This window comes from Molothrus aeneus, chromosome 7 (genome assembly GCF_037042795.1).
Source record: "Molothrus aeneus isolate 106 chromosome 7, BPBGC_Maene_1.0, whole genome shotgun sequence".
Classification (NCBI taxonomy): Eukaryota; Metazoa; Chordata; class Aves; order Passeriformes; family Icteridae; genus Molothrus; species Molothrus aeneus.
The window spans coordinates 36,963,759-37,107,937 of record NC_089652.1 but is presented as its reverse complement, the minus strand read 5'-3'; the positions used below and the strand labels follow the sequence as shown (position 1 = coordinate 37,107,937).

Genomic DNA, 144,179 nt, shown 5'->3' with positions numbered 1-144,179 from the left:
CTTTGGGAAAGGCTGCGGGAAGACTTTGGAAAAGGGCAATGAGAAGTAGGGACACATTTCGAGGTGAATATTTTAAGCGCTGCCAAATATTTCGCTAGAAAAAAATTGAAAATGGCAGATTAAAAGGAGTTCTGCCTAAATGTGGCCCTGGAGTTGAGATAAAGGGAGTTAATGAATTTAGGGAAGGATGCAGAAAGACTTTGGAAAGGGATAGCTGCTCTTTCATGCCATAATTGGCCAAAAATCCCGTGTACAAATATCCATGAATTTAGGAAGAAACTGCTGTTATTGGGTCGCTGTTTTTTTCCTCTTCACTCAAGGGAAGAGGAGAAATTCCTCGGTTTGCTGCAAATGAATCCCCATTAAAATGAGCAACCGAGAGGCCACGGCTCCGAGGGGCCCCCCGCGGGCTCCCGCATCCCTGCCGTGCCCATTCCCCTTGGATGGGGCTGGGAGAGGCACCACTTAGAGAGGATGGAGGTGGCAGCATCTGGCCCGTGAAGAATTTGCTCTTCAGCTCCGGGAGGGTCCCCGCCGTGACCCCACGGCGAGATGGATCCCGCCAGGAAAACATCAGGACATTTTGCTGCCCACAAGGAAAACCGTAAATCCATTAAGGAAGGAGGGGAAATTGCCCTGCACCAGTGCTCCCTGGCCCGTGTGCATCCCAACCACCAGATGTGGTCCCTTTGGGATGAGCACAACGATCATCCCGGAGCTGCTGAAATGAGCAGCGGCCGGGCCACGCGGAGCTCCTGCCGCTTCCCTTTGTTTTTGGCGGCTTTTCCCGGGAGCAGAGCTGCCTCTGGGGCAGCCAGGCGTGGGTGCTGAGTGCTCCGTGCTGAATGGGATGCTCCTCTCCTGGTCCTTTCCCATTTTTTCTGCTCTGTCACTCCTGGAAGGGCTTTGATAGGAGATGGCAGCCGGTGATCATTGACAAAGGCCGGGAAGGAGGATGCTCATTTTGTGTCTTGGAGAAGGGAAAAAGGGAGAGGAGCAGCCTCTTCTTCCTGCTTTCATGAGCAATAAGCGGGAATATCAAAGAAAAGGATGGCAGGTTTCTGAAACAGTGGCTAAGAAAGAGATTTAAGGGCACAATGGAGCCTTGGTTTGGAATTGGAAAGAGTCCCTTTGGTTTCAGTGCCCTCCGGTAATTGGGGTTTATGGGAACAATTAGAATTGTGCCGAGATAAATAAAGACAGGAAAACAGGAAATGCATCCTATTTTCCAGCGTGCAAAGTGAGCTTTTCCCAGGGCAAAAAAAAAAAAAAAGAAAAAGCCAGACTTTAATTTGTGAGGAAGAGACAGCAGAACGTTTTTATCCAAAGCTTTGAGATGCTTTCCTTACTTCTCCAAAATGCAACAATATAACAATATCAGAGTAGAGATTTTTGGGATGACCATGGACGCTCAGCCCCTTTGCACCATTCCATAGGCTACTCCAATGTGTACTTTTTTCCCTATATTTTTCTTTCTTTTGCCCTTTCTTCCTAGTCCAAATCTGCCTTCCCAATAGCAGGATCCAGAGGAATCAAAGATATTTATGCTGGAAAGCAGCTCCCGGCACCCTCAGTGTGAGTGGATGCAGGGAATATTCCATAACTCACAGCTGACACCAGTGGGATGATTAAAGGAATGTTGCCCCTTGATCCTCACCTTCAGCAAATATAAGGAATTGGAAGATGCTTGGAGGTTCTTCCAATCTCAATGGATCTGCAATTCCATGCTCTCCTAGGATCCACCCCCAGGTTCACCTCAACCTCTCCATGAGAAACCCGATCAGCTTTAACCTGTTCCTGGAGATGCCAAAGGTTTGGGGCCAGGCACCCCAAACTCCCCAGGGAACAAAGCATTTCCTGCTGCTGGCCAAAATGTTGGATGGGCTTTGCCTTTTGGAGGGAAAAAGAGCACCCAGGACACCTGGAAGCGACATTTCAGGTGGACACCTGGACTTGCAGGATAAAATCCTCACCATTTCATCCCTCTCCTGCCTATTCCTGCCCAAAAACCAGGACAAAGGGAGGTACCGGCTTTAAAATTCCATTTTGCTTCTGCAAATTCTATTTTTTTGCCGAACAAGCTCGGTTTTATTTCTGAGCTTTGCTTTTGCTGCTGATCACGAGGTACAGAAATCAAGGAGAAGAGCGTGAAATGAACTTGAGTTGTTTAAAAGAGCTTGATTGATATGAAGAAAAAGCATTTCCCCTTGAATTCACTGCATGGAGGGAGCTTTTTGAAATCCACACTCCTCATCAGGAAAACAAGGAATTATGTGTTCATTGAAGCCAGATCCAAAGTCTGGGAAATTACTAAAGTTAGAAAAATGCAAATGTTGGATTAGTCTGGAAGCCTGGAATTCAGTTTCATTAACTCTGACATTTCTGCACATCCATTGTGTATTTTCCCAGTTTATTTCCGTGGCTAACTGGGAGCAAAATCCACCTCAGCCTGTTGGCTCCACAGGAAAAGGAGGGATGACAAAGGAGGACACGGATCATGCCCCACATGCCAGGGACTTCCAGGGGCAGTGCCACTTTCCTGAGCTTCCCAGGGCTTTCCCAGCCCTCCTGAGCCCTCTGTATTCCACATCCAAGGGGGAATGGCAGGTGGGGTGTCCTGCTAGGAATGTGCCAGGCGATGCCACCCTTCCCTTGGCACCACTGCATCCGTGGCAGGCTGTCCCTGCACGGCTGGGCTGGCTCAGGCAGGGTGCTGAGATGAAGCCAGATGGCCCCAGCTTTTCCATTCAGGACTCCTGAGTCACAGCCCATTCCCTGGATCCTTGAGAGAAGATGCTTCTTCCCAGTTTTTTATTTAGCATGGAAGTGCTTCGCTGAGGAATCCACCCCCGGAGCAGCCTCCCACTGTGCTTCCTCCAGGATCTCCTCTCCACGGCTGGGGAAGGAAGAAGTTTTGCTGGCAGCACAATTTCCAGCTCCCCAGGGACGGGGAAGTGCATGGGCTGCACTTAATTCCAGGGTTAATTAGTGAATGATCATTAGGATCCTCTAGCAGGGCATGCACTTGGAATGGGACACCGCAGCCAATTCTCAGCCCTGAGGATCACCAATCCCACTGGATCATCCATGGCCAGCCAGCTCCAGCAAGGCAGGAATTACTTCTAAGCCCTGAAATCCAAATTCCCGGAGGTGACAACCTGGATTGCTCCGTGGAACCCCAGGTTACAGCCCTGCCCTGCTGGAAACAGCCTTGGGATCGCCCATTCCATGTGGAAGCTGCTTGTCATGCTTGATTTACCCAGCTTATCCCATAGGCAGTTAATTAATCCCCTTCCCCAAAAACAATAATGAGTTTACTGCAGTCTGAGTGGCTTCCTGTTTTATCCCAGCTTCCCATGCTGGGATCTGCACTGGAATGATGAGTTTGGGACTGCCCCAGTCTTCCTTGGGTTTGTGATCCAAACTTCCCTCTGGCTGTGGGAAATCTCTTGGATTTGTGGCTCTCCTGAGTGCTGCCAGCTACAGCTGGGACACAAGCAACTCTTCCCTGCCTGGATCACTTATTCCAGGGAATATGAACATTTCCAAGGGAAAATGAGCATTTCCAAGGGAAAATGAGCATTTCCAAGGGAAAACGAGCTTCCCTGCAGAAGCACCGGGATGTAAAAACTGTTACAGACCTTATCCCTAATTTAATGCAATTCCCACCAGTTTAGCTCAGAAACATCTGTGATCCAAAGCTGGGAGCAAGGAAATGTGGTTTTCCTGAACTTTTTGGGAGGAAGGAAAGCAAAGCCAAATGGGGAAATGCATTTCCCTTGGAAAAGCACAGCAGCAGTTGCATTTTCCTCATGGATCTCCCCTCTCTGCCATCCCTTTCCTCCCCTTCTCCCACCAGCCAGGCTCCAAATATCCCAGCCAGGACCCAGTTCCAGAGTTTATTGTCAGCCTTCCTAAGTGTCCATAGTTCTGGCATGGAAATATTCCCCTCAAGGGACCTGTGTGGGATGGAATTAATTTTTTGGGAGAGCTTGGGAATGCTCAGTTAGGAGATGTGGGATTCCAAATGTGCCAATACTTTCGTTACTATTGTTGATGGTTTTGTTGTTGTTGTTGTTGTTATTATTATTATTAACCTGATCCAGTGCAAGAACCACTGCACATTCCCAGGGTGGAAAACAGCTGTGGGTTGAAATTCCATGTGTTACAAACAGCTGTCCCAAAATTGAACTTCATCAGGATTGCCCAGTCTTGGTTCTTGACCAATTTCCTTCTCCATGAGAGAAGAATGATTAAAAACCAGGATTCAGTCAGCTGGAATTGCCCATAAAAGCCAGGATATTACCATTTCTGTGAGGGAATCATCATGCCAGGGATGTAAGAGCCCTCCATGAAGGATGAATCCACAGCCAGAGCTGTTGGAAGCATTAGGAAAATAAAAGGCTTCTTGCTGTTAAGTTTCATTTAAAGGAACTTGAAATTCCCAAGAAGAGCAGCCACGAGCTGCAGAAACCTCGTTAAGTGATTTCCAGGGCTGTTTGTTATTTTACCTCTGTTTACATGACATTTACAGCGGGGTTTAGATGAAACAACAGCTCCCTCAATCCGTTTATAAACCCTCCCTTTCCCAAGGACAGCGGTGGTGCACAAGGAAAGGAGTCAAGGAATGAAAATGTGAGGGAAAAGGGCTTTATCCTGGAACCTGGAGTGGCTACAAATCCAAATAAACCCAGCACCTCCCCCTTGGAAAAGCCAGGATGTCCCAGCGGGGAGGAATTGGTTGTGATTTATCCCAATTCCACAGGGTGACCCTTAAAACGTGCTGCACTTTGCATTTCTTGCCCTTTATTACCCAGCCCATCTCTGCTTTGCTTTTAAGATGATAAAAATCGTGATTAACTGAGGGGAAGCTTGCAGAGAATTTAAATCCTCCACGAGCACCTTTGCACTGCTAAACTGCTGGAAAAAAAAACAAACCCCAAAAAGCCTCTTTTATGTGCTGGATGAAAACACAGAGCAGCAAAGTACAGAGGGAAGAAAAAAAAAAGCAAAAAAAAAAAAAAAAGCTTTCAGATAAAATTTTAATCATATTTGCAGTAAATCAAGAGCAGTTCTGGGTTGCTCTGAACTTTGTCGCCTTGGGTTTGTTTCAGAATGAAGGCATCACATGAGAATCCCTTTAATAATGACGTTATCTCGCTGGGTTTAGAAGAAAAGGATACAAAAATCAGGGAAAAATGGGAATGTGTGGCTCACAAAATTAAATACATGTGGGAAGCATAAAAGAGCAAGGCTGAAGAGTAAATTGTGGGCTGAAGGATTCCCTTAATTGCACAGACCCCAATCATACCCATCCAAGCCCAGCCCGGTTTTGATCCGGGATTCTTTGGGATTTTGTGGATTATTTCAACCATCACAAGCCACATAATTCACAGGGAAAATAGAACCAAATTTCCAGCAAATTGTTCCGTTGTCAGCTCATTTATGAGGTGAAACGCTGAATTTTTCTCCAGTTTCCCAAACCCACCCCCAATATTTACAAAGGGAAGATGAAAGCAGTTCAGCCACTCAGCACAGAAGGCGACATTTTTGGGAAGTGACTTAATTGCAAACATTTTCCTTTTAGGAGCCACTCTGGGAGACACCTTAAAGGGATTTGTTTTCCGAACGTGTCGGGTGTTTAATTTCTAAAATAACATTTCGCGGCCTCAGCACTCGGAGTGATGATTCACTTGTCAAACCTTGGCCCACGCTGCCGAGTGACTCAGGGAAAAAACTGCCTGAGGCTGCTTGGAAAGAAGGCAAGGAAAAGAGCAGAGGAGGTGGCCAAGATTTAAAGGATGAGTGGCCTTTTTGAGGGCAGGGAGGAGCAGACAGGGATTTCGGGGAGGGGAATGTGTCTTCATCCTCTCCTGGGGTCCTTTGTTCACCCACAGCCAGGAATTCCTTCCCAGGATCCCATCTAAACCAGATGAAGCCATTCTCCCTTGTTCTCTCACTCCATCCTGTGTCCCCAGTCCCTCTCCAGCTCTCCTGGAGCCCCTTCAGGCCCTGCCAGGGGCTCTGAGCTCTCCCTGGATCCTTCCCTTCTCCAGGGGAACATTCCCAGCTCTCTCTCCCAGCCTGTCTTATTATGCAGAGAACAAAATAAAAAACTCAACCAATTCTTGCAGATCCCCCCAAAATTCCACAACCTGGGTGAAGAAGAAACCCCTCCAAAGGGACATCCCTGCCTTTGGTGCTCCCAGTCCTCCTCCAGTGATCCCAAAATCCCTCCTGGGCTGGGGAAGAGCGGAAACCTGGGCGAGGGAGGGTGGCTCCGAGGCAGCAGCATCCATCAACAGCCAATTCATTATCCTAAACCCAGGGAGGATAATGAAACCCGCTGAAATATGGGACCAAAGGCCAAGGTTGGGTTTCCCTGGAAACCAGAGCATTGTGTTGGCTGACTTCTGTTGTCCCCAAACGTTGCCCTCGGTATTCCAGCGCCGCTGCTTTGCCAAGGGAAACGTCGGAGCATTTCCCCCCTTGCCTCCCCTCCCCTCCCTCCCTGCATCAGGCTGACTTTATCACCACTAATTTCTTACTGAAAGGATTCCAAAGGTTGCCTTTTTTCCATCGTTCCCAAAGTTTTCCCCCTTTAATCCTCATCAAGATGCTGTCATTTATTCCCATAAATATCCTGGCCCACTGAGTATCTCCTTGGCCCTTGCCAATCTCCAGGAAAATAAAGGAGTGACCTCGCTGGGGCTGTGGTGATAAGGCTGGGATTTATCAGGAGGAGCTCCTAGGAGCCCTATTTTCATTTTTCCAGCTGGGGTATAAATCAAGGGGGTGTGGGGATCATTCATCCCTGGTGGTGGATCTGTCAGCGCGGGGAAGGACGGGGGAGCAGGGAGATTTGTGAGGATCCCTCCTCTCCCTCTCTGCTGTCACCCCTGATGGAAATGTGAGCTCACACTGGGAATAGCTGGGCAGAAGGGGCTGATGAATTGCTCCACCAGACCATTCATATTGTCTGCTCATAATTCCCAGTGTTTTATCTCCGTGTTTTCAAACGGCGAGGGAATTTCGGGGCTTTTTGCACGCCATTCCTTAAACAAGACAAACTATTTTTAGTGACTGAGCCTTTCCAAGGAGGGGTGAAAACGAGATGGGCTTTCCAGCAGGATTTTTAATGCTCAACAGCACTTTTCCCCCCTCTCATGAGGACCCCAAAAGCAGCTCCAGCCAGCCAGGAGATGCTTCTACAACCTCTGCTTTATCAAACCCGCTGTGTGCAGCAACTCCTCTCCCCTTGGTGGCAAAGAAAGGTGATTTTTCCTATTTTGTGTGGATAAAGAAGTGCCTCAGGCCCTGGGATGTGCTCTAATAACAACCAGCCCCACGCAGCAGGAGCTGCTGAAGAATGGAAAATGGAGATAAAACTGTGTAAACATTAAGCAAGGGATTAAAACATCGCCACGTTTGATGAGAAAGCCCAGAAATATCTTCCAGGAGTTCTCCTGAACCGCTTCGTTTTCCATGTTTTGTCTGTCAGCTCTGCCCCCTGAGCAGAAAGGCAGCTGAAAATCCCACAAACAGCCTGGTCATGGGGGGAATGACATTCCTGCCATTCCCAGGACTGGGAAATGCAGGAAATATTTGACATTCACCGTCCTTCCTCAGGGGAAGGAAATTCCTGTTCTTTCCTTACCCCAGATAATTTCAGTCCCTCCCTCCCCAACCCACAAAGGTTTATCAACATCAGAGCTTGGACTTGACGATGTTAAAGGTCTTTTCCAACCTTAATTCTGTGAATTTAACTTCCTTTGATTTAAATTTAAGGAGGCAAGTGGTCAGTGTGTCTATTTGGGTTTATTTCCAAGGGGAGGAAAGGGATGGCAGAGAGGGGAAATCCATGAGGAAAATGCAAGTGCTGCTGTGCTTTTCCAAGGGAAATGCATTTCCCCATTTGGCTTTGCTTTCCTTCCTCCCAAAAAGTTCAGGAAAACCACATTTCCTTGCTCCCAGCTTTGGATCACAGATGTTTCTGAGCTAAACTGGTGGGAATTTCATTAAATTAGGGATAAAGTCTGTAACAGCTTCCTAGCAAAAATTTTCCCTATCCCAGGGGGAATTCTGAGCTGTGTCCCAGGGGTGTCCTTGGAGCTCATCTCTGCAGGGTGAGGCTGCTCAGGGAGGGATCTGTGTCCCCTGGCTGGAAAATCCTGCTGGGAATGTGAAAACATCCCTGATTTCCTGCCCCAGAAAAAGAGGGAAAAGAGGCAAAAGCTGGGAATGCTGCTGAGGGGAAAATCCTGCCAGGGAGCTGGGAATGGTGCTGATGGAAAATTTCTGACAGGGAGCTGGGAATGGTGCTGATGGAAAATTTCTGACAGGGAGCTGGGAATGCTGCTGGCACAGGGGGACAGGGATCCCTTCCAAGGCCAGTTTTCCACAGGGAGGGATGAAGGAGAGGGCCCTGCCTGACCCAACCTGCCTTTAATTGCCTCATTCCCATTCCCATCCCTCCATTTTCCTTTCATGCCTCCTCTGCTGTCCCTCCCTGGCTCCTCACATCTCCCCAGGCTTGGTTCCCTCTTTTTTCACTGCCATTGCAAATGCCCCAAAGGGTTGGATTTTTATTTCTCTGCCTCTTGCTTCCCCGAATGCTTTCCCTTGGGAACAACACCGGGGCCTCATCTTTCATTCCCTTCTGAGGTGAGATAAAAGGAAAAGGGACATTAAACCCACACAAAGCACCCCAACTTCACTTTGATCTGATAGGACCAGAATCAAAACATCCACAAATTCAGCACAGCCAGAAAGGAAGGTTTCCAGGATTAAATTTTTTTAAAAAATTAAGGTTCAGGGGAAATTCAAATTCTTGCACATGAAGGCATTCCACCCTGCCAAATCATTCCCAGGTTTTGTGGTGAGGAAAAGGGAACTGAGCCTTATTTGCCATCACCAAAATCATGGAAGTGCATCAAACCAAAGCAGTTTGATGCAAGATAAGTTTCCTTTCCCAGGAAACTTATCAAATCAGGGAAAATTATCACCTACTCCTATTAGAATGGACCTAACATTAGTAAGACAGTTAATTAAACACCAAGACCTAACTGAAATTTTGAACAAAATCCGGAAAAAATAGAGAGAAAACTCTAATTTCTGTCCACCATGGTACAAAAGAGATAAACAGAGTTCTGCAGAGAATAAAACAAGGAGCAGACCATCAGTGGTGGGATGTAATCTTTAGATAATCACCAACTGCAACTGGGATTTTTAATACTTTGTGTCGCCTCATTGAAGCTTTACTGATATTAGCTGGGGCAAGTTTAGACTTATCTTTTATAGTAGTTATCTTTTATAATTTCAGTCCATCCCAATCCACAAGGGTTTATTATCAACATCAGAGCTCAGGCTTGATGATGTTAAAGGTCTTTTCCAACCTTAATTCCATGAATTTAAGCTCCTTTAATTTAAGTTTAAGGAGGCAAACGGTCTGTGCGTCTGTTTGGGTTTATTTCCCAGCTTTTGCCTCTTTTCCCTCTTTTTCAGGGGGAGGAAATCAGGGATGTTTTCACATTCCCAGCAGGGTTGTGCCAGCCAGGGGACATGGCTGATGTTACAATAACTTGATGATGGTTTTTGGAATTAAAGAACGCTGCAACCTCCTTGTCAAACGCACACAGCCCACGTTCCTGCATGCCCTGCCCCAGTGGGACTCTGCACATCCTCCAAGTCCCCTTCCTGTCTTAGGGGCTCTTGACTGAGCCCAGCAGAGCATTTTTAGTGCAGAAAATTCAAATATTACAGGGTTTTTTTCCCAGTTTTCTGGGAGGCATCCAGGGATGCAAACTCCAACCTGGCCTCGGACGCTTCCAGGGATGGGGCAGCCACAGAACCTCCCCATCCTCCGCGTAAAAATCCACGACAATTCTCATTTCAGTTCTGCTTCGCCACTGGGCTTTAACGGCCCAGCGAATTCCTGGGAAACGCCACCTTTGTACCCATCTGGATCCCGCCCCTGTTTGATTCCTCAGTAATTACCGGGAATTTCCTCGGGCAATCAAGCCTTTATCAGCGGCGGGTGCTTCTGCACAGACGAGCAGATATTAAAGGGCATCGCCTTACAAAAATCAGCATAATGGCTTTTAGTCCCGGCCTAAATTTGTGCCGGAACATCTGGCTCGAGGTGTGTGTGTTTAACTGTGCACACATCGCCTTAATTAGAGGGGGATCAAGGCTGGGGCACGGAGTCCCCGGCAAGCATTCACTCTCTATTTTCATTTAAAGCACTCTCTATTTTCATTTAAAGCAGATAATGATCGAAGTTCTGCCTCTGCTTGCAATAAAAATTTCATTTTTTGTTTTGGTTTCATTTCAAGGAGCTGAGCCCAGGTGCATCCCCCTCCAAACTTCACATCCCATCTTCTTGCAGCTCCCTGGTTTTGGGGTTTTTGGGGCACCCTGCATGCCCATACAGCCAGAAATCGCTGTCACACAATAATATTTTGGTTTTACATAGAAATGAATCCATCAGCTTTGGGCACACCTCCAGCCTCCAAGCACTACTTTGGGCCCAAATCCACAATAAAGGTTAAAAAGAGAATAAACAATAATGAACAACTGCTGCTGGCTGGGGCGTTCTGCGGTGGGAGCCATGGATAAACACAGGATATTTCACTGCTGATGTGTCCCCTGGGACATTTCTGGGCACCTCGGGAGGGAAGCTGTTGTCTCCATGTCCCTCCTGCCACAGCTCCACACCCCATTTGGGCGTTTTCATCCGTGAAAATTCCATGGATTCGTGCACAATCCAGGGGACAGCGATTAACTCTGCCAATCCTCTCATCCATCAGCAATCTGCACCCCCCAGAGCTGCTGGAGGTGTCTCATCCCATTTTCCCCCTGGCTTGGCTGGCACACAGGCATGGAGGTAAGGACATGTCCCATCTCCTTGTTATTCCAGCTGGGATCAGGGGGTCTCATCCCTGGGGTGTGGGCTAGGGAGCTCAGAATTGTAAAATTGGATTTTGGGAGCCTCATCTCCCTTTATTCCCTGCTGCAGGAGGGAAGGGCTCCAGCAGGGTTGTCCCAAACATCCCCAGAGCGTTGTAGGATCATGGAGGGGATGGTTGGAAGGGGCCTTTAAAGGTTGGATGGGGCTTGGAGCAACCCGGGATAGTGGAAGGTGTCCCTGCCCTTGGCAGGGGTGGGATGGGATGGGCTTTAAGGTGCTTTCCAACCAAACTCTTCTGGGGTTCTGGGATTGTGGGGTTCTGGGGATCCACCTGTGATCAGATCCCCTCTGTGGGAATCTCTCAGAGCCAGAGAAACCCTTGGGAGTCATGGATTGCATGTGGCCCCAGCAGGAGGGGATTTCCAGCTCTCCTTGAGGAGTCACAGAGAAATTTAGGATGCAAATCCTTGAAGTCCATGGAGTCCAACCATTCCCTGCACTGCCCAGGCCACCCCTGCCCCATGTCCCCAGGTGCCACATCCACAGGGCTTTAAATCCCTGCAGGACTGGGGACTCCACCCTGCATGGATTTAAGTTGTTCCAGGACTTGAGCACTTTTGGGGGAAGAAATTTTCCCTCAGATCCAACCTGAACCTCTCCTGGTGCAACTTGGGGCCATTTCCTCTTTTCCTCAAGTCTGGCACGGAGGAAACAGAGCTGGGACCCAAATCCTTCTCTCCAGTGGTGAGGAATTTTCATGGCTAACGCCCAAGTGTTTTTAGCCATGTGGGATTATTCCCTTAAACTCCTGCTCTGCTGGGCTCCACGTTTCATATTTACCCCCCAGCCCAGCACTCTCCCAGTCCTTGTCCAAGCACACCTTGACAAAGGAACAGCCCACACCAGGCTCCAGAGGGAAAATCCAGAATTTCCAGTGCTTTAAGATCCCCACAGATGCATTATTTAGGGGAAGGATGCAGGGATGGGGGGCAGGAATGAGCTCGAGATGAGACCCAGATGGCCCAGCCGAGGAGGGGGAACAGCCTTTGCCTCCCTGGTGATGGATGCACAAATCCCTCCTGCAGCTGGGGGGTGGATGGTGATGGATAGGGAGAGCATTAACCTTGTCATTTGGAATAGGTCACCCAGAGATTTTATCACGTTTTAATCCATGGTTTTTATCATGTTTTTATCATCCCCAGCCCCTTCCGAAGGGAAACACGGAGATGGGGATGGACAGGGGCAGCGTTCAGGGGGTTTGATGATATTTTTTTTTAATGCTTCCCTTTCCTGAGTCCTGTTTTTTTTATTTTGGGTTTTTTTGTTTGTTTGTTTGTTTGGTTTGGTTTTTTTGGCTGTGGAATGAGATGCCCATTTCCCAAGATTTATGTCATGAAATTAGTGATGTACAATTCCCGATGGCCGTGAATTCACAATGTCCTTGAGGGCACAGCAGGTTTAAGGGAACACCCCACAGGCAGGGGGTGTTTTTAGGGCTGTTCCACCCAAAAGGATGAATCTCTCTAAAGCACCAAACACCACGTTTCCCATCAATCCAGGAAAGTTTGTCCTTCTTCCCTGCATCTTCACTGGGAACATTTCCCATTTTCACCTCTATTTTCCATCTCTGTTTTCCATCTCCATGGTGAATTCGGGGAAAGGAAAGGAAAGGAAAGGAAAGGAAAGGAAAGGAAAGGAAAGGAAAGGAAAGGAAAGGAAAGGAAAGGAAAGGAAAGGAAAGGAAAGGAAAGGAAAGGAAAGGAAAGGAAAGGAAAGGAAAGGAAAGGAAAGGAAAGGAAAGGAAAGGAAAGGAAAGGAAAGGAAAGGAAAGGAAAGGAAAGGAAAGGAAAGGAAAAGGAAAGGAAAATTATGATATTCAGTTATCCTATTCTTTTTATCCCTAATTGAGCTGTCTGGAAGGGATAATTGTGGTCTCAGGCTGCTTTTGATCCAGGAAGAAAATAATGGAATGATAGAACCAATAAAGTTGGAAAAAAACTCCAAATAATTGAGTCCAACCACATCCCCAAGTGCCACATCCACACGGATTTTCAATTCCCCCAGGAATAGGGACTCCCCCACTGGACAACCCTTTCCATGAAGAATTTTTTTTTCCTAATGTCCAGTCTTTAGGAAGTTACATCTCAGACGGAACAAGACCTAAAAAGGGCTTCTCCATTCCATGGGGACAATTTGGTGGGTTGGTGACTGTGGCTGTGCATGAGGGTTGTTCTCCCTGACTGGGAGGATTCAGGGGTGCAGCAGGAAGAGATTGGATCCAGGGAATCATCCTGTCCCAATTTAATGCCATCAAGCTCAGGCTAGTGGGATTTTTATCTGGAAAAGACACTCAAGTAAAGTGCTTAGGAAGGGGCTAAACAGATGCCTGAGTTCTGATGGAAGAAGTCGTTAAAAACACGAAGAAATAAAATTTTAAGACAGCAAATAAGAAAAAGAGGGAATATCCCAGCCCTGGAGAGGAGAGGATCTACACGGAGTTTTTTAAGAGGTGTTGATGTCTGCGGGAAATTCAGGCAACGGGGGGCTCAGCTTTGGCTCTTCCCATCTGCATCCCAAAGGGAAAGGAGCTGAATTTCCCCCTGGCGCATCCCCAATTCCCAGGATCATTCCCATCCCAGCCTGTCCCTGGAATGATGAGGACACCAGAGCCCCTTGCCCTGGGTCAGGGCTCACTGATGGCAGAGCACAGAGAGAAATTTTATCACCTTTTTGGCATCAGCCACAAAACCAGGGCAAGATCTGTTCCATCTGCTCCGCGCTCACGCCCTCAAAAGTTGAGATTGAATTAATTTCTCGAGCAGGGCCGGGAGGTTTTTTGGGACAATGATGCACCAGGGTGCATTTATGTCACAGGACTGAATTCTCTGGGATTTAGGGCATCTCCTCCCTGGAGCAGAGCTCTGTGCTCCAAATTCCACCAGTGCAACCTCTCCTCAGGCTGTGCAGAAAAGAGGATTTCACCCTCACAGCAGCTAAATCCACCTTCAGGGGGAAAGGCACCAGCAGCCTCTTGTCCCAGATGGAATTATCTTGGGAACCACATTTAACTCAGGCTTTCACTTTGTTTCAGTTCAAACACAGAAAAACATATGTGGATACAGAGAGGTATTTACACAGCGTTTATTTTTAGATTTAATCTGACGCAGAAAAAAGGAATTAAAAAAAAAATCAAGCTAGGGGAAGGTGAAAATTAATTTCTGAGACATGGCTGGACCTGCGGCACTTCGTAATAAGATTTCAGATCAATATGTTGATGGAATATTCCCTGGAACAAATATTCTGAGGGGAAAGTGGGGCAAGGATGGCTGGGGGCTTTCCAAGCCTTTGGATCAGCACTGCAGAAATAGGAGGAATATCCAGTCTGGGAAAAAATACAGGGTTTAAGCTCTCAGTTAGAGAAAACCCCAATACATTCAGGAATTTCACTCCATGGAGGGATGATACATTTACAATTCGCTCTCTCTCTAGTGAAGGCTTTGCTCTTGTTAAGGGATTATTCTCATTTTTGGGGTGAGCTCAGATCAGGCACCTTTGGCTTGGATCGTCCCTGTCAGGACTGGGGAGGTCAACCACCAAAAAGGGTGGATTTCCCCCAAAAACATTCCAGAGGTTTCCAGTGCCAAACTCTCCTGTCACAGCCACAGCAACTGGAAGAAGAATTCAACCCTGAAAGCAACGCTTGGGTTCTGAGCCATGGCCTGTGTTCTGCACACACTCTTGGAATAGACTTCCCAAAATATTGACTGACAAAGATTTTAAACATTGCTCCAGTGCTTTACAACACAAAAAACCCTGAATTTATTTAAACTTTGTGCGGCTGTTTTGCAGCAGGGATGAGTCAGAGTTTGTGAGCACAAGCTCGGGCTGCAGGGCTGTGTTCTGGGCAGGTTCCTCCTGCTGAAGATGGAGATTTTATTAAATCTGGGCTGAAAATTAAGTTTTTAAAGTGGACTTGGATCCCTGGATGTGCAAATATTCATGGTCAGGTTGGATGGGGCTTGGAGCAACCTGGGAGAGGGGAAAGTGTTCCCACCATGGCAGGGGTGAATTTAAATATTTCAGACCTTTAAATATCTCTTCAAACCCAAACAGATCCATGATTCATTCAAGTAATTTCAGATAAAATGAGGTAATTTACAGAAAATTTGATTAAAAACCTTCTGGTTTTTTGGAGTCTGGTAAAAAACAGGACTGAAGGAGCTGTTGCTGGTGTTAAATATTTATTTATCACTGCTGGGTGGTGGAAAACAGATTTTTAAGCTGGAAAATCAAGGCTGAGCCTCAAAATAAGGAAAGCTCAGCTTTCCCAGAGAGGCTGTGGCTTCTCCTGGATCCCTGGAAGTATCCAAGGCCAGGCTGGATGGGGCTTGGAGCAGCCTGGGATCCTTGGAGCACTCTGGGCTGGTGGAAGGTGTCCCTGCCCATGAGCTGAGAGATTGCTCATGTGCCTTCCACCCAAACCATTCCCTCATTCCATGGTGATTCCATGATGATTCCATAACAGCTCCATGACGATTCCATGATGACTCCATGAAAATTCCATGATGATTCCATGATGATTCCATGATCACTCCATGATGATTCCACGACGATTCCATGATGACTCCACGACAATTCCAAGGCAATTCCATGATGATTCCATAACAGCTCCAAGACAATTCCATGATTCCATAATGACTCCATGAAAATTCCGTGATGATTCCATGACAATTCCATGATGACTCCATGATGATTCCAAGACAATTCCTTGATGACTCCATGATGATTCCATGACAATTCCATAACAGCTCCATGGTGATTCCATGATGACTCAACGATGATTCCATAACAGCTCCATGATGGTTCCATGACTATTCCATAACAGCTCCATAACGATTCCATGATTATTCCATGATGATTCCATGATTATTCCATAATGACTCCATGATGATTCCATGACAGCTCCAGGATGATTCCATGATGATTCCATGACGATTCCATGACGATTCCATGACAGCTCCATGATGATTCCATGACAATTCCATGACAATTCCATCCCCTCACACCATGCAAGGCCGTGACCCACTCCTGACTCAGCCTCCTGGCACGCAATCAATGAAATTTGGGTTTTTCGTGAGTCAGAGCCCTCACCTGTGAGTGATCAGAAGTAAAAACTCAATCCAGACCCTCCTGAGATCAGAATCTCAGCCCATCTGCGCCTTCAGACCCTTCAAACAGCCCGGAACAAAAACTGTTTGGAGGAAAAAATCCCAAATAAAGGATTTCAGAGAGAAGCCTGAGCTGCAGGAGCTGTCACACCTGGTTAGCTCCAACATGGGGCTGCAATGTGGATTCATGGCCCGGCATGGATCACTCCAGAGGCTGGGATGAGGGATTTTGACAGGAAGGATGGATCCCTCAATTTTATTTATTTTTTTGTACCTAAATATAAAGTTCAGCAGAATTTAAAAAAAAAAAAAAAAACCAAAACCAGCTGACAAAGGAACAAAAGGATACGGGGAACATCTAGAGGAGAAATGTAGGGTTTTAAAAGAACATGGCATAAAAAAATCTGCGTTTTGTCCTCAGCCTGATGTCTGGCCAAAAGCTCAATCAACTTTTCCCCAGCTTCACGGAGATTTTGCATTTTTTCCCATTATTTTCCCTTGATTAGCCCATGTCCCACTATTGCTCCTGTCTCCATCTGGGAGCAATCTTCGTTCTCAGCCACAGCAGGAATTTTTTTTAGGGCATTCCTTGAAAATTGGAATTCATTTGGATTCATGAGAGCCCAAGATGTCCCTGTGTGTCTTCCTGCACCATCCAAGTGCCACCAAACCACATCCATGGCTTTTTTCCACGGTTTATATTGAAAAAAACCGTTGCCACAAATGCCCAAACGATGCCAAATTTTTAATTCTTCCATTTTTTTCCCTCACATATGGTAATCGTTTTTCCATTAAAAAAAAAAAAAAAAAAAGCATGTGCATGGCATTTGCTAAGGATAAAAAAATAAAATAAAATAAAATAAATTAATTTTTTGGGGGAAAGCTCTGTCTTTTGGAAGGAAAACAATGCTTTTGAAACTCTTGTTTTAAAGAGTGTCATTGCTCGTGTCAGGCTGAAAATATTTGGCTCAAGTTCAAGTGCAATAAAAACAGCTTTTGAAACATCCAGATTTACAGTAAAACAGACATTCCAGCCTCCACACAGCTCTGGATCCAGAAAATCCTTAGGAGCACTTGGGACAACCCACCCTGGAGACACCGAGCAGCTGTTTTGCCATTCCAGTGGCAAGAAAAAAGGAGGAATTTTGGGACATCTCTTGGTTTCCCAAAGCACTGGGGTTGTTCTCTGTGTGCAAACAATGGATCCATCAAATCCAGCCCTGCTTTTCCCAGGATCTTGGACCCTCAGCACAAAAATGATGGGAAATAAATACAGAGGAAAGTCCATAACCTGAGGAATGGAATGTTGGATGAGTTTTAGGGAAGGGAGATTCCAGTGGGACAATCAAAGGAAGGCAACCTTGCTTCAAGGGTGCTCAGGGATGGATCCCAATAACTTCCAGATTCCCAAACCCACCTAAAACAGGGACAGAAGCCATGCTGCTGCTTCTGGTTCTGGAGATAAATACAGAGGAAATAAATATAGAGGAAAGTCTCTCCTTAACCCAAGGAATGGAATGTTGGATGAATTTCAGGGAAGGGAGATTCCAGTGGGACAATTGAAGGAAGGAGACCTCCTCGCTCCAAGGGCGTTCAGGGATGGATCCTAATAACTTACAGATTCCCAAACCCACCTAAAACACAGACAGAATCCATGCTGCTGCTTCTGATTCTGGAGATAAATACAGAGGAAATAAATATAGAGGAAAGTCTCTCCTCCACTTGAGGAATGGAATGTTGGATGAGTTTTAGGGAAGGGAGATTCCAGTGGGACGATCGAAGGAAGGAGCCCTCGCTCCACGGGCACTCAGGGATGGATCCCAACAACTTCCAGATTCCCAAACCCACCTAAAACAGGGACAGAATCCATGCTGCTGCTTCTCAATCAGGAGATAAATACAGAGGAAAGTCTCCCCTTAACCCATGGAATCGAATGTTGGATGAGTTTCAGGGAAGGGAGATTCCAGTGGGATGATCGAGGGAAGGAGACCTCACTCCAAGGGCGCTCAGGGATGGATCCCACCAAATTTTGTGCTTCCAACTTCCCAAATCCACCTCAAACAGGGACAGCAGCCATGCCGCTGCCTGTGCCACACATCCATAGTGCCACATGCCACGTAATTAACTTAATTAGCCAAAGCCCGACGAGCAACAGGCGCCGGGACTGCTCCCCAAACCATCAACGTGACAGGAGAGCCGGGGCTAATTAACACCTCCTTAATACCTCCACAAATACCAAACCTGCTGCCGGGAGAAAGAGTTTCACACTTCCTTATCAAATTAGGGCGAAAGCGCTCCTAATGAGCGAAAATCAATTAGTGCACACCCAAATGAATGTATTTGTGCTGTCAGCAAGAGTTATTTGCATAACAGTTTGCAAGGGCAGGGGAGATGCTGGAGCTGCTCGGGTTCCTAATGAGGAGCTGCTGCTGGAAAAAAATTGTTTTATCCAAGTCCCGACAGCACCAGGAGCATCACAGGCGATCCTGCAGGGTTGTGTGTCCAAAAAAACCCCAAATTCCAGGTGAGGAATGGGAACGACTTTCCAGCCCGGCATTGCTGATGGAGACCTGGTTCTTCCCTCGTTTATCCAGAGAGGTGAATTCCTCTTCAGAGCATCTCCAGGGGAAAATTAACTGCTGGAAATGGTACCCAGCAAGCCAAAATAGCTCTTGGAAAATCACCCTCAGTTTTGTGCTGTTGTTAGAAGTTCTAATTAAACTGGGGGAGTGGCTCAGGAATGAATGGAGCAGAGATCAACAGCAAAGGATTCTGATCAGATTTAATTTTATTACAGCTCCTTAAAACATTTTCTTGCCTTTCTGGCATCTTCCAATGTCGTCTGGACCTTGGATTCAATACTTTTGGAGGTGTGTTTGTGACTAATCCCAATGTGCCTCAATGGAATAGTCATGGAGTCACAGAATCATGGAATGGTTTGGGTTGGAAAGGATCTTAAAGCCCATTTAATTCCAATCCCTGCCATGGGGCACTTTCCACTATCCCAGGTTGCTCCAAACCCCATCCAGCCTGGCCTTGGATACTTCCAGGGATGGGGCAGCTTCTGTGGGCAGAAATATAAAAATAAAATTTCCAAAGAAATATAAATATAAATATAAATATAAATATAAATATAAATATAAATATAAATATAAATATAAATATAAATATAAATATAAATATAAATATAAATATAAATATAAATATAAATATTACAGACTGTGGACCGAAATAACTTCCCACAAAGCTGAAATCTTGAATCCCTCTCAGGATGCACACACAGCCCCCAATAGCCCTGACAGTATTTTCCAGCCCATTTTCTCCTTTAAAATCCAGTGGTCAATTCTCCAGCTTGGGAAAAATCCATTCAATAGAAGGCAGAACATTTTCCTGGTAAAACAAAATCAGGTTTGAAGATGCGTGGGCAGGGTGATGCTCCGTGATGATCCCAAGCTCTTCACATCCTCAATGTTATTTTCCAAGGACAATAATAACTGTGTTCACACAAACCCATTAAGCACTCAATTCCAACATTTTTAGAATCCCTGTTTTCATTTCAGTCAGGTTATTAAAAGGTGTGGGCACTGGGGAATGTTTTAATCCCCTAAAAAATAACAATAAAGAAGCAAATAGCCCCATTTATTTTGTGTCCGTGGAATTATCTGCAGCAAATGTAAAATTATTTTTAAAATTGGGATTGGTGGGAGATGCCCCCCAAGTAGGGGGGGATGAGGTGACTTTTTATGGCCCCTTCCAACCCAAAATATTCCTCAATTCTAAATCCATGCTGGAGGTCACTCCTGGGGAAATTTCCCCAGGAATTTTCTTCTTGAGCCCCTCGATCTTTTGGGACCCCACTTTTCACTGGATTCTCTGTGGTCTCTTTCACGTGCCCACGGTGGGGTTTGGCTGCTGTGGGATCTGCAGCCCCAGGAGTTCCCAGCGTGCTGGGACGGCAGCCTCTCCAGTTAACATAGCTTCACGCATTCCCCGGGCTCCCTCTGCATCCTTCAGCAATTCCAGCTGCCCTGGGGGCTCCACCATCCCCTGCTCCAGCACATCCATCACCCTGGGGGCTCCAGGGAACACTGCAGGCTTTGCAGCCCTGGATTTCCCCCAGAAAACAGGGGGGAAATACATAATATTTCAAATTTCTGCACTAAAATTTTAACTAATTTTAACTTTCCGCACTTTCTGCTGGGCTCAATCCAGTTCTTATCTCTGGTTTTTGTCTGGCAGCCACGGGGAGAGCATTTCCTAAAGCAAGCAGGGCCTGCAGAGGAGTTTTAAACAGAGTTTCTGGGGAAAGCAGAGGGTTTGTCACAGGCTGGTCGTGCCCATCAGGAGAAATTTGGGATAAAGAGGACGGAATCCGAGGCTGGGAATTCTTGGCCTGAGCCAAATGTGCAGAAATCCCACACTGGGGAAGGTGGGCATCCCAATCCTTGATATAACTTTACATCTTTCTACAAAAAAAAAAAAATAGAAAATCCCTTAAATCATCACAAATTTCCCTAAATCACCACAGAAAAAATTCCCAGAAGGAAAAGGAGACAATCCTGGAAGGGGAGGGATGAGACAAAGGGGGACAAACTTTATGCAGGGCTGCTGTGACAGGACAAGGGGAATGTTTGTAAAATGGAGGATTTTGCTGGATTTGGATTGGATTTAAGGAAGGAGATTTTGCAGTGAGGCTGGGGAGGCCCTGGAATGGAATTCCCAGACAAATTGTGGCTGTCCCATCCCTGGAAATGTCCAAGGACAGAATTTGGAGCAACCTGGGGTAGTGGCAGGTGTCCCTGCCCGTGCAGGGATTGGAATTAGATGGCATTTAAAGGTCTCTTTCAACCCAAACAGTTTTATGATTTATGATTATTTGTCCAGGAAAATGAAAATCAATTGCAGCTTCCTGTCAAATTTTATGCAAAGGAAAGAAAATTCCATGGAAACAGATCTTTCCTCTCCTCTCACATCACTCCACAGTCTGCTGAGGGCTTTATTTTCTCTCTGAAAATAAATGTTCTCGTGCTCTATCTGGGTCTAATGCATAATTTGAACATTCTGAGGGAGATCTTTGATAGAAATCAGGTTGTAATCTCCTGGAAAGGGTGGGAGGCTGCAAGGTCAGTGCCTGAACAAGATGAGAGCAGATCAGCACCTAATAAAGAAAGCAAATATCAGTGAGGAAGGAGGGAAAATAAATTCCTGAAGGGCTGAAACCAGGATTCCCAGCCTCGTGGGAGAAGCAGGGAGAAGAGTGGGAATGGGGGGGATCACAGGAGCTTGGAAAACCCCATCAGCCTCTTACAGACACCTCCAAAATGATTCTCATTTACACACGAGGAAATTGGCACGGGGCAGCTCCTTGGCTGGTGCAAATCAGCTCCGGGGCAGGACAAACAGCCGGAATAAATATCTGGGAAAAAGCTGGGAAAGGCTGAGCTGCCGGAGCCATTAACGCTCGTTACCTGGCGCAGTAATTAACGCTGTGCTCCTGGAGGTGCACTCTGATGCCTCAGGTTTGGCTTTTCTGTGTTTCAGGCTCTGTGCTGCTTTAGTTGCAGCTCTGAGCTTCACATTCAGCGGTGCTGAGCTCTGTGCACAGAGCAGGGAGACAAAACAATTCCTGCTCCAGCTGGGCACCAAGGACAAATGAGCCAAATCTCAGGTTGGTGCTCCCAAGAGCACAAACAGCTGTGGAAGAGGTTTTACAGCAGCTTCTGTGAGCCACAGAGAACTTTGACAAGAGGATCCATTTTTAACCCTGAAAGAGTTTTCTACCAAGGTCTTTGACATAGAAACCAAGAAGGAAAGAAGGATAAATAAGAGAAACCTGCAGCTGCCTGTTCCAATGAGCACTTTGTTTGTTTCTTATGACCAATGAGTAAAGGGTAAACTTCTGAGCTTTGTAAGAATGTATAAAAGGCATGCATAAAAACATATATAATAAAATACAAACAATAAAATATATATAATAAAAACAGTTTGAAGCCTTCTGAAAATGGAGTGTGTTGCTTTGGACTGTCTCTGTCTCAACTACAACAAACCCCGTGGGCTGGAGAGAGAAAAACAAGCAGGGTGGGACTGCAGGGGCTAAAGCTGGAATGGGACAATGAACTGCAAGATGCAAATGGAGCAGAACTGATCCCAGGGACAGAGCCCGGGAGCGCTGGTGCATTTTGGGGCCATTTTGGTTCATCTTGGGTGCAGCCCTGGCTGGGCTCTGGTGCTGCCCAAGGTGCATCCATGGAGGAGATGCTTGGAATGAATCCCTGCTTTATTCTTTGGCTCTGCCCGGCCTCTGGGTCAGCCTTGACAAAGCATCACTTCCCTAAACGAGTCCTTTCTAAGGACACATCCCTAGATCTGGGCTGGAATTCCTCTCCCAGCCTTGCCTGAGGGGAGCACAGGCCCTGCTCGGCAGGAGGTGATACACACACACCATGTGCTGGAGAGTAACAGGGCTTTTTTTAGCTTTACAGGCTTTAAATAGGCTCAAAGGCTGTGAAAACACCCTGGAAAGCAAAATCCCCCTGCCTGGCATCCTCAGGGTGCGTGGGGATACAGGAATCCTGCTGGGAGATGTTTGGTGTTTGTAAAACCTCACAGGTGTTTTGGGATGGGTTCACCCTGGATCTCTGTTCACCCTTCTCTTCCTCTTTGCAGCCTTTCCTCAAGGGATGATCCAGGAATAATCCTGGACCTCTCTCATCAGGTTCAGAGCCCCTGGCAGGGCCTGAAGGGCTCCAGGAGAGCTGGAGAGGGACTGGGGACAAGGGATGGAGGGACAGGAGCCAGGGAATGGCTCCCAGTGCCAGAGGGCAGGGATGGATGGGACATTGGAATTGGGAATTCCTGGCTGGGCTGGGATTGCCAGAGCAGCTGGGGCTGCCCCTGGATCCCTGGCAGTGCCCAAGGCCAGGCTGGAGCAGCCTGGGGCAGTGGAAGGTATCCCTGCCATGGCAGGGTTGGAAAGGATGAGCTTTAAGGTCATTTCCATCCCAAACCATCCCATGATGCCATTCTCTACATTTAATTCCACATCTGTTGCCTCACCATTGAGTCATTCTTGTAATGGTTGTTCAAAACACCTGAATTCCTGGCATGTGACCCACAAGAGCCCAACGTCACCCCCAGATCTGGGTCAGTGTCTTGCTGTCACTCTCTGATGTCCAACAGCAGCAGGAGGGGACATTGGACTCACCAAGAGATGAATATTCCATGACCATTGTGGGACCTTGAGGGCAGAGGGAGGAGCCCAAACCTCACACCCCAAACCTCTCACCCCAAACCTCACACCCCAACCAGTTACAGGGCAAAGCTGCTTTCTGTTCAGAACCCAGGACATCCCTCTGGCTGCCCTGGAGGACTCCAGACCCTGGCAGGGGATCAGAGACCTTGGCACGGAGTCACAGACCCCTGTGCCTTGGATTTTAGCCCATGGAAACAGTCCCAAATTTGTGTGAGGAGTTAGAAGCCACAAGAGTTTGAGTAGAATGATAGTTAATTTGTCACAGGGTGAAAAAGTGACAAATGAACTATCACTCTACTCAAAAGACTTCCAAGAATTTTGGGGATGTAGAATGGGGGTTCAAGAGGCAAGATGGAGGAATCTGGGCGTGTCCTGTCCTTCTTCTTCTTCTTCTTCTTCTTCTTCTTCTTCTTCTTCTTCTTCTTCTTCTTCTTCTTCTTCTTCTTCTTCTTCTTCTTCTTCTTCTTCTTGTCCTTCATCTTCTTCTGGGATGGTGGCACTTTTGGATTGGTTTAGAGCAGAGACAGACTGTCTAACATAGGTGATAGGTATTGGATTACAAAATTGTTGTAAATAAAGTACAGGTAGTTCTTAGTATAAAAAGCCAACACCACCCCATGGGCAGGGACTGTGCCACAGCCCAACCTGCCTGACAGATCTCAGCAGGTCAGAGAAAGAATGTAACAGATAAGGAAAAATAAACAATAATAAATAAAAGCAGAACAGACGAATCTTGACTTCTTCTTTTGTTGTGGGGCTGGGAGAAAAAAGCCTTTTTAATACCTCGGGGGTCATTTCAACCACAGAAACCCGAGACTTTCCTCGCCTCCTCTGAGGGAAAAATGAGGCACAGCACCCTCGGCTGAAGCAGGAGGCCGTGGAGAGCCTGAACCAGGCCCAAATCACAGCAAGGAGTGTTTATGTTTGATATCACCCCGCAAAATCTCCCCAGGACAATCTCAAGGAGCTGCTGCATTTTCAAACTCCGGCAGGAGACCATTGGGACGGAGCAAAACATTTCATTCGTGCTTTTCCAACACCTCGGGAAGCGCCGCTGCAAAGCTCCTTCGAGGCGGCGCGCTGAAATGTCAGGGACCTCCCCAAGACAAATATATCTTTTGTGCGATTTAAATGGCAATCAGGGAGCTGTTTTTTCTGATTAATATGGGCAAAGTTGGCGGCCACAGCAGGGGACTGATGAGGCTAATCCGTCAATGTCCTTGAGAATGGGACGGCTGATTGCTCCAAAGCCACTGGAAATGCATAATGAGGAGGGATCAGGGCCGGGATGCTCCATCCCTTCCGCTCCAGGTTTTGAGGAGGGATCAGGGCTGGGATGCTCCATCCCTCCTGCTCCAGGTTTTGAGGAGGGATCAGGGCCGGGATGCTCCATCCCTTCTGCTCCAGGTTTTGAGGAGGGATCAGGGCTGGGATGCTCCATCCCTCCTGCTCCAGGTTTTGAGGAGGGATCAGGGCTGGGATGCCCCATCCCTCCTGCTCCAGGTTTTGAGGAGGGATCAGGGCTGGGATGCCCCATCCCTCCTGCTCCAGGTTTTTTTGGGTGTTTGCACCTCAGCTGCCTCCACAGGAAGGATTTGGATGGTCCAGAGGGCACCGTTAATGAAATGAGGAGTAGGAGAAGTTGTACCAGGGCAGGGGAGATCAGGAGCAGCACAAAGGTGGAATTTAGGATATTTGGGTGGTTCTGGCTCTCTACATGAGCAGAGCTGGGCCTAAAGACCCTGGAGATTCTGACAGATTCCTGGATATCCCACAGATTAACCTGTGCTTCCACTGCTGCTGCAGCAGGCACCTGCCAAGGGCAAAGTAACCACGGCTAAATCCATAAACAATTGTCCTAAATCCATTAAACAATCATCCAGTGCTCTTTTTCCAGGGAATTTGTACAATTATTGGGACCAGGACAGAGATCACTGCCCAGCCTTCCTTCCTGCATGTGGGACCAGATATTTGTGATGCAGGAAGGCCCTGGAGCAGCCCAGAACCCCCTGAGTACCAAATCCACATTTTCCTCTCCATCCTGTGAACCCAGGCTCGTCTCTCCCTGGTTTCTCCCTGCTCAGAGCAGGAGCCATGGGTGTTTTCCAGGCAACCACTGCATCCCTGCTGAGAAATGAGGAATTTCACGGCTTATTGAGCACAGCAAATCGTCGCAGCAGATAAGACATGGCCCCAAATTATTTAATTCATTTTGTCTTGCTGTTGTTACACAGTTGAGGAAATTCCCATCATGCCACAGCCTGCAAAGCCAGGCTGGCTATCCTCCTCCCAGTGCTGGGAGCTGGCTGGGATACACCCATGGAGAGGATGGAATCCCTGCCCTCTGCCTCCTGGAGCTCTCCTCACTTCCTAAAATCCAGGGACTCTTTGTCCTGGCAGCATTCCCACAGCCCCAGGAGCAGTTGGTGGCATCTTCCAAGGAGCACAGCTTTCCAGAAGGACTCCCCATTTTGCATTTCATTTGGAGATCTGTGCCTGCCTCCTTGGGATTTCTCCAGGTGGGATTCAAGGATTAGGACCAAGTTTTCCAGAAGGGGGAAATTGGGGTTGCTGCAGCAGCAGTGGATGCATCCGTGTTGTTTCCCAGAGAGTGGAGAGGAGGAGCCATTACTCAAACAGAATTATTCCTCATTTTTGCTCCTTATGGGGTGAAATGTTCCTTAGGAGCAGCTTTGGCCCTGCCCAACTTCCCACTCCAAAGGCTGAGCCGGGCATGTCCAGGCAATGTTCCCTTTCACGGGCTGCATAAACCAGGAGGAGCAGCTGAAGATCTTCTCCATGTCCTGGTGTGACTCTGCTCTCCTCCAAAACCAGGTCACCTCCCGTGTCCATCCATCAAAAGCTCCACAGAAGTGCCAAGGATAATCTCCCACTGGATTAATTTTTATCCTAAATGTTACAAGCACAGAAATGCAGAAAATTAATGGAAATTGCTCTGGTTACGTTGGGTAGAATTTACAATTATTTGAAATTAAAATTCCAGTGATAACAACAGCACAACTAAAGCGATTCCACCTCATTTTTCCCTCGAGGACACAAAGTGTTCCCAGATTCAGGCATCCCTCAGGCTCTGGCAACACCAGGAAGGTTGGGAAGGGATTGGAAGTGCCCTGACAGGTACCAATGACCCCCACTCAGCTCAGATGCCATTTCCATCCCTTCTGACTCCACTTCCAGGCCCCAGGTCACAGGGATGCTGTGGGGATTCACATCCTTCCCTCCAGCCTTTAATGCTATGGATTTTGCAGCCGGGATTGCTGGGGCCGGGGAGGAGGTGGCACATCCATGTCCCACAGGAGCTGGGAATGCCCTGGGGTGGCACCTGGCCCGGGCAGGGCACAATTCCAGCCCCGTTTTCCCCGGCAGGGTGGGACACCGGCTGCCAGGATCCCTCGCCATCTGCTCATCCGCTGCCGCAGAGCGATTCAAAGCGAGTCACAAATTTGTAATGACCTGAATATTCCAGCGCCGGCACATTGGTAATTAGTACTCGCTAATTTGCTCTCAGATCTTTCTCTCTCCCGTACAGCTCAGGCTGCTTTGCAAGACAAATGATCGTTTCCCTGGAACACCTTTCCTCCCCTCGGATCGCAAAGCAGCCCCGCGCAGACGGCAACTCCGCCACCTTAGGATGGCTCTGGAAAACTGCAGGAAAAATCCAGCCTGAAATCCCGCGGGCACTTCTCCACCTTCCATACTCCTCCCTCCATCCTCCCCTCTTCACCCTTCATCTTCAACCCTCCGGTTTCCAACCCTGACCCTTTGTTTGCCATCCTCCATCCTTCACCCTACATCCTCAGTCCCCCATTTTCCACCTTCCACTTCCCATCCTTCATCCTCTATTTTCCACCTTCCACTCCCCATCCTCCACCCTCAATCCTGCCTTCTCCACCCTCCAATCCTGTGCATTGTCCAACCTCCATCCTCCACTCTCCATCCTCGATCCTTCATCTTCCATCTCCCATCCTCCACCCTCCATCTCCCAATCTCCATCCTCCATCCTTCATCCTCCCCTCTTTTCCCTTCGTCCTCAACCCTCCTGTCTCCAACCCCGACCCTTTGTTTGCCATCCTCCATCCTTTACTCTGCGTCCTCAACCCTCCATTTTCCACCCTCCACTTCCCATCCTGCGTCCTCCATTTTCCACCCTCTATTTCCCATCCTTCATCCTCCATTTTCCACCTTCCACTCCCCATCCTCCACCCTCCATCTCCCAATCTCCATCCTCCATCTTTCATCCTCCCCTCTCCACCCTTCGTCCTCAACCCTCCAGTCTCCAACCCTGACCCTTTGTTTGCCATCCTCCATCCTTTACCCTGCATCCTCAACTCCCCACTTTCCATCCTCTATTTCCCATCCTTCATCCTCCATTTTCCACTTTCCACTTTCTATCCTCCACCTTCCACTCTCCACCCTTTGTCCTCAATCCTCCCTTCTCCACCCTCCAATCCTTTGTCTTCCACTGTCCATCGTTCAACCTCCATCCTCCCGCTCTCCATCCTCAATACTTCATCTTCCATCTCCCATCCTCCACCTTCTACCTCCCAATCTCCATCCTTCATCCTCCACTCTCCACCCTTTGCCCTCAATCCTCCATTTTCCACCCTCCATCCTTTGTTTTCTACCCTCCATCCTTCATCCTCATCTTCCATCTCCATCCTCCACTCTTCACTCTTCACCCTCCACCTCCCATTCTTCATCCTCCCCCCTTCACCCTCCATCTTTCACCCTCTATCCTCACAGAATTCCCAAAACACAGAGCAGGAGGACAATCCACACCTGGAGAACATTTCCTTCACACCTGTGGTGCTGCACATCCCTGCTGCAGATCCTGCCATGGGGTTGTTACACCTGGATTTCCACTGCTGGAGGCAGATTCTTCCAAAAGATCCAAAATGGGAATTTGGCTCTGTGCTGGAGGAGGTTTTACCTACAACCCAGCCATGTTTAAAGGGTTTCCCCAAGGCCCAGAGCTCCTCGTGGCCAGCACGGTCCTTGCCCCAAGCTCAGTGGGATTTGCCAAAGATCCCAGAGGGATCCCACCCTGAGCACTCAGCCTCACAAACATTGATGTTAAAATTTGAAATTTGGCAGGAAAAGCACATGGCCCTCAAGGCAGGGACACCAAACTCCTCCCCAGCCCCTCCTGCAGAGACCTTGGTGCTGCTTTTTCCCCAAAGTGCAGCTGACGATCCCTGGTCCATGAATATTCCTCCACCAGGAGAAATCACCTGCTGGCAGCACGGGAAGGAAAGGTTTTCCCTGGAAAACTCCCCTGGTATGTCCCCAGGCAGTTGCCTCCACAGCTGGCAGTGTCCTCAGAGCCCGAGCTGTAATATGAGAAACAATTGGAATTGCTCTGTATCCCAGAAATCTGATCCTACACAGCCACAATTAAGCAGATGAGCCATCAGAAAATATTTAATGCTTGCAACAGGTTTTCCTTCTCAGCCCCATCAGATAAAGGGATACTGGTGGGAAAATCCAGGGAGGCCGTGGCTGGAGTTCAGCAAAAGGACTAATGAGAGGGAAAACAATGTTCCTTTTAGGCCCGGGGCTTCAGGAGTCCCAAATTCCCAACATCTGAGCTAACACATCTGAAATGGCTCCCCAGGTCCCAGCCCTGAAGTCTGTTTGTGTTTTGGAGAGCAGCCAAGAGGTGGCTTAAGTGGGTAAGGAATCTGTGTTGAAACAGGATTTCTTCCTGGGGTATCCCTGGGGCTCCATAGGCTAAAGGGGACACAATTCCTTCCTGGGAAATCCATGGAGCTCCAGCCTTTCTCCATGAGCTAAAGGGGACACAGTTCCTTCCTGGGATACCCCTGGGGCTCCATCCCTTCTCCGTGAGCTAAAGGGGACACGATTCCTTCCTGGGATGTCCCTGGGGCTCCATGAGCTAAAGGGGACACAATTCCTTTCCAGGATATCCCTGGAGCTCCAGCCTTTCTCCATGAGCTAAAGGGGACACAAATCCTTCCTGGGATGTCCCTGGGGCTCCATCCCTTCTCCATGAGCTAAAGGGGACACGATTCCTTTCCGGAGAATCCCTGGAGCTCCAGCCCTTCTCCATGAGCTAAAGGGGATGGGTTTGGCTTTTCCAACCCCCAGACCTGGCCAGTTGTTCATCCCCAGTGGAGCTAAATCCATGGAGCAGCAGGAATCATGTGGAAGGATGGGAAGCACAGGGAAGCGACCAAGCACAGGATCATGGAATCATCAAGGTTGGAAAAGGCCTCTTAAAATCATGGAGTCCAACCATGAACAGAGTCCTTCAGGTCAGGAAAATGAGGGTGGGGACTGGGCTCTGATCCCAGGGAACAGGGACAGGATGGGAGGAAACGGCCTCAGGCTGTGCCAGGGGAGGCTCAGGCTGGATATCAGGAAAATCCCTTCATGGAAAGGGTGGCCCAGCCCTGGCCCAGGGTGGAATCCCCATCCCTGGAAGGACTGAAAAGCCAATTTAAAATGTGGAGGTGGCACTTGCTGGCCTCAACAGTGCAGGGGAATTGTTGGACTCAACCTTGGAGGGCTTTTCCAGCCTTGATGACTCCGTGATTTGATGATTCTCCCATAAGGAAGAGACTGGAGCTGCTTCAGGAAGGGAAAATGTGGTTTTAAAATAGAACAGAAAAGAACTTCCCCCATCTCCCAGTTCCAGCTGAAGGAATTCCTTCCAGTCCTTCCAATTACCTTGCATGAGTTAGAGGGAGGAGAACTGAGCGTCACAAATCTCATCAGATCCCTCAGACTCAAATAATGGTCACCAACATTTTTTTTTCCAATAAACTTTGATGCCTCTGCAATCCATATTTCCTTCTCATACATAGAATTTTACGTGTTTCCAACAAGAAATTTATGATTATTTGTGCAGACACTTTGTTAAATGTGATATTCATTTGTTTCATCTTACACATATTCCATCAATGTTTCTCTGAGTATAAATAAGAGAATTAAAAGTTTTATACATTTGTTACTCAAGGTGCTCATCAAAGAAGTTTTGATGTAGTAAAATAACAACAACAATAATAATAATAATAATAATAATAATAATAATAATAATAATAATAGTAGTAGTAGTAGTAGTAGTAGTAGTAGTAGTAGTAGAAAATAGAAGAATGCAGGTGCATTTCCTTCCAGGTGGAAGGAATGCAGTTCCAGGTGGAAACTGGACAGGAAAATGTTCCTGTTGGACACCAAACAACACAGTGGGCCTCAGAAAAACTCAGAGTATGATAGGGTGAGATAGGAAAATCCTGCCTTAGGACATGGAGATGATTCAGGATTCCAAACCATCATATTTTAGGGAATTTGGTCATCTAATTGATCCCTCTGAATTGCTCCTTGTATTTTTGAGAGTGCCCCATTAAATAATACAATTAACTGGGGCTGTGTGTGAGGATATCACAGATCCTGATTTGGGATATCCAGAAAAAAGGAGGATTTCTCCCTTCATATTTATTGATCTGATATCATATTTATTGATCTAATATAATATTTATTGACATAATGCCATTTTTATTGATACAATGTCATTTTTATTGGTACATTTGGGGTGCTGCCAGTCCCACCAGTTCACCCCCAGTAGATGTGGGCACCCTCCAGCTTCCAGCTCAGAACTGGGAATTTCTTCCCCATTTCTGTCCTGGCTCATTTCAGATTTGAGGCTTCCTTGGGGAACTAATCCTGCAAACAAGGGAAAGATTCCCATTGGGATTCTTTCTTCCAGCACCACTTTATGCCTACATCACAATGTCTAAGATGACCTTCAGTCTGTCTGAACTTTTCCCTGGGGAGCAGGATGAAGAGGAATTTGCATGTCCAACCCTTTTTTCCTGACATTTGCTGGCATGTGGATGGAGCTTCATTAGCTCCACGTTATTTATTTGATCTTCCCATTTTTATTCCTGCCTTTGATTACCCAATAACTCTGGAAATTATCTGGAAGCCTACGAGGGGGTTCAGCCTAAATAACAACCCTGCCACCTGACCCTCATTATTCTCCTCTTCCTTTATTTTACATAGGCAGAAGAGGAGGGAAAATAAAAAGGGATTAAAAAAAAAATAAAACTCTACAAGGAACGATGACACGGAGACAGATGAACATTCCTGCTCCAGCTTTTATCTCTGGGAATGCTGGCAGCCCTCAGATGTCTGAGCAATGCTGAGTTGTTACAGCACTGCTGGGATCAATAAGTCCATTAATCTTTCAGAGGCTGCCTCCTTCCATGCCCAATCCACCATTTAGAGGGAAAAAAAATCCACCTTGCACATCTCATCTGCATCCCTGGAATCGTCCAAGGCCAGGGATTGTGGAAGGTGTCCCTGCCAAGGAATCCCTTGGAATTAGATCAGCCTAAGGTCCCTTCCAATCTTTCCAATATTTCATGGAATTCCATGAAATAAATGTAAAAACCAACCCAGGAAAGGAAGATTGGGAAGCTGTAGCTGTGAGCACCCCATTGGAGTGGGAACATCCCTTCCAGCCCTGGAATTCCATGAAATAAATGTAAAAATCAATCCAGGGAAAGAATATTGAGAAGCTGTAGCTGTGAGCACCCCATTGGGGTGGGAACACCCATTCTAACCCTGGAATTCCATGAAATAAACAGAAAACCAATCAGGATAGGAATATTGGGAAACTGTGACTGTGAACACCCCATCGGGGTGGGAACACCCATTCTAACCCTGGAATTCCATGAAATAAATGTAAAAATCAATCCAGGATAGGAATATTGGGAAGCTGTGGCTGTGAGCACCCCTTGAGAGCAGGAACGTCCCTTCCAACCCTGGAATTCCATAAAATAAATACAAAAACCCACTCAGCAGTGGAATGTTGGGAAGCTGTGACTGTGAACACCCCATTGGGGTGGGAACACCCATTCTAACCCTGGAATTTTATGAAAAAATGTAAAAACCAATCCAGGAGTGGAATATTGGGAAGCTGTGGCTGTGAGCGCCCCTCTAGAGCGGGAACTCGCGGCAGATTCCGGAGCTAACGGCTGCACTTCCATTTATGGCTCTCTTTAAGTATTACCCTAAGTGTTATTTAAGAGATGTGCAGTCCTTGGATAGATCCCTTATCCCTGAGGAGAGGAGCTGAGGGAGCAAGGCACGGAGCAGAAATGACTTTGTGTCATAATCTGGAGATTTAACGATGAGCAGAGCGCGCGGAAGGAGGAAGGAAAGGGCAGGGTCGTGACACCAAAGCAAAAAGGATCCCAGTAAACAATCCTGGGAGCCCGTGGGAGAAACAAAGCCAAGGAAATTCGGGATGCTTTGATGGGAGTGTTTCCCAAAAGCTGAGTTCTTCAGTGCAAAGATCTCAGCAGGCGGCTTCCAAATCAAAATTCAATTGGAAAATCCTTCATGAAGATACCCTGAGGTACAGGGATGGAACAGCTGCCAGGAGCAGGGATGCATTTCCAACAAGTAGGAATGAGAGAGAAAGGCAGGAGTGAGAATTAACTGGGAATATTCAGCCTGGGAAGGTTTAAATTATATCCACCATAAAGCAGGGAGGGGGCAACATCCATACAAGGCTGTGAGTGGGATTTATGTTCCCTGACACTGCTGGGATAGAGCTCTGGGAAGGGCTGGCTCATCTTCCTGTCAGTCTGAAAAAACAGGGAGGGGAAAAACCCGTTCAAATCCACCCATTTTCACTGCTAAATGAATTTTTTTCCTGAGAAAATGAAGCAGTTCCAGCACGACTCCTTGATGGCATTTCAGGATCCAACCCAAACATCAGAATCATGGAATTTGGTAATGCTGCAGTGAACTTTATAGGCTGCTTTTCAGCCTCCAAAAAATACCTGTGCAAGTAGAAAAATAACAGTGATGGAGCAGCTTTTACATTTTCTGGGAATATTTGATGAAGGAATTTCATGCAGTTCCACTTGGGAAGGCACAAAGACTGTGGTTGGGAGCCGAGTGAATGCTCTGTGCAAAGATACTTTCTCCATCTGCAAGGCAATAAAATGGGAAAATAAATGCCATGTTCAGGGAAAAACAAGCAGCACAAACACCACAATTCAACCTCTTTTATTTTTTTTTTTGCAGAGGAAAAAAGTTATGGCAGCTTTTACATGGATTGGCTTCCAAATGGAGAGGAGATGTGGAGCAAAGGAGATCCCAGCCTGTTTTTCCCCCACTGATACTGAGTTTTCCAGCCCCACAAGCTGTTCCCATTCCTGAAATTTCTGCAAAGTTACTCGATTTGCATATATGCAAATAACGCTGGGTGTTTTCCCTGCTGGAGACAGAGCTTGGCCTTTCCTGCATTGGGCCATAAATGCTGGCAAACAGCAGAAACTGCAGGAAAATGAACAGCTCCAGAACAAGGAATTAGGAGTCGGAGAAACGTGGATTAATTAATTTGAAATGTCAAAAAGATCTGAGGGCAGTGAGCAGCCCCCAGCCACAAGGGGCTGCTTTGCCCAGGTTATTCCCAGGATGGATAACACCACTCGGAGCCATGGAAGAGCCTTGCTCACAGAGATCCCAAAGGTTTGGAATTTGCATGGAGCTGGGGTTTTTATTGTGAGGCTTTAGGATAAGAGGAACAACATCCAAGGGAACCATTCCCAGCTCAGGGCTGCAGCTGAAGCACTAAAACATGAGCAATTTAGTCTCCTGGTAAAATGGTGATTATTATTTGCCACCGGCTGCATCCAGCAGGAATCTTTTGAACCTCTTTTCCCATTGTTGCCAGGTCTGAGGCTGGGCTGTTCCAGAGGCAGGGATGTATCGATCCCGACCCCCATCCCGCATTTCTGATGGACAAAAGGGCTCATTTCACACCCAGCTGGATTCCCTTTGTGAAGGACGCTCCTAAAAGGGCTCCCCGGGGTCATCTGCACACCAGGCAAATGGTATTTCTGGGAAAATAAAATAATTCCCAATATATTTAGGGATTAAACCTGGGAAAAAGCTATAATCTATGCTTGGCTTTTATTTTAAAAGGGCAGCATTGGAAACCGTTTTGGAAAATCCCACAGGAACATTTCACAGGAGGGTAAATCCCACCCTCAGCCAGCCTGGGCAAACTGGAGGTTGGATGGGTGGAATAGGCTCAGGTTCTTCGTCTGTGGAAGCCACGTTGGAAAGAAACTTTGGGAATGATCCTATAAGAGAAGAGATTTAATTTGCTTTTCCAGCAGAGAAACCAGCCCAGAACTCCCAGCCCAACCCCAGCAGAGCCTGGCAATGCTCAGGTGGAGCAGGAGGACATCCCAGGACAGCATTCCCTGCACATTCCTGCTTCCTGTCTTCAGCCAGGCTGGACACAAAATGCTGGGAATGTACACAAATCCACAGCCACAAGGAAAACATTTGGCACTGGATCCATCTCCAGGCCAACTGGAACCACTTGGGATGGTGGAAGGTGTCCCTGCCCATGAAGGGGGATGGAATGGGATGGGCTTCAGGTCCTTCCAACCCAAACCATTCCATGATGCTCTGATTCCATGATTCACTAGGGCCGGAAATCCTCCTGATCCCAAAAATGCCAGAGGCTGCAGGTATTGCCAAATCCTTGCTCCATCCCATCCCCTCTGCTCCTGAGGAGGTGACTTGGAATCACACAAGGACACCAGCAAACAGCAGCTTTGCAATAAAAAAAAAATATTTCTGATAAAAATTTCCCTGGAAAATTCAAATTTCCCTAGATAACATCCAAAAAAATTTTTTTTTCTTTTTTTTTCTTTCTTTCTTTTTTTTTTTTTTTTGCTTCAGACACAGGCCCAGTGTTAATAAGGCAAAGCTGTGAGTGACCAGGGTGACTTTTGCCACACCCCAGGTGGCCCCTGCTCACTCTGAGGTCACCAGCTACATGGGGTTGGGCAAAATGAAAACTCTCCCTGCAAATGCAAATGGGAAAAATCCACGGGGGACAAGGCTGGCACAAACAAGCGATCAACACATTCCCTGCAACAATCACCTGGAGAGAAAGGCAGAAGTTCCAAGCCAGCTGACAGTTTGTGTTGCTGGAGGAAAACTGGTGCTGGATAAATTCATCCCACAGGTTGTGAATTCTTTGTTTCTTTTTTTTCTGCCAGGGTCAGGATTAAATGTGTGAGATGGGATTTCTTGTTGGGACTCAGGTGTTTGTTGGTTCTTGTCTCTGTCACAGTCTCACAAACCCTGAGTTCTGCAGCACTTCACTCTGACACACTAAAAATGGAGCTGTGTCTCTCTCTACCAGGCCTTTTAAGGATAAACTGTCCAATTAAGAAATGACACCTCAATTATTTTTCCTTTTAACCCAAAAATCAATCACTCATGTCCTGCAATGTGGACTTTTCATCCAATTACACAAAACCACCCAAACCCATGGAGGAGAAGGAGAAGGAGAAGGAGAAGGAGAAGGAGAAGGAGAAGGAGAAGGAGAAGGAGAAGGAGAAGGAGAAGGAGAAGGAGAAGGAGAAGGAGAAGGAGAAGGAGAAGGAGAAGGAGAAGGAGAAGGAGAAGGAGAAGGAGAAGGAGAAGGAGAAGGAGAAGGAGAAGGAGAAGGAGGAGCAGCCTCCACCCCAAAACCTCCACCTTGCTCTCCATCTATTACTCTATTCTAAACCCTTAAACTCTGAGTTTCCCCCGCTGTGATATCACACACTTCTATCCAAACTGCACACCCACAATCCCAGTTCCACCATTCCATTTTGGAAGCTTCTCCATGGCCTCAGGTCGATGCAGTGTTCTCCTGGGGGTCAGTGCCTGCCAGCACAGAGAGTCTGAAATTCCGAGCACAGAAAGTCTGAAATTCCCAGCACCAACAACTCGTGACCTCCAGCCTTTCCGAGCGCTTCCGACAGCACAAGGACACTGATGGATCTGGAGCTTTGACACACAAGAAAACCCAACTGTTCTGATTACAATATCCTGTGAAGCTGTAATTAAGGCCTTTATGACAACAAAGAAAATTGGATTACATTATTCCAGGGCTAAACAGCCCGAAGATTGCAGGGAAGCCAGGAGGATGGAGCGTGACGAGCCGCAGGCGGCTCCGACAGCAGACAAAGACGGGCGATTGTGGGAGAATCTGAAGTGGTTTTGTGCCTTTTGAAATTATAGAGGACAAGCCCAGGAGTGGCAGCTGAGGAAATCACACCTTCATTTTCCCCTGGGCTCTTCAGACTCCAGTTTTCTGTAAGTAATGTGGGTAAATCAGAGGGGCTTAATGCCGTCCAGGCAGATCCTGCTTTCCCTAAGAATCACGTTTTCCATCGTGGTTTTATTTAAATGAGTGCATCACTCATGTCACAGGGAGGTGAGGCATGCTGGAAATTCCCAACACACACCACAACCACCTGAATTCTCTGTTCTTTAAAACACCAAACCAGTTCTGTAAGACCCAGAATCCCCTGAATTAAAATCCCGAGGGAAAAGCAGGCACAGGGCAGCTCCATCAAACTTTACAATGGTTTCCAACCTTTTCCATTGTATTATAGGATCACAGAATTCCAGATGGTTTAGGTTGGGAGGGACCTTAAAGCCCATCCCAATCCACCCCTGCCATGGCAGGGACACCTTCCACTATCCCAGGTTATTCCAGCCTGGCCTTGGACACTGCCAGGGATCCAGGGGCAGCCACAGCTTCTTGGGGCACCTGCGCCAGGGTTTCCCACTCTCCCAGGGAAGAAATCCTTCCTAAATTAATTAAATAATTATCCTTCCTGGATTAATTACATTATTAACAGAGTTTATGGGACACCGAGGAGCATTTGAGATCCTGCCCACAGCTCTTCTTCCCTGCCTTCCTCCATCAAGCACAGCAGGATCTGCTCCCTCCTCTCCATCGTTCCCAAAAGGTGCTTCATGGTCAGCAGCTCCCATTTGGGGTTTGCAGGGGGCCAAAAGAGCAGGGACCTGGCTCTTGACAAAATGTCCTTGTATTTGTGTGTACTTGCTCTCTGTGCAAATCCAGATTTGAGGCAAACCCACTGATTTTCACAGATTTCACAGAATTCCCAGAATGACCAGGTTGCAAGAGACCTTCAAGACCATCGAGTCCAACCCAGCCCCAACACCTCAGCTAAACCCTGGCACCCAGTGCCACATCCAAGCTTTTTCCTTGGTTCTTTGTCAAAGCCTTGCTAAACCTCACCAACCATTTGCCAAAGTTCCTTCCCAGCCCTTGTCAAAACCCTGTCTGATTTCAAACTGTGGAAAACCACATTTTTTACAGCAAACCAGTGGAGCAAGAGTTATGTTCTAAGTGACATGTTCTAAACCCCCCCACATTTTATTTATTGCCATGGTCCCTTGGCCTTTTCCTGGCATCACACTCTGCACCCAGCTGTGCCCACAGGAAAACCTGGATATGGGAGGCTTTGCTACGTGCCCTCACCATGGTTTGGCCATTCAGACACTTAAATAAAACTGTATTCTCAAGCCAGAGAATAAAAATCACCTCACTCCTCAGCTGTAGGGTAAATGAACTTCATAAAACACGAATATCATTTGTTTTAATAAAAGGGAGCCCACAGGGAGTTGGTTCATCTGAGCTCGGAATTCTTTGTTTTCAGGTCGTGTTTGGCGTGTTCCCAGCTGGGGTTCATCCCTCACTGCCCATCAGATCACACACAGAGGTGTCTGTGCTCTGCAATATTGTTTTTCCATGTATTTTCCATCCTCTTTACTCCTTCATAAAAGGTACAAATGTGTCAAAGCCTTGCCAGGCTGATATTGATTTGTGGCACATCGTGAATGCTTCATCTTCGATTCCCTTCACTGAGCAAAAAGAGCTGTGGAAAATCTCATCCCTGCTTTGTTTTTTTTTGTTGCTGTTTTTTTTTTTTTTCCTCTCTTCACAGAACCAGCAAAAATCCAGGTCTGAAACAACACTTGAAACACCTTATTGAAAATACAGGGATTTTTCAGTGGATTATTTCAGATTATTTCAAGGGACAGCCTCAGCACCGTGCAGATTTCAAGACAGGCTTTGTGCTGCTGTGTTTTTATTTTCTTTGTTTTCCTGCATGGGGTTTGGACGAGGAGAGAGGTTGAATCTGTGTGGGAAAGGGGCAGGGAATGTGCAAAACCTCTCCAAGATGTCCCAGGTGTCACCTCTGGTGCTTCCATCAGCATCTTCCAGCTCCTCCTCAGGGCTGCATCTCCAAATTCTCAGCCAAAAATTCAAGTCTGTTCTTACCACTTGTTTCCCTTCTGTGGAGCATAAATTTAGGGATTAATTTAAAATTAGCAGAGCAGTGTTTTGGGAGGGATGAGATGTGAATTCTGAATTTAGCAGAAACAGTATGTTTCCTCCTGATGCCTCGTTCCAAGATGGCAAAATTGATCCACTTGGGAAAAAAAAAAAAGATGCTGAACATTAATAGTATTAACCAACCCCAAAATTCCCCTCCAGAGCTCTTCTAGGATATAAGGAAATTATTTAGGTTAACACTAAAGAAAAAAAAATATTTCATTTGAATCTACTTTCAGTTTGGCCCATTAATTGCTTTAAAAATTCATTATCTGCACAGCATTACTTCATTTCCAGTAGGAGCAAACTTCAGCTCCCCGAAACTCTAATTTCCTTTAAACATCCACACAACATGAATTTTTATGGTCTAACAAAGTTTTGGGGGGTATAAACCCCCCATTATCAATTTTTATGGCCTAGCAATGTTTTGGGGGGTATAAACTTCCCCCAATATAAATTTTATGGCCTAGCTAAGTTTTGAGGGCCATAAGCCCCTCTTTAAAATTTTATTTTATATAAATAAAATACATTCATATACAGTATTTCTAGAAAGACAGATACATAGATATAGATATAGATATAGATATAGATATAGATAATATATATATATAATTGAAAGCTCAACACCATTAAATCAACTCATACTATTATAAATATAACACTGCCATACTTCCTAAAAACCCCCAATTAATTCCATTTTCCAAAGCCTTTGGGCAGGACATCAAGCAGGAGGGTTGTGAATTCCCCCCTATATCCACCCCCAAAGCCAAGCCAGGCTGTCTGCAGGAATCAGGGCTCCCAACAAATTGGAAATCACTCCTGGAATATTGTGCAGTTTGTTCAGATTAGGCAGAGTCAAAAATCATCCCTAATGGAGCAATGTCCATGCAGCAGCAGGCGCACACGAGATAATTTAAGCAGGAGGAAATGGGCTTTGAAGTGGTCCCTGATGAGGTTTTCCTTGTTCCTAAGAGAATCCAGATGGATTCCAGAGCTTTTTTAAAACCACTTTCTAAAACTCCCCCCACCACCCCCTGTCATTAGGGCGCATTATAGTGACACTCTGCAGTTGGGATTTTATGGGGAAAACGATTTCCAAGTGGGCTTTTCCTGGGCACTGTTTCCTCTCAGTACCTGAACCTCCACTTGGACATTTCATTCCCTGTCCTGCTCAATCCCTGGGATTTTTCTGGGCAATGTTCTGAACCCCACTCTGCCACTTCATTCCCTGTCCTGCTCAAACCCTGGGATTTTCCTGGGCAATGTTCTGAACCCCACTCTGCCATTTCATTCCCTGTCCTGCTCAATCCCTGGGATTTTCCTGGGCAATGTTTTCCCTCAGTATCTGAACCCCCGCTCTGCCATTCCATTCCCTGTCCTGTTCAATCCCTGGGATTTGCATTTTGTGGAGGATCCATCCTGGACCAAATCCTGCCTTCTGTCATCCTTGGGAGCTCATCCATCCTGACCTCCTGGGGGTTGTGCTACAGGAATTGAGAGTGGTCTGAACATTCCTGGTTTCACCCCAAAATGTTCATTCCTGGTTTTCACAGCTGCAGAGAGGAGCAAACCCAGAGAACAGCCACATGAATGCTCCACAAGGAAGGGAATTCAGTGTATTATCATTAAAGGGCTTCCTGATTTTGCACTTTGCTGGGAATTTCCCTGCAAAGCCATGGAGCAGCCAGCCAGGAATGTGGGATTTTTGGTTTTATTCCTTGCCTTGCTTTGTCTCCAAAGCCAGGGAAGCGACGTGTTGGATGCTCCAGCTGGCTCGGAGTGTGCAAGCCAAGGAGGCAGCATCTAAACCAGGGACACCCAAACAGCCACTGAGCCCAAACCCAGGCTAGGATTGCCTTCCTGATTGGAATTTTAAGGAAGACACACACACAGCCCCATTGTATCTATAATTAAAACCCACAAACAAACCCTACCATGAGCATTCCGGCCCCTCTCCCCACTCAAGCAGCTGCAGCAGGTCCTTCCCATCAGGATAGGGGTCACCAAACCTTGTTTTCTTTTCTTCTCCTTCATTTTTTTTCCCCCAAGATTTGACCTTCAGAAGGCAATTCCTGGGCAACCCTCACAATGAGTGCCTTCCCCCATCCGTGTTAAGTGCTGGGGAAAGCTATCAGGCAAAGAAAATTGATTCCCTTTCAGAGGCAGAACCAGAGGCGGCGAGGGATTTGATTTCCCTGGAAGGTTATTATATTCAATGCTAACATTATTTAAAGGCTTTTCAATGGAGCTCCACTCCACAACACCTCATTATGGAGCAAAATCAGCCTAATGATTGCGCTCTGCCAAAGCTGGGGGGATCTCGTTCCTGCTGGAGATGCTCTCTGCCTGGGAATGAGGTGCATCCATCACAGCAGCCTGGACAGGACGGGAAGAGGAAGGAGAGCAGCCCTGTGCAATAATTGTTAGAATTCCTGGCTGCAAAGTTGTGACTTTTCCGTTCAAACGCGTGGGATTTTGCGTTTTTCGAGCGCCTCGCAGAATTCCATCCATTAAACACGAGTTCAGGGCTGAGTCTGTTTGGACTGGCTGTTTCCTCTCCATAAGGAATCCGTCAGGAGATTCAAATAATCGGGAATGTGGTCATTTATTTCCACGTTGCTTCACTAAGTGTGTGAACAGCACTTATCACCCCCTCACACACCTGCAGCGCCCGGCACATTTGCATTTGTGGAACTAAACACATTTCTGCAAGGGAATTAAGTAACTTGGACTTTTTTTCTCAGGTTTAGCCAGCAAAGCTCTTCCAATGTTTCCCCCCCCCCCGCCCTCTCTGAAAAGGCTTTCCAATAAATGAAGTGACTTAGGGGTTTATAAAAAGTGTTGGCTGGAAGGGTTTGTGATTTCAGTGAAAACTCCAAATTGTAGAATCATGGAATGGTTTAGGGTGGAAGAAACCTCAAAGCCCATCCAGTTCCACCCCTGCCATGGGCAGGAGCATCTTCCACTATCCCAGGTTGTCTAAGCCCTGTCTAACCCAGCCTTGGACACTTCCAGGGATGAGGCAGCCACAGCAGTGGTAGGCAGGTAGAAAAAACTTGTTGCCCACTCAAAAAGTAACATTAAATACATGTTTATAGTGAACAACTTTAGTTTAATAGATGGATTTTCTCATGAAGGGAAAGATTACCAGGTGATATCTCCCGTCTAACAGGAGAGTGCTTGGCAGCCTGGCAAGAAATGTTTAAAGTTATCAGAGCTGGGACTTGAAATTCAGCCTGGTACAACTTAAATCAGTCAGACTCAGTTCCAACCTTTCATAATCTAAAATTTAATACAAACCAGAGCAAATTCCCCAGTGCAGCACGAATCAGGCACCAGGTCTGGCTCAGCAACCCCAGGCTTGCCCTCTTCCCCCTCCTCCAGCCTTCCTAACTGCAAAGAACCTCTGGTTTTCTGAGCTTTTCCCTGCTAATTGAATCCCATTTACTGCAGGCCTGCCTGCATTTACAATGAGCTGGGGGATCATTTCTGCCCAGACGTGGGGACTCGGCGGAGCTGCAACTCGTAACTCAAACGTGCCCCTTGCTAAGAGGGTTTAGAGCCCTCAGAGGAATAAACCCAGCACTCTGTGACCCTGGAAAGTCACCTCCCTGCAGACACGGAGTGGTGTGGGATCTTTCATCCCCCAGATCCCGAAATCCAGAGCTTTTCCACCCCCCCAGGCATTGTGGGGCAGAGCTGGCTCTGGTTCTGACGTGTTCCTACAGATAAATAGGGATTTTTAAACTCCTTTTCCCCCAGTTTGCCATTAGAGTGATTAATGGAAGGAGAGGAAATATGGATAAATATGGATAAAGAGAGGAAAAATGGATAAGGAGAGGAGAGCAGCATCCTGCAGCCCACCCCTCTGCCTTGGAGATGGATGATGTTGGGAAGAGAAGCCAGCAGGCCACGCTGAAATCCCATCCCAAATCCAGGTTTAATATTTATAGCTGGGACAGTGCACCAGGAGCCTGAATCCCACACAGGGGTTGAATTATTGGGAGCTTTTCCCACTCTCTGCCTTCACCTCCAGCAGCAGCAGCAATTCCATATGGAAGCATCCCAGCACTTGCCCAGCCAGCAAAGCAATTTGCCAGTCAACAGCTGCATTAACCAGGAAATCCTCCCGGGCAGAATTCCTCCCCGAGCCACAGATTCCTTTACGGAGTCCCCCAGCCCTCCAACAACTGGATTTTAATAACTTTAATGACCCCAATCCTGTGAGCTCAAGTTAAAGATTAACTTTGGAGCTTTTATTGGACTTATTTGGGTGCAGGATGGTTTGGAGTTGTTTTTCCTCTCAGAGGTTTGGCCCTGGGCTTGCAGTTGGATGCTCAACTCAATTGCTTCAGTTTAACAATTTTTCCTTCAGTTTTCCAACGGTTCCTAAAGTGCAAAAGGGAAGAAAGAGAAACCTGGGGGGGTTTTATGGATATTTAAAATTCATGAGGAGGGAGGTACCCTCTGAGGAGCTCAATTGTGGCTGTAGGAATGGGACAAATCCATTGGAAAAAATCCAAATTTGGATTTTGGACAAATCCAAATCTCCTTCTGGAATGTTCGCCATCGCCCTGCTCCAGTGGAGGTGATATCTGTGCACCCAGCACTTCCCAAACCTCAGGAGAACTGAGGAGCTGCTGCCAGGAGCCCTCATGCTCATTAATACCTCCTCATTTGCAAGTCTGGCAGGTGGAGGGATTGGACCTTCAGCACACGGGACATGTGGGAATTTGGACCTGTTGCTGATGGAAGATGCCCAGCCCAACGCGATGGAAGACCCAGCCCAGCAGGATGGAAGGCATCCAACCCAACATGGTGGAAGATGCCCAAAGTGATGGAAGATGCCCAATCCAACACAATGGAAGGTGCCCAGCCCAATGCGATGGAAGACACTCAACCCAACGTGATGGAAGACACCCAACCCAACATGGTGGAAGATGCCCAAAGCGATGGAAGATGCCCAACCCAATGTGCTGAAAGACCCCCAATCCAACATGATGGAAGACCCAACCCAGCAGGATGGAAGACCCAACCCAACATAGTGGAAGATGCCCAAAGTGATGGAAAATGTCCAGTACAGCACAATGGAAGGTGCCCAACCCAAAGCAATGGAAGATGCCCAACCCAACATGATGGAAGGCACCCAATCCAACATGGTGAAAGATGCCCAAAGTGATGGAAGATGCCCAACCCAACATGATGGAAGACATCCAACCCAGCGTGATGGAAGACACCCAGTGTAATGGGAGACACTCAATCCAATGTGACAGAAGACACCCAACCCAACATGGAAGACCCACAACCTGATGGAAGACACCCAACCCAACGTGATGGAAGATGCCCAACCCAGCCACACTGGCACAGCCAGCTCAGCTCCGGGATTTTGACCTGGAGAATTTGGGGGGCACGGCCAATCCCACTAAGCAGGGCAATATGGGCAGAGAGGTTCCCACCACTGCAGCTGCACTCATCCAAGAACCTTGCTGCTTTCAGAAGATCTTTTCCTTTCAAGCCTAGGTCCAGTGCCAAAACCTTCTTTAGCCCTACAATGAGAATTTTAGACTGGTTTGGGTGGAAAGAGACCTTAAATCCATCGCATTCCAGCCCCTCCCAAGGGCAGGGACACCTCCCACTGGAGGTTGCTCCACACCTGATCTGGAACATTTCCAGGGATAGGGCAACCACAACTAGATCTACCCCACAAATGTTACTATCTCCAGAAGAATTCTGCCACGCACCCGTGAGGCATCAAAAACAGGGAAAGCAAAAGCAGGCCTGCAAAATCCATCTTTTCTAATGTGAACATGTTGAGTCACAAGTTAATTAATGAGAAGTTACACGTGAAAACTCCAGAATGAGTCTCCAGCTCTCTGAGTCAGACGCCCACAGGTTGGAGGAGGGAAGGAAGAGGGGGAGAAGGGCTTTGCAAAAGGATGCCCTGAGGAGCAGGACCAGGAATGAGGGGCCATCCACCCATCACATAATTCCCAAGAAAGAGTTATATAGAGCATGATGAGAGATGTCAGTGCTTAAAAAAAAAAAAATCCCAAAAAGAAATAAAATGCCAGACGTCTACAAGCAGCAATTTGCCAGAAAAAGCAAAACAGCTGAGGAGGAGTAATCCGAGCCACATTATTTTCTCATTTTCTTCATTAATTTTAAATACCAAAACTTACAGCAAGGCAGGCCCTTAAAAAAAAAAAGAAGAAAAAGTTTAACTCTTTCTTCTCTGTGTGAATAAAGCAGCAGTGATTTTTCTAGTGAAATCTCCCTTAGATCTGAGAGGATGGGAGCAGGGACACAGAGCAGAGCTGGCTGCTCAAGAAGACCATGACAAGGTGCTGAACTTGAAAGTTACACCCGACTTAGATCCCATCAGGAGCTCCAGCCCAGATCTGGATGGGGAGATTTGGAAAAAGCCTCAAAATCCTTGGACAGTTCTGATTTCCCTTCTCAGGGTGACAAGCAGGGCAAGGCCAGCTCTCCCTCCTGTCACAGATATCAGGACAGATCATCTTTCTGAGCTCTGACACCACAGAGAGGAATAATCTCCCAAAAAGGGAATTATTCCCAAGCCAACCTGTGAGAAACGCTCCTGTTTGGTTTGAGATTGAACCTGATCACCATCCTCCTTCCCTTTTCACTCTCTCCCCTCTGGATGCAGCCAGAGGTTCAGCCCAGTTTGACCAGTACAAACCTGAATGATTGGAGTTATTCCTCATTCCTGCCAGGTGCTGGGATAGCTGTGCCTGAAGGATCCACCAAGACAGGTGTGAAACAAAACGTGATCTGTTAGTGGAGACACCTTGGAGTAAAGACAAGGAACACCTGGAGCCCAGTGGAACCTGTGACCCTGCTGTGACACTGAGTGACAACCACCAGGAGCTTTAGAAATACCTCAAAAGCACCAAACCCATTGGATGCACCAGGTCCTGCCACCCCCAGAGGTCCAGGTCCCTCTCCAGCCAAGCACTCATCATCCAGACTTCCAAGTTTAGGGAAAACAATTCCTGAAGTTTTTATTGCCAAGAAGCTGCTTCGCTGATGACTTGTAGAGGGATTTCTCTCCCCAGCTTTCAGCCCCAACTTGCACCTCCTTATCCTGCACTTCTCATGGTGATGGAGACAAGACCCAAATGCCTCAGACAGCAAAAAAGCTGCTGGTTTTCATCTCCCTGACAAACACAAGCCAGGCCCCAAGCCCTTTTCATCCAAATTCACTTTCCCAAAAAGAATATTTTATTCTCATAATATCGCAGTGCTCAAAGTTTGGGTTTTTATTCCTGAAACCCAAGCTAGAGGTGCTCCAGGTCAGGGGGTCAGGAGAAATCTGGAAAACCCTGCAGCTTCCTTCCCTTCCAGCTGGTGGCGATGCTCTGCCTGAAGTCACACGAGTCACTTTTTGAATAAAACTCAGAAATCATCTCCCAGGTAAGAACTGAACCTTTTGGAGTCCATATTTCCACGTGGTTTGATTTGGAAGTGAAAAGGAACGTGAGCAGCAAGGGCCTGGTCCTGCTCCCACAGCAACACCCACTGCTGCCTGCCCTGGCTTTCATCCCAAATTTCACTTTTTCCCACTGACAAAGCAAAGGATGAGACAAAGCAGGGAAGCAGGATTCCCGTTGGGGATGTGTTTCCATAGAAACACCAAAATTAAGAGGGAGAGCAGCCTTCCAGCACCCCCCAGTGCTCCCAGGCCCACAGCTCCAGGGCCTGCTCACACCCCAGCTGACAAAACACAATTCCATGGGAATTCCACAGAATTCCTGCCACCACCAACCATCCCAGACAGAATTCCACTGCTGGGATTTCACCAGGGAGCAAATGCTCCGTGGGAGCAGCTCCCAAGGGCATTCCTTGGCTGTGACGGGCACGAGCCGCCCTCACGCTCCAGCCTGGGAGCTCTCGGATATATTTAACTGACAAGATGCACAAAAAACCCAGCAAGGAGAACACAGGAGTTATTTGGACGGGATTCACAGGTTTGCAGTATCCAGATGGAACACACAACTCCTCCAAGAACGTGAATATCATGTATTTTTTCCCTTTTTTTCTTTCTTTTTTTTTTCTTTGGAGCCAAATTAACGTGGGCCACCAGCCAGGCTGTGTCAAGAGGAATGTTCACATAAGGGAATCAGTCACAGCACGACCCTTTGTCCCAAAAAAACATCACTGCACTTCCCACTCTGCTGGGTTTAGGACAAAGGAGGTCACCAGGCTCCTACCTGGCATCAAAATCCAGGGAATCTGCTGGTCCTGGTGTCCTCCAGTGCTGGCTGGGAGGGAGGAATTTCATCTTCTCCTTTAGATGCCTGGAAACGAAAACATATGTGCCAAAAAAAAAACAACCAACAAAAAAACCAAACCCTGAAGCATTAATGAAAACTGGATGCTGCTTCTTGTTACTTTCTAAATTTGAGATATAACAGGAACACCAAAAAATGTGCAAAGGAATGTTCTTCCCCCTCCCCTCAGCGACAACAAGCTTTTCCCTGGTAGTTTGCAGCACCATCCCTGCTCCATAAAAACACAATAAAATCACTGGGAGAAACACCAGAGGAGATTGACAGAGTAAAACAAGAACAAAGTATAAACCCAGAAGCATCAAGAGTAAGCCCTTAAGTCTCTTCTTCCTAATCTTCCCAATGATCTCCTCCACTGCTCTGTTTTATTACCTCTCAGAAGGGTTTTAGCTTTAATATAGATTGGAATTACTGGGGAAAGGAAACATTTTAAACATTTAGGCATCCTAACTCTTTCAAGAGAGGCTTCTTAACCTTTAATCCTCCTTCCTCCACCCGCGGGCCACGCAATATGTGGGGCAAAAGGTCAGGGACGTGGACAAAGGCAATAATCTGAGTCTAACCCACTTTTCTGGGACCCAGGCAATCAGCAGTCAGTGCACAGACACACAGCCAGAGCTTTTGCTGCTGCTCAGGGCTGCTGGACTCAGCTTAAATGCAGGCCAGGGTTTAAATCACTGCACAGGCATGGAGAAAGGCTGGAAGGGCCAGAAGAGGGGCAAGGGCAGCAGAGGGGGCACAAAGCCATCAGATGGTTTGGTTGGGATCTTAAAGTCCATTTAAGGGCAGGGACACCTTCCACAGGCTGCTCCAACTTGGCTTTGGACACTTCCACGGATCCAGGGGCAGCCACAGCTGCTCTGGGCACCCTGTGCCACAGCTGGCACTCTCCTAAGAGTTCAGTGTAGCCATGGAATTTTATGAAAAATCCCTTTTGCTAGGATTTTTTCTCCTGAGAAGGTGAGAGGCCCCAGAGGAAAAGAAAAACAATAATTATCTGCTGTTGTGGAATGCAACAGGTGCATCTTGGATTGGTCCACATTGGTTGTTTCTAATTAATGGCCAATCACAGTCAGCTGGCTCGGACTCTCTGGTCAGTCACAAGATTTTATTATCATTCCATTCCATTCTTAGCCAGCCTTCTGATGAAATCCTTTCTTCTATTCTTTTAGTATAGTTTTAATATCATATATATCATCAAATAATCAATCATCCTTCTGAAACATGGAGTCAACATTCTCATTTCTCCCCTCATCCTGGGACCCCTGTGAACACCGCCGCAGTTCAGGCTTGGCCAAGCAGCTCTTTGGATGATTTGAGCTGATTCTTTCCCCCTTTTCCTCGCCCCTGGAGTGTTTTTGGGGTGATCAGTGAGTTCTGATCAGCTCTGCCCTGCTGTCCCCAGCCTTGGAGCTCTGTAGGAGCTACAGCTGTCACAGCCTGGCGAGGGACGTGTGGCCTTGGCTGGCGTGGCTGTCACAGCCCCGTCACTGCTGCGCACCCAGGGGTCTCATCTGGCTTTTAGGATGGTTCCTGGCAGCTTGCAAATCAAACAGCAACAGCAAAATCAGCTCCAGATCCCCCCCAGGCTGAGCAGCTCCATGAAATCCTTCCCTGCCACCATAAATATTCAGGAGGCGCCCCAGGGAGCTGTGCCTTCATTTCCTCTGCCCTGTCGCTGGCAGGGTGACAGCTCTGGAGCCAGGACACTGCCCCAACATCCTCGGGAAGTCTGGAGGGACAGCAATGCTCACAGCAGGCAGTGATGTGATACAAAAGAGAAGGCACAGCCCACAGCCACCCTGCCTCAGCGACCTTTCCAAATCCGCTCACTTCAGCAGCTCTACAGAGCCCAGGCTAACCAGAAATGCCAATTTTTCCTCAAGTTCATTCACTCCCAAAAGGCTCCCAAGGGAACAGGGAAATGGCTGCAGCCGCTGGTGTAGCCTGAGCCCAAACTAAGGAGAAATGCCATTTTTTAAGGAACAGGGAATAGCTGCAGCCACTGGTGTAGCCAGAGCCCAAACTGGGTCCCCTGAAGGCAGCTTCTCCCTGGTGAAAAAAGTGAGCACGACAGAAAAATAAAATTATTAAAAGAGATTCATCCCTTCTGCTGCTTTTCCACACCAAACTGATTCACTCAGCTAAACATTCAGCCCCGAGGCTTTCTTCCCTCAAACTGATTCACTCCAAAAGTTGTTTTATTCAGGGCAGAAAGGACAGGCAAAGCCAGGAGGATCCTTTTTCCTTTCTATTCAGGCTTGGCTGGGAGCAGCTGAGCTGGGGCTGCTCCCAGGGGATGCAGAGTTTTGGGGTGATGAAATGATGCTCTCACCATCACCTCAGGGCTGAGAAACCTCTCCTGAGCTCCCAGCTCTTCATCCCCAGAGCTGGGGAGGAGAGACTTTAGGGGGAGATGAATAAAGATGTGGATTTGAATATTCAAGTACACAGAGATGTGTTGATGCTGCCTTTTGTTAGACACAGCAGACACTGATTTGTACCTTCTGTCAAAGCTAAAGATTTGGGAGACAGCACAAAATGTTGGGTCTGCTGCGTGGAGTTGAAAAAAAAAAACCCACGTAAAAATTCAAGAAAATTGTGTGCACATTGCTGCATGTCTGGGTTTTTGTGGTTCATCTACAAGTTGGAAGGAAATATTAATTCAAGTCCAGCTAAATGATCCTGGGGCTGTCAAAGTTGTGCATCAGTCTGGGAGGTAAGTGACATTTAAAATTTAAAAAAAAAAAATTCAGCAGGGAATCAGCAAAATGGACCAGGAATGATCCCATTTGTCCTGATCAGTATTTATTTATCCCAGAGGAAAATACTGATTTATGCCACAGATTAAACCCTTTGATTTAGTCGTTTGGAAGGCCCTTGACAACTAGAAATGCAAACAAGGTGCACTAAACAAGCCTTTGGCAGCTCTTTGCAGGCTGAAATCTGACGTGCAGGATGGGAACCCAGAGCATTTCATGGCTCCATCACACAGACAGGGAACCTCAGCAAACTTCCCTCTGCCTTTGATCATCTCACAGGTCTCATCTGTTCCTATCAGAACTTTTCAAGAGGAATGTCTGATGTTTCCTTCTGAAGTCGATGTGAGAAAGTGAAGAGCCTTTATTTTAAGGTACCTTTAGAAAGGAGGAGGTTGACACATGCAAAATGGAGTTTTCACTCCTTTGTTTGAGTCATTCCAGCACAAAAAATAATAAAAAAAAAAGAACCTGTCAGTGACAAGTCAGGAGGTTGTTTGTTATTCTTGAACTGGTAAAAAAAGAGAATATTAAACCCACCAGGAACGTGTTCTGGAAATTCCACTGTTCCTTATTCTTCCTGAAGGATAAAGAAGTGTGGTGCCATAGAATGAGGTAAATCAGCAAAAAAGCAGATTAGCAACAAGAGTTTGGGGACAGAATTAACAAATTCTGTAAGGTGACAGAATTAGGTAACAGCACCTAACCATGTTTGTCAGCAGACGGGGTTTGTTCTCCGCAGTGAAAATGCTCTCGAATTAAGAGGTTTAATTTTAAGTATCTGGCAGAGCAAAATGAAGCAATTGGAATAATTATTTACCTCCTGACTCCACCCAAGGCCTCTCTACAGCAATAATTTTACCCCCAGGTACCAAATCAATGGTGGAAAGCCCAGACAGGGAGTTCACACCTGTATTTTGCCTCCCTCGGTGGCTCAGAGGGGGAAATATCCGGGGATTCCTAATACAGAACACCTCCCAATGGGAATTTTTATCCCAGTTTTCACTAAAGTCATTGGAAAGTGTTCCATAAACTTTATTGAGCTCTTGATGTGGGTAAGGAGAATCCTGAAGAGGCTTTGCAAGAAGATTTTCTGGACCGTGTCCTGAAATTCTGGGGCTTCTGACCTCCTTTTTCACAGAGCTAAGATTTGCTCCTTAAACATGGGGCAAAAGAGGAGTATTGAGGGATTTTCAGCATCCATGGCATGGCAGCATGCTGTACAATTTGGATCCAAATCTGGGAATGGATGGAATTTAGGTGTCAATAATGTAGTGCTGAGGCTGTCACCAAAGCTGGAGGCCAGAAATAGTCTGGATTAAATTTCATGGGACCTGAATTTGGGGTCAAATCTGGGAATTGATGGAATTTAGGTGTCATAATTTAATGCTGAGGCTGCCACCAAAGCTGGAGGCCAGGAATAGTCTGGATCAAGTTTCATGGGACCTAAATTTGATGTCAAATCTGGGAATGGATGGAATTTAGGTGTCAATAATTTAATGCTGAGGCTTCCACCAAAGCTGGAGGCCAGGAATAGTCTGGGTTAAGTTTCATGGGACCTGAATTTGGGGTCAAATCTGGGAATGGATGGAATTTAGGTGTCATAATTTAGTGCTGTCACCAAAGGTGAAAAAAGGAAAATCAGAGGGGTTAATCTGTGGGATAAATTCCCTGAAATTTCCAGCCAGGAGGTTTGGTTAAACCCCATAAATTTGGCCAGAAAGGGCCTCCAACTGTCCTGCCTCACATGTCAGGAGAGCCATTTTATCACAACATCCATCAGGCAGCCCAGCTCCTCCGAGTGGGAAGCTCTGTGATTTCTGCTTTCACATTCTGCCAGATGCTGGGCTCTTTCATTCCCTGCCAGACAGGAACAGCCTCATCACTCACAGGCAGCCCACCATGCCATAAACCTCTCTGTGAGACACGCTTCCCATCTGGGAGTGTTACAAAATACAAAATACAGCCCCATCTATTTAAAAAAAAAACCAAACAAAACACCAATAAATGAGGAATCTGGTGGAATAAGTAGCCCATTAGGCATGGCACTGGGTTGAAGCTGGAATTCTGCTTCCTCAGATTTTCTAACACTTCCCAGATGGATCAAGATTGACCAAAAATAGAAGCAGCCTATAAAAAGCTGATTTTGAGGGGAACCTTTCTCCTTACCTGGCACCCAGCACAACTGGCACCCAGAGCCTGGAGTGGCACATTCCAGAGCAGATTCCAGGGGGCTCAGGACCGCCAGCACCTGGAGCACTCCAGGCTGCCAAGCCTGGTGTCTGTGCCACCAGCAGATCCCAAGAGAGAGCCCCGCGTCCTCCTGCTCCTCCTGGAGATCTGAATCCAAGAGTTGGGACCTCAGGAAAATGCAGTCCTGATACAAACCAGTCCTTTCCCCAGTTCAGCTTCACTGTGGACCAAATTCAGGCCCACATTAAACTTAATCCAGACCATTTCTGGCCTCCAGCTTTGGTGGCAGCCTCAGCAGAAAATTATTGACACCTACATTCCATAAATTTGGAGTGGGACCAGTGGTAAATAGAAATATCTCCCAAAACACCCACCCTGCAGTCATTCCCTGTTGGATGTGGCTGTGTTGGATGTGGCAGCATCCCTGAGGTGCTGCTGGAAGGGACCTGGGGAAAAAGGAGTTGGGAATCTCCTCACTCACCCCATGTGAGCAACAAGGAGCAGCTCATGCTTCCCAGGAAAAATATTCCTGTTTAATCAAATTATATTTAAAATATTAAATTATATTAAAATATAGTAAATTGTTATGTTACTATATAATATAATGACATATTATATTATATATTAAATTATTATATTAAATTATATAAAAATATTCCCGTTTAAGCTAATTATATTTAAAATATTAAATTATATTAAAATATATTAACATTATTCTATTATTATATAATACAATTATATATATATTATATATTATATTATATTATATTATATTATATTATATTATATTATATTATATTATATTATATTATATTATATTATATTATATTATATTATATTTTTATATTATGTTATGTTATGTTATGTTATGCTATGTTATATATTAAATTATTATATTAAATTACATTAAAAATACTCCTGTTTAAGCAAATTATAAAGCTTTTAAAACCTGATTTCTCTGTTTTAAACCAAACTGAGGTGAATTAGTGTCTGCCTCATCCTCAGATCCATCTGGATAATCCTGCATCAGGGCTCCTGTTGGAAGGATGTCCCTGGAAATGGCACATCCCAGTTTAGGAAGGCTGGTAAAATTCTCTCTTTGGTGAAAACCTGGGAGATTACAGATCCAGGGGAGGCCGTGCTGGTAAAGGATTCCCAGTAAACCCCCAGTAAAGCAGAGTCCAAGCCAAGCAGTTTTGTGGGAAATGGCCTTTTCCTCCCCTGCCCTTTTGGTGGACATTCCAAAGGGCAGGGACACAAAGGAGATAAAGGAGGAAATCCCTTTCAGGTCCACAGCAATCCATCCAAGGGGGGGAATGTCTTGCCAAAAAGAAAACAAATCGTGCAAAGGCTTATCTGGTGTGATTGCACCGCTCCCCTAAAAGCCTCTTTTCCCAGTGGTAACCAGCAAATCTCTGGAAATGCCAGAAGAAAGGGATTGTTCATATAAACACATCCATTTCCAGGGGAAGTTTACTCTTCCTATAGCCAGAGGATGTTTATTTTGTGGAAAAGAGCGCGTTAAAACCTTTCCTCCCTTCTCCTCCACCCCTGGCACTCAGGGATTCCTCATTCCTCATTCCCCAGGTTTAGCAGGTCAAGGGAAGGGGGAGCCCCAGTGGAAAACGTGAGGAAAAATAAATACAGGGAAAGAAATGGATAAACAAAATAGCTGAGCTGGAGTGTGGAGGCTAAAAATTCCCTGGCTGGGGCAGTGACAGAGCGTGGCTGAGAGCTGCCAGCTCTGTGGGGTGATCCTGAATATCCCCCGGACCACAGGGTGGGATCCCATCCCTCTGCTGCCCTTTGGAATGTGGCTGGAATGCCGGGGAATGCTCCGTGCCCCATGTGCTTCCCGCAGCTTTTAGAGATGCAAAATCAATGGCAACGATTTGAACTCGGGTTTAACACAGTCCTAATGAAGTTTAATGGGTGCCGTTAGGAAAATTGGGAGCACCAGCACAATTCATCATTGCAGAGATAAATGGAAAAACGGGAATAAAGAATAGCTGGGGGTTTTTTAGCACTACTTCACCAGCATCTTCTGTATCCAAAGGGAAAACCACCAGGGAAAATTCCTGAAATTTAGGCTATTGTTGCATGTCCCTGCTTGCTGTACTATTGTAACTTTTTCTGCTTTCTTGGCAGCTGCAGCCAGCTCTGAGTTTTCTGCTCTTTCTGTTTCTGCTTTCCCAGCTTTCTGAAAACCTTCTTATCTTTACTATTTCCCACAGTTCCCAGGGTGGAAATGGGAATAAAACCAGCAAATACCCACAACTAAGGATGAAACCCTGGTTTGGGGTTTCCAGTCCAGTTCCAGGACCTCATCCCAGCCTTTTGAAGACTCCAGGGATGGAGTTTGCACAGCTTCTCTGGGCTCCTGGAAGAGCTGAGAGGAAACAGCTGAAAATTCACTTTCTGCTTGTCTTGGGCACCAAAGCAGCTTCTCAGGGGCACCTCTGGCTCCTCTGCTTCCAGAGCAGGGAATCCAGCAGGGAAGCTGGGCATGGAAGGAGAATCCCACATGAGGTCTGGAGTTCACTTTTCAGGCAGGGTGTGCTGGTGAATGGGAAAGGTCCAAAATTCCTGTTCCAAAGAGAGAGAGAAGAATTCTGGAATCATGGAACGGCTTGGGTTGGAAAGGAGCTTAAAGCTCATCCCATCCCATCCCCTACCACGGGCAGGGCCACTCCCACTGCCCCAGGCTGCTCCAGCCTGGCCTTGGGCACTGCCAGGGATCCAGGGGCAGCCCCAGCTGCTCTGGGAATTCCATCCCAACCAGGAATTCCCAATTCCCAATGTCCCACCCATCCCTGCCCTCTGGCACTGGGAGCCATTCCCTGGCTCCTGTCCCTCCATCCCTTGTCCCCAGTCCCTCTCCAGCTCTCCTGGAGCCCTTCAGGCCCTGCCAGGGGCTCTGAGGTTTTTCCAGAGCGTTCCCTTCTCCAGGGGAACATTCCCAGCTCTCCCAGCCTTTCCCTCTGATCATCTCCATGGTCTCCTCTGGACTCTCCAGCAGCTCCACGTCTCTTCCATGCTGGAGATCCCTGAGAAAAAAGGGGATCCCCGAGGATAAAAAAAATCATCTCAACAGGAAAAAACAGCAAGACCTGGGCATGAACTTCAGCTTTCAGCTCCAGGTTTTGGACGCTGAGGAGTTTCCCTGAACTGAAGGCACGAGGATTTTTCCAAAAGGGCTTTCCAAGGAGGAATTAGGAAATCCTGTCATGTGCATTTCTTCCTCTCCCTCAAACTGAGAGCAGCAATCTCTGAGGGAAGAATTTAATCAAAGCCAGCTGCTAATTACTTTCCTGACACCAGGGGAGAAGGATGTTGGCATCCAAAAGATCTGGAAGATTTTTCCTTATTAATATTTGATAAATCTGTAATTGGATCGTTTGATTCCGCAGTCTCCTTTGAATAGGAACTTTATTGAAATGAATCTTTATTAATTCAAGCCACAAACTTGAGGGGCTGATAACTCAGGGATTGATTGGAGTATCTGGAAGTGGCAGCTCTGGAGAGGAGATAAATTGGGATTGCCTAAGGACAAGTCAATACAGGCTGGATTTAATACACAGTGCTTCCTATTAGAGGACAGAAATTACATTCTGTAAAGAGTTAAATTTCTCTGATTTCTCATTTCTCTCTTTTTTTTTTTCCTGAAGTTCAGAGATTCCACATGAATATTTAATTCAAAAGCAAATGAGAATTAAGTGTGCTAACATTGAATTAATAAAAGAGTTGAGTGGCATCCAATAGTGAGCAAATGTGCTCATGAAAAAGTCCAAAAATCAAAATTGCAACTTTAAAGCTACTTAATACATCACATTGTTTAGGAACGGATATCACAATTTCCTCCTGATCCCGATAAAATAAAGCCAAGACTTTATTAAATGCAGTAAGAACATTGTAAGGCTGAGTGTTATTACCCTGGCCACAAACCCAATGTCCTGCTCTGATTTTGAACTATGGAAACCTCTGGCACTGGTTTATGTTAATAAATTTCTGCTAATAAACCAGTGACAAAGCAAAATAAATGTCCAGAAACCTCTGGCTTCGAAGGAAAATAAATTCAAGGCTTTGTGCAAAGTCACTGAGGGATGGGAACGCCCAAACTTTTATTTGGGAGAGATTAAAATTCCTTTTTCTTCACCAGTAACGCTGCTTGGAACAGACAGTGAAGAAATGGCAAAAAATGAGAAAGAAAACTTTAATCCTTGGGGTTGTGACCATTCCCTGGGGACGCTGTCCAGAGCCCTTCCATAAAAAAAACCCAACAAAATCAATAGGGAGGGAAGCCATTGAAGCAGGTTTTAAATATCTTTATTATTATTTTGTAAAGTTATTTGAGGTATTGCCCTTAAAGTCACAGTTCTGTGGCAGAAGCGCCACTGATGCTCCCCATTCCCAGCGAACCTGGCTTTGTGCTTTTCCTTAGCGGAAACACCCTCTCTTCCTTTCAATTCCCTTCAACAAAACCCTTTTCCCCTTTTTCTCCCCATTTCCCCTTTTTTTCCCCATTTTACCCTTTTTTTCCTCATTTTCCCCTTTTTGGATCCCCGGCGATGAGGGCGGCTGACGCTCCGTGACTGCCCCCTGGTGCCCCGCACGGGAACAGCACCCACGGCCGCCCTTCTGCGCCCCTCACACGGGGCAACACCGCCCTGGGAGCACCGAGGGGACACCCCAGCCCCGTCACCACCGATCCCGGCGCCGCCAACACCGATCCCGGCGCCGCCAACACCGATCCCGGCCCCGCCGCTCCCACGGGAGCCTCCCCAGCCCCGCCAGCCCCGCCGCCATCGCCGCCTCCCTCTCACGGCTTCTACCGCCCCTCCCGCAGCCCTGAGCAACCGAACGCCGAGCGGCGGATTCCGCGCGGTGTCGCGCCGCGCCCATCGAGGTGTCGGTGCATCTGCTGGCTCGGCCTGGGGGCGCGCGGCGAGGGCGCGGCGAGGGCGCGGCGGGGGCGGGTGGGCGCCGCCATTTTGCAGGAAGAGGTGAGGGGGGCCGGGGGCTCCTTTTCTTTTCCTCTTTTCCCGCTTCCTTCTCCCTTTTCCCGTTTCCTTCTCCCATTTTCTCGTTTCCTGCTTCCTTCCCGTCAGCTGTTGCTGCCTTTCCGCGGCAGTGCCGCTCCTGGGACGCGGGGAGGTCGGGCGGGGTGTGAGGGGGCTCCGGGGCTGAAGAGTTCAGCGCCTTCTTTTCCCTTTCCTTTTCTCTTTCCTCTTCCTTTCCCTTCCTTTTCCTCGTTCCCTGGAAACGAGAGAGTTCTCTGCCCTCTTCTCTTCTCTTTTGCAGGGGTGTCCGGGCCTGTCAGCGCGGGGAGAGCAGCGTCTGCCATGGCCAATGTGAGTGAGTGACGCCCGGCCTTGCGGATATCCCGGGAACGGCGGAATTGAGGATTAAGTGGAGTTACAAACAGGTTTGGGTGGGAAAAAAACCTTAAAAAACCTTTAATTCCGACTCCGTGCTGTGGGCAGGGACAACTTGCAGCGTGCTTCAAGGCTTGGACACTTGTTCAGAGGCAGCTGCAGAACCTCAGCACCCTCCGATGGAAGAATTTCTCCCTAAAATCCCAATCCAGCCCTCCTCCAGTTTGAGAATCCCAGGAATAGTAACCTAATTAAGGATTAAATCCATTTTTTCTGTCATCCTGGGCTCAGGCACGGAGGAGTTCCGTGTTCTGGAGCACTCAGCCGATTTGAGGCTGGAGCAGAAAACACCTTTTATTGATTGTTTTTATTGCTCCCGCCGTGGGGACATGAATAATTCATTCCCTCCCTGGCTGGTGCTTCTTGGGTAATGCCAGGTGTGTAAATATTTGCATGAGCGAGCTGTAATTAGTGACATCTCCGTGTTAAGTGAGGCTGATAATAAGGAGAAATTCTGTTTTCTGCTAATTACATGTTGGCTGTAATTGTTTACATCTGTTTATAGCATCATCATCATGCAGAAATTGATTTTAAGAGCGATTTGACACGATAAAGAAAAAAGATTTGAGTGGAATCAGATTTTTGTTGTGCTACAGGAACCTTTTAAAGCTCTTTTAGAAGGAGACCGCTCCAGGCTTGAACTGTAAATAATTGATTTAAGTCATAAATTAAATGTGTCTTGAAGCATTTGAGTTGTTATAATTTGGTAGAAATTATTTTATATTTACACAGAAGTGCTCTATGAAAAACCTTCTACTGCCTTAGGTCCTCATGCTTTAAATACAATTTTTATATTAAACATGCAAATAGTACAACTTATTCTCTTCTTTTACAAGGAAATGGCTTCTGAAAGTGCCTCTTTTGATGTAAAATTGCATAAATTTTTATACAATCAAAGCTGCAGCACTTGAGGAAAATCCTTTTATGTTATTTTCTCAAAAGAATTGTGATTCTTTATCTGAAAAGTTGAATTTTCCAAAAAACACCCACCCTGTGGCAGGTGGGATTTGTGTTTTCCAGGAGATAATCACGGAGACAATCCCTATCCATAATTTAATTTAAATTTTCAATTTTTAGGGCTTTTTCTACGTGAGAGGCCTTTAATTAACACTCAAGCAATAAAATGTAAAACTAACAATAAAATATTTCTACAGTTTGATGTCACAGCTGGCCATAATTCAAATTTCAACATCATTATTGAGGGAGGATTTTTCTTGCCACTCGCAGGGTTGCGTTTCAACGATTCTTTGGATTTTTATTAGGAAATAATTCTTTTATTTGAATATGAAATTATTATTTTTTTTTGGTTTTTTCTCTCCTCAGGTGCTCTGTAACAGAGCAAGATTGGTCACCTACCTGCCAGGCTTTTATTCCTTGCTCAGAAGAGTTGGGAATGCCAAAGCTTTTTCCACTGCAGGATCCTCTGGCTCAGATGAGCCTCACGTGGCTGCTGCACCTCCTGATTTATGTAAGGAAAACCCTGAAAATCCCCATTTGCACCTGGGATTTTGACTTGGGAGAAGAAAAAAAAATCCAATTTCTGAAGAAAAAGCAAAATTAAGAAGAAAAAGCAAATTTAGAAAAAAAAAGCAAATTTATTCCCTTGAAATATGAATTTGATTTGGTAGAAAAGAAAAGCAAATTGAAGATGAAAAAGAAAAATTTGCTTCCTTAAAAGGCAAATTTATTCCCTTGAAATGTGAATTTGATTTGAGAGAAAAGAAAAGTAAATTGAAGGAGAAAAAGAAAATTTGCTCCCTTAAAAGGCAAATTTGGAGGTGGGGTTTTTGACTGTGTAGAGGAAAAAAAAATCCAATTTCTGAAGAAAAAGCACATTTAGAAAAAAGAAAAAAAAGCAGATTTATTCCCTTAAAATCTGAATTTGATTTGGTAGAAAAGAAAAGCAAATTGAAGATGAAAAAGAAAATTAGAAAAAAGAAAAAAAAGCAAATGTAAGCAGAAAAATCCAATTTATTCCCTTGAAATCCCAATTTGGAATTGGGATTTTGGTCTGGTGCATTGCTGATCTTTGTCATCAAATCCTCCTTTTGCCCTTGGGATTTCCCTGCTGCCTTTGGGGTTTCCTGGCCATTTTTGGGATTCCCTTTTGGGTTTCCTGGCCGCTTTTAGGTTTCCCTGCTGTCTTTGTCTTTGGGGTTTCCCTGCTGTCTTTGGGGTTTCCCTGCTGTCTTTGGGGTTTCCCTGCTGTCTTTGGGGTTTCCTGGCTGCTTTTGGTTTTCCCTGCTGTCTTTTGGGGTTTCCCTGCTGTCTTTTGGGGTTTCCCTGCTGTCTTTTGGGGTTTCCCTGCTGTCTTTTGGGGTTTCCCTGCTATCTTTGGGGTTTCCCTGCTGTCTTTGGGGTTTCCCTGCTGTCTTTAGGGTTTCCCTGCTATCTTTGGGGTTTCCCTGCTGTCTTTAGGGTTTCCCTGCTGTCTTTGTGGTTTCCCTGCTGTCTTTTAGGTTTCCCTGCTGTCTTTGGGGTTTCCCTGCTGTCTTTAGGGTTTCCCTGCTATCTTTGGGGTTTCCCTGCTGTCTCTGTGTCCCCTGACCGCTCTTTGCTCCCCTGCCCTGCAGCTCCCAGGACGGTGTGGCCGGACGAGCTGATGGGGCCCTTTGGGCCGCAGGACCAGCGCTTCCAGCTGCCGGGGAACATGGGCTTCGGGTGCCACCTGCACGGCACCGCCAGCCAGAGAGCCCGGCCCGCCCCGAGCCTGCCCGACCTCCTGGCCGAGCCCTCGGCCGGCGACAGGCACGAGTTTGTCATGGCCCAGTGCATCAGCGAGTTCCAGGTGAGAGCAGCCCCTGGCGTGGGCGTTTCCTGACCGATCCCTTCGCCCAGCAGATCAATAATGCTGAGACCTACTTTGAAAATGCCAAGGTGGAATGTGCGGTGCAAGCCTGTCCTGAGCTGCTGAGAAAAGGTTCATTGGTATTTCCAGTCAAGAAATTCAACTTTTCTATGTAAAACCAGTGAATGTCCATGCTCTACCACAGATTGTGGCATAGGAAAGGTTAATTCAGAGTTAATCAGTACCAAAATCCCTTTGGATAGAATGGAAACCAAGTGCTGTTGGCGTTATTTAATTTAATAATTTTAATTTAAAATTAATTTTTAAAAATAGTTGCTATTGATAATATTTAATATTTCATTTAAATGTAATTTTTAATTGTTTTAGTGCCAGGGAAATTCTGGAGTTAATTCCTTACCCAAAATGCAGTTATAAAATCCTTTGGAATTGCTGAACAAAACAACAAATGGGAATCAGGAAACTTCTGAATTTGTGGTTTTAACTTATTCAGGAAGGAAATGACAGAAATTAAATGGGAATAAAACAGAGTAGAATGGAAACCAAAGCTTTGCTGTTGACAATATCCAATATTTCATTTAAAATGTTATTTTGAGTTGTTGTTTTACTGGGAAATTCTGGAGTTAATTCCTTACCCAAAATCCAGTTATCAAATCCTTTGGGCGTTTCCTGGCCGATCCCTTCGCCCAGGGGGTGCTCCTGGGGAGCTGAGAAGCCCCAGAGGAAAAGGAGAACAATGCTGGTCTGGTTTATCATTATTTGCTTCTCCTGGGTTGTGCTGCTTTGGAATGTGGTTGGACACTGTTTAGCCACAGGTGATTGTTTCATGTGAATTGTTTTGTCTGAATGGCCAGTCAGGGCCAAGCTGTATTGAGGCTCTGGAAAGAGTTGAGTTTTATAATTTTAGCCTTCTGTAAGTAGCCTTTCTGTATTCTTTAGTGTAGTTTAGTACAGCATTCTTTAATGTAATATAGGATCTTAAAGTTATAAATAAGCCTTTGAGAGCGTGGAGTCAGATCCTTTCCTTTCCTTTCCCTTCCTTTCCCTTCCTTTCCCTTCCTTTCCTTTCCTTTCCTTTCCTTTCCTTTCCTTTCCTTTCCTTTCCTTTCCTTTCCTTTCCTTTCCTTTCCTTTCCTTTCCTTTCCTTTCCTTTCCTTTCCCTTCCCTTCCCTTCCCTTCCTTTCCCTTCCTTTCCCTTCCTTTCCCTTCCTTTCCCTTCCTTTCCCTTTCCCCTTCCCTTTCCCCTTCCCTTTCCCCTTCCCTTTCCCCTTTCCCCTTTCCCCTTTCCCTTTCCCCTTTCTCCTTCCCTTTCCCCCTTCCCTTTCCCCTTCCCTTTCCCCTTCCCTTTCCCCTTCCCTTTCCCCTTCCCTTTCCCCTTTCCCCTTTCCCCTTTCCCCTTTCCCCCTTCCCTTTCCCCCTTCCCTTTCCCCCTTCCCTTTCCCTTTCCCCCTTCCCTTTCCCTTTCCCCCTTCCCTTTCCCTTTCCCTTTCCCTTTCCCCTTTCCCTTTCCCCTTTCCCCCTTCCCTTTCCCCTTCCCTTTCCCCTTCCCTTTCCCCTTTCCCCTTTCCCTTTCCCCCTTCCCTTTCCCCCTTCCCTTTCCCCTTCCCTTTCCCCTTTCCCTTTCCCCTTCCCTTTCCCTTTCCCTTTCCCCTTTCCCTTTCCCCTTTCCCCCTTCCCTTTCCCTTTCCCCTTTCCCCTTCCCTTTCCCCTTTCCCTTTCCCCTTCCCTTTCCCCTTCCCTTTCCCCTTCCCTTTCCCCTTTCCCTTTCCCCTTTCCCCTTTCCCTTTCCCCTTTCCCCCTTCCCTTTCCCCCTTCCCTTTCCCCTTCCCTTTCCCCTTCCCTTTCCCCCTTCCCTTTCCCCCTTCCCTTTCCCCTTCCCTTTCCCCTTCCCTTTCCCCTTTCCCTTTCCCTTTCCCTTTCCCCTTTCCCTTTCCCCTTTCCCTTTCCCTTTCCCCTTTCCCTTTCCCCCTTCCCTTTCCCCTTCCCTTTCCCCTTTCCCCTTTCCCTTTCCCCTTTCCCTTTCCCCTTCCCTTTCCCCTTCCCTTTCCCCCTTCCCTTTCCCTTTCCCTTTCCCCTTTCCCTTTCCCCTTTCCCCCTTCCCTTTCCCTTTCCCCTTTCCCCTTCCCTTTCCCCTTTCCCCTTTCCCTTTCCCCTTCCCTTTCCCCTTCCCTTTCCCCTTCCCTTTCCCCTTTCCCCTTTCCCTTTCCCCTTTCCCCCTTCCCTTTCCCCCTTCCCTTTCCCCTTCCCTTTCCCCTTCCCTTTCCCCCTTCCCTTTCCCCTTCCCTTTCCCCTTCCCTTTCCCCTTTCCCCTTCCCTTTCCCCTTTCCCTTTCCCTTTCCCCTTTCCCTTTCCCTTTCCCCTTTCCCTTTCCCCTTTCCCTTTCCCCTTTCCCCTTCCCTTTCCCCTTCCCTTTCCCCTTTCCCTTTCCCCTTTCTCCTTCCCTTTCCCCTTTCTCTTTCCCCTTTCCCTTTCCCCTTTCCCCCTTCCCTTCCCCTTTCCCTTTCCCCTTTCCTTTCCCCTTTCCCTTTCCTCTTCCCTTTCCCCTTCCTTCCATAGCAACCCCCTGCATGTGGAACAAGCACAACTCTCTTCTTCCTCAAAAAGGATTTTTCTGCACCATTTTCTGCCACAAGAACTGCCTCAAGGTGGTTCTTTTTTAGGAGAAAAAGATTTCAGGCTGTTTTGAAGCAGCATTTTAGGAGTGATTAATGGGAAGATTTCAGTCCCCAAACCTGCTCTTGGCCAAGTCTCACCACTTTTTACCCTGTAAAGTTGAAATGTCTCTCAGTATTTTAGTTCATGGATCTGGATTTGCAAAGTTTGGGCAATATTTAGTTCTGAAAACCATAGAATTCACAGAGGAATCCCTCAACCTCATAATGAGAGACTCATCATTGTAAAATTGGAATTTTCCTTCAGTATTTCTTTGAATGGATCTGGATTTGCAAAGTTTGGGCAATGTTTAGTTCTAAAAATCCTGGAATTCACCCAGAAATCCCCCAGTCTCACAATGATTCATCATTATGAATCCACCCAGTAAAAGTGGCATTTTCCTTCAGGATTTTATTTCATGGACCTGGATTTGCAAAGCTTGGGCAATGTTTAGTTCTAAAAAATCCTGGAATTCACCCAGAAATCCCCCAATTTATAATCTCTCATTATGAGAGGACTCTGGCAGTGTTGCAGATTCATCTGTATGAATCCACCCTGTAAAATTGGAATTTTCCTTCAGTATTTCTTTGAGTGGATCTGGATTTGCAAAGTTTGGGCAATATTTAGTTCTGAAAACCATGGAATTCACCCAGAAATCCCCCAATCTCACAATGATTCATCATTATGAATCCACCCAGTAAAATTGGAATTTTCCTTCAGTATTTCTTTGAGTGGATCTGGATTTGCAAAGCTTGGGCAATGTTTAGTTCTAAAAAATGCTGGAATTCATTCAGGAATCTCCTAAGCTCCCAATGAGAGATTCATCATTTTCAATCCACCCAGTAAAATTGAAATTTCCTTCAGTATTTTGTATTTTGCAGAGTTTAGGCAAAGTTTAGTTCTAAAAATTATCTCTCTTTTTCTATCTTTTCAGATTTTAAATAACTTCTAGTAACTTTCAATATTGTTAATAATATCATTATTTCAATATTTAATATGAAAAGTGTGAGGTGCCAGTGCAAATCACCTGAAACTGCTCGAGTGTATCTGATCACTAAACCCTATTTTGATGCACAGAGTTATTCCTGTTTGATATTAACTGTGAAAATTTGAATTTTTCTGGTTTTTAGGGTTCTGATGCTCCCCAGAAGCAGCAGATCAATAATGCTGAGACCTACTTTGAAAATGCCAAGGTGGAATGTGCGGTGCAAGCCTGTCCTGAGCTGCTGAGAAAAGGTTCATTGGTATTTCCAGTCAAGAAATTCAACTTTTCTATGTAAAACCAGTGAATGTCCATGCTCTACCACAGATTGTGGCATAGGAAAGGTTAATTCAGAGTTAATCAGTACCAAAATCCCTTTGGATAGAATGGAAACCAAGTGCTGTTGGTGTTATTTAATTTAATCATTTTAATTTAAAATTAATTTTTAAAAAATAGTTGCTAATGATAATATTTAATATTTCATTTAAATGTAATTTTTAATTGTTTTAGTGCCAGGGAAATTCTGGAGTTAATTCCTTACCCAAAATGCAGTTATAAAATCCTTTGGAATTGCTGAACAAAACAACAAAGGAGAATCAGGAAACTTCTGAATTTGTGGTTTTAACTTATTCAGGAAGGAAATGACAGAAATTAAATGGGAATAAAACAGAGTAGAATGGAAACCAAAGCTTTGCTGTTGACAATATCCAATATTTCATTTAAAATGTTATTTTGAGTTGTTGTTTTACTGGGAAATTCTGGAGTTAATTCCTTACCCAAAATCCAGTTATCAAATCCTTTGGAATTGCTGAACAAAACAACAAATGGGAACCAGGAAACTTCTGCAAGCACTGAATTTCTGGTTTTCATTTATTTGGAAGGAAATGACCAAAATTAAATGGGAACCATTTAATATCTTTGCAGATTTTAAATAACTTTTAGTAACTCTCAATATTGTTAATAAGATTATTATTTCAATATTGAATATGAAAATTGTGAAGTGCAAATCATCTGAAACTGCTTGAGTGTATTTAATGAAATTTAATGAATTATTAAATTATATTTAGTTAAATGGGAACCATTTAATTATATAAAGAGAAAAAATAATAACAAAATAGGAGATGAAATGGGAACAATTTAATTAAATAAAAAGTAAAAATAATAACAAAATAGGAGATGAAATGGGAACAATTTAATCAAATAAAAAGTAAAAATAATCAAAATAAATAAATAATAATTTTAAATTATTAATAATATAAATATATTTATATAATTTAATATATAAAATAGAAATATATTCATATAATTTAATATATAGATTATATATAAAATATAAAAAGATTATATATAAATTATAAACTTAATATATCATTTAATATACAAATCGCTGTAATTTAATATATAAATTATATAAGTAGATGTTTATATAAGTAATATAAATATATGTGTATATTTTAATACAGAAATATTTATGTATTTTTATATTAAAATATACACATATATTTATATATATAAATAAAATTATATTTATTCTATAAAAATTATAATAACTAAAAAATGAAAATGAACCAAATGAAAGAAAGTCGTTTAAGAAGGGAGATGTGCCTGCCATGTTGGTGTGGGTGGGAGGGCAGGCTGCCATGGCAGGGCAGGACCAACTCTGCTTTTCCCCATTTTTAGATTTCCAGTCGCTGTTCCCAGAGGCGAACCCCAAGCGCCTGACTGTGCTCACCGTCACCCAGAAGAGCCAGCATGACATGAGCGTGTGGAGCCAGGAGGTGGAGGACGAGAGGGAGATGCTCCTGGAAAATGTCAGCTCATTCACAAACCAACCCCACTTGCAAATCCTATTGCAGTCCTAAGAGATAGAGAGATAGATGTAGTATAGATCCATATTCGATATATAGAGAGAGATATAAAATATAGCTCCATATTTGATATATATATATAGAGAGAGATATAATATAGATCCATATTCAATATATATAGAGAGATATAATATAGATCCATATTCGATATATAGAGAGAGATATATAATATAGCTCCATATTTGATATATATATATATAGAGAGATATAATATAGATCCATATTCAATATATATAGAGAGATATAATATAGATCCATATTCGATATATAGAGAGAGATATAAAATATAGCTCCATATTTGATATATATATATAGAGAGAGATATAATATAGATCCATATTCAATATATATAGAGAGATATAATATAGATCCATATTTGATATATAGAGAGAGATATATAATATAGATCCATATTCAATATATATAGAGATATAATATAGATCCATATTCGATATATAGAGATATATAATATAGATCCATATTCAATATATATAGAGAGATATAATATAGATCCATATTCAATATATATAGAGAGATATAATATAGCTCCATATTCGATATATATATAGAGAGATATAATATAGATCCATATTCAATATATATAGAGATATAATATAGCTCCATATTCAATATATATAGAGAGATATAATATAGCTCCATATTCGATATATATAGAGAGATATAATATAGATCCATATTCTATATATAGATATATAGAATATAGATCCATATTCTATATAGATATAGATAGATATAATATAGATCTACATTGTATAGCTAAATATATATATAATATAGCTCCATATTCGATATATATATAGAGAGATATAATATAGATCCATATTCTATATATAGAGAGAGCTATATATAATATAGATCCATATTCTATGTATAGAGAGAGGTATATATAATATAGCTCCATATTCAATATGTATACAGAGATATATAGAATATAGATCCATATTCTCTAGATATATAGATGGATATAATATAGATCTGTATTATGTAGATAGATAGATATGATATAAATCCATATTCTATATATATAGATATATATAATATAGATCCATATTTTTATATATATTATAGATCCATATTCTATATATGGAGATATGTACATATAATATAGATCCATATTCAATATATAGAGGTATGTATGTATAATATAGATCCATATTCAATATATATATAGAGATATATAATATAGATCCATGTTTTATATATATATTATAGATCCATATTTTATATATAGAGGTATATATAATTTAGATCCATATTCTCTATATAGAGAGGTATATATAATACAGATCCATATTATATATAGATATATAGATATGTATAATACAGATCCATATTTTTATATATATATATTATAGACCCATATTGTATTTAGAGAGAGATATGTATAATTTAGATCCAAATTCTATATATAGAGAGGTATATATAATATAGATCCATATTTATATATATATATTATCGATCCATATTTTATATATGGAGAGATACATATAATTTAGATCCATATTCTGTATATAGAGAGATATATAATATAGATCCATATTATATATATATAGATATGTATAATACAGATCCATATTTATATATATATTATAGATCCATATTTGATATATTGATATATATAATTTAGATCCATATTCTATATATATAGATATATATAATACAGATCCATATTTTATATAGAGATATATAATATAGATTCTTCTATATATAGAGATAGATATAGATCTATATTCTATATATATAGAGATCTATATAATATAGATCTATATATAATCTAGATCTCTATTACATTGTTAAATGTAATATAATCGATTACATTTTTATCTTTAATATTATTTATAATACTCTTCTATTATAGTTCTTCATTATTAATTATCATTTACTGTTTAATTCATTTAATTAAGATTCCACTGCACTTTTTACTGGTCAAAAATGTAAAAATCACCAATTTCTCTGGGGTTTTTTTCCACTTTAATGAATGGTTTTAATTCTTTTAACCCCGAATTTCAGTTGTGTTTTTTCATCTTAACTTTGTCGTGTTCTTTTACCTCTAGAGGGCTCTGAAAATCCCTTTATTTCCCATTTTCCACAATTTTACCATTTCCCCACCAAGTGTCGCTGTTCACTGCCCTTAGCACCTCAAGAAAAGAACATTTCTGCCTATTCTTTGTAAAATATCCCCAAACCCAGCATTTCATCTGGAAATAAATCATATTTATGCCTGAAATTAATCTGGGAATGCCCTAAAACGCAAATGTGGGCTCTCTAAATCAACCACATAAAAAGGAATCAACACAAAATGACACAGAAATGAAAATTCCCTTCATTTCAGTGTGTTCTTGGAATTATTTCTGCCATGTTGCTCTTTAGTGTTTTAATCTGGTCTAATTATGTGTTAATTGGCATCTTTCTTCCTCAGGCCCCTCCCTGTCAGGTCTAATCCAGTCACTGGGGGGGGGTGTGAGGTTAAAACCAAAAATTCGCAGGGAAATGTTGGTTTGCTTGCAGAATTCACCTGAAAAATCCTCATTTCAGGGGCTAAAAAATGAGGTTGTACAGCCAAATCCAAATATTTGCATTAATCCAGCTCAGGTGTTTATTAAACTCACGCTGAGGGACCAGAAGAGATCCTAGATCAGAAATGTTGTGCCTAAAATTGTGATATTTGGAATTTAATTTACAATTTGGACATAATTAATCATCAGAGCCATCAACCTTCAAAATACAGAATTTACTGGGGGAAATTTGCCTTATTTTGAACTAATACAGAATTTACTTTAAATTCTCTTATTTTTAATTTAGTAAAAATAAAAATTTTCTCTCTTAGTAAATTTTCTTCTTTTGAATTAATACTGAATTTGTTGTCAAATTTCCCTCATTTTTAACTAATACAGAATTTACTGTAAAGGGTAAAATCCCTTCATTTTGAACTAACACAGAATTTTCTGTAAAGTATAAATTTTCCTTATTTTGAACTAACACAGAATGTACTGTAGATTTCCCTTATTAATATTCATTTGAAATAAGGGTAAAATTCCCTTATTTTGAATTAATACAGAATTTATTGTAAAGGGTAAAATTCCCTCATTTTAAACTAATACAGAATTTACTGTATAGGGTAAAATTTCCTCATTTTGTATTGAAAAGGATAAATTTTCCTTATTTTGAACTAATACAGAATTTACTTTAAAGGGTAAAATTCCCTCATTTTAAACTAATGCAGAATTTACTGTAAAGGGTAAAATTCCCTCATTTTCTATTGAAAAGGATAAATTTTCCTTATTTTGAACTAACACAGAATTTACTGTAAAGGGTAAAATTCCCTCATTTTGAACTAACACAGAATTTGCTATAAAAGGTAAATTTCCCTTATTTTGGACCTGTAAGGGACTGAAGCTGCATAAATCATATTTTTCTAAATTTGGAACCTTGAGCTTTTCAGGGTACTAATTGCAGAGAAAATCCAATTTTTACAACTGGAAGCAAATAAATGATTTTATTTATAACAAGTAAAGTTAGAAATAATTCATTTTGTGTGATAACCTCATTTGATGCCTTTCTTTTCCCAATTTTTCCCTTCCAGTTCATCAATGGTGCCAAGGAAATCTGCTATGCAATTTCTGCTGAGGGCTACTGGGCTGATTTCATTGATCCATCCTCAGGACTGGCAGTAAGTTCTTTCTTGCAGTAAAATTTGGATTAAATCCAACATTTTCAGGCTAATTCCTTGAATAAATGAGGATGTGTCAGCTCTGAGTGCAGGGCCAGCATTGCCAGGAAATGAAATTGGATTTTAGGGAACTGGAGAAGTTTTATGCCCCAAATCCCTTGGGCACTTTCTGCTGTGCCCAGGTAACTTGGGAACCCTGACACCTGTACAGGTGAAGGCTTTAAAAAACCTCTTTGCACCTGTTAATGATCCCTTTGTCCCCAAAAAATGAACTTTTTGTTCCTGTGCAACACTGGGAGCTTTCAGTGGGAGATGAGCTTTAGTCTGAGCTCTGCTAAAACCGTATCACAGTTCAAGGGGATGGTGGAAAAGCTCGGCTTAGTGGGGTTTTATTTAAAAACACTCCAAAAAGCAGGGATTTATTGTGCCAACAGAGGCAAACAGGGCATGTGTGTAAGGCAGAACAGGCAGGCCAGGGGTGGAAAAGCTTCCCAGAATTCCATGTCTTTAAAGAATTGGGGATTGATGGAAGTGGGGTTTTGTCTTCAGACTCCAGCAGTAACATCCTGGCCCAGAATCAGGGGTGGGTTCTAAGTCAGAAGCTTCCTCCTGAGATAAAGAACTGAAATATCTGTGTGCAGCTTAAATGCCAGTTCCATTTAAAAAGTTAAATACCAGTTTAATTTAAAAACTTAAATACCAGTTCAATTTAAAAACTTATATACCAGTTCAATTTAAAAACCTATATACCAGTTCAATTTAAAAACTTAAATACCAGTTTAATTTAAAAACTTAAATACCAGTTTAATTTAAAAACTTACATACCAGTTCAATTTAAAAACCTATATACCAGTTTAATTTAAAAACTTATATACCAGTTCAGTTTAAAAACTTAAACACCAGTTCAATTTAAGAACTTAAATACCAGTTCAATTTAAAAACTTAGATACCAGTTCCATTTAAAAACTTAGATACCAGTTCAATTAAAAAACTTAAAAACCAGTTTAATTTAAAAACTTACATACAAATTCAATTAAAGAACTTAAATACTAGTTTAATTTAAATACCTGTCTGCAACGTAAATATCAGTTTAATTTCAATATCAGTTTCATTTAAATACCTGCTTGCAACTTAAATATCAGTTTCATTTAAATATCAGTTTCATTTAAATACCTGTCTGCAACTTAAATATCAGTTTAAATACTTAAATACCAGTTTAATTGAAATACTTAAATACCAGTTTAATTGAAATACTTAAATACCGGTTTAATTTAAATACCTGTTTGCAACTCAATCGCATTTTTGCTCCTCTAACCAACTTTCTTTAGGGTGTTATTGCAAAGTTGAGTTGTTCCTTTTTGAATTAATTGAGTTATTTATTTAGTGGAGTTGTTAATTTTTGCAGTTTCCTAGGAAGTTTCTCTCCTTAGTCCGTGTCCCGTTTCTGGCAGGGTTCTGCCCTTAACTCCTCCCAAAGCTGAGGCTGGGATTGGGATTTGAAAGGAAAACCTTTCAAACTCCACACATAAAACTCCTCCACGCACCTGAACTCAAGCTTAGCTTTCAACCATCCATCAGAACCCGAAATCCTTGTGGAAAACCTTGGATTTATTCTTCTTTTCCTTCAGTTTTTCGGGCCTTACAGCAACAACCCCCTGCTGGAGACCGACGAGCGCTACCGGCACTTGGGCTTTGCCGTGGACGACCTGGGCTGCTGCAAAGTGATCAGGCACAACCTCTGGGGCACCCACGTGCTCGTGGGCAGCATCTTCACCAATGCTGAGCCCGACAGCCCCATCATGAGGAGGCTCAGTGGCCACTGAGCCCTCCCTGCAGCTCCCTCAGCCTCCTGCCGGCATCTTGGGATGGAGTTCTTGGCTGATTCTCCCTCGGTATGGCCAGGGCTTGCTCACTTCCAAGCGTTCTTAGAGAATAAAAGTAGCTGGTATTTATTTCTAGTCTTTTGGGAATGTGTGCTCACCACATGTGGCTTTGGAATATGGATTGACAGCGTTGAGAATCAGAGGAGGCATCGTTTCCTTTTGAAATTCTCCATCTTCTCTTACCTCAGCAGTTCTTTCACTGCTTGACGTAGTGCTCGGAATCCTCTGAAAATGCCACTGAAATTCCCAACAAATCTGCCATTCCTGAAATTAGGAACTGGCAAAAAAAAAAAAAAAATGGAATGAGTCATAAAATTGTTCTCCCAGAATACAGAACTTAATAAAATCTGGGCTAATCACTCATTTGCTGTTGGAAAATGAGAATGAGGTCAACTTCCAGTGGTCTCCAACTCATCCAGAGACTCCATAAAAAGTCCTTAATTACCCTGGAATTACTCATCTCTTATTGTTTTTTGTCTTCATGGTGCTTGGGATTTATTTTCTCAGTATTAGCTAAATATATTTAATTAGTTTATATACCTAAATGTAATTTAAAGTTGCTTTTGTAACTTTCTTAGGTCATTAAATACAAGAAAAAAAAAAAGAGATAATGGGGCAATGCTTGGATCTCATCATTGTTTTCCTGGACTTGGATGCAATTTAGATTTGCCTCTGGAATTTGGAAATTAGTTAGGATCAGTTATTGCAATTAGAGATGTTTCAACAGGAAGGTTCCAGGCTCCCCAGGTCTTACAAAAACACTCAATCAATGGTGGGAGCAGCAGGGCAGGAATTCCAAGGCTCCTGAAACACCTGGAATTTCAGTGCCTTGCAGTTTGGCTCAGGGGCTGAAGCAATAAAGGAGATTTGGATCTCATCCCAGGCAGTGTGGGGCCATTTTTATGGAGCAGTGGGAATCCTTCAAGCTTAATTCCATGGGAATGTGCAGCAGCTCAGTGTGGGTGAGGATCCAGGGATTTTACCTCGACCTTTGGTGTTATCCCAGGCAGTTTGGGACCCTTTTCCTGGAGCAGTGGGAATCCTTCAGGCTTAATTTCACAGGAATGTGCAGCAGCTTAGTCTGGCTGAGGATCCAGGGATTTTAACTTGATCTTTGGTGTTATCCTGGGATAACAGTTTGGGAGCCATTTTTATGGAGCAGTGGGAATCCTTCAGGCTTAATTCCATGGGAATGTGCAGCAGCTCAGTGTGGCTCAGGATCCAGGGATTTTAACTTGATCTTTGGTGTTATCCCAGGCAGTTTGGGACCCTTTTTATGGAGCAGTGGGAATCCTTCAGGCTTTATTCCATGGGAATGTGCAGCAGCTCAGTCTGGCTCAGGATCCAGGGATTTTACCTCGACCTTTGGTGTTATCCCAGGCACTTTTGGAGCCATTTTTCCTGGAGCAGTGGGAATCCTTCAGGCTTAATTCCACAGAAATGTGCAGCAGCTCAGTGTGGCTGAGGATCCAGGGATTTTAACTTGATCTTTGGTGTTATCCCAGGCACTTTTGGAGCCATTTTTATGGAGCAAAGAGAATCCAGGCTTTATTCCAGCTCAGTCTGGCTGAGGATCCAGGGATTTTACCTCAACCTTTGGTGTTATCCCAGGCAGTTTAGGAGCCATTTTTATGGAGCAAAGAGAATCCAGGCTTTATTCCAGCTCAGTCTGGCTGAGGATCCAGGGATTTTACCTCAACCTTTGGTGTTATCCCAGGCAGTTTAGGAGCCATTTTCATGGAGCAAAGAGAATCCAGGCTTTATTCCAGCTCAGTGTGGGTGAGGATCCAGGGATTTTACCTTGCCCTTTGCTGTTATCCCAGTGTTATCCAACCCCATGGATTCCAGAGCTGTCCCAGGCTCTCCTGCTTCTCCCTCAGCCCCTAAGCCAGGCCCAGCAAGGCTTTCCTGGCTTTAGGAGCAGCTCCTGGAGCCAGTGCCTCTCTCTGGCCCTGGCACCGCTGCTCTGCCAGGGCCTGGCTGCATCACAGACAGAGCTGGCAGCTCTTCCCAAAGGTTCCATTCCCAATTCCCAAATTCTCCTGCTGCCCTGCAGTGCTGGCTCTGCATCTTGGGGCAGGACTGAGCCCTTTGCCATGGAATTTGTGCTGGGATTCCAGAGCCCAGCCCTGACTGCTGCTCTCCATAAAATCTCTGTTACTCCAAGGATTTTATTCCTATTTTTTTTCCCCTTCTTGAGAAGATTAAAGAAGTTGAGAACTGCAGTGTGTTGTGTCTGTTTGCAAAATCCACAGCAGAAGGCTCTCACTGGACATTTGGGGGAATTTTCTTGGAAAAAAGTGTGGAATTATTCACAGAAATTGTAACTATCTTGAAGATTTGATGATTTATCTTCAGCTGGCTTCCTGTAATTCCAGTTAAGATTGGGATGTTCATTTTTGATTTCGGGCTCTTTAAGTTTTGTCCTGCAGAGGACAAAAAAATTCATTTTCCAGCGGCTTTTCCTGAGGCAGAAATCTCACTGGAATATTGGGAGTTTTGCCTTGACCTCATGAATATTAATGTTCATAATATTCATATTAATGAATAATAATAATGTTCATAGTATTCATATTAATGAATAATAATGTTTTATGTCATATAAATATAATATATAATGTTTATATATATAATATAATGTTTTTGAGGGGAGCTCCAATTCCTAATATTTTCCTAATTATGATTTTTCTTACCATTAATCCCCCAAAATAGCTGGAGCTGTTCCAGTTCTGTTTTCCTCCCATCACAAGAGCCAGACTGAACTTTCTCATATAAATTCAAACTTCAGGAATATAAAATAAAATAAACAATAAAAAGTAATAATAGTAAAATAATAATAGTAAATAATAATAGTAAATAATAATAATAATAATAATAATAATAATAATAATAATAATAATAATAATAATAATAATAATAATAATAATAATAATAATAATAATAATAATGGAAGTTGAAGTAGCAAATCCCAAAAAAGTTTTCAGCCAGTGGAAAGAGGATTGTTTGATGTTGAGGTGCTACACTAATTAACTAATTATCTCTGCTTAGCTAATTAACAGCAGGGGAAATATTCTGGGATGGATCTGGGGGATTCTATTCCACATTTTCTCCTCAGCCCCTTGGGAGTTCACTGCTTTATTCCTGATGTGCTCCTGTCAGGATTTCCAGTGTATATTTATATATATAAATACAGTATTTATAGATAATGTATATTATATATCCATATTTGTTTCCACATCAATATTTACATATTTATATCTTTTTATTAAGCTGTGCTTAACTTGGGAGAGAGCAAATGAACTGAGATTTTAAAAAAAATACAAATTAATACTCAACATTCTGCCAGGTGGAGGGAGTAAAAATCCTGCAGAAAAAATGTGGGAAGACATTTGGAAAAATCAGTGTCCAGTGGTTGATGCTCAAATAATTGGGAATAATTGGGGACTGGAAATAGAGGTTTTATTCCTGGGGGATTTGTGGCATCCAAGACAGAGAACTCTTGGATTTTCCTGCTTCACTGAGGAAAATGGGAAAACTGCTGATCCCAACATGCCTGGGACTGGATAAATTCAAATATCAAAAATAGCCAATATTTCTTATGTATAAATATATTAAAAATATATTTATGAAAGTATAGATGTCTATAAATCTCATGTATGAAAAATCTCCTTTGTATATATAAATATATAAAATACATCTCTATATACAAAAGTATCTATAAATCTCACATATATTAAAAACTCCTTTATATATAGAAATACATATAAATATATAAAATGTATATCTATATATAAAAGTATATCTCTATAAATCTTGTATTTATAAAAATCCCTTTTATATATAAATTTAGATATTAAAATATATATAAAATATATATATAAAATAAATATATAAATATATATTATATATAATATATATAAATATATATATTAAAATATATAAAAATATGTATCTGAAGCAAGAAATGAATGAATGAATTGCAGCAAAAGGAAATGCTGCAGTGCATTTATTTAGGATTGCTTTGCTGACCTGCAGAAATTCCATTTCTTCCTCCTTTTGTTTTGCCCTCTGATCTTTGCTCCCTGTGTTTAAAATCCAGAAATACAAAAAATTCCAGGGATATCGAGAAATGCTGGTGAGGTGAGAGGGGCTGCAGGAGTGAGGGGTGTGTGTGGAAAAGGAAATTAGGGAAGGAGGGTGGGAGAGAGAAAATCAGGAAAATTCAGAATTTAGGGACCAAACATGAATAATCCTTACAGGCAGGAATATGAGCAGGAATCCAAGAAATGCAGGGATTTAACTCCATCCTGTTATTTATTAATTCCTGTTAATATATTTATTATCCTGTTATTTATGGAGCTCATCCTCAGCAACACCTGACTGGTCCCTGCCCCCTTTTCTTTATGTCCCAGTAGCCAAAAAATCCCCAAAACTGAGCTGTGTTTAGGGAATTTTATTTCTATTCCCCCTGTAAATAATGGATCATTCCCCAATGGATGTTTTCCTCCTGGTGAGCTCCAGCTATAAATTGTATAAATTGTTATTTCATTCTTTTAAAAGCAGTTATTCTTTATTAAATAGTATAAATTGGTAAATTTTGGTAGAAATTGTTTTATACTGGACACAGACCTGAGGAATTCCTGTTTGGTTTGGGATCCCTGGATTCTGTTTTTCCTCTCTGCTCTGGACAATTTGGTACAAATTGTTTTATACTGGACGCAAATCTGAGGAATTCCTGTTTATTTTGGGATCCCTGGATTCTGTTTTTTCCCCTCTGTTCTGGGAAAATTCCCTATTTTCCATCATTTTGTCCCATTAATCCCGCCTTGGGTTTTTTCCCTGGCGTTCCCACTAATCCCATGGCCGCAATTTTATCAGACACCTCACAGTGAATATTTAAATGGAACCCTTTTATTTATACAAATGTACAAGAATTTACACCTGTTAAAAACAATTCAACATTGCAAAGCAAGATGCCTTAAAAAATAAATCTGGTGCAGCTCAGCATGGGTGGGTTTGGAACCCCCCAAAATGCTGCAGGGGGGTTCAGACCCTTTTTGAATTTCCTTTTTTTAAAGCATCCAGGGAGATGCCAGAGGGGGAAGGACAGGCTTGGAATTTTTATTTTTGGAAATCTCCAGAGCCAGGTGGAATTTGCATAGAAAAAGAGATTAAAACTCTAAAAACCAGAGATGGGGGAAAGGAGAGCAAAATTCCAGCTTTGGCTGGGGGTGAGACCAAAAAAAAATGTTGATTTTATAGCAAAAATCATTCAAAACAAACAGTGGTGAATCTTTTAGGGATTTCTCTGGTGGAATTCCAACCCTGTTCCGCTGGAAATGCAGATTTTTAGGGATTTCTCTGGCAGAGTTTGGGAATTCCAGCAGTTTTCTGCTGGAAATGAGGTTTTTTAGGGATTTCTCTGGTTGAATTTAGGAATTCCAGTGGTTTTCTGCTGGAAATGTGGATTTTTAGGGATTTCTCTGGCAGAGTTTGGGAATTCCAGTGGTTTCCTGCTGGAAATGAGGATTTTTAGGGATTTCTCTGGTTGAATTTAGGAATTCCAGTGGTTTCCTGCTGGAAATGCGGATTTTTTGGGATTTCTCTGGCAGAGTTTGGGAATTCCAGTGGTTTCCTGCTGGAAATGCGGATTTTTTGGGATTTCTCTGGCAGAATTTAGGAATTCCAGTGGTTTCCTGCTGGAAATGCGGATTTTTTGGGATTTCTCTGGCAGAATTTAGGAATTCCAGTGGTTTCCTGCTGGAAATGCGGATTTTTTGGGATTTCTCTGGCAGAGTTTGGGAATTCCAGTGGTTTCCTGCTGGAAATGCGGATTTTTTGGGATTTCTCTGGCAGAATTTAGGAATTCCAGTGGTTTCCTGCTGGAAATGCGGATTTTTTGGGATTTCTCTGGCAGAATTTAGGAATTCCAGTGGTTTTCTGCTGGAAATGAGGATTTTTAGGGATTTCTCTGGCAGAATTCGGGAATTCCAGCTGTTTTCTGCATATCCCAGGTGATGGGATTCCTCCTTTGCTTCCTCGCTGCCCATCCCAGCGGAGCAGGAGCTGTGGGAATGCTGCATGTGTTAATTACCGCGTGTTAATGAGCGAGGGGGGGGTTAATGAGCTGGGAATGCCAGCGGGCTGTTCCCAAGAGGAATACGGACATAGGAACACTTCCAGTGCCAGTTCTTCGCCGAGGTAAGCCGGGCTTTACCAGGTTAGGCTGGGCTTGGTGGCTTTTTCCAGCCCCAGAGGTCTTGTCCGGAATGGAAAGGTCCCGGCATCAGCGCGGGGTTCCGGGATCCTCCCCAGAGCTCCTGCAGCAGAGCGGGAATTCTGCTCCTAAGGCGCGGTCCTAAACCCGGGATCAGCCAGAACCGGCCGGGAGCTCAGGAGGCCGGGCTGGCACAGCTGGGCCAGCGTGGCGCTGTCCCTGTCCTGTCACCATCCCTATCCCTGTCTTGCCACCGTCCTGTCCCTGTCCTGGCCTTGGCACTGTCACCGTCCCTGTCGCTGTCCCTGTCCTGTCGCCATCTCTGTCACTGTCGTTGTCACCATCACTGTCCCGTCCTTGTCCTGTCGCTGTCATCGTCACTGTCCTGTCGTTGTCATTGTTACCGTCCCTATCCTGTCGCTGTCGTTGTCATTGTTACCGTCCCTGTCCTATCGCGGTCCCTCTCACTGTCGTCACCATCACTGTCCCATCCCTGTCCTGTCGTTGTCACTGTCACCGTCCTGTCGCTGTCATTGCTACCGTCCCTGTCACGGTCTCTGTCGCTCTCGCGGTCCCTGTCGCGGTCTCTATCACTGTCGTTCTCACTGTCCCGTCTCTGTCTCTGTCACTGTCATTGTCCGGTCTCTGTTGCTGTCGCTCTCACTGTCCAGTCTCTGTCGCTGTCTCTGTCACTCTCGTTGTCCCTGTCGTGGTCGCGGTCTCTGTCGCGGTCACTGTCCGGTCTGTGTCGCTGTCACTGTCGCAATCCCTATCCCTGTCGCGGTCACTGTCCGGTCTGTGTCGCTGTCACTGTCGCAATCCCTATCCCTGTCCCGGTCACTGTCCGGTCTGTGTCGCTGTCACTGTCGCAATCCCTATCCCTGTCACTCTCGCTATCCCTATCCCTGTCGCGGTCACTGTCCGGTCTGTGTCGCTGTCACTGTCGCAATCCCTATCCCTGTCACTCTCGCTATCCCTATCCCTGTCGCGGTCACTGTCCGGTCTGTGTCGCTGTCACTGTCGCAATCCCTATCCCTGTCACTCTCGCTATCCCTATCCCTGTCCCGGTCACTGTCCGGTCTGTGTCGCTGTCACTGTCGCAATCCCTATCCCTGTCACTCTCGCTATCCCTATCCCTGTCCCGGTCACTGTCCGGTCTGTGTCGCTGTCACTGTCGCAATCCCTATCCCTGTCACTCTCGCAATCCCTATCCCTGTCGCGGTCACTGTCCGGTCTGTGTCGCTGTCACTGTCGCAATCCCTATCCCTGTCCCGGTCACTGTCCGGTCTGTGTCGCTGTCACTGTCGCAATCCCTATCCCTGTCACTCTCGCTATCCCTATCCCTGTCCCGGTCACTGTCCGGTCTGTGTCACTGTCACTGTCGCAATCCCTATCCCTGTCACTCTCGCTATCCCTATCCCTGTCCCGGTCACTGTCCGGTCTGTGTCGCTGTCACTGTCGCAATCCCTATCCCTGTCACTCTCGCTATCCCTATCCCTGTCCCGGTCACTGTCCGGTCTGTGTCGCTGTCACTGTCGCAATCCCTATCCCTGTCACTCTCGCTATCCCTGCCCCTGTCCCGGTCACTGTCCGGTCTGTGTCACTGTCGCTGTCTCAATCCCTATCCCTGTCCCTCTCGCGGTCACTGTCCCGCGGCTGTGGCCGTGAGCCAGCGCTGTGCCAGCAGCGCCAGGCCGAGCGCGGCCGGTGCGGCGGGGCCGGGCGGGGCCCGGGGCGCGGTGGCGCTGAGCGGGGCCAGCGTGGCGAACACGGCGTCCGAGGCGTTCCGCGGCAGCGGCAGGTTACAGATGCTGCCCTCGCAGCACGACGTGCACACCTGCACGGACACACAGACACACAGACAGGGAATGAGGGATTCCGGGCCAAAAAACAGGGAATGGGGAATTCCAGGGAGGAAAATGAGGGGAAATAACGGTACATTTGCAAAGGAACTCCCTGTGATTTTTCTCTCCTTTTTCCCCCTCTCCTTCCACTCTTTAAAAATCCATCTATTGAGAGAACATGATTTTCCCCCTTCTTTTTCTTTCCCTTTTTTCCCCCTCGCTTTTTAATCATTCCCAAGGGAAATTCGATTTCAGCCGATGCTGAATTTACCCACTAACCCAGCCAGACTTCCGGCACTCCAATTACTCCATAAATTATAACTTTTATCAATAATATTATGTATATGATGGATAAATATTATATATACGTATATATACATAATATACATTATATAATACATATAATATGTATTAATATAATATACATATTATATGTATATTACATGTATATTGTATACATAATATACAATATTATATTAATAATAATACATATTTTAATATATATTTATCTACAAAATATATAAATATATTTATATATAGATAATAATTTATATAATAATATAATATACATTATATAATACATATTATATATAATATACAAAATCTGTTATATACTATATACATATAATTTAAGCATTATATAAACACTGTACATATATAGATATGTATGTATATATATAGATATATGTATATATAGATATATATGTATATATACATATATAGAATATATATATCTATATATTATATATGTTATATATATGTAGATATATATAAAATATAACATTATATGATATTATATATAACATGAAATATGTTATATGTTATTAAATATAGTTGTAAATTGGTTTTAATATTACATCGAATAGGCCGTATTTATTGTTGATATATTAAGGATATTATACAGTATATTGTATATATATTTCAAGATATAGATAATTCGTTTTATATATTAGATATAAATTTATTATATGTATAAAATATATTTAATATATAGAGAGAATATATTGTATATATTGTATCATGTACATTATATACTATATATCATGTATCATATACTATTATATATTGTTACATATTGTATTCACAATATTTTGCATATATGTGAAATATATTGTATATTATATATAATGTACATTATATATTACATAATATACTATATCTATTGTATTTTATATACTATATCTTTCATATAATATTCCTATATATTATATATTTTAGATAGCATTATTATATATTTCATCTATATTTTTATATTATATATTGTATATAACATAACATAATATAACATAACATAATATAGCATAACATAATATATATTGTCTTATCCTATTTATATTTATATATTTTCTACTATATTATATGTAGTATATTGTCTCTATTAGATATATATAATATATATTGCATAATATATATAGAGAGCACACATTACATATTATATATTACATACTAATATATGGAATATATATTGTACATTATTATGGATTACATTATATCTAAAATAGTACAATATACTGTATATATTGCATATACAATATGTATATATAATTTATACATTATATATACATTGTACATATATACGATATATATATTATACATATATAATATATAATAATACTATTATATATTACGTATATACTATGACATATAATTTATATTATATTATATGCATAGAAAATTAAAATATATCACAGAATGTTATATAGTCATAATAAAAATATTTACAATATCTACTACATATAATATGTACTATATTATACTATACTATATTATACTATACTATACTATATTATATTATATTATTATACTATATGAATATTTTCATTTTTATCTATATCTGCACATACTATATTTACAAAACAACCCCCAATTATACAATTTTTTTCTCTATTTGCCCCCAGTTTCCCCCACCTTGTACTCCTCGTGCCTGATGTAGGTGCATCCCGTGCTCAGACACTCCTCCAGGGCCACGCAGCGCTTGGTGACAGACACGCTCTCCCCGCTGGCCCTCATCATGTGCTGGCTGAAGCAGTACCTTGTCCCTAAAAATCATGGAAAAACCTTCATCTGATCAATTCCTGTTCCCTGAGAGTGGACCAGCAGGGGAAACAGGAAAGAAATGCTGGATTTTTATCAAATCACAGGATTTTTAAAAAATGAGAAATTTTTGATGTATTTATTGTAGATCATGTGCTGGCTGAAGCAGCACCTTGTCCTTAAAAAAAAAGGAAAAGTCTTTATCTGCCCAATTCCCTTTCCCTGAGAGCCCTCCAGCAGGAGAGATAGGAAAGAAATGCTGGATTTTTATCAAATCATGGAATTTTTTTAAGAAAACCAATTTTTTATGTATTTATTGTAGATCATGTGCTGGCTGAAGCAGTACCTTGTCCCTAAAAAACACAGGAATATTTATTTGCCCAATTCCTGTTCCCTGAGATTCCACCAGCAGGGGAAACAGGAAAGAAATGCTGGATTTTTATGCAATCACATGATTCTTAAAAACTAAGAAATTTTTGATGCCTTTATTGTAGATCATGTGTTGTCTGAAGCAGTACCTTATCCCTAAAAAACATGGAAATATTTATGTGCCCAGTTCCCTATTGCCCCTTTGTCCTGTCCAAACAAGGAATATCTGGGAATGTTGGGCTGCTGCCATGCCAGCCAGCCTGGGGGGTTTTATTGCTGCTGATTTGAGCTCAAAGGAAGCAAATTCTGGGCTGATAACGGGCCTGACACAGGCTGCAAACACAGCAGGGTCATCTCCTTCCAAAATAAATATTTCCCAAAGGCAAAATCCCAAAACAACCCAGCTAAATGGGATTCACAGGGGCTGTGGATCATCTCAATGTTCTGTGATGTTTTCGTTTCTCTTCTTTGTCTCAGAAGAGAACTGGTGAAGGAAGGGGAGATCTGGGCAGCTCAGATCTGATATTTGAGTGTTTGCACTAAAGGGTTTTTCTGAGCTGTTCCAAATTTCAGACTCCAAGGGGATTTATGGGATTAAATAAAATACCAAAATTCCAGCTGTGGCTGCCCTGAATGTGGATTTGTGCCATAGGAGAGGGAGGTGAACACAGCCAGCACTGTCCTGTATTCACCACTAAGAGAAATAAAACTTTTAAAAATCCTTCCCTGTGAGGGTGGGGAAGGGTTGGGATGGAATTCCCAGAGAAGCTGTGGCTGTTGCTGGATCCCTGAGATTCCAGCAGCAGGAGAAACAGGAGGGAAATTCTGGATTGGAAGAGTCCAAGGCCTTGGAAGTGCCCAAGGCCAAGTTAGATGCTTGAAGCACCCTGAGATCATAGAAGGTGTCCCTGCCCATGGAATGGGATGAGCTTTAAGGTCCCTTCCTACCCAAACCAGTCTGGAATTTTAGGAAAGCAACACCAGCCTGATTGAATCCCCCAGCTGAGCCAGAGGAAAACAGGGAATAGCTCCAAGTCCTCAACCTCATCCACTGCAAGGAGACAGAAAAGCTTAAGGGATGAACTCCAGAATCCCATATCCCACATTTCTGGGAATAATGGGGCTCCCTGGCAGGGACAGGTGGGTTGGGATGGGGCTGGTTACCTCGAGGGCAGTAAACATCCGGAGCCCAGCGGTTGCACTCGTAATTATCTGAGGCCTTTTCGCAGGTGAAACACTTAAATCCATGAGGATACGGCGTGGCTGAAAGGAATGGAAAACGTGGAATTAATAGGAATAATAACGGAGTTAAAATGACCCCATTAATCTGGTTCTACACTGCTTTTTGGGAGAAACACTTAAATCCACAAGTACGGCGTGGCTGAAAGGAATGGAAAATGTGGAATTAATAGGAATGATAATGGAGTTAAAATGACCCCATCAATCTGGTTCTATGATGCTTTTTTGGAGAAAACAGTAATATTTTCTCTCTTTAGACCCAAATTTCTCCAGATTTTCCTGTCAGTGTCAGCAGGTTGGTCCTGATTTGTAAGACCCCGTCCCCCACAGCACATTTAGGTCGCTGTGGACTCGTTCCAGCTGTGTTTACCCAGCCAAAGTGCCCAGCGCTGACTTCAAAGGGAGCTAATGGGAGCTGGGAGTGCTCATTCCCTTGGAATCAGAGCTCACATCCAACACTGCAGCTTTATCAGTGCTGATAACAAAATATCAGGTGGATTGAAACACTCTGGGAATTGTCCCATGGAGGGAAAGAGCTGCTCCTGTTCCAGGCAGGCTCACGGCCCCAGAGGGAACAAAACCACTTTGCTGAACCTCCAGCTCTGAACAGCAGCCTCTGTCCTAATTTATCTCACCAATCGAGGCCTAATTCCTTAATTGCTCTCCTGGCAGCACTTCTGGGGCACTTTCAATCTCCCCTGAAGGTGCTGCCACCTTCTCAGAAGCCAAATGGTGAACAGGTCACATTTATCAGTACTTTGAACCTCTACACCCCCAAGGGCCACATCTTCACTCTCCTCCTCATCACCTCCTCCCCTGGCAAGATGAGAAGCCTCAGCTTCTCCATGTTGTGCTCCTCTGGAATGTGATTTGGAGAATTGTTTACCCAGCATGTGAAATTGTTTTAATGTCCAATCACAGCCAGCTGTGTTGGACTCTCTTGAGTCAGTCATGAGCTTTTATTATTCATTCTTGTTGAGCCTTCTTGTGGCAATGCTCCTCACTCAGGGCTCACCAAATGTGGAATTTGCAGGCAACCCCGACAAGGGAAGAGAGGAGGATCTTGACTCCATGTTTCAGAAGGCTGATTTATTATTTTATTATATATATTATATTAAAAGAAAATGATATATTAAAACTATACTGAAAGAATAGAAGAAAGGATTTCATCAGAAGGCTTGCAAAGGAAAGGAATGATAATAAAACCTTGTGACTGACAAGAGATTCCGAGCCAGCTGACTGTGATTGGCCATTAATTAAAAACAACCACATGAGCCCAGTCCCAGATGCACCTGTTGCATTCCACAGCAGCAGATAACCATTGGTTACATTTTGTTCCTGAGGCCTCTCAGCTTCTCAGGAGAAAAGATCCTAAGGAAAGGATTTTTCATAAAATATGTCCGTGACACCTTCTGATGTCTCCTTTCTCTTTCTTTAGTATAGCTTTAGTATACAATTTCTTTTAATATAATATCACAATATAACAAATCAGCCTCCTGAGAACTTGGGAGTCAATTCTCATCTCTCACCTCGTCCTTGGGACCCTCCCAACAACCCAGGGCATCAGGGGGAGGTGACTTACTGGAGGGGTGGAGGTAGACGATGTCCTTGGCGGTGAAGTCGCGGCTCCGCGCAGCCGGAGCGTGGCCGGGCAGCAGCAGGAACAGGAATAGCAGGAACAGGAATAGCAGGAACAGCCTTGGTGGCCAGGCCATGGCCCGGCCAGGACCTGCTCATGCGGCGGCCGAGAATCCCCACCTGGGCAGAGTCACAGAATGCCAGAATTATCCAGGCTGGAAAGCACCTCCGAGACCATCGACTCCAACCTGTGACCGACACCCCCTTGTTCCATGGAGGGAAAGAGCTGCTCCTGTTCCACAGCCCCAGAGGGAACAAAACCACTTTGCTGAACCTCCAGCTCTGAACAGCAGCCTCTGTCCTAATTTATCTCACCAATCAAGGCCTAATTCCTTAATTGCTCTCCTGGCAGCACTTCTGGGGCACTTTCAATCCCTCCTCAAGGTGCTGCCACCTCCTCAGAAGCCAAATGGTGAACCACAGCACTGAGGGCCACATCCAGGCTGTCCTTACAAACCTCCAGGGATGGTGACTCCAGCACCACCCTGGGCAGCCATTCCCATGGCCAATCCCTTTTTTCTGGCAGAGAGCAGGGATGAGCAGAGCAAACCCACAAGGACCTGGCCACCGCCTCGTCCCCGTGACCCAACCGCAGAGCCTCCCACTCCTCTGGTTATTTTGGCCTCAACAAATGCCAAAATCATAATTATCTGAGGCCTTTTCACAGGTGAAACACTTAAATCCAAGAGGATACGGCGTGGCTGAAAGGAATGGGGAATATGGAGTGAAAAGGAATGGAAAATGTGGAGTGAAAAGGAATGGAAAATATGGAGTTAAAAGGACCCCATTAATCTGGTTCTACGCTGCTTTTTAGGAGGAAACAGCAACGTTTTTTCTCTTTGGATCCAAATTTCTCCAGATTTTCCTGTCAGTGTCAGTGGGTTGGTTCTGATTTGTAAAACCCTGTCCCCCACAGCACATTTAGGTCACTGGAAAAGGTGGACAAAGGGTCTCCCTGGATTTCCAGGGCAGCAAAAAGCTGGCTGGTCTCACAGGAGGTTGGTGCTTCTGCTGACACCTCATCTCCACCTTCCTCCTGACTCTTCCTCACTGGCTGGGCCACATCTCCATGATCCTACTGATTTTATCTTGGCATTTCCTCTTGGAAAAGACTATCTCAGAGCTGCAAACAAAGTCACCATTGGATTTTCCTCATCCATGCTCCAAAGGGGTTTATTCCCTTTATTATGCCATTAATAAATAATTTGGTGTATTTTTTCCTAAGTCCCCTGACTGATGGGAACTAATTAAAGCAGAACTCAATAACCACCGTGGTACCATTCCTGAGACCATTCCAACTCCAGGCTGTGGGGAGCCACCCAGGGGCAGGCAAGGCTAAAAAAACCATTAAATACACAGCTCAGATTATTAGAAACCCTTAAAAAATTATGAAAGTGCCTCAAAAATCAAACAGGACAGGAAAATCCTGAAAGGATGTGGCTGCTGAGCCCAGCTGGAGCCGATGGTTTCCTTTGGAATCCATCCAGAACACACAGAGCTGGGATGAGATTTTTCCAACCTGATCAACCAAAAGATCTGCAACACCCAGATAATTCCTAAGCAGCTCTGAATATGTGGTGGTTATTATCTAATAATTTTTTTTTTTGGTTGATTTTTTTTTTTTCGGGAAAGATATGATGGGGTTGGGGATGTCACCTCCAAATGTTTGTCCCACAGCAGAAATCCACCCAGGACCAGCAGCACAAAGGTTGTCATTGTCCCTGCTGTTATCTGCAAACAGCTTTTTTATTAAAACACAGTGAAATCCATAAAAAAAATATGAGGAAAAAAGATAACGCACAGCCCCGTGCTTTAAACTTTGTTGCTTTAACCTTATGAAGAGGGAATTTTGGATTTACTCCATTGATCCCTCTCAGCCAGGGGAGAATGAAATCCTGATTAGAAGCAGACAGGAAATAAAACAAACCTCTCCCAACCACGTGGAAGATGAAAGAAATGGGTCCATGTGGGATCTGGAGGCAGAATTTGGAATTTGGGACTATTTTTTTTATCCCAAACAACACCAGGAAGGTTTCACGTGCCCCACTCTTCATTTTAAGACATCAGCAGTTTGCAGTGAGACCATCAGGAGCAAAAAATGAGGATTTGATCCTGAGCTACAGCACCAGAAAATGAGGATTCACACCCCAAAAAGAGGAGCTCATCCCAGCTCAACTCCAACTCTCATCAATAATTAACAAATTATCAACATAAAGGACAAACAGTCATGGAATCAAGGTTGGAAAATACTTCCAATATCATCACATCCAACCATCACAGTGATATTTTAAGTTAAAGCACAGCAAGGTTGAAATAACAGCAGGAATTCCTCCCAGAGAGACAAGAATTTGTTGGGTTTGCTCATCTGAAGCACAAAACTCTTTTGTTTTTGCAGAACTGATCAAAGCCTTGCAGTTGGGGACGTTGGTTTTCCCAGTGTCCCTTTTGTGGGACCAACTGCTCACCCAGCCCCTCTCCAAATCCTCTGTGGCAGCACTCAGCCATCAGTTTGGAAAAGTGGCTGGAGTCAGAAACCCTCCAGCTGCTCCCTAAAAATATCCACATCCTTCCTCTGGTAATTGCAAGGACCTTAATTGCCAGCTCCTAATGAGTGGCAAGAAACCGTGAACGAAGGGAGAGAATTCACTGCCCCACCTCCGTTTTCTGTTTGAAACAGGTTTAATTACAGGCAAAGAATCGCAATTTTAAAATCCTCTGGGTTAGAAAATTGCCCAGAGAAAGGCTAGCAGGGCCAAAATTCAAAACCATGTGATTTAGGGAAGTCCTTATGTAGCAAGCACCTGCCACCATTATTGTCACCATGAGCACATTCCACCTGCTCATCCATACACACAGGTAGGGCAAAACCAGGAAATTCTGCAAACATGGAAAGACCCAGTGCCAGAAACTCAAATATTTAATATTCCATGAATATTTTGAGTATCAACACAGGGGTACACATAGTTCTGTCTTTCAGGGGGGCAAATATTCAGTGACATTTAAGGTAATGATGATTACAGAGAGTGGAGCAGCAAAAATACTTTGCATTAAAGTAATATTAAATACTTCAGAACTCAATATCCAATAATGATATATTAAATATTCAATTAATTATATATTAATTCAATGTTCAGCACTCTCATTTTCTCAGGTGTTACAATCACACATAAAAATAAAATGTAAGGAAGGAGATATAAATATAGATATATAGATATGGATGCACTGTCTTAAAATCTGCAAAAATTTGGTTTGGTTCCCAAAATCCTACAAAATTCTTATTTTCTACAATGGTGGCTTCTCCTTAAGAATCCTATAAGCCCTAAGAAGCTTCACCAAGGGCATAAAGGTTTTTTGTTCACTCCCAAGCCCCATTTATCCAGAACTTTCAACCAAAACAGCCAAACTTTGTACAAAACTTTTATTTTCAAGAATTATTGGTGGAGTACCCCCTACTCCAGGGCTAAACCTCTGTTGGCAGAGCAGATGGGAGGCACGGGAAGATATTTTTTCCCTCAGAATTCCCTCAGCTCTTTGCGCAGGGCCGAGGGCTCATCCCAACCTAACAGAAGCTGGCACGGCCCGCTCGGAATGTGGTGGTGGGACACGGTCACACGAGCTGTGGGAACCCAGGAAATTCCTCTGGCTGCCCTGGAGGGCTCGAGCCCCTGCCCAAGGGGCTCAGAGACCTTGGCAGAGCCCAGGACCCCTGTGCCTTGGATTTAGCCCTTGGAAAAAACAATTACCAACTTTATATGAAGGATTACAAGCCATGAAAGTTTAAGTAGAATGATAGCGAATTTATCATGGGGTGGAAAAATAGATTTTTGGGGTTTTTAGAATGGGGGTTCAGGGGCAAGATGGAGGAATCTGGGCATGTCCAGCCTTTCTCCTTCTTCTTCTTGGCCTCCATCTCCTGCTGTGATGGTGGCACTTTTGGATTGGTTTAGAGTAGAAGCTCACTGTCTAACACAGGTGATGGGTATTGGGAAGTCATTGTAAATATTGTACAGGTAGTTTTTAGTATAAAAAGATAACACAGCCCCAGGGCAGGCAGAGTGCCTCTGTCTGTCCTGCTGAGCAGACCTGGGCAGGCCAGGAGAAAGAATTTTATAGATAAGGAACAATAACAACCTTGAGACCGAGAACTGAAGAGCTCTGACTCTATATTTGAGCACCAGGCTGGGAAAAGAGAATTTCTGACACATCTTAGGGGCACTCTGAGCAGCACAGAATCCGAGAACGAGTCCCATGTTTGGGTTTGGATCATTTGGATCATGCAGCCAGTGTGTGAGAGGGCCTGGGCGCTGGCACAGAAATCCCATCCCTGTTAAGTCCACCTGCCTCACTCCAGTGGCACCTCGGAGGCGGGAAGGCCGTTCCCTGAGTGTGACACAGCACAAAGTACCAAGGCTCCATCAGAAGGGTGCAAGAGAGAGGGATTTGTTAGAGCAACATGCTGCTTTTATAGTTTTTCAAGATATCCACATTTACTTAACAGACACATTCACTGCCCATTGGTTGTAAGAAAGAAACAAAGTTCTCAGTGGGTGACCAAGGAGCCACATCATTCTCTGAGCCAGATGGAGTCTGTATCTCTTAACTTCCTCTCCTTCATCACATCTCCATGGTGACAGCCTTGGTGTCTTCCTCAGGAGAGATATGGGCCTTTCCTTATCATCAGGACGCCTTTGCTGGCTCACAAGAACAGCACAAAATGCCTTTCCTACAGTTCCCATTCCGGATTACTCCGGCCTGGCCTTTGCCCCACCACGGTGCAAATGAGCCACAGGAGGCCCCGAGCAGCAGCCCAGTTGCCCACTTGTCAGGTCTCATTAGGGAGGGGACATCTCGGCCTCGTTGGCTCTGGCGCTGGGGACAATGGAAGGTCCCAACCCTCCCCGGAGAGGAGGCCGGATATCAGGGCTCTGGGTTTAGGGGAGAAGTGTTGATGGAGGGGACAGTTATTGTAAAGGATGGCTTTGTCCCTTCTGTCCTCCTCGGGCTCAGCTGGCTGACCATGACCAAATCCAGCTGCAAGTTCGCAGTAAAAACACCATTCCAGGAAGGATTAAAAAGGGGAAAAAAAGGGAGTCAGACACCAAATCTTTCCATGCAAACACTCAGCCAAAGCCAGGCAGGAAGGAATTCCTGATTCACGGGTATTTCTGTGGTTCTCCTCACATAAGTACGGCACAGGTTGTGGTGTTCAGGGCCCTCCACCTTGCTCCCAGAGGAGATGGAGCATTTCCCTGCTCTCCCTGGATTTCCAGGGCAGTGGGAAGTTGCCTGGTTGGTGGGAGGCTGATGATTGTCCCTCACAGGAGGAGGCTGATGATTCTGCTGACAGCTCATCTCAACCTTCCTCCTCCATCTCCTCCTTGCTGTCTGGGCCACACCTCCAAGTTCCTACAAGGTCCCAACTCATTTCATCCTGACATTTCCTCTTATTCTTCCCCTTGGAAGGGCCTCCATCTCAGAGCTCCCTAAAGCAACTTTTCCCTGAGTGAAACAAGCCAGCAAAAGCCAGGGAAATTTCCCTCTCAGTGGGCAGGAGGCTTTCTGAGGCCTAAAGCAGCAATCACAGCACAGCCAGGCAGTGCCATCTGTGAGAAACCACCAAGGCTGTTTCTGTTCTGCTGGGCCATCCTCCCTCTGCCCTAGGGTGATGATTCCTCAGTGGGAAATGAAGCCATGAACTCTGAGCAGTCTGATGAGGCTGGAAGAGCTGTTCCTGGAGGCAGAGTCTTCCCTCCAGGAATTCCCTCATGCACTTCCCCAAGGTGACTTTCCCAAACAACTCTGCAGATTTTCCTCCTGCCTTTCTTCCAGGTCACACAAAGCTACAGGTTTGACTTTTCATGACTGAATTTAAAATATTTGGGCTACTTTTAATCTCCCTCCAGCTTCCAAATCCAAGCCCAAATCTCTGCCTGTGTCATCACTGTCCAAAGACAAATCAGAATGGCGATGGAACATTTTCCATCTGGCAGCTGTGCTGGATCCCAGACAACAATCCCAGGACTATTTGCAACTTCTCCAGCTCTAATTGCCTTTTCCCCCCTTCTCCTTTATCCTGCTCAGCCTTTTTTTGTCTATTCTATTTATTTCTTTTGGTTCCCACCACACACGTCAACAGGTTATGAAAAAAACCTGGAACTTTTATGAATTGCCTCCAAATCCAGCTTTTTTCCACATGCCATTTAGGGGATTTTCTTGGCAGTTTCACCCCAGGAGCGGTTAAATGTGCATCCCCCTCCCCATAAAATGGGATGTAGCAAAGCTCTTGTATCCAAGGAACCTCTCAGAGCTCTCACAGAGGGGTTCGCTGCCTCTCCTCAATTACAGCGAGCAAGAGTAATTAAACAATCAAACACAATTAGTGCACTAATTACTCCCAGGAACGTGGCCCATCTAATCGCCTTGCTGCTAATTACAAAGCCTGGAGTTCATTGAGCTAAAAGCCCTGGACCTGGGGAAGTGAAGGGGGGGACAATATGTTCCCTCTCACGCCGCCTTCCCTCGGATGCAATTTAATCTTTCACAGGATGTGATTCCAAGGTTATTTTACAGCCAGCACTTGGCTTCTCTTTTCAACATGAATCACTCATATTTTCAGTCCCACCAGTGAAACTTTTCTTAAATCCTTCCATCTTTTAATGATTTGGGGTAAAACGTCACTTCCATTTACCCTCAGGATAGTTAGGCTTCAGAAAAACACAGGGATGGAATAAATATATTTTACTGGAATATCTAAGACACTTAATATTTGGCATTAATGACGGGGGGGAAAGTGAACTTAAAATTCAGCCACAATATAGGAAAATATAATTTCTGCAAATCAATTGTCAAGTTTAGCAGGTGAAATATTCCAAGTTAGACAGAATTCATTCCCATTTTACTCCATGAGCAGTGCAGGGACACCACTTTTCCTTCCTTTAAATTACATGGAATATTCAAACCCGCGACCATGAACACCTCTGAATCAGCAGGAAAAGGGACATGGATGATCCAACAAATCATTTCAAGACCTATTCCTGGGTTTTTGCACAGCCTGCAATAGAGTCAACAAGGGCAGAAAGCCTGGGGGGATGTGGGAGATGAGGATTTTGCTCAGTTTGGGAATTCTGGAAGCCCCTCAGCACACGGGCTGACCTCAGAGCATGGAGAGCCCCCAGACAGCCCGGCTCCACGCAGACAGGATAAGGAAACCATGCGTGAGCACAGAAATCCTGGGATTTTCCTGCTAATAAGAAGCAAAAACCCCCAGTTGCTGAGTTCCAGTGGCCAAGGGCAGGAGAGCAGCTAAATTATTCCCTAAATAAATATTTGAGTTCGCTGGGGCAGCTGAAAGGGCTCCTCTTCCCAAAGCAGGGATGGGATTTCTGTGGATCACACATTGCCTTCCTCCACCTTGGGAAACTCTTGTGGCAAAAGGAGGAAGGGGAACACCCCGGGGAGGAATTTCAGGACAGGGAGGCTGTGACTGCTGGTCCAGGGTTGGTGACTGCACTGGAATGGGGCAGGGTAGTGATGTTCTCCTGGGAACAAACAAAATGAAGTCCCAAGGAACAGTGTTTATGCATGAAATTAAATTTTGCTCCGTGTGGAAACAGCAGTTGGGATCATCCTGGACCATCTTTCCTACTTAAACCAAGCAAGAGCATCCCAGTTACTGGGAAAAAGGAGAAGAATATTGCAGTGTGAGCAAATGAAATGAAGCCAAAACAATGCCAAAGAAACAAGGGAAATAAAAAAACCCCAGGAGGATGTATTCCGTGTTTATGACAAGAGCTGGAAAATCATCTAAGCTGCAACCAAGACATGAAACCCACCAAGAAAACACTTTTCTAGACCATGTTTCAGCTTGTAGCATTTTAAACAGAATGGGATGAGGTTTTAAGGTTAAATTTTTACTAAGTCAAGAAAATTGGGACAACCTTAGGAGCAGGAGGATTTTTTAAAGGATCAAAGGAACAGCTCCCGAGTCCATGGTCACCCTGGGTAAACTCCTGGAGCATTTTATTTGTGCTACAGCAACAAATATTTCAAGTAGTAAAAAATGACAAGGGAAGGTCATTGGGATGGATGGGGAAAATAGGTCTCCAAACAATCCCATCATTTTCCAACGGGCAGGATTCTGGCTCTGGCTGTGAGACTGTTACAGGGAATAATTGGGGGGAGGCCAAAGCAGAGCACCAAAGCTCCGAACCCTTCTGATTACAAAAATGAGTTCTACCCAATTAACCAAGCGTGCTCGGGCCAAATTAAACCCCAGCCTAGTGACATCTCCAGATCTAATTGGTGAAAAGGGCACCTCCAAAAGATATTTTTTTCCCCCCCTCCCCGTTTCCCGCAATTCTGCATTCAGTATCTTTGCGCCAGAAGTATTGATAAGAAACTCTTTGATTAGAGGCTGACGGGGACATGAAAGGGGGAGCTTGTCCCTCCTGCGCCAAACTGTGCTTTAATAAAGCCAGACATCAATCTGCACCATTGTGTCCCCACTCTCCCGATGCCTCTCCGGCGGGATTTGTGACAGTTCCTCTGGGACATCACCTCGCACATTTGCCATGCTAGATTAGGCACCGAGCCACAGCCGCGCCCGGAGCGCGCTCTGCGCGGCGCCACGGCTCAGCCCCGCCAACGTCACCTCACACAAATGAGGCTTTATTGTTATGAACACAGCCAAAATTTCAGCCTTTTCCCCTCTGAGGAGCGTTCTGACCCATCACTGATTGCACTGTTATTATTCCTTGCCTCTCCTCAGTTACGCGATGTTAACGAATCCCGGTTTTCCCTATTCCCGCTGTAATGCTGTGTTTTCCCCCCAAATAATTTAACATATGCATGGAGCAGTTAACGAACGCCATGTGTCATTTTTCCAGCCCTGGACACGCAGGGATGAGGCCATGGAAGGGCTCCCTTCCCCTGACAGTTCACCCAGAGTTCATCCCATTTTTTATTTCCCGACCCGTGCATGAATTCCCTTTGGCACAAGGCACCAAAAATCCAGGGAAGCCACAAAAGGAGAGGACACTTAGGAGGACAACACCTCTGCTTTCCACACTTCCAAAGAGCACATCTCAAACCAGGCTGCAGAAGATGCCACGGCAACCCTCAGGGAAATAACTGGGAATTGGGAATGGCTTGGCCATTCCCAGCTGTACAATTCCGACATCTCCATAAAATCTCATGACCAAGGACCCGAGCCTCGTACAAGGATCCTTTAGATAAGTACCTCATTCCTATGTTTATCTTGATAAAGCAGCTCATGTTTGTGCGAATCTAAATAAATAAGAGTTTCTTGTTCTATTTTATCATTTCTGCTGCCACACTTTGCTCCATAAGGACTGTAACAGATTTTGTTGTAAATCTCTTGGCAGAAATTGCCATAATTAGTTATATTTAAAGAGAAAAATTAATCTAATTTTGTATTTTCTATCCTGTGACACCAAATTTCAGATACTTTCCTCCAAAAGCTTTACTCAAAGTTATCCTACTCCAGCTTTAATGTATGCTTTATTTTGGTATAAATTAGAAAAGCTACATATCATTAAATAATATGCAATAAACCCAAACGAGAACTGGCTAATTAATGTACTTTCAGCTGTCTAGTTAATCCATGGAGTAAACAAATCCTTAATTCATGATGATTTTCATTCGTTTTTCCAGAAAAACAAAACCCAGCCGAACCCAAAACAAACCCTCTGCTCCATAAGAATTTCCAGTGTTATTTGAATTCCAAGGCCAATTAATTGCCAGTTTTCCTTACAGAAAAAGCCATTGAATTCCTTTATTTTTCCAACTTGATGATGAAAAAAAGACTAAGAGAAAACTCATCCCCAGCATGATGGGAATCTGTAAAACTCCATCCCCATTTTAGCCACTGCTCCCAGGATGGTTTCAAGCTTCCAACACCACAATGAGGGATCTCAGTGGATATTCCTGAGATGGAAATTTTGGATTTCTCCCTGATTTTTATCACATAAATGTGCTGGAAAGCTGAGCAGTGTAGGTGCCTTCCCACAGAAAATTCTTTACCCTTGTGAAGAAAGTCACTCCTTTTCATTTATGTCATTACAATGTAGAGATGGACAAAATACTCTGAATAACTGAATTAATCTTAATTCATTTTTCTGATGCTAAAATGAACAATTTTGCTGTTCCAAGTTCAGTTAGGAGGAAGCTATTTATAAAGTGCATTAACTGCAGACAACTCCAGGAATAAGCAGGGACGTTTCACTCCCATAGCACCCATTTCCTTGTAGATTTAATTTTTAATTCAATTTTTGCACAAGTTCATTACCCTCCCTGCATTTCCCTTGTAGATAAACACTGCCAATCAATTTTAATGTGTATTTATCACATAGTGAAAAGTGTGAGCACATCATAATATTATATTGAAAAATCCTGTTATGTTCCACAGCTAAGCAGGAAAATATTCCTGTGATCCATAACTGTCTGCCAGCAGGTCAGAAAGCTGAGGCACAAATTTGGTTTTAGTAAGAGTAAATAGATTAATTTAATTAATTAATTAAATTTTATATAATATTAATATTTATTTAAGAAATAAATAATTTAATTATCTATTTAATATTTATTTAATAAATAAAATAAACCAAGCTACTCAACAGTTCTGCCAGCAGAGAACCAGGCTCTCATTCTGGTGGATTTCACCCCAAAACAAACCTTATAATTTTAAAGCAATGTCACAAAAGGATTATTTTGTTGCTGTTTTTTCAGTTATTTTGGTGGGTTTTAGGGGTTTTTGGGGTTGTTTATTTTTTTCATCCAATTGTTGCTTCAACCCACCAGAAATAATTCCCTGGAGCTCATGGATTATTTGCTGTGTTTATTCAGGGTTAACTGCAAATAACAACAGTGCCCGGGGATAGAAAAAGTTAATTTTCCTGAAACTACAGTGCCTGGATAGAGGAAATTTTTCCAAAATAACAGCATTTTATTCACAATAAGCAGAATATTTCTGTTTTGTGGCAAAAATCATGCTGGCATGAATACAGCTTCCTAAAAATTAGCTGAGCTGAAAAGGGGCCTGAAAACAATTGAGGATCTTCCTGGAATGCTCATGAGATAAATCCTGAGGGTCACGGGGATAACACCCAGTGCCCATGAGAATGGAAAACCCTGGTTTGGGTAATATAAAAATAAAAAATGAAAATAAACATAAAAAACAAGAGAGTGAAGGACAATAACCACACCCAGGAGCCTGGACAAAGGGCTGGACTCTGCCTGAGATCAGCAGGGAAAGGGAGCAGGAGCTGAGCTGGGAAGGGGATGGGATGTTCAGGATGGAGACAAACACAAGTGCTTGGAACAGTTTTGATGGAATCCCAGACTGGTTTGGGTTGGAAGGACCTTAAGGGTGATCCTTTTCTGATGCCTCAGGTTTTAGATTTATATTTTTCAGGCTCTGTGCTGCTTTAGTGCGCAGCTCTGAGCTTCACATTCAGCGTTGCTGAGCTCTGTGCAAGAGCAGGGAGACAAAACAATTCCTGCTCCAGCTGGGCACCAAGGACAAATGACCCAAATCTCAGCCCAGGAGCACAAACCCCGTGGGCTGGAGAGAGAAAAACAAGCAGGGTGGGACTGCAGGGGCTAAAGCTGGGATGGGACAATGAACTGCAAGGTGCAAATGGAGCAGAACTGATCCCAGGGACAGAGCCCGGGAGCGCTCGTGCATTTTGGGGCCATTTTGGTTGATCTTGGGTGCAGCCCTGGCGCTGCCCAAGGTGGATCCATGGAGGAGATCCTTTGAATGAATCCCCCTGCTTTATTCTTTAACTTTGTTCTTGGGAAGCCTTCTCAAGGCATCAATTCCACCCCTTGCCATGGCAGGGACACCTCCCACCATCCCAGGGTGCTCCAGCCTGGCCTTGGGCACTGCCAGGGATGCAGGGGCAGCCCCAGCTGCTCTGGCAATCCCAGCCCAGCCAGGAATTCCCAATGTCCCATCCATCCCTGCCCTCTGGCAGTGGAAGCCATTCCCAGTGTCCTGTCTCTCCATCCCTTGTCTAAATTCCCTCTCCAACTCTTCTGGAGCCCCTTTAGGCCCCCACATCTCTTTCCACCTCGCCCCACAACCAAATGAGGAAAACAGAAGCTTTTTGTGGCACACCAATTAAAACCGAACCCCTCCTTGGTGTTAATTAAACTTTAAACCTCTCCTCATCTGCCCTGCCCCATGCTGAATGCCTCATCCCCTTGGCATGACCAAGTCCACTTTCCCAAGGTTTTTTTGGAACATCACCAGGAATTCAGGAGTCTGCCAGCTCAGAGATGTTATCTTATATGAAGAATCCCTCAAAATCGTGCTCCAACTCATCTGCCTCAAACACTCACCTCCAGAACACGCTAAAAGCACAAAACATTCCCAAAATGCGGCCCCTTGATTTCAGCATGGCTTCATTTCCCCCCATGAATCACCTGGAATTCCACAGGCCACAATCCCTAACTTCCCCTGTGTCACCACTGACGTGTTCCCCGTGATTTATTGGTTTCCATCAGATCTGATCTCCACTCTCATCCTGCCCCAAATTCATGGAGGAATCTGTGTCTGACCAGGGAAATGTTAAAAATACTCAGATTTTTCAGCTGCTGATTTCTCACAAATTGACCTTTTCTGCCAATTATTTCCATGCTGACAGTAACAAATTCCACTGTAAATAACGACCCTCCAAGGGCACCTCTTCCTGCTTTTCCTTGAGAGAAAAGAGGCTTCCAAGAAAGTCATTCCACAACACTTCCATGTTTTACCTCAACAAACACAAAGGAATATTTAAGACAAAATAAACCCATTTAAATTTAAAATATTTGAACCAAAGCTTTGTATGGTTTTGTTTCCCAACTCAAGCAATATGTTGACATAATTATATTTTACTATATTTACCTTTTAGCCCCGTAATCATTGAGAAACCACCTCCAGAAGGGTGTAGGAATCTTGGGAATACCAAAGGATTGCCCCTGGATCAGCACAGCCAGTGCAAGACAGAGCAGAGAGCACAACCTGGCCAGTCCACAACATTACAGAAAAGAAAAAAACTTAAATTAAAACAGCCTAGATTAAAGCATGATGAAAATTTGCTCCCTAAAGCAAACAGACTGACTAGAAAATGGGCTGGAAATTCAAAAATCCCACTGGTCCAGAGGATACATGGAAACAGGTGTGATAAAAGGAATTCCAAATTTTTTTTTTTTGTGCCACTATTTTAATTAATTTTTTTTATATGTCACTGAGGCCTCATGGAAAAAATAATCAGGTCAGGATTCCTTTAGGGAATGATGGCCTTTCCAAGGATATTATAGATAAAAATATAGATTACTTCCTAATATCAATGACCAGACTCACCAGCAGACAGAGTTTTTGGTACTGAAACACTGCTTTAATTTCCATGATGTCTAATTATGTAAACAGCTCAAACAAATAAAGGAAGAAAGATGTTTAGAAAAAGGAATTTTTTTCTTTCTTTGATCATTGAGCACTTCCAGCCAATTCAGGAGTGAAGTCAGCTCTGGTCATAGTTGGAAATGAAGGCCTGCAGTTGGCAGTGCCAGTGTGTCAGAGCTGGTTGCAATGATTATATATGAAAATATTATAATTTATTGTTACATCTAATTGCATGTTATTATAACTATCCTATATTTTAAATATAATGATTCATATTCTAATATAAAATCCAAGGAATCACAGAATGTTTGGGTTGGAAGGGATGTAAAATTCATCCCAATCAACTCCTGCCATGGCAGGGACACCTTCCACTGTCCCAGGGGGCTCCAAACCCCATCCAGCCTGGCCTTGGACACTGCCCGGGATCCAGGGGCAGCCACAACTTTTGGCTTTAAATTGAGAGAGAGGAGGATTATGTGGGATATCGGGAAAAAACCTCCCCTGTGAAGGTGGTGAGGCCCTGGCCTGGGCTGCCCAGTGGAAGTCAGGAAGATTTGCTAATATATTTCAAAATAAATTGTTTCCACGTGGAAGATAAATGGTTTCCACATGGAAACAAGAAATTGCCAGGAGCAGACACTTCAGCTGCTCTGTTTTCCTTGAAATCAGCAGGAAATCCCACTGGCCTCAAACCCTAACTCCAGAGGGACACTGAGGCCTTGAGTGGGGGTGATGCCTTGAGGCTGCCCTGGAGCAGAGGCTGGGCAGAGTCCCAGAATAAAGCAGGGATTCATTCCAAGCATCTCCTCCATGGATCCACCTTGGGCAGCACCAGAGCCCAGCCAGGGCTGCACCCAAGATCAACCAAAGTGGCCCCAAAATGCACCAGCGCTCCCGGGCTCTGTCTCTGGGATGAGTTCTGCTCCATTTGCACCTTGCAGTTCATTGTCCCATCCCAGCTTTAGCCCCTGCAGTCCCACCCTGCTTGTTTTTCTCTCTCCAGCCCACGGGGTTTGTGCTCCTGGGCTGAGATTTGGCTCATTTGTCCTTGGTGCCCAGCTGGAGCAGGAATTGTTTTGTCTCCCTGCTCTGTGCACAGAGCTCAGCAACACTGAATGTGAGGTTCAGAACTGCACACTAAAGCAGCACAGAGCCTGAAAAACTAAATAAAAGCCAAAACCTGAGGCATCAGGGAGAGGAGCATCCTCCTGCAAAAGCCTGAGTGGGAGCAGCTCCCACAGGGCCCAGACCCTGCAGAAATCTTGGAATCCACCCAAAATCTTGGCCCCTCCTACCCCCAGTGCAGCTCTACACATAAACTCATAGCTGAGGTCACAGCTCTGAGCACCACAATTTCTAAATCAATTAATTTGGGCTCCTAAGCACTGGAGCCCAACCAGAGCAGTCCCAGCTCCTCCTTTACCATCCAGGTCCCTCATCTTCTCCATAAAAAACCTTCACAAATCAAAAAGTGATTAAAAAAGTTACCTTTCTGTAGAGGGCAGGGAAACAAAGAGCTCCAGAGCAGCAGGATAAGGTGAGCAGAACCAAACCAGGGATCAGGAGCTCCCTGAGCTCCTTTAAAGTCACCCAGCAGTGGGAGGAGCACCAGGAATTAATTAGGGAACAGTTTCCCACCTCTGCTCAGGTGTGGGCTCTTTGTTTACCAGAATCACCTGACCAAAAGCATTGCTCCAGGTCAAAATGTCAAAGAAACATATTTTAAAAAATAAAAATAACAAAGAGAAGTTTGAAGAGTTTGGTTTTGTTTTTATAATCCAGGCCTTCTCCTCTATGCAACAGAATTAACAGATAAGCAGGAAAAGTCTTATCCCTCCACAGGGAATTTGTTTCTTCCACACCTTAAATCCTAAATTTTCACCCAGTCTGGCCATGAAAATTGTTTGCCTCAGAATAGGAAATAATCAATGTTTTAAGTCTTTGCTTTAGAGTTTTTCAGTAAATTATAATTTAAAAATACCGGAAGGAAAATGATAAAAATAAAGGAAAATTCCAAGGCCAGGTTGGACAGGGCTTGGAGCAACCTGGGATAGTGGAAGGTGCCTGTGGCAGGGGGTGGAATGGGATGAGCTTTAAGATCCCTTCCTAAATTTATGGAAGGCAGCCATAAATATGAACATAAATATGAAAATATCCATTCATTCAGCCCTCATGGCTCCAATTCCCTGATAAATGTGGAGGTGGAGGCACCACTCTGGGAGATCAGGTGGATTTTCAGCTCCAACAGCCACAGCAGGGACAGAGCAAAACCCAGAATTCCCCACCCCCGGTCTTGCTCATCCTCTGGAATCCTGATCACAGTTCAGAAAAATTCATTTTTCACCTAGAAGGGGAAGAGAAGAAATAAAAAACGTGCTGTTCAACCTTCTCCTGTTATGACAGACTTGCAGATACTTCACATTTTTCATTTATTATCAGGGGCTGCTTTGTGGAGCTCCAAGCCACGCTCTGTGCCAGATATATGAGGTCATGGAGCTGAAGCTCTGACTCCCTGCCAGATCGAGCTGTGATATTAAAAGAAGCCAAAATGAGCTTCCTGTGCAAAACTGGGAACAAAAGAGCATTTTTCCAGTGCTACCCTGAGGGTTCATAGGAACCTCAATGTCCAGCTCCAGGCACAGCTCCCATCTTATCACCCCATCAGCTCTGGAGCAGAAACCCAGTGTGGGCTCTTTTGGGATGTGTCTGAGTTTAAATCAGGGTAGAGACACAGAGAGGTCCTGGCAGGAGCTCCCAGCCCAGCCATTCCCAAGCAGCTGCTCGATTCCCACACCTGAAGCACACAGAATGGGATGGGAGATGCAGCCTCCAGCCACAGTGGGATGGTTTGGGTGGGAAGGGACCTGGGGATCATCCAGTTCCAACCTGGGCACCTTCCATCATCCCAGGCTGCTGCCTTGGGCACTGCCAGGGATGCAGGGGCAGCCACAGCTGCTCTGGCAATCCCAGCCCAGCCAGGAATTCCCAATTCCCAATGTCCCACCCATCCCTGCCCTCTGGCACTGGGAGCCATTCCCTGGCTCCTGTCCCTCCATCCCTTGTCCCCAGTCCCTCTCCAGCTCTCCTGGAGCCCCTTCAGGCCCTGCCAGGGGCTCTGAGCTCTGCCTGGAGCCTTCCCTTCTCCAGGGGAACATTCCCAGCTCTCCCAGCCTGGCTCCAGAGGGGCTCCAGCCTTGGAGCATGTCCAGGGCCTCCTCTGGATCTGCTCCAGAACCTTCTGATGTCAGGCCCAGAGCTTGAGGCAACTCTGCAGGTGGGGTCTCACCTGAGGGATAATCCAAATTCTCACCCTAGGATTTGCCACTGAAGGTTCCACCCATGAAGGGACTCAGGAAATTTCTCTCTCACCACCAGCAGCCAAGACCTGGTGATGGTGATGTTTTCTTTAAGCAACCTCAGTGCCCAATTTTACACATCAGAGACCCAAAACCAGCTCAGGAAGTGCTGTATTATCCAGCCAGGTGAGCTGCAGGAATTTTGGAATTGAAAAGAACAAGTAGATATTAAATTCTTACCCAAAACTCTTCAAAACAACATGAAAAATCCAACAAACAGAGCTCAGACAGACCCAAGAGCACTCATCCAGCCCTCCCAGATCCTGCTGACAGCTGCTGGAAGCACATGGAATCTTTTCAGGACAGAACACCTTGAAAATAATCCTCCCTCCAGAAAGCTTCTGATACCCAACAGCATAAACCGTGCTCAGAGAAACAGGGGAAGGACTGTGAGGAAAAATTTCCTTGGAAAAGCAATAATAATATGAGTTATGGAATGGTTTGGATTGGAGAGAATTCTCTAATTCCAGCTCTCCTCCATGGATGTTGATCAGGAGGAAAAACTGAAGATAAACATGGGCATCAATGCACATCAGGAATTTTAAACTAAAAATACTAAACTGAGTTTAAACTAAACTCAGGTTTGGAATTGCTCTCATTTCCTGAAGATGCAGGATGCAAAGCAGCAGGCAGGTGTGGGATCAGCCTTGGGAATGAGGCCTTCACTCTCAAACCCATCAAACTGTCCTTGGGACCACAAGCACCAGTGGGAATTCAGATTCCATCACCTGAGAGTTTAGGAAACATCAGAGTCTTCCCTACCTCCAAGGAAAGCCACATTTTACTGCAAGTTACCATATTTTTAGAAAGAAATTATGGATAAAATGTGTGCTAAAGCCATGCCCACAACTTGCCCTGTTGGGTCATAAAAGCTCAGTTCCTCCCCTTGACTCCGAGCCAAGAATCCATGGGGAAGATGCTCCACTATCCACAAAACTCTGTGCAAATCCCACACTTTAAATAAAGATGTACCAACATATTTGTCCCAAGACATTTTTCCATTCACACAAAAACATGGATGCAAGACTTAAAATCCCCTTCCCACAGAGGTTTCAGGTGTTTCATGTTCCCATAAAACATTCTGTGGATTGATCCTGGATACAAGGATAAATATCCTTGGATTGAGACTGGAATTGGAATTATCCCAGCAACAAGTGTGGTTATTATGTTGCTTCTACTTTTGGGACCTCAATGTAATTTTCATGTGGCATCACACGGTTCCCTTCATGGTTTTGGCAGCCAAGCCAGGAAAATCCCTTCCCAAAACCCCCTCCCAGCCCAGGAACCCAACTGAAAATGGGAAAAAGAAGTGACAGACGCCCAGAGCTCCACACCTTGCTCGGGGACAATTTGGTGCAGGGTCCAAAGCACCCAACCTGTCCTAATCACCTTGAGCTCATTAATTTACAAAGCTTTGGCCCAACTCTCGGGGCTGGCAGATGATCAAGCTCTTAGTGGATGTGATTCAAACTAATCCACTAAAAGGCATTTAATTCCAGCGAGGAAATCGGGACTTTTCAATTATTAGAAGTGCTAAAAAGTTTTACTGCCAGCAGACTTTCAAGGTGAGGGGAGAAACAAGGCCCAGCTCCATCCATGGGGGGTTCCCACCTCAAATCCCACCACCAAATCCCATCCCATGGTTCCCCCCGTCCTCTTTCACTGCAGACAGGGAAAAAAGCAACTGGATCCAGCCTGTGCTGCTGCTTATTTTCCCCTTTTTCATCCTTCAGATCCCATTTTCAGTATGGTTCCCTAGGGAAAAGAGGATTTTGTCAAGTTACACAACTTCTCACTTGCATCCATCAGGGCGTTTGGCCAGGCTGGAAAGGAAGGGCAGGTTGGGAGGTCAATGAACATTCCATGATGGGACCATCCTCCAGCTACCTCAGCCAACTTTGCACTCCCATCAGTACCTCACCAGACACCAAAAAACCCAAAAAATCCCAAAATCCAACAGAGAGAGGAAGAGAGAAAACTCTGAAGTGTCCCAACCGTGGGAAAAAAATGGAATTACAAACCAGGATAAGACCCAAAGTTGTAAAAATCAACTTCCTCAGACACGGGGCAGGTGGTGTCCTTGGGGCCAGGATGGTTGCTGGGAATTTGTTGTTAAATTGGATCATGCTCAAGATTTTTATTTTGCCAGTCCCAAAAAGCCAAGGCCTTGTTGTCTGAACACCAAACCAAACAACACCGAATGTCATTTCCAGTGGATATAAAACTCAAAGCAGGTAAATATTCATTCATTTAACAACACTCTTGATTGCCCCAATTAAAATTTTCTCCATAAAGCAATTCCACAATAAAACACTCCCTAGGATAAAAACCACTGAAAAACCACCTCTTTCCTTTTTCCCACTTGAATATTAGATCTAAACCCAAGGTAAAAGCTATTTAAAATCTCTGTTATCTAGAAAAAAAATATGAAGATGGTGATATTAATTTTAAAAACATTGTTAAATGTCCCAAAGATGCTTTGTACCATACTAAATGTTTAAGCAGGGCATGGCTTGGCAGATACAAGCTGAAAACAACTTAACAGCAGTGAAACTTATTTTTTCCCATCCTTAGAATGCAGCTGGAAAAACAACTTTAAAACCTTCTCCATCCTTGGAGGCCAACTGATCAATATGGAGATGTCAGTATTTGTGTACAGGTTTTATGGAGTTATAGAAAACAGATATTTCAGATGGATAAAATAGATATTTTAGGTGGATAGAGCAGATATTTTAGATGTAATTTTTGTATATTTATCTACGGATGGACAGACATTCATCACCCAGCAGAGACAGGAGGCAAAATGAGGACGACAAGGCCACTTGAACTTTCCTTGGGATGTGACGGACCCACAACGTTTTCACTCCCCACAAACCTCCCCACATTCCTACCTCCATGGATACCCCAAAAACCTCTGAACCACCAAATAACCTCCTTGCAAAACACCTCCACAAAATCCCGGTGGGCATCCCAAGGGTCCAGATTTGGTATTTATGGATGGTTCCCAACGCTGGGTCCCAGCCCCGCGCTCACCCTCTCCTCCCGCGCCGGCGCCGCCCTCGCCGGCCCCTTGGATCTTCCCGGAGAGGGCTGGAAGCTCCTTAAGAGCATGAAGACATCTCAAGAGATTTTAACTGTTAATATCTGCAGACTGGCATCTGCTTCCTCGGCAGTTTAGCCCCAAATGTACGTCTGGGAAGAAGGAGAGCCCTAAAAGCAGGCGGGATTTCTATGAAATCCAGCCCTGCACTGGTTTGGCTTTAGAATCTTGTTATAGGAGCACAAGGATCCCAGGAAAACAAACTCCCTGTGGTGAAATATTGGAGGTAGGGAAAGGCTGGTTGTGCACAAAAAACAAAGAGCTTGGTCGGTGTAGAGAAAATAAAACATGCAAAAATAAATTCAACCCCATTAAATATTTAAATATACTAAATTGGCCAAATTTGTATAAAAAACAGAGTAATACATAAAAAAAAATTAAAAATCTAGAAGTTAAAATGGTCTATTTTATTTAATATATTTAGATTTACCACAAGCCTTATGTGGGGACACTCAAAACATTTCTACAAACACACAAATCAACTCTAAATAAACTGCACGTGCAGAGCCCCCATTAAATCAATATTTGGGCTGTGGAATTAAAGTGCTGCCATTTGGGATTCTGGCCAGGAGAGCCCACGAGACCCCATGACTTGAGCAGCAGATGCACAGAGCGAGGCCTGGAGATGCTGACATTTCATCAAGGGCTCCCATTCTTCTGGGGACAAGAGCCATTGTTCCCTGTCCCACCAGGGCTCTTTGGGAACACTGCTGAAGCACATCTGCCCAATTTTATTTTATTAATAAATTTTAATAAGTGTTTTTTCAAGTTGTTGGTTTTTTTTTTTAAGTGTTTTATTCAATTCCTCAAAAATAACGTCTGAAGAGTAACCTGACGGAATTTGCTTCATTTATTCAAAAATTGTGTTTGTCAATGTGTAACAACAAATAAATTAAAATCTGCAGCAGCTGGCAAAGAGAAATCCAGGGGTTTAATGGAGAATATTTTCATTTGTTTGTCTTTCTCCTTCCTACCAACCTCATTTTCAGGTGACTTTGTGGCATGCATTTATGGCATTACTCCACCTTCTCCTCCAGACACACAATATTTAGATTTAAAATCCATCCTACAGCTGATTAATCACCAAAAACGAGCTTGTCAAGCCCTTCCCTCCACCAGCCAGACCCAAAAATCCCTGATTTCTGTAATAGAAGTGTGAATTCTATGGCACAGAAGGACAGTGAGCTGAAATCACCCCAGCTGCAGTCCAGGAGCAGAGCTGGCAAACACTGGACTCACCCTGTGAGGTGATTCCAGCTGGGAATCTCTGCCTGGACCAAGGAATGATAACAGTGAAAGGCAACGGGGGCTGAGTCAAAAATTTCCAACTATTTCAGAGGAGAACATTATCAGTGAGTAAATAAATTAATTAATAAATAAATAAGGACTAACAGCAGCAGTTCACGAAATTTCCTGAGAAAATAAATTTTTGAGGACTTTTTTAAAACTGCCCCAGGGCATTTAAAACCCACTTTTAATAAGCTCAAAATTAGGCAAGATTAGGAGTGTGCAGCCTTCAGCATTTCTGGATACAAACCACCAGGAAAACACTCTCCCTTCCATGACTTCCCCTTTTCCAGAGTCCTTTTATTCCCTGCACTGCAAACCAATCCTGAATCCCAATAATTTTCCTCTGTTAATCTGGTTTTATACTTTGTTTTTTTTTTTCTTTTAGCACTTAACTCCCTCCTTGGGACGAACCCCAGGGATTCTGCAACCTGCCTGATGCTGAAATATTCCCATTTTTCCAGCCAAATCCCTGCAGTATCCACAGGGATCATCCCACAGCGAGCCAGGCACCTGCCTGAGAGTCGGAATTTGTCTGCACAGCAGCTCAGGAGATGAAAGCAGAGCCACACAAAAGCTCAGGGCTGACCGATAGGAAATAATTGCAGGCAGAATTCCATGAGAGGAATTTATGTTATTCTATTCAAGGCACTCGTAGAGGAAAAGAATGCAAAAAAAAAAAAAACAAAAAACACCACCCAGAATTTGATAAAATACAGGAATAATTGGCATTAAACCAATAAAAGACGTAAAAGGAAAACATGATAAAATTTTAATTATAATTGAGGTAATTCCTCTCATCTTTTCCTATCATATTTGGCAGTTCATGTAGAATATTTAGCTGTTTATATAGAATACTTAGCATTTTATATAGAATATTTAGAAGCTTATATTGAGCATTTAGCTATTTCTATAGAGTATTTAGCTATTTATATGGCATATTTAGCTGTTTATATAGAATATCTAGCAACTTATATAGAATATGTAGCAATTTATATAGAATATTTAGCTATTTTTATAGCATATTTAGCAGATTATGTAGAATGTTTAGCAAATTATAAAGAGTATTTGGCTATTTATATGGCATACTTAGCAGACTATATAGAATATTTAGCAATTTACATAGAATATTTAGCAATTTATATAGAATATTTAGCTATTTGTATAGCATATTTAGCAGATTACATAGAATAATTAGCAACCTAATAGAGAATATTTGACAATTTATATAAAATCAGGAAGCCCCTGGAAGAGCTTACTCAGGAATATTTGTATATTTTTAGCATTTTATATAGAATATTTAGCAATTTATATAGAATATTTTAGCTATTTGTATAGCATATTTAGCAGATTATATAGAATAATTAGCAACTTAATAGAGAATATTTAACAATTTATATAAAATCAGGAAGCCCCTGGAAGAGCTTACTCAGGAATACCCACCGACAGAGCAGCAGGAGGGATATTTTATGTCATCATCCCAAATCCATCCCAACTTTGAGGGTTTCCTGAGTTTTCCAGCGAAGCCAAGCCCGGGGAGGAGGCACAGCTCCTGCTGAGAGCATCTGCAGCATCCCTTGGGAGAGAGCCCCGCTCTTAACTCCCTGCCCTGGCACCGCTGGCAGCCCCGTAAATGGGAATATTGTGGATTCACAGGGAATCACTGGAGCAGGGGCTGAGCTGGGATCACGTAGGCACAACTGGGCAATGAACAAACGGCCATTTGTACTGGATTTTTCCCTGTTTTAACACGTGCCAAGGGATAAACCGTGGGTTTATTGGGTGTACAGATGTCCAAAATAGATTTTTATTGGGGTTAACAATACTCAGTTGTTGGTGGGGAAGGAGTCCTGCCTCCAGACACACATTTCTCCTGCGAAGCCCGTAAAATTTCCACAGCAGATTTATAAAAACTCAACCAGGGACAACAAAGTGGACAGGGAAGAGCCCAAATAGCAGCCCTGATGGAAAATGATGATTATTTGTAGGAACATATGGCCAGAGAGGGATAAGGGCTCTGCTCCTCTCTGAGTAGGTCACACCACACCACAAAAAACACAGAAAACTCGCCAGGGGCAAAATGGGTCTAGGACAGGAAAAAAAAAAAAATAGGAGTTATCCACTTTGTAGGAAAAAAGATGGATTTCCAGCAAGTCTTGTCGTTCAAACTAACAAAAAAAAAAAATCATGGAACTCAAAATAGTCTTTAAAAAGTGGTGGTATAATCATATATATTTATTTGTGCTTTTGCTCTTGCTCTCCAATTTCACCACAAGGAGGGATTGTCAGAGGTAAAAATCTCTCCAGAGTGGCAAAGAGCCACCAGAAATCCTACCTTGCCACCTGCTCTTGGTGTTCCCAGAGAGCCAGGATCCCTTTCCAGAGGCAGATCCCAATCAGCAAAGCAGACACGGCACCTTTCACCCAGGGCCCGCCCCAGGGCTGAAACAACAGTTTGTTTTCGAGCTAAATGAGTCCATTTCCACTAAATAGGTCTCCCTGGGTGAGTTTTGTGGAGCCAGACCATCAGCAGCTCCAGCAGACTCTTCCAGCTCTCCCCAGAGCTCAGCTCAATTGACCCCAAGGACTCGCTCTGCCCGTCCCATCCCATCAATCTGACAGACACGACGAGCAAAACGGGGCAGGAAAAGGAGGGGGGTCAGAACTTCCTGCCCTCAGGTCCTAAAACTCATCTTGAGGGATGCCCAGCATTTATTGTTAGTGCTCCTTAAACCTCTTTTTTCATCCAGGCCGTGAGAAACTGGATTAACCGACAAATTGTGGGATGCAACTTGGGCTTCCATTGGAAAAGCCCAGCCCTGCTGACAAGCAGAGCTGAAAGCAAATAATTTATTCAGTTTCCAAGCTCTGTTGTAACTTATCCTCTACTTTTACACCAGAGAGTGGCAGGAAATCAGCCCTGGAGATCAGACACGCGAGCGCCCAATAATGGAACGGGCGGATCGCTGACGCATAAATAAAGTTTTAGATTTACAGGGAACAAGCCTCCCACTGTAACGCGGCCAGGAGGACTTTTCAGATGTTTGTATGTCAGCACTGGCCTAAAAAATAAATCCAGTGGGAATGGGAAGGGTTGGATTCCCTCCCTGCTGGCACCTCCTGGGGCTGTAGGGAGGCAGCGGGGTTAGACCCGAGGGCAAGCCTGGTTAAACCCCGTCCTTGGTGTTTGCATAACTAATGAGTGGATGTTGGGAATCATTTTATCCCAGCAGTCCTAATGAGCTAAATCATTTTGGGATCGTTTGTCTCACCCAGGATTTGTTTCCAGCTCGTTCTGTCGCCGATCTGGTGGAGAAACCTCATCCCCAGCCCTGATCCCTCTCAGAGCTGAATCCTGCAAGCTCAGCGCTGACCACAGCCAGGCAAAAATATCAAAATGTGCATTTTCCTGTGCTGCTTCCAGCAGTGGTTGCAGAGGGAAGGGCACCACTGGGTTTCCACAGCAGGAAAATAACGCACGGCTCTGAGATCCGCGGGATTCCGTGAGCTTGGAGCCAGCCTGACCTCCTGACACCACCAGCGCCAGACCTGAGCCAGCCAGGTCCTCCCATCTCGCTGCAAAATGGCTTTTCCACAGCGATAAAAGCAGGGAAAAATCCAGCACAGGTTGTTCTGAAGGTGTGCTAATAGCCACGCCGGGGGTTTCCACCCACTTCCCACTGGGATCTCTGTGGTTTACAACAATTCCCACTGAACAAGCTGTCTCAAGCAACAGAATAATTATTTTTTATATAGAAAATGCATTTATTGTGCCAGTTCTGCCCACTGGAAGCTCCCAATCCATCAGCCCAGCAGCTGGTGTGGCCTGAAAATGAACCTTGAAGTGATTTTAAAAAATGAACTGCAGCCTGGGCTCCTGACACTGGAAAAAATCAACCAAAGTGATGGATATCCCTGCAGGGACTCCCACAATCTGGGCAGGTTTTCATACCTGCCCCTGTACATTGCCAAGTAAAAATTCCCAAAATATAGGAGAAATTATGTGGCTATAGAAAAGAATTATCCAGCTCATTGTATTGGCAAGTGATGTTTAGGAATAGAATGTAGTAATTATTAAGACATTGGTAATATTCCCTCCACTGAAGCAGGAAAGAGCACATACACTGGCTACAACTGGAAGCACAGTTATCTATCTATGAAATTCACTTAAATTTTAATTTTTAATTTAATCCAAAGCTAGGCTGGGTGGGGCTTGGAGCAACCACTGGAAGGCGTCCCTGCCCACAGCAGGGATTGGAATAGGATGAGCTTCAAGATCCCTTCCAACCTAAAATATTCCATGATTTTTTTTTGCGAGCAGCATTTTTAAATAGCAGAGAAGAAGATCAGGAAGCTCTTTAGCAGCAGCAGCAGCAGCACCGTGCCTCTCTTCTACTCCCAACAAATAGAATTATTCCCTTTGCTTTCATTCGGAAAACAGCTTGTGAAGAGCCCCATTTCCATAGAGAGGCTCTCAGAATTAAAATTAAAAGTAGCGATAACCACACTGGGGAGCGGGGCAGGACCAGCCCGCAGCGCCTCCATCCCCTCTCGGGAGCCAAAAACACCGGAGAGCCCCCTCCTGTGGCTGGGACCCCCCAAAACCGGGAATCTGGGGGGAGAAGGGGGGGGTTGGAATGGAAAGGCGGGTTCCAAACACGGGGGGCTCCTGGAAAACCCCTCCGGCTCCCCCCGAGGCTCATCCCGGGATTCATCCCATGGGGAACCCGTTCTGCTCCGGGAGGCGAGCGAGGGGTCCCCAAATCCGGCTGGAATCGCCGAGCCGGGGCTGAGCGAGGGAAAAATGGACATTTTCTCCTGTAACCCCACACAGGCACGGGTTTGTTTTGCTAAGCACGTGTCAACCCGAGCGACTTCTCGACTAAAAAAAATAATAATCGCTTTTTCCGCTGTAACAATGGAGAAAACAATAGAGAAAACAATAGGGAAAAGAATAGGGAAAACAAGACAGAAAAGAACAGGGAAAGGGGGTAGAAAGAAGCGGTTTGGGGGGGTTAAACAGAGACAGGGACGTACCTTTGCCACACGGATTGTCCAGGCGCTGGCTCAGGGATTTTCCATCGCTCCCTCGGCGGCCGGGGCAGCCCGGGAGCCGGGAATGCGGGATCCGGGAATGTGGGATCAGGGAATGTGGGATCAGGGAGTTCGGGAGCCGGGAGTGCGGGATCCGGGAATGTGGGATCCGGGAATGTGGGAGCCGGGAGTGCGGGATCCGGGAGTGCTGGAGCCGGGAATGCGGGATCCGGCAGTGCTGGAGCCGGGAATGCGGGATCCAGGGAAGCGGGAGCCGGGAGTGCTGGAGCCGGCAATGCTGGAACCGGGAGTGCGGGATCCAGGGACGCTGGAGCCGGGAATGCCGGATCCGGGAATGCCGGATCCAGGGACACGAGAGCAGGCTGGGCTCGCCTCCCTGCCGTGCCCGGCTCATGGAGCGGCAGTGCCCGCTCTGCTCTGCCGGCAAGGCGAGATTAGGATCTCCGGCGGGCAGGGAATTGTGCTGAGCTCCGGCTTTCCTTGGCGCTTCATTAAAAACGAGATTTTATTCCGGGCTGGTGTGGACAGATCAAACAATCAGCGGGTTATCCTGCTCGGCTTTGCTCCAGGAGGGAAGGAAAAAACCCTATGGATAGCAGCGGATGAGTTCAAAAGCACGGGGAGTTAGCAGCCGGGAAGGAGAGGAATCCTGCGAGCCGGGAGCGAGCACCATCTCGGAGTGAAGCACAAACGTTCCAGCCTGGGGAATCACCTTATTCCCATTTTTTTTTTTATTTTTCCTTTTTCCCCGGTTCTGCTTTGCTGCTGCCGAGGGTGACGGGGAGCCCCGGCTCGCTGCTCCAGCCGGGAGCGCCTCCCTCGGGCTGAATCAGCGGCTGATCCCGGCTCAGCGCTCCCCAAAGCTTCGCCCGAGCCAAACTGCGGCCGCCAGCCCGCGGGGACTCATCTGCTGCCAGCTCCCAGCCAGGTTCGCTATCTCTGCTGCTCGCAGCTCTCAAGGACGGTGATGAGGTTTATCGCAGCGAAGTCACGTCTGTGTCCCGGCAGGCTGAGCTCGAAAACCCCCACGTATTTTCCAGAGCGTGACATCACATCTCAGCTCGGCTAAGTGGCTTTTAGATAACAGGCGATGCCCCCTCCCTGAGAATTCCGAGATAAAAACGTCGAAGAAGGGCAGTTTGCGCACACAGGGCGAGGTTTAACAGCGCAACTTAATTCATTTCGGGACATTAATTAGTCATGCAGAAAGTATTCAAAACACCAAGTATTCAAAACACCAAGTATTCAAACCACCTAGTATTTAAACCAGAAAGTAAATATTCAAACCAGCCCAAGCACCAATTCATAAAAAAAGCATTACTATGAAATCAGCCCCGGCTGCCGAGCTGCTCAGAAAGGCAGGAATGCTCTTGGGAGAAGCTGCAGCTCCTCTCTCTCACTCGCAGCACACAAATCAGGGGGCACCACCGGTCTTTCCTGCTCCCTGCTGCTCCTGCTTCCCCTTCCAGTGTTTATGGGAAGAGCATCTCCAAAATGGAACCTCCCTCAGACAGGTCTGAGATGTTTCTGACCTCGGGGTTGTGAGCGCTGGCTGCCACGCGTTCTCTCCTCTGCACAATTTCATTCATCATCACAGAACCCCAAAATGTCCTGAGCTGGAAGGGATCCACAAGGATCATCCTGCACAGGATCCCCCCAAAAATCCTTCCTGAGAGCATCGCCCAAACTGTTCCTGGAGCTCTGGCAGCCTTGGGGCTTTGCCCGTTCCCTGGGGAGCCGTTCCAGTGCCCCACAACCCTCTGGAGGAAAAACCTTTTCCCAAAATTTGCTCCGTTGACATAAACATTGATCACTCCCTGGAAAAGCTGCAAAGTCTGACTCAAACCGGTGAGTGGGAAAATTAATTAATTAATCACAATGAATCCCTTAATTAATCTTAATTAATTACAAAATTAATGAATTAATCACTTATTATTTACCTACATGGCATCTCGGAGATGCTCTTTGGATTAATAAAGCTTAAATATTAATTTTAAAAATTTCTTAGGCTTTTGCATGAAAAATGCTGTGGAATCGAGCACTGAGTCAGGGTCAAGGACAGACCCCCTCAGTGTGTCCCAAAATTCAGATAAAGGCTGGAGGGTGGAGGACTTGAAAAAATTACTGGAATGAGGCCTAGAAGAACAGGCAATGAATCAAAAGTTTTGGGAAAACCTTTAAGGGAATAGGGAGCAAATCTCTGTGAGGGCAGGGAAGGATCCCAGTCCCTGCCCTGCTGCAGGAGCAGGGCTGGGGTGGTTCTGGAGCAGGAACTTCTTGGGCAGGAGATTTAAAAAGCAGATCTGGGTGTCAGGACTGAGTCAGGGCTGGGCGTGGAGGCCCAGAGCTCCGTGCTGAGCAGGCACTGGGATGGAGAGGGCAGGAGCTGGGAGTTCCCTCTGGGAAAGAAGGAACAGCAGCCCCAGAGATGGGGCATTGCTTGGGCCAAGAATTCCAGAATCCAGACTGGGTTGGAAACCCTAAATCCCATCCCAGCCCTCTCATGGCAGGGACACATTCCATGGTCCCATTGCTCCAACCTGGCCTTGGGCACTGCCAGGGATCCAGGGGCAGCCACAGCTGCTCTGGGCACCCTGTGCCAGGGCCTGCCCACCCTCACAGGGAAGAAATCCTTCCTAAAGCCCAATTTAATCTCCCTTCTTTTAGTTAGAGGAAGCATCTCCCTGGATTTTATCAGGTGGCAGCTGTGGAAGTGGCTGAGGCACAGCAAATATTCAGTGGTTCACTACAGAGGGAGGTGGCAGCCAACCCATCCCAAAAATAGATGGGCAGGGAAAGGAATCTCCTTTCGGAGATTAGAAGAGTGGGACAGACCCTGAGCATTGCTACCAGAGGGTGGAGACCCTCCTGACTCAGCTCAAATCATCCATCAGACCCAAACCCTCACCTGACGCGCAGGATTTAATAACACACCCTAATTATCTCCATATTTATCCCCACAGATCCCATGAATAGAGCAGAACAATCTGTCTGCTGCTCTCAGAGCCTGTGAATCATCCCCACGAATCAATCAGAACAAAACAAGGAGCTTCAGGGAAAAGGAGCAGTGAGACAGCATCAGGAAGATGAAAAGTTGGACAGAAATCACAAAATCCCAACCCAGAATCAGGATTAGAGGAGCTGCAAGTCTTGGGAAAGGCTACAAAAGCCTTGTGGTCCTGCAGGGAGATTAGGAGGTCAAAATGTCCCATTGAAAAGGGGTTTAGATGGATCAATTTATCCCATCAGGATCCACAGGAGTGAACCCCTCCCTGCCTGGGTGTGCATGCACAGAGATTTCAAACCTTTGTGGGAAGCCCCGTTGTGAAAAGAGCTCATAAAATCACGTCAGTCATGGAATAAATTGTGAATCCTTTTAAGACTCCCATACAGAGGGGAGGATTAAAGGAGTAATTGATGTCAAGCACTAAAAAAACAAAAAGCTGGGTGATTCTTTGGGAAAGAGATTTCTCTCTTCTCCTGAGGAGCAGCCAGGCCTCACGGGCTGAGTCTGAGCCCTGATTTGGGGTGTTTGGGGCAGCATTTACCAGAACAGCTCAGGAAGGGTTGGAACCCTGGTTCCTGCTGGGAATTTCAGATTTTCTGTGCTGGGAATTTCAGACTCTCTGTGCTGGCAGGCACTGACCCCCAGGAGAACACTGCATTGACCTGAGGCCGTGGAGAAGCTTCCAAAATGGAATGGTGGAACTGGGATTGTGGGTGTGCAGTTTGGATAGAAGTGTGTGATATCACAGGGGGGAAACTCAGAGTTTAAGGGTTTAGAATTTAGTAATGTATATAGAGCAAGGTGGAGGGTTTAGGGCAGAGGCTGCTCCTTCTTTACCTTCTTCTCCTTCTTCTTCTTATTCTTCACCATCTCCTTCTCGTTCTTCTCCTCCTTATCCTTTTTCTTCTTCTCCTTCTCCTTCTTCTCCTTCTCCTTCTTCTCCATGGGTTTGGGTGGTTTTGTGTAATTGATAAAAAAGTCCCCATTGCAGGACATGAGTGATTGGTTATTGGGTTAAAACTGAAAATAATTGAGGTGTCATTTCTTAATTAGACAGTTTATCTTTAAAAGGCCTAGCAGAGGGAGAGATAAACCTCCATTTCTAGTTTGTGAGAGTGAAGTGCTGCAAAACTCAGGGTTTGTGAGACTGTGACAGAGACAAGAACAAACAAACACCTGAGTCCCAACAAGAAATCCCATCTCACACATTTAACCCTGACCTTGCCAGAAAAAAAAGAAGCAAAGAACCCACAAGTCAGTGCTGGGGTGTCCCAAGCCAAGCCAAACTGGGAAATCCTGCAGCATCAAAATCCAGTTATTAACAGCAATTGTGAATTCATTAATTTAAAAATATCACATGAAAGAATGAGCGCTCAGAGAGGCCAACTCCAGCTCTGCTGATAACAAATCCTGGTGCTGTCCTGCTGCTGCGGGGACATCTGCTCCTCCAGGAATGGCTCTGAGGGCTGCGGCTCTGCCCGTGGGCACCCAGTAAAAATAGATTTTCATTTCACACCTCTCCAGACGCTCCCTAACTGGCCAGGAATGAACTTCCCCAGTGTCTCCCAGCATCTGCAGCTCAGCCCTTGACTCCTGGGCCAGCCTTCAATGGTTTGCATTCATTTCTGGCTCGGGGTGGTTCATGAATGCTCAGCTCGTGGCTCAGCGAGATGAAAGCTGATTTTTTTAGCACAATCAGCTGCTGGAAATGATTCCTCAAATTCCCCATAAGCACTGGGGAAAGAGCTAAACTGGGACTGCAATAGTTTCATTCTGTTTTCACCAGATTTAGTCTAGCCTAGCACAAAGCTGGGCTTTATCTGTGCCTCAGATTTATCTGTGTCTCAGATCAGTAATTCTGCTGTTAAGGATAACTTTTTATTACTATTTATAGCTCTCCACTATCAGCATCAAACAGAGCATGTCTGACTAAATGCAATTTTGCTGTACCCTCATTTTTAAAAGCCTTCTGCCACTTTTAATCCCATTTAAACCTTTGCTGAAGCAAAGAGCACCCAGCATTTGGTGTTTCTGGAAGAACAGTTTGGTTATTTCAGGTAGTCCCTGAAGGGGGAAGAATTTTCCTCAAACTTTTGGATTTAGACCAAGATTTTGGAGCACAAAGCACCTTTGGGCTGGGAGAATTGGGGCTGGGTGTTGGAGCAGCCCTGAGGAGAAGGATTTGGTGGATAAGAGGATGGATATGACCCAGCCCTATGTGCTAATGGAATCCCAGAAATCCCAGAGCTGCATCCCGAAATTTTCCAAATTATGGCCCTGCAGGCATCCCCTAATTTCTCCAAACCTCAGGAACTGAGGTTTTTGTGTGCTGACCCCAGGGAGCATCACCAAGACCCAGCAATGCCAGCAAGAAAGAGCCCAAAACTGACATCAAAATATTAAAATTCACATCCAAGAAACGCCATCAAAACATTGAGTTCGGACATTTGGGGCTCAAAATTCCCCACCAAAACTCCACCAAAGGAAGTCCTCTGGGAGAAGATCCCATAACAACTTGGAATGGAGGTGAATCCCGAGCTTCTGGTGATTTACAGGGAAATTGCAAACGTGGGGTTGAGGTTCCTGCATGCCCGAGCAGTCCTGGGTTTCACCTGGAATTAGTGACATAATTAACAACATTTCATAACCTTCCACTGAGACTCACAGCCAGAAGGAGCAGTTTAAAGACTGAATTTTCCAGTCCTGCAGAAGGAATGAAAGGAAAAATCTGTGGTGTTGCTGGTCTCCAGCATCTGACTGCTTTCCCAGTAGTAAAACTGGGAACGCGTTATTAAATCCCAGCATTTTAGGAAGAACGGGATAAACTGGGAATTCCTGTCTCCCTCATTTCACTTCCTGGCTTAAGAATCATTTGAACAGGGGAAAAAGTCCGATAATTATGAATTCTAATTCTATCCAGCTTAAAACCCCAGCAAAGCACCTCAAAAGTAAAAGGATTTCAGCACACCCCTTAATTTTCCATAATTCCCAAAACCAATTCCTCTTGGACATCCCTGTGAGAGAAACTGGGTGATAGAACAAAACTTAACACATCTGTAGTTCAATTCTAAAAAAAATTAATACCCCAAATAAACAAGGAAATATCCCAGGGAAGAGTGAGGTAAGAAAGATGGGCAGGTGAAGGAAAGTTGGAGGGGAAAAATAGGAATATTTCAAGGGCAGAGGGGCAACATAACAGGGAGAAACAATTCCAGGCTGCCCAAAGAAGGTGTGGGAACGTGGAAATGTTCGAGGATGGGAGTTGGAGGTTTTGAGGTGTGTGGTCTGTTTGAACAACACCCCACAATTTCTAAACTCCACTCTTAATGTGCCCAAGGAGAACAAGAATTCAGCCAACAACTCCCAGGGTGTTTTTCCTGCTCTGCCAGGCTTTGCTGGGCCAAGAAGAAAATTCCAGAGGCAGGGACTGAGTGTAGAAACTCCAGATGTGAGACCTTTTCCTGGATGGAAAATGCTCCACAGAAGGAGCACTCTTGGAGCAGCAGCGGCTGGAAAAAGCATGGAACGAAGAATTAAAAAAAAAAAAAAAAGCTAATTAATGGTGTAAAAAGGGGTTAATTTTTTAAATTTTTTTTCCCCACATCTTTTTTTTTTTTTTTTTTTTTTTTTTTTTTTTTTAAATGACAGGAATGCAAGAGACCCTGCTTGCCTCTGATTGTCTGCCAGGAGCACCAGGGCTTTAACTCCTGGAGTGGAAATTAAGAAGGAGCCTAAGGAGAGGTGGGGTTGGAGCCTCTGTGGAATTTCTGGTGGAAAATTTGGAATGAAGTCGATGCCCTCGTATTCCAGCCACTCTTCCTCTCAGATTGGCAGAAAAATGTAAACACCAGAGAGAGCTCCTAAGGGGCTTGGGACAACTTTTGGGGGTTTCTTGCTGGTTTTCCTCTTTCCCCCTGGAATTGAAGTATTCCAGCAATAAAGTTCAATTAGCATCACCCACAGCTGTGGATGTTCCAGCCCTGGAAGTGTCTCCAAGGCCGGGTTGGACAGGGCTTGGGGCAACCTGGGATAGTGGAAGGGGCTCCTGCTCATGGCAGGGGTAGAGTAGGATCAGCTTTAACTTCCCTTCCACCCCAAACCACCCCGGGATTCTGTGATAATAAAATAAATATATCTAATTTTCCCCTGTCATTAAATTCCATCCACATTTTCTTTGAGATTAATTAAAAAAAAAAAGAAAATAAAAGAAAGAGGAAAATCCATTGGGAAATCCTTTGCACCTCTTTTAGAGTTAAGATGTGAATGGTCCAAACTGACATCTGTGCTCTTCCTACATTCTCAAAAGACATAAAAAGCCTCCCTTGCTGATGATATCAGCTGGCTTTGAAAGCCCACAGCAGATTTATTATTTCCTTTGGAAAAAAAATGCACTTTGTTCTTCCTACGAGATCATTCCCACCAGCTCCAGCGTGCCAAAAGAAGCTGCTTTGGGAAGAAGCCAAGAAGATGGAGACAAAGTGGGGGACCCCAAGCACAGACTATTTATGGGCCAGGGGAGAAAATCTTGGTGCAATTTTGGATGTCTGCATTTGCTGTGAGTTAATGAGAAAGCTCCAGAGGTCTCATTAAGAGATGCCACCCCACGATCCCATCTTTGTTTCCTTCATTTTCCTTTAAGCTGCTCCCAAGCCGGCTGAAAAGGGATCTTTGTGAGAGAGGACGAGATAAACTTTGGGAATTTGAAGGCAGAGATGGCCTGGACAGATTTGATGCAGTCATTTCGCTCTCGTGGTGGGAACCGATGGTGGCAGAGCTCTGAAAGCCCAGCTGCGCTTCCTTCCTGCTGTTCCAGCATCTCTTTGGGATGAGCAGAGAGTTCCTGGGATACAAATGCAGTGATCCAGGAGTGCTGGAGTCCCCATCCCTGCAGGGATCTCAAACCCACGAGCATGTGGCGCTTGGGGACACAAGTGGTGGCCTTGGCAGCGCTGGACTCAAGGACCTCAGGGGGCTTTTCCAGCCTGGAAGATTCTGTGGCTGAAGTGATGCAATCCAGGCTGAGCTCCTGCCAGGAGCTTCCCCAGCAGGGTTTGATCCCAGATTCCATGGCCGTTCCCTTTTCCTCACTCGCTCCTGGGATCAGGACATGGAAATCCCCCCACCCCTCCCAGGAAATGGGCAGGGACACCTCCCACTGTCCCAGGCTGCTCCAAGCTCTGTCCAGCCTGGCCTGGGACCAGGGATCCAGGGGCAGCCCCAGCTGCTCTGGCAATCCCAGCCTACCTAGGAATTCCCAATCTCCCATCCCTCCCTGCCCTCTGGCAGTGGGAGACATTCCCAGTGTCCTGTCCCTCCATCTCTTTTATATACACACAATATTATATAACACATAAACTATATTTATAACAACAACTTCACTTTTTGTTCCCTTGAATGAATAGCAACTTCCAGGGAATTTCAAATGAGAGTTGTGGCATTGCAGCTGTCCCAAGGAATCCTCTCATCTACCAGGTGAGCAGGCAACATGTGGAAGGATTTCTAACCAAGGATAAACACAATTTCTCCTCTATAAACACAATTTCTGCTCTCTGCTCCCTCCCCAGGACCCTTTCGTGTCCCAGGCACGGAGCCGAGCTGTCTGCTCCTCACAGAAACCAGAGGAGCTGGAAAATTGCATCAGGGCAGAGATAAATCCTCACCTGGGAGAAGCAGGGATCCCCAGGAGCAGGAGGAATGCGAGATGAGATCTCCCACAAACGCTCCCCGATAGTAACTGGGCAACACACGACCTGCACAATCCACTGAAATCCAGCCCTTGCCCTGCAGAGGATTTGCAAAAGTACTGCTTTCCCAATTTTTTTTTTTTTCCTCTTGGAATGCACAGATATCTTAAAAGAATCCTAAATGTGCTTTTTGTGGTTCTTCCTGCAAAATGAAAAATTCAGATTTAATTATTTTTTTTTCAAATCTTCGCTACGAATCTCAAACGGTGAATATGATTTATTGCTTCCTTGGAAGTAGAAACCTGTGGGAGTCAACCCCCTTTTCACACTTTTTCCTGCTGATAATTTTCTTTGGCACGTTTTCAAGCTCATTAGCTGCCACTTGAATGATCCTGTTCCTAAAATAGCCCAGTGGAAACTCATTTTCTCCGGACTATTTTCATCCCAGAAAAACTTTCATCACCGAGATGACTTCATTGCATGGAAAACAGAGAGGCTGAAAAAACAATTCCCTGTTCAAGGATCATGAATGCTCAGGCAGACAGCAGGAGCCGTGGCTCAGGAATGGGAGAGGCAAGGATTTTAATCAGGAATGGGAATGAGATTGGAAATGGAAATGTCCCAGGCCAGGCTGGACAGGGCTGGGAGCAGCCTGGGACAGTGGAAATGTCCCTGCCATGGCAGGGGTGGCATGGGATCAGCTCTAAGGTCCCTTCCAACCCATTCCATGTTCTCAGCATGGTTTTGGATTGGGATTCAATCCCGTTCAAGAGGAACAGACTCACTGGAAAGGGAGAAAAGCTCTGGTGATCCTGATCCTCCCCAATCCCTTCAGCCTCACATTCCTCCTCTGCTTTTCCCTGTTTCTCCTCCCTGTCCTGCTTCCCAGAGCCTTCTGCCCTGCAGACACCCCCATCCTCCCACTCCATGGATAATTCAGGGCAGGAAAGAGACAGAGACAAAGGGGCTCAGCCAGCAGAGAAGGGCAAACACCAGAGGGAGGGAGGAAGGGAGGGGGAAGAAAGAGCAGAGCTCAAACCTCACAACACCAGAGAGAGGTCCAAGGGTGGGAGCTGCTCAACCCACGGACATTTCCTGACAGAATCAAAGCTCCCTCAAGGTTGGAAGGGTCCTCAAAGGTTGCCCCCCTTGAAGGGAGACAGTCAATTCAGCCTGGGCACAACAGATTCATGGAATGGGTTGGGTTGGAAAGGACCTTGAAGCTCATCCCGTTCCTCCCCTGCCATGGCAGGGACACTTCCCAGCATCCCAGCTTCCTCCAAACCCCATCCAGCCCAGACTTGGACACTCCAAAAACTCCTCAAACCAGGCTTTGAGAGAACTTGACAAGGATCAGCAGTCCCAGCCCTTTTGCAGGGGTGCAGGACACTCCAAGCAGTGTTTGGGAGTTCTGACTTGTTTTTCCAACCCATTAGTGAATAATTTATCTTGTTAATCTGAAAGGCTGGAAAGAGATCACTGTCTTAAAGATTAATGGCAGAAACTGGAGGGGGGGAAAGGGGAACATGAAACAAAATTCCTTCAAGAGCAATTTGCTCATGCAATATGATTTATGGCTGATATTATATCAGTGGGGGAATTTATGGAGGTGTTCTTGCAAGATTTAGGAGTCAATCCTATTTTCCTGGACCAAGTAGGGGGGCATTTTAAGAGAGGGAGAGGTTGTCCCATAATCAAACACTGCTCACATTTGCAGCACCTGCGAATCAAAAAATCCTTCCCTCAGCCTGAGCTGATTTATAGGTGAAGGTTTTTGGTGAGTGTTGAAAACCCTTAACTCCAAAAATCCCCTGGAAACTGCCAGTGAACTGTCAAAGAGGGGCTTTTATTCCTCCCTTTACTTTGTAAATTAGGCTCTGACCAAGCCAAGTCTCTGCAAAGCCAGAGCCTGTGCTTAGCAAAGCTGGTCTTAACTGAGCACAAACTTCCCGTGGCAAGGAATTCCATGGGGAAAGTGTTCCTCCCCTTCCCGCAGGTGTGTGAGCCCCAAACCTGCAAAGAGGAAGGAAATCCTCATTCCCACGGGATTCTGGAACTCGTCCCTTCAGGATGCAGCCTGGGTTTCCCAGGGATAGGGAAGGCAGAGGTGGTGCCACCATCCAGAGTGACATCAGGAGCTTTGGCTCAGTGACACCCGCAAGAATCAGATCCCAAATGGGAAGGGGTGGAGCGAAAAGCTGCTCGGAAGCACCAAAGGATTAACACCAATATCTATTGGTCCAATTATTAAATACTATTAAATATTAAATTATCTGTTAAATACTTAAAATATATTCAGTGCAACACATTTACATTGTATATAATAAATTTATGTATCTGATTCTATAAAATGTATTTAATGTATCTGATTTTCACTGAGGAAATGGCTTAAACAGCCAGCAGCGGGTCTTGCTTCCCTGGAATGAGAAATGCAATTTCTCCCCCCAAAATCCCTTTTCCTCTATAACTGTGGAGCAGAGCCCAGCCCTGATTTCCCCTTTCATCATTTCCAGCCTCTTCAAACCCATTTTCAGTCCCTGAACCCAGCATGAATGACACCATTGTTGCCCCCTATCAGTGCCCAACGCTAGGGTTACACCACTTTGGGAAATCAGCAGCGTTGGGACCAGCCCTCCTCACCAGGAGCAGCTTTGGGGGGGCTTTAAAGGCATTCCAGGGTATAAATAAATATATAAAATAAATAAATATCATGTCCTATTTATATTGGTATTTTTCTGTATAATGTTTTTTTCATTTATTTTATATAATTTCTATAATTTATAGAAATTATTTTATTATTTATTTATTATTTCTCATTTATTTTATTTATTTATAGTAATTTATATTATTATATAATAATAATAATATATAAATAAGATCATATAAAATATAAAGAAAAATTATTTAATCTCTAATTAGAAGTAAAAATGCAGATTTGGAGTGGCTGGACAGGAGGAAAAACACAATATATAAATTATATAAATATATAATTTTAAAAATATTATGTGTTGTTTATATTTTATTTATAATACTGATTTATTTTATATCATTTATATAATTTATATAATATTTATTTATTATTTTAATTTTATTAATTTATTATTATTTATATTATTATATAATAATATTTAAATAAGATCATATATAATATAAAGAAAATTTATTGAACCTCTAATTAGAACTAAAAATGCAGATTTGGAGTGGCTGGGCAGGAGGAAAAACATAATATATAAATTATATATAAATTATATAAATATATAAATTTGAAAATATTATGTGTTGTTTATATTTGCATTTTTATAATATGTATTTGTTTTAATATAATTTATATAAGATTTATCGTTCATTTTTTATTATTGATTATAATTATTTATATTATTATATAATACTATAAATAAAATAATATATATAATATAAAGAAAAATATTTAATCTCTAATTAGAATTAAAAATGCAGATTTGGAGTGGCTGGGCAGGAGGGAAACCACAATTAATTCCCTGCACACAAGCATCCTTCCATGGGCCGAATCTCCTGGATTCATGGAGTTGGGGATAACAATGGGAACACTGAGGGATCCAGGCAGGAAACACAGAGCCATTGAGGGTCCCATCCTCCCTAAGTCCATTCCTGCTCTCTTAGATTTCAGCAGATAGGGGGAAAAGTTGAGCAAATTTGATGTAATTGCCGTGCACTTTGCAGCTCCAGTTCCAGGCAGGTGCCTGTCCCCAGGAGCAGGGTGACATCCAGCCCTGCCACCCCCTGACCTTGGATTGCAACTGAAAAAATCAAAATAAAATCCAAAAAAAATTCGAATTCACCCCTTTCTTGGTATTTTATGGGATTTTTTGGGTGAAGCTGCTGTTGTTTCACGGGGGCTGGGACAATCAGGGGCAGGAGGACAGAGCCAGCCGAGCTCTTCACGTGGCACAAATTGCTCCGGGTTTCTTTGGCAAGAATTCCATGTTCCTGCTGGCTGTCCCCTTTGAACCCAGGCAGGATCAGTCATCAGCTTAGACCCCTCCAAAATCTGCTCTTAACGCACCTCTGACAGCTTCAGCAACAAAACCATTCGGATTAATAGAAATTATGATGGGTTTTGATTCTCTCTGGGCAACATTTCTGATTTTCCTCCCTATTTACAGACCACGGACCAGCCTGGAAATGTGGATTTGGTATTTTTGGGGGGTTTTAAAGGTTGCTGTGAAATATAAACTGCAGCAACTTCAAAATTCAACCCTGTTTGGTGTTGAAAGTGAGGGGAATTTCAGTCACCCCCTCCCTTCTCTAGTTCACAAAGGGCATTTTGGACCTTTAATGTCCCAGAATTAAAATTTTTAATGCCAGGGGTTACACAAAACTGGCTGGGATGACAAACATGTCCAGCTTAGCCCCTGGTTTAATGATCTTAACATTTTTTACATTATTATTTATTTTATATTTATTTATAGATTATTTCTATACTGTATTTATATATTTTTATCTATTTTATAACTATTATAATCTATTTTATAACTATTATAGTTATTTATGTTCTTAGATTTAAAAGATGTCTTATATTTCTCTATTTGTTTAATTATCATTTATATTACTAACATTTTAACGTTATTCTTTATGAACCTTTTTAACACTGTTAACATTTATAACATAAAATTACATTTATAACTGTTAATTAAAGCAGGCTCATTGCCTTTGAATATATCCCTTCTGACACACAAATATTACCTCAGAGAGAGCAAATATAGAGATAATTACTGCAGGAGAAAAATTAGAATTACCCAAACATCCAAACCACTCATTTTAGGGTTTTTTCCACAAAACCTTTATGAGAAGAAGTTTTTCCAGAGGTTCAATAACTGCTTAATCCTTGGGAGTATCAGGGATTCAAAAAACTGGATCTGGACACCAGGGCAAGATAAGGTTTGATGTTTTTAACTCTGGTGAAATCTGGTTAAACGGACCAAAAATCCCAAATAAAATCCCATAAAAGAGGCACAAAATAACAGCAGGACTTGTAGTTTGGAGAAACAAATGGGATTAAAAAAATTGTTCTATTTTAATTTATCATTTTTACCTGCAGAGGCATTTCCTGGTGAAAAACCAAAGCAAGCCGTGAGAATAAAACAAAAATAGAAATTTTTCCCCCTCCAAAGTGGTTTTCATTACAACCCTCCCAGTTTATGTTGTGAAGTTTGGGTTTTTTTTTTTTTTTTTTGGCAGATGCATCCTTTTGCTTCACTTACTGAGGGAGAAGGAAACCTGAGAGTTTTTAGCCTGAGGCCCCACATTAATTCTTCCCTTTTTGAGAGATGTTGGCCTCCAGCTTTTGGCCGGGGAAAAAAGCGGGATAAAGGCCACGTGTCCTTTGCATGTATGGCTTGGGATTTGGGAAACAGAGCCCACAGAACCAAAAAGAACCTAAAAAGGGCCTTAAAATGGCCTAAAAACAGCCAAAAAAGAACCTGGATAGAGCCTGAAAAGGGCCTAAAAAGAAACTGAAAAGAGCCTGAAAAGAGCCTGAAATGAGCCCAAAAAGAGCCCGGAAAGAGCCTGAAAAGAGCCTGAAAAGAGCCTGAAAAGAGCCTGAAAAATGCCTGAAAAATGCCTGAAAAGGGCCTGAAAAGGGCCTGGAAAGGGCCTGGAAAGGGCCTGGAAAGGGCCTAGAAAGAGCCTAGAAAGGGCCTGAAAAGAACCAGAAATGTGTCTAGAAGAGGCTAAAAAGAGCCTAAGAAAGGGATAAAACAAGACTGAAAAGAGCCTAAAAAGGAGCCCAAAAAGAGGCTAAAAAGGAGCCTGAAAAGGGCCCAAAAAGGGCCTTAAAAGGTCCTGAAAAGGGCCTAAAAATAGTCTAAAGACAGCCCAAAAAGAACCTAAAAAGAGCCTAAAAGGAGTCTGAAAAGAGCCTGGAAAGAGCCTGAAAGGAGCCTAAAAAGAGCCTGAAAAAAGCTTGGAAAGAGCCTAAAAAGAGGCTGAAAAGAGCCTGAAAAGAGGCTAAAAAGGGCCTTTAAAAGGGCCTGGAAAGGACATAAAAAGACCCTGAAAATGCCTTGAAAAGGGCCTGAAAATAGCTTTAAAAGAACCTGGAAAAGGTCTAAAAAAGGGAGTGAAAAGGGGCCTGAGAAGGGCCTGAAAAGAGCTCGAAAACAGCCCCAAAAGAACATAAAAAGAGCCTAAAAAAACCCAAAAAGAGCCTGCAAGGATTTCTTTGGGTCTCAAAGGCGCCTTCAGCCCCATCATAACAACAACAACAATGAAAAAACAGATAAAAAATGGGAATAATCAATCATCACATGGGAATGAGGCACAGAAACGAAGGGAATGAAGACAAGGAGAGTTCTGGAGCCTCCATCAAGAGGGAGCTGCTCTGGGATGAGGCACCCAGATGGACCCAAAGATGCCTGGAATGGTGATTAGGCTCCATTTCAGCAGCACTCTGCATATTTATGGGAGCTTTTTCCTTTTTTTATCCATCAGATTATCCTTTTATCCACACCACTGATACCCTTCTCCAAACAGTTACTCTTCACCTATTTTTTTTTTTAACAGTAAAATAACAAAAAAAACCCACCCAAACCCACTGAAATCCAGCCACTTTTACTATCTCCAAATTCATCTGGATTGAGGGCAGAGAGATTTACAGGACTGATGGCAGCCAGGGCCGGGGGTCACACGGGAGAGCTCTGAAATTCCTCGCCCTAGGACAGCAAATTCCACAGCAGCTGCAGGGAGCTGAGGGGTAATGACAGCTCTGCAAGGGCTGCTGACAGATGGGAATTGTCCTGCTGCCTGTGCCAGCATCCTGCTGCCAGCAGGAATTCCCCTGCACGAGCATTTTCGGGAATTAAGGTGCCTCTGGAAGCAGCAGCTGCACTCTCTGCTCCTCTGAGATCCCAAACTGGGATGTGCAAACCCAGATCCCAGTTACAGCTGGGCCCTACAAACCCAGAGCCCAAACTGGGATGTGCAAACCCAAACTGGGATGTGCAAACCCAGATCCCAAACTGGGATGTGAAAATCCAGATCCCAAACTGGGATGTGCAAACCCAGATCCCAAACTGGGATATGCAAACCCAAACTGGGATGTCCAAACTCTGATCCCAGTCATAGCTGGGACCTACAAACCCAGATCCCAAATTGGGATGTACAAACTCAGATCTCAAACTGGGATCTACAAACCCAGATCCCAAACTGGGATGTGCAAACTCAGACCCCAAACTGGGATGTGCAAACTCAGATCAGTCATAACCGGGATGTCCAAACCTAGATCCCAAACTGGGATGTCCAAACCCAAACAGCTCTCAAACTGGGATGTACAAACTCAGATCCCAGTCACAACTGGGATGTGCAAACTCAGATCCCAAACTGGGATGTGCAAACCCAGATCCCAAACTGGGATGTACAAACTCAGATCCTAAACTGGGATGTGCAAACCTAGATCCCAATTACAGCTGGGACTTAAAAACTCAGATTCCAGTCACAACTTGGACCTATAAACCCAGATCCCAAACTGGGATGTGAAAATCCAGATCCCAAACTGGGATGTGCAAACCCAGATCCCAAACTGGGATGTGCAAACCCAGATCCCAAACTGGGATGTGCAAACTCAGATCCCAAACTGGGATGTCCAAACCCAGATCCCAGTCACGACTGGGACCTACAAACCCAGATCCCAAACTGGGATGTGCAAACCCAGATCCCAGTCACAGCTGGGCCCTACAACCTCTCCCCTTCCCAAAGCTCTTCCCTCCCTGTCCCAGCCACAGTTTCAGGTCCCACTTGGATTTGTTAAATGTTTAAACCTGGGATAGCTGAACTTTTAAACCTGGATTTGCCAAACTTTTACACTTGGATGTGTCAAATTTTTAAACCTGAAGTAAGCCCTGATATCCTGGTGGGGTTGTGGGAATTCACAATTTCAAAAAAAAAAGAAAACAAAAATTCAGTTTATTCTTTCCCTTGACTTGAGTGGAGAGCAGCAGAGCATTTCCTCAGAGATAATGTGAAAATCAAATTAAAGCTGCTCAGCCACGGTGACCAAAACTCATTAACAAAACGTGCCTTTCACCAAGATTTTGAATTTTTAAACCAAATTTGAGGAAGTGCCAAGGCAAAGACAGGAGCCAGCCTTGATCCTCAAAGGATCCCAAAAATCAGGCTGGCATTTGCATTATCCCAACCCAGGCAGGGATGAATTAAGGATAAATTAATAATTAGGACAGTAATTAATCCTGACCCCACAACTTTGAGAGGTGAGAAGTGACCCACAAGCCTAAAACTGGCTTTCCTGCTGTAAAACAAAACATTAATTATATTACATCTTTCATTTCTGACTTTGGTATCTCATCTAAAAAAATGTGAAATTAAATTTAAATAATTTGAAATTTGAAATTATTTAAAAAATATTTAATTTCCATGCTTTTTAAAGAAATTCTCCCCACTTTTTCTGGTCCCAGATATATCTCAACACCATTAATAAGAAGGAAGTGAACCATGAACAGGATTTAATTTAACTTCTTTCATCTCTTTCCATTCATGCCCTACTTTCTCCATCAGTGTCAAAAATTCCTTCCATAAGAAAAAAAAAAAAAAACAGGCACAAAAAAACCCACAAAACACTAAAAAAAATCTTGTCAGGAACTCTCCCAAAAAAACCGACCAACAGACCAAATATATATTATTATTGTTATTGTTATTGTTATTGTTATTGTTATTGTTATTGTTATTGTTATTATTATTATTATTATCTTTCCTCTGGAGGTTTTGTGGTTCCCATGGTTTTTTGATTTCCAGAATATTTATGGATATTGGAAGTCCCCACTGCTCTTCACTGTGCTGTTAAATCAGAAAATTAGGTTAAAACCGACCCAAAAAGGGATAAAAAGGGAAGGAAACAAAGAAAAAAGAAGGAAAAACTAAAATTTAAAAAGAAAGACATAAAAAAAGGAGAGGAAAGAAAAAACATAAAAAAATATTTAAAAGCCACCAAAAAAATAACAGTAAAAAAATTTGAGATGTAAAAAATAAAGAATTTGAAAATCATCCCCAAAAAAATTAAAACCTACAAAAAGTAAAAAAAAAACCTTTAAAATTCTCCAAGATAAATATAAATTATAAAAGCCCCAAATTATTACACAGTCCATAAAAAATAAATATATATAAAAAACTAAAAAAAGACGAAGATAAAGAGCGCAACTCCCCTCACAAAATTCAAAAATAAAAATCCCCAACAACTCGCACTGAAATTGGGACAAATTACCCCAAATGAACTTCGTGAGGTGACCTTTAAACCCTTAAATCACTTCTCTTTTAAACATTCAAAAATAATCATGAATATTCAATCTATTTTTTCTTTTCTGTTTTCCCACTCTCTCCCCCCAACCTGCAGCTGCTTTTTCTGCCTCCCCTTGATGCCAACAGCAAAATAAATGAGATTTCTTTTTATTTTCATTAAAACACTACAAAACTACAATTAAAATTGTTTTAGCCACGATTCCAGCAATCAGAGTTTTTAAAAAATGCAAATAAAATTAAGTTTTCTTCAAGCTTTCTGGGCACTGAGGGTCTCTAAGAGGATAAATTACCCTAAATAAGGAGGGTAAATATTCCCAAAAATAATCCTGGAATCAAAGAAAATCATCATCAAAGAAAACAATATTTAAATTATGCTGAATTAGGGCAGAATTCAATTTAAATTAAGATTTTACCAAGCAATATTTGTCACCAAAAACGTTCTCCACCAGAAAATACTTGAATATTTTTTTATTAAAAGTGCCATTTCTGGAGAAGGTTTAAAGGAGCTACACAGCAATAAGAAAACATCCAAACACTGAATAATGAAGAATTTATCAGGATTTAAGTTTTAAAAATAAATCTTCTATAGGCTGTCCAGTGCAAAGTAAATAAAAATCATATTACATACACATATATATCATAAAAAATACATTTAACTGCACAAATGGACGGATTTGCCATTACTTCTGAATTATTTTCAGGTTCAAAAGTTTATGGATTTACAGAAACACCATTCCCAAAGTTTAGGGGTGGATTTAGGCAATGAAAAATTGAATATATTTAAATTACTACATCTGTGAACCCAAAGTGAGATAAAGACATGACTGAAAATTGGATTTTATCAAAAGAAAATTGGAACATATTTAAATTACAACATCCGTGAACCTGAACTGAGATAAAGAGATCACTGAAAATTGGTTTTATCAAATGAAAAGCTGAATACATTTAAATTACAACATCTGTTAATTTAAATTACAACATCTGAACCCAAATTGAGACAAGGACATCACTGAAAATTTGTTTTATCAAATCCAGTAATACTTTTTTAAGTTCTTCAGACAGAGATCTGAAAATTCTGATACCTGAAAATATTTAATATAAAAATTCTGCCATAAATTAAGGTCGGATTTCTGTACAGTCATTAATCCTGCTAAAAATATGGTGAATTTTAATACTATTTTCTCAGCACGTTTTCCTACAAAATCTGCATTTAACATCAAATCCAAGCAAGGTTTTCCATAAAAAAAAAAGATGAAGCAAAGGGAAAAACTGAAATGCCCTCCTAAATTCCATATTTCTTCTACCACGTGCCTCTTTGCATTGCATTAAGAGCATTTGCTTATTCAATTCCCCACTAAAAACAATCCCAAACTTTGCCATAACAAAGGGATGGATGCATCCCAATGATTACAGCTCATCCTTAATATCCTCCACTCTTGGAATTCTAAAATTCTGATTTTCAAACATAAAATCCAAGATCAAATCCTTTCACACGCCCAGGTGGCATCCTTGAACCTTCAGTTGATTTATTGGGGTTTATCCCAAACAATTCTTTCCCAAAAGCAGAGAGATTTTATGAGGCTTAAAATCTTCATTTCAGAATTTCCTCACTTTCCAGAGAGGGGAAAAAAATACTCAACAGAGGGGAAAAAACCCTCCTGAAATGTCCTTTTTTTGTTGTTGCAGCAGATTTTTAGGGTCTCCCTGGCATTCCCAAAAGCTCTGGAGTGGCATTTCCTCCATCAAAAACCCCTCAGTACTGAGATTATTGTAAATAATTGACAGTGACTCCTACCAGACCACAGAGCTCTTGGAGGCCTCGTTGAGATTGCAAGAATTAAGTTGAATTTAGGAGGAATCTGTGCAGGAAAAATCCGATGGCCCAAAACGTGGGAGCCAACGTCCACTTGGAGGAATTCCCCATGGAGCAAAGAAAAACCTGGAATGGCTTTTCCACCAGAAAAAAAAAAAAAATCTCATCTGGAAAAATCCTTCCTGGAGCAGAAGGATGAAGGTAATTATGGGACCATCAGGGAATCCTGGAATGGTTTGGGTTGGGAAGGGCCTTAAAGCCCACCCGGATCATCCAGGGACACCTTCCCCAGTCCCAGTGATGCCTCAGGTTTGGGTTTTGGGTTTTTCAGGCTCTGTGCTGCCTTAGAGAAAAGGGATAATGTTTAAGGGATGCTGAGCTCTGTGCACAGAGCAGGGAGACAAAACAATTCCTGCTCCAGCTGGGCACCAAGGACAAATGATCCAAATCTCAGCCCAGGAGCACAAACCCCGTGGGCTGGAGAGAGAAAAACAAGCAGGGTGGGACTGCAGGGGCTAAAGCTGGAATGGGACAATGAACTGCAAGGTGCAAATGGAGCAGAACTGATCCCAGGGACAGAGCCCGGGAGCGCTCGTGCATTTTGGGGCCATTTTGGTTCATCTTGGGTGCAGCCCTGGCTGGGCTCTGGTGCTGCCCAAGGTGGATCCATGGAGGAGATGCTTGGAATGAATCCCTGCTTTATTCTGGGACTCTGCCCAGCCTTCTCAAGCCTTGTCCCAAGCTCCATCCAACCTGACCTTGAACACTTCCAGGGATCCAGGGGCAGCCACAGCTGCTCTGGGAATTCCATCCCAGCCCCTCCCCACCTTCCCAGCCAGGAATTCCTTCCCAAAATCCCACTCAAATCTCCCCTTTCCCAATGGGAAGCTATTCCCTGGCTCCTGTCCCTCCATCCCTTGTCCCCAGTCCCTCTCCCGCTCTCCTGGAGCCCCTTCAGGCCCTGCCAGGGGCTCTGAGCTCTCCCTGGATCCTTCCCTTCTCCAGGGGAACATTCCCAGCTCTCCCAGCCCGGCTCCAGAGCCAAATTCCAGCCCTGTTGGATGGCACAGAATCCAGATATGGAAAGAGAGAATCCAGATCTTGAGAAATGAGAGATCCATGAGAATCCAGTCCCTGGAAAACCTTGACTCAGACATCAAGAACCGTTTTCCTTCGGCAAGGCAAAAGCTTTTCCATCCAATTTTGTAGCTGCACAATCGCCCATCCAGGAGCTACAGACTGAATTCAGACACCTTTCTGCATTCTAAGAATATTGTGGAGGAAATTTCGGAATGTCAACAAGCCTGGAAATATTCCAAAATCTTTTTTACAACTAAATATAATTAGTGACACAAAACAGCAAAGAATTAAGGCAATGTTGATGTAAAAGAAGCCAAATTTGTAGCTACTCAAATTTTTCAGGGAGCAGCTCCAAATCCCTTCTTTGAGTCAGTTTAAGTGATCCATCCTTCCTGAAAACATCCATCAGGAAAAATAAAATTCCTGGGAAAAACCTGTGCAAATCAAGAGAGAACACAGCAGACTTCCCTCCTTATTTATTCCAATTGCTCACTTGGAATTTTTAGGATAATGAAGCTGCTTGACCATAGTTGTGATTTCAAAGTGGTGATATCCCAGTATCACAAAAATATTTTTGTGATATTCTGAGGGGACACCCAATTGCAAAGAAATAATCCCTTTGCTTTGCCAGATCAGGAATTCTGCTCTGGGTGCTCCAACAGGTTTTTTAGGAATTCTACATTTCCCACAGCTTTAAAACAGGAGGAGGATGAGGCACTTTATAGAAAGAAAAGAATTAATTTTGTATTATTGCCAGGAGAAATAAGAGCTCTGATCAAGCAGAAAAAAAACCAACCTCATATTTGTTCTCTATGAAAACCAGAGCTGTTCTCTATGAAATCAAGATAAGCTCAAACACGCCCTGATAAGAAACTCTTGAGTTGTTTATACACATAAAAGGTTTAAATCCAGTTCCCACCTTTCCACGTCATCCACCCAAAGCTCCTTTTGACTGTGATTTTCACAGTTCTGTCCCAAAATCCAAAAAAATGTGCATTTTCCTCAGAAAACAGGGAATTAAAACTCGAGTCCTCCCCACTGGAGGGGTTTTTGGGGTTTATTTCCAATAGTGACGGAGAAGGATTCCCATTCCAACACCCAAGGAGTTCAGGATGCACCTTTCCCGTAAACCTGCTGGGATGAAATCAGCGGCTTCTCCTTGGAGACCCTGGAGGTTCCTGGCCCGGGGGCTGTCCCAGCAGCTCTGTCTGGGGGTGCTGTGTCAGGACAGCGCCGTTGTCACCAGTGTCACCAGCGTCACCAGTGTCAGCAGGCTGGGCAGGGCGCGGCTGCCCGCGGCCGCCCTGCGTGCCTGCAGCACGGCGAACACCGCGTTGGTGGCGTTGGTGGGGATCTCCACGTTGCAGATCATGCCTTCACAGCAGGAAACACACTCCTGCTGAGACAAAAGGGTCATTAGCTCGCGGTAATTAGCAAGGGGTCATTAATTCAGGGGGATTGATTCAAGGTAATTAATTCAGGGCGGTTTTAAGAGAGAAACGCGCGTTTGGCGTCACAAAGCTGAGCTGAACAGACCCATCCTGGCCAGGGCAGCAGGTGGAGCAAATATGCTAAAAACCATCCTAAAATCCAATTTATCCATGAATCAATTCTCCAAATCAGGAGTGCAGTTTTTTCCTGGAGTCGCTCATCCCCAGGTGTGTCCCCAGGCTGAGGTGGGATGTCACAGACCCACACTGGCACTGCAGAAAACAGAGCTTCCCTTTCTAACACGCCAACTCTAAATCTGCTCTGCAACCTTTCAAGTTTCAGCTTTTTTCAAGCTGAAAAATTCTGACTCTAAAAACTTTGTTCCCACTCAGTTTTTCCCCTCCAGGTTTTGTGATCTGTGCAGAGCATGCAGAAATCCCATTGTTCCCCTGAGTAAAGCATGCAGAAATCCCACTGTTCCCATTGCAGAGCACGCAGAAATCCCACTGTTCCCCTGAGTAAAGCATGCAGAAATCCCATTGTTCCCCTGAGTAAAGCATGCAGAAATCCCATTGTTCCCATTGCAGAGCATGCAGAAACCCCATTGTTCCCATGGCAGAGCAGCTCCTGGCACATTCTCCTGCAAAAAACAGCCCTGGAATAGCCACCTCCAGCCCCAGGAGTAGGGCAGGAGCAGGGCAGCAGTGGGGTACGAGTAGGGTACGAGTAGAGCAGGAGCAGAGCACAGCAGGAGCACAACAGGAGCATGGCAGGAATCGGGCAGGAGCAGGGCAGGAATAGAGCAGGAGTAGGGCACGAGTGGAGCAGGAGCAGGGTATGAGTAGAGTAGGAGCAAGGCAGAGCAGAGCAGGAGTAGGTCAAGAATACAGCAGGAGCAGGGCACGAGTAGAGCAGGAGCAAGGCAGAGCAGAGCAGTAGAGCAGGAATAGAGCAGAGGCAGAGCAGGTCAGAACACAGCAGGAGCAGGGCACGAGTAGAGCAGGAGCAGGGCATGAGTAGAGCAGGAACACGACAGGAATGGAGCAGGGCAGAGCAGAGCAGGAGTAAGACAGGAATGGGGCAGGAGCAGGGCACAAGTAGAGCAGGAACAGAGTACGAATAGAACAGGAGCAGGGCAAAGCAGAGCAGGAGCAGATCAGGAATAGAGTAGGAGTAGAGCAGGAGCAGGGTACGAGCAGGACACGAGCAGGCAGGGCAGGAACAGGAGTAGAGCAGGAGCAGAGCAGGAGTAGAACACGAGCAGGCAGAGCAGAGCAGGAGTACAGCAGGAGTAGAACACGAGCAGGCAGAGCAGGAGTAGAACACGAGCAGGCAGAGTAGAGCAGGAGTACAGCAAGAGTAGGGTGTGAGTCGAGCAGGAACAGGGCAGGAGCAGGGTACAAGCAGGACACGAGCAGAACACGAGCAGGCAGGGCAGAGCAGGAGTAGAGCAGGAGCAGGACAGGAGCAGAGCAGGAGTAGAGCAGGAGCAGAGCAGGAGCAGAGCAGGAGCAGAGCAGGAGTAGAGCAGGAGCAGAGCAGGAGTAGAGCAGGAGCAGGACAGGAGCAGAGCAGGAGTAGAGCAGGAGTAGAGCAGGAGCAGGACAGGAGCAGGCAGGCAGTGCTGACCGTGTGGCCGCTGTCCCCGCGGCGGTGGCAGCCCACCAGGTGACACTCCTCGCCCGTGGCGCATCTCTTGGTGACCGAGGTGCTCTCCCCGCGCGCCGTGAACAGGTGAGCGGTCAGGCAGTACCGCGTGCCTGCACAGGGGATCCGGGATTTGATCACCGTCATTAAAAGGAACTGGAGTTTGATTCCCATCATTATTAACAAATCTGGAGTTTCACTGCCATCATTAAAAGGAATTATGAAGTTTGACTGCCATCATTAAAAGGATTTCTGGAGTTTGATTGCCATCATTAAAAGGAATCTGGAGTTTGATTCCCATCATTAAAAGCAAATCTGGAGTTTGACTGCCATCATTAAAAACATTTCTGGAGTTTGAGTCCCATCATTAAAAGCAAATCTGGAGTTTGATTGCCATCATTAAAAGGAATCTGGAGTTTGATTCCCATCATTAAAAACATTTCTGGAGTTTGATTCTCATCTTTAAAAGGAATCTGGAGTTTGATTCCTATCATTAAAAGCAAATCTGGAGTTTGATTCCCATCATTAAAAGGAATTCTGAAGTTTGACTGCCATCATTAAAAACATTTCTGGAGTTTGATTCCCATCATTAAAAGGAATCTGGAGTTTGATTCTCATCATTATTAACAAATCTGGAGTTTGACTGCCATCATTAAAAACATTTCTGGAGCTTGAGTCCCATCACTAAAAGCAAATCTGGAGTTTGATTCCCATCATTAAAAGGAATTCTAGAGTTTGGCTGCCATCATTAAAAACATTTCTGGAGTTTGATTCCCATAATTATTAACAAATCTGGAGTTTGGCTGCCATCATTAAAAACATTTCTGGAGTTTGATTCTCATCATTAAAAGGAATCTGGAGTTTGACTGCCATCATTAAGAGGAATTCTGGAGTTTGATTGCCATCACTGATGCCTCAGAACAGCCTCTCACATCTACACGCAGCTCAGGAAAACATCCCCAGAAAATGCCTCTGCAGAACCATCTGCAACTTGATGAAAAGAGCATTTAGCAAGAAATTAATTCCTGTGAAACCTCAGCTGATCCTTCCAACCTCCAGCAAGGCTGCTTTGATTGGAATTACTAATTAGCACCAGCATCCACACATTTATTTTTGTTTCTCTCCTCTTTTTGGCAGCAGGCTCCTGCCAAAAAGGTTTGTTTCAAAACCAAAAGGTTGGTTTCAGGTTTGTTTCCTCATTCCTCTGCTCTGCTTCTTCCCCTTTCCCACCGTTCCCGTGAGTGTCACCAGGGTGAAAAATGAGGAAACATTTCCATTCTTTTCTGAGCTTCATCCTCCCCAGCACAGGTGTGAGCCCCTGTCAGGCAGGTCCTGCTGCTCACTAAGAACAGGAAATTTTGGGATGGCATCCAAAGGGAAGGGAATCAAGCTACAGAGGAAATTCTTCAGGTTTTTAAAACAACATCTTAAAATTAACTCTTGGGAAGCACATAATTATGTATATATACACAGAGAAACATATATAGGTAATTAATATGGATGTATAATTAAAAAGCTGCTTGAATATTATTTTTTTGGTTATATAAAACTGGGAGATGGAGGTAAGTAATTTTTCACTGTTGCTTTACACTCTGAGGAGAATAAAGCTGCACAGGAAATTCTTCAGGTGTTTTAAACAAGATTAAAATTAACTCTTGGGAAGCACATCATTATATTTATACACAGAGAAATATACACAGGTAATCAATATTGATATATTAGTCAGAAATCTGTTTGTATATTAATATTTTATTGTTATATATATTATATAAATCTGAGAGAGATTGAGATAAATAATTTTTCACTGTTGCTTTACACTCTGAGGAGAATAAAGCTACACAGGAAATTCTTCAGGTGTTTTAAACAAGATTAAAATTAACTCTTGGGAAGCACATCATCATTATATACACAGAGAAACACCTATAGTTAATATTTTTGTATTATTAAAAAAACATAAATTAATATTTTTGTTATATATTTTTGTTATATAATATTTTTATTATATAAAACTGAGAGAGATGGAGATAAATAGTTTTTCACTGTTGCTTTACACTCTGAGGAGAATAAAGCTACAGAGGAAATTCTTCAGGTGTTTTAAACAAGATTAAAATTAACTCTTGGGAGGCACATCATTATATATACACACAGGGAAATATACATATAATAGACGGTATTATATAATATATTAATTATAGGTAATTAATACTGATGTCTTATAAAATATTAAAATTATTTTAAATCATGTTATATTAAAATACTAATGTTAAATTCAATAACAATATTTAATTTAATATTAAAATACTATCATTATTTTAAGTGCTGTATATTAATATTTTTGTTGTGTATTATATAAAACAGAGTGAGATGGAGATAAAGAATTTTTCACTGTTGCTTTACACTCTGGAATGGCCAAAATTGTCAGATCAGCAGAAAATTCCTGACTCAGCATTACCAAAACAAAACTGCTGGCACATTAATTAATGCTATGCATGAGCCAGCCTTCTCCAAGGGGGTGAGTCAGGGAAAAGCAAGTTTGAGCATCACAAATATTTAATATCTCCTTATCCAGCCTTACTCACTTTCAGGACACCACCTGTCCTCAGCCCATCTGTTGCAGTTGTAGTTGTCCACGGCGTTGTCACAGGTAAAGCACTTGAAACTGTTTGGGAATGGAGTGGCTTGGAAAGGGTTAAAAAAGCATTGAAACACAGTCAGTAGGGAAGCACTGAGAAAAAAAACTTAAAATATTCAACATGGTGCTTGTACACGCATGTATTTACAGAAATAAATCATATGTATTTACATCTTTTCACTGTTAGACAAATAAAACGAGTTTGGCAGAAAGCTTTTTTTCTCTCTCTAGGCTTGAACTTGAAGTCTATCCTCATGTTTTCACTCTCAGGGAAGAGGGAAGAGTTTATCTCCCTCCTCCTCGTGGGGCAAACATAAATCTACATTTTCCTTTGATGGAAAAACTGCATTTCCAGAGCTTGAACTCCCACTCGGAAGGAGAAGTCGCATCCTTTCAACAAAAGGTCTTTTAAAATCTCATTTCCATTATTTCAATGAACTACTGGAAGGTGCAGGGTTCATTAGGGGCAGGTATTATTTCCAGCTATTATATCCTGGCTGCTTTAACGATGCAGGTAATGCAAATGAAGGGATGGAACACTGGCGATGCCAGATAAGAGGAAGAAAAAAAAAAAAAAATAAATGATTCCATTAGTGCCAACTGGCTTCACAGGTCCCACGAGGTTTTTAATTACCTACAGAGCGAATTAATTGCATGCAGCAACACCTATTCCTCCCCTTACAAAACCCCCAACAAGATAAAAGACCAAAACCACCTGTTCTGGATTATTTACAAGGAAACTGCCACACAATTTCCTCTGCAGGGAGACAAAAAATAATACAAGAACAGCCCTTAAAATGCCAAACTCCTCGTGCACTCTTTAGTCTGGCAATGGTTTGATTTATTTTCATTTAGTCAACTTGTCAAACTTGGGGACAAAGTGCTGTGGGGCGAGAAGCAGAATGTTTATTTTAAAGTTTCTGTGGAGACGAACAGCTGGAACGCAAAGGACTGGGAGGCAAATAATTGCAATTTTAAGGCAGAATTCCATAGAGAAAAAGGCCAGAATTCCACAAAAAAAAAAAAGCTACTTACGGTCTAGTGGAGGCCTGATGTTGTAGAAGTTGATGTTCTCAGCTGCAGCCCAGTGCCCTGAGAGGATGAGGAAGGGGAGAACGGCCGCGGCCAGCGCGCGCCACAACGCCCTGGTCGCGGACATCACTGTACAGGGAAACCCCCAGCCCTCAGGCCTGGAACAGCAAGGGAACACATTATTATTATTATTATTATTGTTTAGTGGGAATTGTGAGGATCGGAGGTGTGGGATGATGAATTTCCTGCCAAATCCCGCTGGGAGCGTGGAGATGCAGCCGGGAATGCCGGCGAGCGGCGCAAAGCTGAGCTGGTGGTGCCTTCTGCTGGCCAGAACCCCTCACACAGCGCTGGGACTTGCAAAATAAACTCAAATTCACGTTATTCCTCTCATCTATTTGTCCTCCTGAGCCTTAAAAGTGCCTCAAAAGGATCCCTAAAAATCAGCAGGATTGAGGTCCTTTAGATCCAGCTTGAAACAGTGTGGAATAAACAGCACTAAACGCAGAGAAATCTCAATTTTAACACCAACAACCAATCCCTTGCCTGAGATAAATAAACTTCACACAAGCTGCATCATCTGAATTTTAAGTGCACTTCGCACTGCCACAGCATTAACATTTGTAAGTGTAAACTCAATTTATTTATTTTTAAGTGCATCCCAAGGGAAGGCTAAGGAAGATGGCACAGACGTGTTGGAGAAGGGCAGGGTGGAAAGTTCACATGGATGAGATGCAATCACCCAAAAATCCATTTATTAGGGGCCCCCTGGGTGCTCTGCCAAGGCTTTAGAGAGAAGAACTGAGCATTTTGCTCGGGTTGGCATTCAGATTTCCACACCTCCAGACAAATGCAGGGAATTGTGGCAAATTCCAGTGACCCTGGAGCCTGGTTCAGATATTACAAATCACAGCCTCGCTCCTCCCATGCAAATTCCCAGCAGGACAAACAAGCTGGAGTGGAGGCTCCTGCCAAACCAGAGCCAAAGGCATTCCCTCCAAACTTCCAGGCACACCCTGGCCAGGCTGGAAATGGAGCTCAGCAGAGAATTCCAGGAAATTCCCTCTTTTCCCTGTGGTTTTTTGGATTGGTTGGGGTTTTTCCTTTTCCAGTGGAGATGGTTTTGCCAACCAAGCAAACAACAGAATTTTAGGAAGTGTGAATTTTATTGTGAATTTAACCATACTGCTTGAGATCTGCTTAATTAAACCTTGGCTTTATGGATATATTTCAGGAGAAATTCCAAAGTCCCAGCCTACCTCTGCTCCCTGTGTACTTCCAAGTCTCTTTTCCATAGGATGGTCCAGATTTCTTCTGGCTGCAGCCCAGGATCTGAAGGATTAAGCAGAAGAATCTGTGGAGAACAAACAGCAGCAGATCATCAAAATTCGGTTTTCAAGACACACAAATTAGCATTAAATTAAGATAAAACCCAGGATTTTATAATGAAATATTCGCAGAAGCACTTGAACTACACAATACGGCTCCCACTGAGAGCTGTGGCACTGCAGAAATTGAAATTCCCTCCTTCCTGGGGTAGTCCAGTGCCATAAAAGACAAATAAAAGACAAAAAGTGAGGGAATGAGGCTCAGCCCACCCCTGAGGATGAGTTTCCTCCACTGCTGAGGGGATGGCCTGGGTGGGACCACACCAGGGAACATTCCCATTCCACAGATATCCCAACTTTCCCCGGGAATTTTCTGCCCAAAACAGAAGCACAGATCAGCAGCAAGGGAACCTGAGGGAGTGAAGACAAACCAATGAACAAACAGTTCCCCCCAGTGTGTGGAGGAGCTGATCCAACTCCTGGAATTCCAAGCCACTCCAAGGCTGCAACTTCCAGAGCCACATTCCTGATCCCAATCACCTCATCCTTGTGCCCCTGCACCACCGGGGATGCAGATTTCCTGACTCCAAAAAGGCTCCAAACCTTAAAAAAGCTTGAGGGATGTTGGTTACCAGATGAGAAGAGTCTTTTCTGTGCCTCCTCTTCACTCTCCTTCCTGGATCCCTTGCAAATAACTGTTTATCCTGGAATTCCAGGATGGAAGGGAATTTAAAGCTCATCCAGTTCCACCTCCCTTCCACTTCCACGCCTTCAGCTTGCTCCAAGCCCTTCCAGCCTGGCCTGGGACACTTAAATCCTTGCAATATCCTTATTATATACTTGGAATAGCTCGAGCCACCCAGTTTTGATCAAGAATTTCACAAAATTACAGTGTATTTCAAGCACTTTTAAATTATTTCTGCGGGAAGGGAGGGAATTGAATACTCCAACATTTCCAAGGCTTCTCTCCTTGTCCTGCCGGCTCAAGGAAATTCTGCCTTTATGGGCTGTAACTGGATCTGAAGCACCTGGGCAGAAATAAAAGGCACAATTCCACTTGTGCCAGTTTGCTGCAGACCCCCCTGCTCCCCCTCCCCTGGGCTCCTCTGGCTTCTTCTCGTGCCAAATGGAAAATCTGAGGGAATATAAACACAAAAAAAAAGCGACTCTGGCTGGGGGCAAGGCTCAGCAAATCGACCTCCCAATCTGATGTAGTCAAAGGTGTCCTTGTTTGCCAATAAATAATGGATGTTGTTTGCCATGGCTTGGTTACACAGCTGCACCACAAGGGCGTTCTCCAGTCAAATAAGAAAATATTGGCCCCAAAAATGGCTTTCATATCTCACCCAGGATCTTTCAAAAGCTTGTTTTCTTCCCAGAGCCTTATCTCTGTCGAGCTGGCAGATAATATTATCTAGCAGAGTGAGTAAATGTTTCATTAGGCCCAATTAGGAGCTCTCATTAATGAAGGTGGGGGGAAATGTCACCACATGGAAGATTAACTTATATAAACAGGAGCAAACAGGGAGCTCCGGCTTTCCTGGGGTAGGGAAGACAACCCAAAAGGGAAGGGCCGGGCACTATTAGAAACCCCTGTGGCTAAAACCCATTTCAAGAAAACAGCCAGGAACACAATGGCTGAAATAATTAAAATATTCCAGAAGGCTGGGACCTTGCAGGGTGTGATGGAAAAAAGTGGGAAGCAGCATCCCTGCTTTCTGATTTTACTGAAAATTCCAGCCTGTTTTTCCTGGCAGGCTCAGTGGAGGATTAGCAAATTGAACATCAGATATGGAATGCAAATGAAACTTCCTGCTGCCATCCAGAAAGCAATTTTCAGGTGCTCTTGGATAACTGCAAACGCTTCTGTTGAGCTTGTTCAGTTGGACTTCGGGACACGGGAGCTCCACAGGCAGAAAGGAATTTTCTGTTTGGGGCTGGAAAGGTAAAACCCAACAGCTGGCGTGGCCCTGCCACAAATCCCAAAGGGCACAGAGGAAATTCAGCTTGGCTGAAAGGGCAGAAAGAGCTCCCTGGCTGCCCCTTTCTCAGGTTCTCCTCTGGAGACCGTTTAATTCCTGCAAAACTCAGCCAGGGAACAAGTGGCAGAACAAATTTTTTAAAAAACCCAAAATTTTCTTTAGGAAACAAGCAGACACATTTAAAATGAAAAGGTGGGGAAAAGCGAATATTTTGAGTTAATTAAATAAAGATTAATAATTAAATAATTAAATAATTAAATAGAGATTAAAGCACCCCAAAAATTATTGCAGACCTGTAAATTTAAAACTCTTTGCTATGGAAGTTTTATCTTCTTTTCCCCCTGCTGAGTTAAGTCTTTATTTTTTTCACTTTTTGCCTCACAGCATGTTGTTCTTAGCACAACACACCCCAGAAAAAATGGGTTTTACATCACACTGACAGACATCTGCAAGGAGCAACAGTGACAGAATCCAAGTGAACTCATCCACCGGATCTTCAACCACCACAATTTCCTTTGGCTGCACCCAGAACCCCTCTTGGAACTAAAATTTGGCCTTAATTACCAGGAATTGCCAAGTTCCTTATCTGAGATCTTGTAAAAGTGAGGCACAACATGGTTTTAGCTCGGGGCAGGATGTTGGCATGGGAGGTGCCTGACTGCACCAAGCACATGAGATGATTTCAGAAAGAAAATAATCCCTGATGAACACGATAAACCCGGGAAGCATCACTGGGGGGAAGGATTTGTGAGCTGAAAACAGGGAATGAAAAGTGCATTATTCCTTTCACAGCTCAAACTGACATTCAGCTTAAAATCCAGAACCCCCCATCGTGCATGGATGGATTTTCCCCATGTGGAAAATAATTCATTTTGTCTAAAAATCCAGTAATGAGATTAAATTTCTGCCAGTTTTCCATTTCCTCAAAGAGCTGAGCTTTGCCAAACCTCTGGATGGCCAAAAGTTGGGTTTGGAACACAAACTCACTTTTATACATCACCTGCAGCTGGTTTAAATCTCCCCCTCACCTGTGCAAGGCTGGAAATTGGAATTTAATATGGCTCTGGAGAAAAAGGATTACAGGAATAAGCAGCTTTTCTTTTTTTCTTGTGTTCCACAAAATTAAATGTACAGGCCCCAAATAGGTTTCATCCTATAGTTAAAAAGAATATATATATTTTTAAAAGAATATATCCTTTTAAAAGAATATAATATATTCACATATATAAAAAGATATATAATACATATATTCATTAAATCTTTTAAAATAATATAATTTTGTTTAAATAATATAATATAAAATATTTTTATAAAAATAAAATATAATTAAAATAATAAAATATTGTTCATCCTGCTGTAGGCTTTTACAGGGAGAACTGAAGGGTGGAGTTGGTGGGGGTAATAACTGCTTTATTCACATGGTTGAGTTTTGTAAATTGAATTTTTCCTTCTGCACAAAAAAGCTGTGATTTCATGCCTGAGTTTTGTAAATTCAATTTTTCCTTCTGCACAAATGAGCCGTGCTCTCATGGTTGAGTTTCGTCAATTCAATTTCTCTTTTAGGGTTTTTTTTTTAAGCCTGGAGAATTCTACAGAACAAAATTACCCAGCCAGGGGAAATCTCCCCCTTCCACAATGCCAGGGAAAGACAGAGGAAGCAATAAACTTTATTACAGAGGGGAAAAAGAGGTTCAGCAACCTTTTGAAATAAGAGATGTTGATGCTGCAATTCTGGGCTCTCACTTACCCACCATGAAAGGACTTTGGGGGCTGAAAAGGGAAAAAAACCAGAGCCAACATTCCTGACAATTGAGGGGATGTTTAATGGTCAGGATAAAGGGATGCTGCTCCAAAAAACCTCCTCAGTGCCTGCAGGAATTACCTTAAAATATCCTAAATATTGTCATACCTACAAACAAATGGATGCAGCAGCTGAAGGGTGGAAAACTGTGCATCTGCTCCCTTCCTCTGCCTCTCATAGAGGAGAATTCCACCTTGGAAGATAATATAATATCTGAATATGTATATATAAAATAGGTGTATATATAAATATATATATTCATTCCATCTTTTAAAATAATATATTCATACATATATAATTATATATATATTCATTCCATCTTTTAGAAGTATATATTCACATATATATAAATATATATAATACATATATTCATTCCATCTTTTAAAATAATATCATATATTCATATATATATAATTATAGATAATATATATATTCATTCCATCTTTTAAAATAATATATTCATATATATAAATATATACAATACATATATTCATTCCATTGTTTAAAAGAATATATTCATATATAAAAATATATATAATTCATATATCCATTCAATCTTTTAAAAGAATATAATATATTCATACATATATAATTATATATCATATATATATTCATTTCATCTTTTAAAAGAATATAATATATTCATACATATAATATATAGATATACATTCCATGTTTTAAAAGAATATAATATATTCATATACATAAATTAATTTATCCATTCATGTGATTGAAGATATTCATTCATCCTGCCCTGTCTCCCTCCCTCATCATCTCCCA

General features: G+C 44.1%; 3 protein-coding genes across 3 annotated transcripts; 1 reads left to right on the top strand and 2 right to left on the bottom strand.

Moving 5' to 3' along the window:
• Nucleotides 1-56,791: 56,791 nt before the first annotated feature.
• Nucleotides 56,792-73,355, top strand: MMADHC (metabolism of cobalamin associated D). The gene is made up of 8 exons (XM_066553990.1): nucleotides 56,792-56,816; nucleotides 57,115-57,164; nucleotides 58,572-58,716; nucleotides 59,822-60,036; nucleotides 63,837-63,942; nucleotides 65,369-65,499; nucleotides 69,161-69,247; nucleotides 70,876-73,355. The coding sequence occupies exons 2-8, from the start codon at nucleotides 57,156-57,158 to the stop codon at nucleotides 71,068-71,070; spliced, it is 888 nt and encodes a 295-aa protein (XP_066410087.1). The 5' UTR covers nucleotides 56,792-56,816; nucleotides 57,115-57,155; the 3' UTR covers nucleotides 71,071-73,355.
• A 2,664-nt stretch (nucleotides 73,356-76,019) lies between these two features.
• On the bottom strand, nucleotides 76,020-107,169 carry LYPD6 (LY6/PLAUR domain containing 6). Its single transcript, XM_066553991.1, has 5 exons — nucleotides 107,063-107,169; nucleotides 84,416-84,591; nucleotides 82,759-82,857; nucleotides 81,100-81,230; nucleotides 76,020-79,184 (listed from the first exon to the last, which is right to left on the bottom strand). The coding sequence occupies exons 2-5, from the start codon at nucleotides 84,546-84,548 to the stop codon at nucleotides 78,990-78,992; spliced, it is 558 nt and encodes a 185-aa protein (XP_066410088.1). The 5' UTR covers nucleotides 84,549-84,591; nucleotides 107,063-107,169; the 3' UTR covers nucleotides 76,020-78,989.
• A 25,599-nt stretch (nucleotides 107,170-132,768) lies between these two features.
• Nucleotides 132,769-138,497, bottom strand: LYPD6B (LY6/PLAUR domain containing 6B). Its single transcript, XM_066553887.1, has 4 exons — nucleotides 138,292-138,497; nucleotides 137,204-137,302; nucleotides 134,607-134,737; nucleotides 132,769-132,942 (listed from the first exon to the last, which is right to left on the bottom strand). The coding sequence occupies exons 1-4, from the start codon at nucleotides 138,413-138,415 to the stop codon at nucleotides 132,769-132,771; spliced, it is 528 nt and encodes a 175-aa protein (XP_066409984.1). The 5' UTR covers nucleotides 138,416-138,497.
• Nucleotides 138,498-144,179: the final 5,682 nt, after the last annotated feature.

Coding starts and splice junctions, on each gene's coding strand:
- MMADHC (XM_066553990.1), top strand. Junction 63,943..65,368: donor TCCTGAGCTGCTGAGAAAAG/GTTCATTGGTAT, acceptor CCCCATTTTTAG/ATTTCCAGTCGCTGTTCCCA. Junction 69,248..70,875: donor ATCCATCCTCAGGACTGGCA/GTAAGTTCTTTC, acceptor CTTTTCCTTCAG/TTTTTCGGGCCTTACAGCAA.
- LYPD6 (XM_066553991.1), bottom strand. CDS start 84,548: ATGGCCTGGCCACCAAGGCTGTTCCTGCTATTCCTGTTCCTGCTATTC. Junction 81,231..82,758: donor GGATGTTTACTGCCCTCGAG/GTAACCAGCCCC, acceptor CATGATTTTTAG/GGACAAGGTACTGCTTCAGC. Junction 79,185..81,099: donor TCAGGCACGAGGAGTACAAG/GTGGGGGAAACT, acceptor GTGTCCGTGCAG/GTGTGCACGTCGTGCTGCGA.
- LYPD6B (XM_066553887.1), bottom strand. CDS start 138,415: ATGTCCGCGACCAGGGCGTTGTGGCGCGCGCTGGCCGCGGCCGTTCTC. Junction 134,738..137,203: donor GGACAGGTGGTGTCCTGAAA/GTGAGTAAGGCT, acceptor TCCCCTGTGCAG/GCACGCGGTACTGCCTGACC. Junction 132,943..134,606: donor GCGGGGACAGCGGCCACACG/GTCAGCACTGCC, acceptor TTGTCTCAGCAG/GAGTGTGTTTCCTGCTGTGA.